Source organism: Vitis riparia, chromosome 18 (assembly GCF_004353265.1).
Source record: "Vitis riparia cultivar Riparia Gloire de Montpellier isolate 1030 chromosome 18, EGFV_Vit.rip_1.0, whole genome shotgun sequence".
In the NCBI taxonomy this organism is placed as follows: Eukaryota; Viridiplantae; Streptophyta; class Magnoliopsida; order Vitales; family Vitaceae; genus Vitis; species Vitis riparia.
The window spans coordinates 1,184,517-1,322,972 of record NC_048448.1 but is presented as its reverse complement, the minus strand read 5'-3'; the positions used below and the strand labels follow the sequence as shown (position 1 = coordinate 1,322,972).

At 34.7% G+C, this 138,456-nt stretch overlaps 21 protein-coding genes across 26 annotated transcripts in view; 7 read left to right on the top strand and 14 right to left on the bottom strand.

The window, feature by feature from the left end:
* LOC117907027 (T-complex protein 1 subunit beta) overlaps positions 1–5,562 on the top strand; it is a 6,484-nt gene extending 922 nt beyond the window's left edge. The window contains exons 3-12 of the mRNA XM_034820355.1: positions 1–32; positions 441–506; positions 627–738; positions 987–1,115; positions 1,542–1,613; positions 2,049–2,164; positions 2,890–2,966; positions 3,341–3,826; positions 4,264–4,579; positions 5,146–5,562. The exon at positions 1–32 is cut by the window's left edge and continues 25 nt beyond it. Of these exons, the coding sequence (XP_034676246.1) occupies positions 1–32; positions 441–506; positions 627–738; positions 987–1,115; positions 1,542–1,613; positions 2,049–2,164; positions 2,890–2,966; positions 3,341–3,826; positions 4,264–4,579; positions 5,146–5,292 (1,553 nt within the window). The 3' untranslated portion in view covers positions 5,293–5,562. The remainder of the gene's footprint in view (positions 33–440; positions 507–626; positions 739–986; positions 1,116–1,541; positions 1,614–2,048; positions 2,165–2,889; positions 2,967–3,340; positions 3,827–4,263; positions 4,580–5,145) is intronic.
* Positions 5,563–6,563: 1,001 nt separating this feature from the next.
* LOC117906906 (L-ascorbate oxidase homolog) lies at positions 6,564–12,337 on the bottom strand. The gene is made up of 8 exons (XM_034820179.1): positions 12,096–12,337; positions 11,856–11,965; positions 10,301–10,571; positions 8,700–8,802; positions 8,029–8,374; positions 7,525–7,890; positions 7,299–7,377; positions 6,564–7,124 (listed from the first exon to the last, which is right to left on the bottom strand). The coding sequence occupies exons 1-8, from the start codon at positions 12,231–12,233 to the stop codon at positions 6,912–6,914; spliced, it is 1,626 nt and encodes a 541-aa protein (XP_034676070.1). The 5' UTR covers positions 12,234–12,337; the 3' UTR covers positions 6,564–6,911.
* Positions 12,338–17,143: 4,806 nt separating this feature from the next.
* Positions 17,144–17,759, bottom strand: LOC117907204. Its single transcript, XM_034820646.1, has one exon. The coding sequence runs from the start codon at positions 17,691–17,693 to the stop codon at positions 17,361–17,363; it is 333 nt and encodes a 110-aa protein (XP_034676537.1). The 5' UTR covers positions 17,694–17,759; the 3' UTR covers positions 17,144–17,360.
* A 545-nt stretch (positions 17,760–18,304) lies between these two features.
* On the bottom strand, positions 18,305–19,948 carry LOC117907399 (stemmadenine O-acetyltransferase-like). Its single transcript, XM_034820935.1, has one exon. It carries the CDS (start codon positions 19,740–19,742, stop codon positions 18,393–18,395), a length of 1,350 nt encoding a protein of 449 aa, XP_034676826.1. The 5' UTR covers positions 19,743–19,948; the 3' UTR covers positions 18,305–18,392.
* Positions 19,949–20,725: 777 nt separating this feature from the next.
* Positions 20,726–28,309, bottom strand: LOC117907682 (cytoplasmic tRNA 2-thiolation protein 1). Of its 2 annotated transcripts, none has more exons than XM_034821308.1 (10): positions 28,003–28,309; positions 27,487–27,601; positions 27,132–27,274; positions 24,590–24,709; positions 23,238–23,350; positions 23,055–23,147; positions 22,917–22,957; positions 22,139–22,205; positions 21,887–21,998; positions 20,726–21,219 (listed from the first exon to the last, which is right to left on the bottom strand). In XM_034821308.1, exons 1-10 carry the CDS (start codon positions 28,102–28,104, stop codon positions 21,055–21,057), a joined length of 1,071 nt encoding a protein of 356 aa, XP_034677199.1. In that variant the 5' UTR covers positions 28,105–28,309; the 3' UTR covers positions 20,726–21,054. The 2 variants fall into 2 exon arrangements, with proteins under 2 accessions (XP_034677199.1, XP_034677200.1); XM_034821309.1 differs by having other exon boundaries at positions 21,089–21,236.
* A 5,427-nt stretch (positions 28,310–33,736) lies between these two features.
* On the top strand, positions 33,737–37,991 carry LOC117907776 (alcohol dehydrogenase-like 7). Its single transcript, XM_034821423.1, has 11 exons — positions 33,737–34,247; positions 34,820–34,913; positions 35,006–35,142; positions 35,232–35,278; positions 35,374–35,699; positions 35,788–35,870; positions 35,971–36,046; positions 36,249–36,313; positions 36,442–36,537; positions 37,215–37,379; positions 37,850–37,991. Exons 1-11 carry the CDS (start codon positions 33,771–33,773, stop codon positions 37,964–37,966), a joined length of 1,683 nt encoding a protein of 560 aa, XP_034677314.1. The 5' UTR covers positions 33,737–33,770; the 3' UTR covers positions 37,967–37,991.
* A 6,993-nt stretch (positions 37,992–44,984) lies between these two features.
* On the top strand, positions 44,985–48,855 carry LOC117907584 (alcohol dehydrogenase-like 7). 3 transcript variants are annotated; one of them, XM_034821173.1, is made up of 11 exons: positions 44,986–45,094; positions 45,226–45,281; positions 45,373–45,509; positions 45,609–45,655; positions 45,953–46,278; positions 46,840–46,922; positions 47,024–47,099; positions 47,301–47,365; positions 47,872–47,967; positions 48,064–48,228; positions 48,576–48,855. In XM_034821173.1, exons 2-11 carry the CDS (start codon positions 45,239–45,241, stop codon positions 48,690–48,692), a joined length of 1,155 nt encoding a protein of 384 aa, XP_034677064.1. In that variant the 5' UTR covers positions 44,986–45,094; positions 45,226–45,238; the 3' UTR covers positions 48,693–48,855. The 3 variants fall into 3 exon arrangements, with proteins under 3 accessions (XP_034677066.1, XP_034677064.1, XP_034677065.1); XM_034821174.1 differs by lacking the exon at positions 44,986–45,094 and having other exon boundaries at positions 45,124–45,281; XM_034821175.1 differs by lacking the exons at positions 48,064–48,228; positions 48,576–48,855 and having other exon boundaries at positions 44,985–45,094; positions 47,694–47,961.
* On the bottom strand, positions 48,764–52,330 carry LOC117907583 (neutral ceramidase 2-like). 2 transcript variants are annotated; one of them, XM_034821170.1, is made up of 9 exons: positions 52,013–52,330; positions 51,723–51,931; positions 51,339–51,644; positions 50,990–51,245; positions 50,630–50,888; positions 50,408–50,533; positions 50,092–50,155; positions 49,739–49,908; positions 48,764–49,438 (listed from the first exon to the last, which is right to left on the bottom strand). In XM_034821170.1, exons 1-9 carry the CDS (start codon positions 52,327–52,329, stop codon positions 48,887–48,889), a joined length of 2,259 nt encoding a protein of 752 aa, XP_034677061.1. In that variant the 5' UTR covers position 52,330; the 3' UTR covers positions 48,764–48,886. The 2 variants fall into 2 exon arrangements, with proteins under 2 accessions (XP_034677061.1, XP_034677062.1); XM_034821171.1 differs by having other exon boundaries at positions 50,990–51,242.
* Positions 52,331–55,717: 3,387 nt separating this feature from the next.
* Positions 55,718–56,861, bottom strand: LOC117907250 (dehydrin ERD14). The gene is made up of 2 exons (XM_034820726.1): positions 56,494–56,861; positions 55,718–56,308 (listed from the first exon to the last, which is right to left on the bottom strand). Exons 1-2 carry the CDS (start codon positions 56,752–56,754, stop codon positions 55,922–55,924), a joined length of 648 nt encoding a protein of 215 aa, XP_034676617.1. The 5' UTR covers positions 56,755–56,861; the 3' UTR covers positions 55,718–55,921.
* A 5,665-nt stretch (positions 56,862–62,526) lies between these two features.
* Positions 62,527–67,164, top strand: LOC117907438. The gene is made up of 2 exons (XM_034820974.1): positions 62,527–62,857; positions 66,761–67,164. The coding sequence occupies exons 1-2, from the start codon at positions 62,745–62,747 to the stop codon at positions 66,966–66,968; spliced, it is 321 nt and encodes a 106-aa protein (XP_034676865.1). The 5' UTR covers positions 62,527–62,744; the 3' UTR covers positions 66,969–67,164.
* Positions 67,165–67,325: 161 nt separating this feature from the next.
* Positions 67,326–69,638, bottom strand: LOC117907437 (lysine histidine transporter-like 8). Its single transcript, XM_034820973.1, has 4 exons — positions 69,139–69,638; positions 68,907–69,040; positions 68,231–68,790; positions 67,326–68,134 (listed from the first exon to the last, which is right to left on the bottom strand). Exons 1-4 carry the CDS (start codon positions 69,504–69,506, stop codon positions 67,649–67,651), a joined length of 1,548 nt encoding a protein of 515 aa, XP_034676864.1. The 5' UTR covers positions 69,507–69,638; the 3' UTR covers positions 67,326–67,648.
* Positions 69,639–75,037: 5,399 nt separating this feature from the next.
* Positions 75,038–77,815, bottom strand: LOC117907873 (lysine histidine transporter-like 8). Its single transcript, XM_034821543.1, has 5 exons — positions 77,459–77,815; positions 77,233–77,369; positions 75,911–76,338; positions 75,693–75,824; positions 75,038–75,601 (listed from the first exon to the last, which is right to left on the bottom strand). The coding sequence occupies exons 1-5, from the start codon at positions 77,800–77,802 to the stop codon at positions 75,116–75,118; spliced, it is 1,527 nt and encodes a 508-aa protein (XP_034677434.1). The 5' UTR covers positions 77,803–77,815; the 3' UTR covers positions 75,038–75,115.
* Positions 77,816–85,287: 7,472 nt separating this feature from the next.
* On the bottom strand, positions 85,288–85,686 carry LOC117906974 (auxin-responsive protein SAUR62-like). The gene has a single exon (XM_034820271.1). It carries the CDS (start codon positions 85,684–85,686, stop codon positions 85,288–85,290), a length of 399 nt encoding a protein of 132 aa, XP_034676162.1.
* Positions 85,687–86,904: 1,218 nt separating this feature from the next.
* LOC117906973 (auxin-responsive protein SAUR68-like) lies at positions 86,905–87,327 on the bottom strand. The gene has a single exon (XM_034820270.1). It carries the CDS (start codon positions 87,325–87,327, stop codon positions 86,905–86,907), a length of 423 nt encoding a protein of 140 aa, XP_034676161.1.
* Positions 87,328–95,152: 7,825 nt separating this feature from the next.
* Positions 95,153–99,251, bottom strand: LOC117907747 (4-coumarate--CoA ligase-like 5). Its single transcript, XM_034821395.1, has 5 exons — positions 97,956–99,251; positions 96,314–96,459; positions 96,039–96,106; positions 95,751–95,853; positions 95,153–95,653 (listed from the first exon to the last, which is right to left on the bottom strand). Exons 1-5 carry the CDS (start codon positions 99,172–99,174, stop codon positions 95,540–95,542), a joined length of 1,650 nt encoding a protein of 549 aa, XP_034677286.1. The 5' UTR covers positions 99,175–99,251; the 3' UTR covers positions 95,153–95,539.
* Positions 99,252–100,359: 1,108 nt separating this feature from the next.
* Positions 100,360–103,330, bottom strand: LOC117907748 (4-coumarate--CoA ligase-like 5). The gene is made up of 5 exons (XM_034821396.1): positions 101,988–103,330; positions 101,587–101,732; positions 101,296–101,363; positions 101,084–101,186; positions 100,360–100,536 (listed from the first exon to the last, which is right to left on the bottom strand). Exons 1-5 carry the CDS (start codon positions 103,204–103,206, stop codon positions 100,423–100,425), a joined length of 1,650 nt encoding a protein of 549 aa, XP_034677287.1. The 5' UTR covers positions 103,207–103,330; the 3' UTR covers positions 100,360–100,422.
* Positions 103,331–107,364: 4,034 nt separating this feature from the next.
* Positions 107,365–110,427, bottom strand: LOC117907749 (4-coumarate--CoA ligase-like 5). 2 transcript variants are annotated; one of them, XM_034821399.1, is made up of 5 exons: positions 109,089–110,427; positions 108,688–108,833; positions 108,398–108,465; positions 108,154–108,208; positions 107,365–107,614 (listed from the first exon to the last, which is right to left on the bottom strand). In XM_034821399.1, exons 1-5 carry the CDS (start codon positions 110,305–110,307, stop codon positions 107,501–107,503), a joined length of 1,602 nt encoding a protein of 533 aa, XP_034677290.1. In that variant the 5' UTR covers positions 110,308–110,427; the 3' UTR covers positions 107,365–107,500. The 2 variants fall into 2 exon arrangements, with proteins under 2 accessions (XP_034677290.1, XP_034677288.1); XM_034821397.1 differs by having other exon boundaries at positions 108,154–108,256; positions 109,089–110,425.
* Positions 110,428–113,453: 3,026 nt separating this feature from the next.
* Positions 113,454–118,347, top strand: LOC117905926 (NADH dehydrogenase [ubiquinone] 1 beta subcomplex subunit 2). Its single transcript, XM_034818807.1, has 4 exons — positions 113,454–113,643; positions 117,303–117,348; positions 117,447–117,509; positions 118,096–118,347. Exons 1-3 carry the CDS (start codon positions 113,537–113,539, stop codon positions 117,501–117,503), a joined length of 210 nt encoding a protein of 69 aa, XP_034674698.1. The 5' UTR covers positions 113,454–113,536; the 3' UTR covers positions 117,504–117,509; positions 118,096–118,347.
* Positions 118,348–119,704: 1,357 nt separating this feature from the next.
* LOC117906969 lies at positions 119,705–120,388 on the bottom strand. Its single transcript, XM_034820268.1, has one exon. The coding sequence runs from the start codon at positions 120,386–120,388 to the stop codon at positions 119,705–119,707; it is 684 nt and encodes a 227-aa protein (XP_034676159.1).
* Positions 120,389–126,659: 6,271 nt separating this feature from the next.
* Positions 126,660–128,442, top strand: LOC117906301 (cytokinin riboside 5'-monophosphate phosphoribohydrolase LOG5-like). Its single transcript, XM_034819282.1, has 7 exons — positions 126,660–126,822; positions 126,938–127,035; positions 127,132–127,162; positions 127,295–127,394; positions 127,503–127,573; positions 127,677–127,820; positions 127,929–128,442. Exons 1-7 carry the CDS (start codon positions 126,706–126,708, stop codon positions 128,025–128,027), a joined length of 660 nt encoding a protein of 219 aa, XP_034675173.1. The 5' UTR covers positions 126,660–126,705; the 3' UTR covers positions 128,028–128,442.
* A 9,231-nt stretch (positions 128,443–137,673) lies between these two features.
* The window catches only part of LOC117907212 (ATP-dependent zinc metalloprotease FTSH, chloroplastic), a 3,119-nt gene continuing 2,336 nt past the window's right edge, over positions 137,674–138,456 (top strand). Inside the window, exon 1 of the mRNA XM_034820667.1 lies at positions 137,674–138,456. This exon is cut by the window's right edge and continues 593 nt beyond it. Within this exon, the coding sequence (XP_034676558.1) occupies positions 137,754–138,456 (703 nt within the window). The 5' untranslated portion in view covers positions 137,674–137,753.

Genomic DNA, 138,456 nt, shown 5'->3' with positions numbered 1-138,456 from the left:
CGACTGAAGAAAAGGGGGAGAGAGCCAGAATGGTGAGACTTTATTTGATGTTTTGTATTATAACAGAATGTTCTTGCTATTAAAAGTAAAGGTTCATGCTTATGGGTATGAAATAAATCTATTTACTTAGATAAAGATGATGACCTTGAAGAACACTCATGTGGATGGATTTACATGTAGATGTTGCTAGTTTAGTTCCCTTTTGAAGAGTTTCCCAAACTACGTTTTTTGTTTTAGGAGTAAGAGCAAAATGTTTTATTTGCTTTCAAATAATATTTCTGCTTTTACAAGTTAGAAAAAACCAAAAAATATACAGTAGAGAAAATATATCTTCTGTGGTAAAATTTTTGGAAAGCATAACACATTCTATTTCACCATGTGACCTTTTGTTTTTGCTGCTAGGATTCTTGAAGAATGATTGTTTATGTTATTTGTTATAGGCGTCCTTTATTGGAGCAATGGCGATTGCTGACCTGGTTAAGACAACCTTAGGGCCAAAGGGAATGGTAAACTTTTCTTCTCATATCTCCCTTTATTGCTGAATTAGAAGCTGTTTGTGTCTTAAGTATTAGCCTTGGTTTGTAATTTGATTAATTTGCCTGTTTGTTAATGTGTCTTCTCTACAGGATAAAATTTTGCAATCAACAGGCAGAGGCCACAGTGTTACTGTTACAAATGATGGTGCTACCATCTTAAAGTCCCTTCATATTGACAACCCAGCTGCTAAAGTCCTTGTTGGTATCCTTACTATAGTTGCTGTCGTCATCGATGTTGCTGTTTTGGTTCATGTGGATTATAATATATATGGTCAAGGAAAATTTTTGAAACTCCACCGCACATGTATATGCCTAATGAACTACTTTATCGATTTGGATGCAATGTATAGATGTGAAATACAAAGCCATCTGGAACTTTTTATAACCCATGATTAGGCTTATAAAAGTTGTAGTTTGCCATTTGATGGTCATCCTTAATTCAAGGGACAGATATATCCAAAGTTCAAGATGATGAGGTTGGTGATGGGACCACTTCAGTTGTTGTTTTGGCTGGAGAGCTTTTAAGAGAAGCAGAGAAGTTGGTGGCAGCAAAAATTCATCCCATGACAATAATTTCAGGTTTGTTTATAGCTGCTTCTCTTGCTTCCAAAATTTCTTCCTTGACAAATAAGGAAAGGATCATATTTGCTGTAGTTTGAAATTTTTTATTTTAATATGATTGAAGTATAACAAAGCAAGTTTCACAATGGGCATATGATACAAGTTGTCTTGGTTTGGGATGCAGTCATGTTTCATGATGTAACTCTTATCCTTTAACTACTGTCTTAAGTTTGGCTAACACCATTGACTCCCTTCTTGTGGCTGGGTCAAGAAGTTGCTGAAGCAAACTTCTTATTTAGGTGTTGTTTGGGTTTGATGAGACCAAATATTACTCTTAAGTTGCTGCAATATTCCTAATTTGTTCTATTCAGCTTGCTGGACGTTTCATATCCATGTGGCACTGCTCCTGACATTGTGTATTGTGGGGTGTGTTTATTTCATCAGGTTATCGGATGGCTGCCGAATGTGCTCGGAATGCTTTGTCACAGAAAGTCATGGATAATAAAGAGGATGCAGGTATGCATCCTTTCTTCTATTTTTGTCTTTAATGCCAGGGTCTGGCTATCATAATAATAATAATCAATACCAGTGTCAAATTTCCTGATTGATTTCTTGCCTACAGATTCACAATTATTGGATAATTTCCCCAGTGTTATGAGAATTATTAGGAATTTTCTTTTTGTACCATTCTTTTTGGTGACATACACAGTTGACTTTGGACTTAGATTAGTTTAATAAATGTATGATCATAGATTTTCTTTTGTGTACCATTTTATTTTCAAATGGATGATTATTTATGAACTTGATTATTTTGATGTAGTATTGTGTCACTTTAAACGGTAGTGAGAGCATCTAACCATGTTGGTCATGATATATTATGTAATACTTTTCCATCTAATATTTTTCCTAAATTATTATATATCTCATGAATAATTTTTCTGGTTAATGCAGAAAAGTTCAAGTTAGACTTGATGAAGATTGCAATGACTACTTTGAGTTCAAAAATTCTATCCCAGGACAAGGAACATTTTGCAAAACTGGCAGTAGATGCTGTTATGAGACTGAAGGTGAGTAATGACATTTCATTTGCAAGTAGTTTGGAACTGGGGTTTCAAGATGGGCAGTGAAATTTGGCCTTAAAACTACATATCAACTGCAATGAAAATAAGAAGTAAAGCTAAGAAGTCCCATCAATTTATAGTTTCTTCGCCAAAGTGGGGCAAATGGAAATGAAATTATAATACTTGGAGAATTCCATACTTTAACATCCAGCCCCTATGTCACAAAAGATAAACAAAGGAAAGGAAAATTATTTTCTTTTGTTTTGCTTAAGCATGCAATTTCCAGATACATATGGCCATTAGTAGCTCAAGATCTGATGAAAAAGTAGTGGGAAATTTTCAAATGTGATGAAACAGTGGAATCTTCACAATCCATACTAGAAGAAATTCTGGGTTTGCTGTTTAGATCAATCCTGTGCCTTGCCTGCTTGGTCATTTACAATTTATTCATTTGAGTCATCTCTGACATGATTATAAAAGGAGTATCAGAATAATTTGTGCTATATTCTGAACCTTAAAATTACACTTCTTATTTGTTCATGCTTAAACATTCCACTGTTTTTAAAGCAGTAAATAAAATAAAAAATATGCTCTCTCTCTCTCTCTCTTGTGGTATAATTTCATTCTTAGTGCTTGATTTTGTTTCTTCTTGTGTAAATAGATATACAACTTTACACTTTTGGTTGGATGCCATTCTTTAATTTTCCATTATTTGTTCTTTTAATTGGCAGGGCAGCACAAACTTGGAGTCTATTCAAATAATTAAGAAGCCTGGAGGATCACTCAAAGACTCATTTTTGGATGAAGGGTAGAGCATATAAACTATGAACTTCATATTGTATCATTCAGTTTACATGTTTAACAGAAGAATGAAGCATCATCAGTCGTTTTGTAGACTAAGTACACAAAAGACTATGCATCAAAAGAAAAAGCCAAGGTGCTGCTATACCACCCTAGGATATCTTTTTATCATTTGGTACTACACTAACGTGGTAATCTTCTTATTGAAAAAAAAAACCCACTAAGGTACTTCACTCCTGCCAAAATAGGAAAGAGATAACCAAATGGCTTCATTTTGCCATTCTATATTCCAACTATCTTCTCTTTTCAATTGTCAAACACATCCGATGCAAATTCGGTAAATTTTTTTTGTTAATTGGAATCTTGTTTTCTGCATAAAGGGTTTATTCTTGACAAGAAGATAGGCATTGGTCAACCAAAACGCATTGAGAATGCAAAGATTTTGGTGGCAAATACTGCAATGGACACTGATAAAGTCAAGATTTATGGGGCACGTGTCCGTGTTGACTCAATGTCTAGGGTTGCCCAGATTGAAGGGGCTGAAAAGGAGAAAATGAGAGAAAAAGTTCAGAAGATTATAGGTCATGGGATTAACTGCTTTGTTAACAGACAGTTGATTTACAATTTCCCAGAGGAACTCTTTGCAGATGCGGGAGTACTTGCAATTGAGCATGCTGATTTTGATGGTATTGAACGTCTGGCTCTAGTAACTGGTGGTGAGATTGCATCAACCTTTGACAATCCAGAGTCGGTTAAGCTTGGGCACTGCAAGCTGATTGAAGAAATTATGATTGGTGAGGACAAATTGATCCATTTTTCGGGTGTTGAAATGGGTCAGGCATGCACAATAGTATTGAGAGGTGCAAGGTAGATTTTGACATCTTTGCTTTTTCATTTTAACTTTTCCTGTTCAAATATGTTTTCTTCTGCAGTCTTGCAATATAACTGCTAACATATTTTACCATGTATATCCATGCATATGTCATTGATACTTCTAAAACAGGAGCTATGCTATTCTTATCTGGTTTTTTTCCATAAATGACAAGTTGTTAGTGAAATTATTGAGCAAGTCTGTCCATTTGAGTCATAAGTTGCAGTTTTTATTAGGCTAGATGCATCTGTATTGTGTGTCCATCATGTCATTACATTCAACTTTGGTTCCATTTAACTGGTTTTTCACCTATTTATGTTCCCTGTTCAAGATAATATTTGTTAGGACCTTGAAACTGAGGCTGCCACTCTTATTAACTCTGGTTCTAAAGCTACATATTTTTTTGGGTGATGTGCTATCTATTTTTTGGCAGCTTTCATGTGTTGGATGAGGCAGAAAGGTCTCTGCATGATGCCTTGTGTGTGCTTTCTCAGACAGTGATTGACAGCCGAGTTTTGCTTGGAGGTGGTTGGCCTGAGATGGTGATGGCAAAGGAAGTGGATGAGCTGGCCCGGAAAACTCCTGGGAAAAAATCTCATGCTATTGAAGCTTTTTCGCGGGCACTCATATCCATTCCAACAACCATTGCAGACAATGCAGGGCTGGATAGTGCTGAGTTGATAGCACAGCTCCGTGCAGAGCACCACAAGGAAGAAAGCCACGCAGGGATTGATGTCATCTCTGGTTCGGTAAGTAATGGAATTGAGAAATAAAAAATATAGGGTGCCTGTCTGGTATAAGGTTGGATTTGTTATAGTTTCTTTGAGGAAAAAACATGCATTATTCTTCCTGATTCAAAAGAGAGCTCCATGATTTTACATGAATGCTCTCTGTGGGGTCCTTGTGAAGGATGTGAAGTTGGCAGTTGCTAATTGATTCCTTATAGCTGTTTGAATCTTAGGTCATTGTCCATTAATTCCTTCATTGGAACCTTATATTTAAGGATAGGTTCTCCGTGAGGCTAATGGAGAGTGTATTGAAAATTTGACAGTGATTGCAGATCCCCCTAGCTTATCAGTAGCTGACTGAAGCTCCAAAATTTTCAAGGTGTTATTTCTGTAGAAAATGGAGCTTTAGGGGGGTTATGAGACAAAGGGATGTTATTTGTCAGATTGATGGTTGCACCTCATCGTGTATATTGATTCTTGTTGGTTTATATCTTGATCTATGTACTAGCATCTCATGATCTGGAACTTTGCTTTCTTGTTTTTAACAGTTTTTATGTATTTAAACTTGAGGTTTTGTGTGATGGCAGGTAGGAGATATGGCAGAACTGGGGATTTCTGAAGCATTCAAAGTTAAGCAGGCTGTATTACTCTCTGCCACTGAGGCTGCTGAGATGATTCTTAGAGTTGATGAAATTATAACTTGTGCCCCACGGAGAAGAGAAGATAGAATGTGAAGATTGGGCTGAGTGTTACATCTGTTGTAATGCACTCAACTTCGCATTAGCTTCAGCTATTAATGAGTTGCATACCAGCTAAAGAACGGAAAAAAACTTGATTGCTATGTGTTTTTGGTTGCAAATATCTATTGGCTTGTCTCAGTTTTTGTTTGGTAAAAAACTGATGCAGGATGTTTACTTTATTCATGTGTTGGAAAAATTTTGCTTTCTGAATTTTGGACCACTGCTCTACTTGAAGTAATTGTTATTGCCCCTCATGTTGTTTTATCTTTGTGTTGTCAATATTTGGTTTCTGCTGTTGCTGGAAGTGAATAATGATTAGAATCAGATAAATTTAAATTGAATTGTTGTAGTTGATGTTAATTCAAAGTCATTTTTACGTTTTAATCCTAGTGAATTTTTTTAATTAAGTAATGTAAGTGACAAAAGTGTGAGCAATTGCATAGGATAAAAGAGCTGCTAGGTGATTAAAAGAAAGGAGTGGCTGCCATGTAGGCAATTGCATAGAAATATAGGATAAAAGATTTAATTTAAGAAGGTACAAAAGTAAGCATATTTTGGGGATTAAAGGATCAGTTCCAGATGATGGGAGTTAATAAAATCAAATGACGCGAGAAACACCCTGAAGCCTTCCAATACAGTTTGGTCGCTTTTGTGTGGGTACAAGGCCTATTGCAGTTGTGACGTCTGCTTTTTTAATTGTTCATGAGGTGTAGTTTCTTATTGTTAAAGGAGTATAGCTGCTAAATAAAAAATAAAAAAAAATCTAACTTTCAACTTTGTTTTTCAATGAAATCATGTTGGACGCAAGCTATTTTTATGTATAATTTTGCATTGTATTATTGTATATATATGTTGCTTTGCATTCTTATCATTATTATGAAGTCGAGGACGCTTCACCACTAAAAACACAACATACTAGGTATAAAATTTAAGTCTGAAAGATTGTTAAACTGAAGTACAAAAGCTTGAGAATACAAAACAATGAGATCATGTTGCGAAATAATAGAACTACATATGAATACAAAACAATAAATTTTGGATAGAAACTAATGAGATCCGAATTAAACACATTTAACTCCATTGGATTGACGGTGTCTTTTGGTAACCGGTACTAAATTCTGATCCCTTTCAAGATTATATGTAAAAGCAAAGTTGACTCCATAGGGAACCCGAAAGATAAAAACAGCATTACATGCGGTCTTTTAAGTGGGACAAGCCTTTGATCCAAATTGCTTGCGTCTCAAACAACCTACAACTCCCAAGAATGCATTAGAAATAGAGGGGCACTTTGAGGTGGCAATGAATACATATATTTTCCGGGTAACAAGGTAAATTGCCTAATATTATTATAAAGAGAGAGAGACACAAAGTTGCTGTTACAAATAGAGGATATTTAATAAGTTTTAACCACCTCTCTTTATAAAATGGCATAATACATAAATAGTAACAAAACAAAATACAACCTTTAGTTAAAAAAGAATGTGACCTCGAGCTGAGGTCATTTAAACTCCCACGCATAAAGATTATATGAATATCTCTACTCTTAATAATCCTCCTATGCCACACAGGTTTCCCCTAACACTTCCAGAGCTTTGGTGGCTTGCCGCTGGCTCTTAGAGGGGCCTTGTTCGTCGACCACTTGCCTTACCACAAAGCAGTGCATTCTTTGGAATTGGGAATTCATCCCTGATAGACTCTACTGGCGAATAAACCCGTAGATAAAATTGTTGTCCTAGGTATTGCCTTGCCCAGAACTCAGACCTCACGTTCCACATTCCCACATTATCGAGTGCCACATAAATTGCAGTCCATGACTTGGGATATACCTGCACTCATCCAGCATCAAGCATTTAGTTCTTGCTCATCTTCACTTCGATTTTCAAGCAAACATGTTTCTTTGTCTCCATTTTTAGTTTGAAAAAATCTTTCATTTGAGGAAAAACACTCTAATTGGAGTAATGATGTGAAAAGCAACAGGAGGATTGAGCTTATTTCATCACCTGAGTAGTGGAACGGGCAACTGCATCACGGAGATTGTACTGGTTCCTACTATTTGCTGTCCACAATCCTCCATCCATTCTGCATTTCAAGCATTCATATATATTAAAAGGGAGTCACAATGCGATGAACAGTTGATGAATAGACTGAACTGACAGTAAGATTTCAACAGAAAAATTGATCAGGACAGAGTTAACAAGGTGTTTGAAGAATGACTCATGTTCTTACCCGACTACAAAGAAAGAGTAGCCATCGATGTGCCAGCTCTGTATGATGTCCTCAGGATTTTCAAACACAATTTCTACGAATGCTCTGAAGTCAGCTCCCATAACTGAAGTATCAAGGTATATTCCTCCACCAGTAGGATTGTTTGATATGCTTCCAACACGGAAAACTCCTCCAATCTTGAAGAAGTCTGCAACTTTTAGGGGTGTGTCCCCTGGGACAAAGGATACACTATTAACAGCATATCTTTGCTTGCCATTGACCTGACCAGCAGAGCTTGCAAGCCTGATTGTTCTGGAGGTGTTGATCATACCATAGTGGTAAGAGCCTTGTGGGTTAGGCCTTGGTCCACTTGCTGTAAGATTAGTCCTGAAATGACACATAATTTAGATTATTACATTTGTCACAAAGTGGTGCCTGAATTAGGTGACCCCAGACAACCCTGTTTGCCTAGAGGGTAACTTCACTATTAAAGGAGAGCATTAATAATCGGCAAGAACTACATACCTGATAGAGCGAGCCTGGTTAAGGGACCAGTCAATTTGGATGGTGGGTCCACCTGGGGGTGGGCCTGACACTGGACCAGCAGAGTTGCTGTATCGGAGAATACCGGTGGTGGTGAGGACCTGAGAGGTGAACCGGGTTGAGACCACAACGTAGAAGTCCTGGGCAGGCTGATCAGCAGTCACTAGCACAGAGTAGGACTGTCCAACATGAACATCAAGGGAGGAATAGGTAGTTTGGAGAGTGTGTGTTCCCTCCACTTCAACCAACACCATCTTGTGATCTTGAATCCGGAAGTTGAGTGAATTTTGCAGCCCAACATTTGATATCCTGAACCTGTATGTTTTTCCTGTATTTGGCAACACACCATATGTACATTATCAGCCAAGAATTCAATATACAAATAGAATCTCAAACCACCTCATCATTTGAAACTTTTCTCCCTCACCACACCTTAATGCAGCCATAGGATGGGATTACCCATTCCTTGCTTTCCCCATTTTGAGTTAAAAAGAATAAAAATAAATAAATAATTAAATCTTCAGTCCAAACGAAATCCAGATTTAAAGCATATATATATATATATATATATGTGAGATATGACTGAGAATTATAAGATCATGTATACACACAGAGAACTGATTGCAGATAAATGTAAGATAGTATTGGATCACCTTGCTCCACAGTGAAAGAGACTCCATTGGGACCACGGCCGTTGATGAGGATGCCATCTGGAAAATGAAGCTTCTTACCCCGGTCTAGAATGGCCTTCAATGTCTATAAAGCACACACAATGCCCATTAATGGGTTAGTACCAAATTGGTAAGTGAGGACCAGCTGTAAACTTGAATGTAAGGGGACCCCATACGCATACATACATGTCCAGTACAGTGACCAAATTACCCATCTCTGTTCTATTGATGGGCCTTCACCAAACCCCATACATTCCAAACTGAATAAAGCTAACCAATAAATTCGTCCTTTTTTTTAAAAAAAATAATTATTAAATGCACATGCATGACTTGAAAAAAGCACTAGCCGATAAGCCCACCAGGACCCAGTTAGCACATTGAGAAAAAAAAAAAACAAAAACAAAAAATTCCATTTGTTTCTTTGTTTGTTTTTATTTAATATCATTGGCTAGGATTCACCAATTGTCAATTGGGTCTACCAGCAAGGGTACATTGGTGGCCCAGTCTCTGCAAAAAGGCATTTCAGAAGTTACATTTTATTGAATTTAATGATACATAATTTTATAATTTTTATATCAAATTAGTCAATAATTTTGAAATATTTTAGAGGGAAAATATCCTCTCCTTGTGATAAAATATTTTCAGCAGTGAAGTGAACCCACCATGTGAAAAACGGTGAAACTAATCAATCATTAGTGCTACCATTTTTGTTGGCAGTCCAAATGAGCTGTCCCTGCCCTACAATTCTAATCATTTTCAAAAAGGTCGTTTGGCCCCAAACCATTAAGAGATCCAGCTGGCAAAAGGCAGAAGAGTACTGGCGTCAAAAAGTCAATATGTTTATTATCACTTAACAAACCCCCATATGTTGCCGACACTACTAACGCAGCGTCCCAATTCCCAAAAAAGAAAAAAAGAGAAAAACAATATATATATATAATTAATACTCCTGACCCCACTTCTATTATGCCGCGGAAAAATACTTTAAATGATAAAATTAAAATTATTTTACTGTTGAGTTGTTCACGAGCCTTCAATTTGTTTTATTGTTTCTGAAGTGAGATTAATTAGAGAGGAATCAGAAAAAAGCAATAATAATAATAATAATATAAATAATTCTTGTCATCCCACCGTCACTTTAATTTAATAATGTAATTTCTTAAAAACTAAAAATATGGTTATTTTTTATATTTAATAACCAATCAGGAAATCGTTAATTACTTTTAGGATAATTTGGGAACGGTTTTTTAGAATTATTTTTGTTTTTTAAAATAAAAAACACTGAAAATCCATTTGATAATAAAATTTTATTTTTATTTTTTGTTCTTCAAAACAAAAAATAAAATATATTTTAATTTTTTTATTTATTTTTAAAAATTATTTTAAAAAATAATTATATATAAATTATTAAAATAAATACCATATACATAAAAATTATTTAGATTTACAATCAAACTTTTATTCTACCAAAATTATAAAACCGTTTAAAAAAACTACAGACAAAAACTATTTTTTAAAATTATTTTAAAAAACAACATTTAGCTTTAGAAATTGAAAAGAGAGAGTAGAGCAAGAATGAGTACCGTGTGATTTGCTTTGTACCAATCTCCGATGAGGACGGTGATGTCGCCGGCGGGATCGGGGAAGGGGACAGGGATTCTAGGGCGGCTGAGGATTCGGATGCCGCCGAAACCGCCGGCGGCCTTGTGGAAATCAAGAGAAGGGAAGTAGAAGAAGCTTCCGATTTGGTCCTTCACTTGGAGAATGTAGGTGAAGTTCCTCCCCGGAGGGATTGGGCATGTCGTTCCATACACACCATCTTCGTACGAGTTCCTCCTCTGTTGAACGCCACTCCTGCATTTTATGAAATATACATATATTTCAATAAAAATCTCTAATTAATTATCTAATTTAAATTAATATTTTTTTATTCTCCTTCCTGTTTTATGACACCCTCTGTTGGACGCTGACAGCTGACAAGTCAAATTTTATTGTGAAGCAGCTGGATTGATTTCCCCTCAGCCACACCAGACCATCAATAATTCATAAATACTAAAAAAATTAATTATAAATGATTTTTAAAATAATGAATTCCATTTCTTGCTCATAATTTATTAAGTTACCCTCAAATTCATTTACAAATATAAGCGAAATGATTCCTGGTTTAAAACCCACCTTCATCACTGTGTTTAATAATAATAATAATAAAACTAATAGAAAGACACATTTATCATCCCATTTCTCTCTCTATTTAACATAAATAAGATGATCCAATCTTTCCAAAATATATATATATGGTAAAGAACTTCATCTATTAACTCACTGAGTTAGTGAGTTAAATGAGGTGGCATATACAAGAGAAACTAATGATATCGAATATTTTCGTTAGTTGAATGGCAAAAGTATGATGATGCAGAGTTCAACTAAATTTCTAAGTAGGGGTTTAACTAAATCAGTAAACGGACCCACTAATTGCTAATCCTCTGCCTTAATAAAGTAAATTCCTTTTCACAAATATTTAGGATTCTAGCCATACATCTTGAAAGAATAAAAAGAGAAAAAAAAAGGGTAAGCTCCACAAGCCATTTAATGTGTGTTTCTTATACATTGCCATGATCAGTCGCTGTTAGAAGTTGCTTTCTTTTTCTTTATACAGAATGGCTATTTACTTATTAGTCATCAATGGTGGCTTGACTGTGAACAAGAACAAACACCAGGCTAATGTGTCAAAAACTAATCAAAAAGTTGAAAAAACACCTTAGAGTAAATCTAGATTAGCCGATTTTTATTTATCCTATTGTATATTCATGTGAAGATTGGGTACAGAATTTAACGAGAAAAGAACCAAACACATCACATTAGCTGGATGTGAAACAAGGTTCGGCACATGGAAATGTTAAGAGTAGTATTCACAGTTGCCGAGAAAAAAACCAGAGAAGTACTAAAGCACCAGTCATTCTCAGAATCAGAAATCTGAAGATTCTTCATTCTAGGAAAATTGGGAATAGCTGTGGCCAGATCATTGTTTTTATTGCTTCCACGCGCTTTTAGGCGGGAAGACTAGGAATAGTCCGGCAACTGGCCACAGCATTTTTCCGATCACTTAGGCAGGGTGAAAAAGGGAAAAAGAAAGCTTACCAGGAGAGTAGAAAAGGCTCAGTCAAGCTGTTGTAGACGTTGATAATGAGATTATCGTTGGTAACGGAGTAGATATCAGGACCTGGGAATTGGCCATTGATCAAGATTCCCTACAACAGATCAGCCATGAAGTTGTTGGTTTTGATGTGAATCAGGAGCAAGATCAACAGAATCTAGGTAAATGTACCATCAATCCAGCTGATTCTTACGCGAAAAAAGAAGCAAATTTAGATAACAGACCTGTTGACGAACACCAAGAGGATAAATGTCGCCGAATGTGACATTCCAGGTGAAGAATCTGTAGGGATCTTCAGCGGCGACAATGGTGAAGAGGAGAGAAAAGATAGATAGAAAGGCCCGGAAAGAATTCAGGGCCATTTCTTGAGCGATGGTGATGGTGGGGAGTTGCAAGTGGGAGAGGATTTTAAAGGAGAAAGAAGGGTAGTGAATGAGGACGGATGGTGTTTATTTAAAGTGCGGTACAGAGGAAGATAGTGAGAGGGAAATGGAGGGAAAAAGAAGGAGAAAAAGGGAAGGAAAGGGGAGGGGAATTGGAGAATTGGAGAATTGGAGAAGTGGGTGTCGGTGGTGGGGTCCAAGGGGCATGACGGGCTATTGTTACCGTGTCTGATTCTCACATGCTCATGTTTATTTTTTTCCTCCAAATCTGCATGTGGCGAGTGAAGACGAAGGGACCCTCATTCCTGCCTTTTCCTTACTTTTTTTCTTTGGAATAATCCAATATCATGTTTGGAGCTTCTGTTTCTGTTCCTGTTCCAACTTTTAGTCTCCCACGTGCATGGCTTCTTCCTCCCCTTCGGTATTTTTTTTGAAACATTTCACCACGTATTTACTTTTCAAAACAAGATTTCATATAAATAACAAATTCCCATTTTTTTTCCTATAATTTTGGGAAAAACATTTTTCTATAAACCCCTTTTGTCACATCAATGAAGGCTAAACACATGGTCAAGCTCATACGTATATATAGCCCGGTGGAGTGACGAGCCTCAACTTTTGACCATTATATAGTTTTGAAGGGGGGGAAATGATTTAAAGTAGAAGAATGAAGATAAAGCGACGGTGGGTGTGAATGAGATAGTATGAGTATATATGTATCCAATTCAGCACTTATATAGAATTAGGAGGTCAAACATAGACTTTCGTTTTGGTCAGCCACGTTTATCCAGCAATTTCACCTACACAAACTAAAGTAAAAGCATAAACCAAACATAATAATGAAGGACTAAAGACTTCATCGAGAAGGGTCCCACGGACCCATTTGGATTTGTTTATATATTGATGGAATTATTTCCCTTTTAACTTTGCTTTAACTTTACTTCAAATGTGAAGTGTTGAGTTGAAGTTTTTTTTTTAAAACTAAATGGAACTAACTAGAAACCAAGTGTCTAATGCTGCTTCCAATTATTTAACCATTAAAGGAATAAAGGTGAAGCTGAAATGGATTTTTCTTTCAAAAATAAAATCATTTCCACCATAAGAATATATGTGATCATATTTGTTACATGGTCAGTACTCTTTATTAGAAAAGAAGAGAAACAAAAACAAATCGGCTTAATTCAATCATGAGGTTTAGGCAACACAATGAGTGTACCCCAACTGGATAAACGCGTGGGCAGCCCCATGTGCAATCATCGCGCCAAAAAAAATAGAAATAAAACACACTCATATCATTAAATTCACTAATCTTTAAATTATAGGGCCATTAAACCAAAAGGCATATCCAAGAGTTTCCCCACCCATAATAATAATAATAATAATAATAATAATAATAGCGCTATAAAATTGAATTTGAAATATGCAACCTCGAAACCAAACAAGGCGCATGATATTATGTGTCGTGGTGTTAGGAGGAAAGAGCTAACAATGAACGAAGTAGACGGTGAATGGGACCCAACAAGCGCAATCGGTGGGCACTGTTACACCTAAACAAATCAGAATCACACACACGCATGATACGAGAGTGTAGACATCCACATCAATCTACTTACACAATCTTCAATCAAGCATGAACACACAGTATGGCAGGCATGTCAAGTAAAAGTGTGACCGTCCTATCTGGTAAAAGTTATCCAAGGTTTTAACCTCATTTCTCAATCCTAACCAGCTGTTTTGTTTTTGTACATGCAGATTCCTTGTGACCCGCCGACAAAAAACTAGACTCTGTTTATTCAAAGTTTGAAATCATGGATTTAGGAATGCGGCATGGTCTAGATTTGAGACAAAATAACACTGTTTTCTGTCTGAATTTGGAGAATCTACCGTAGAGTTAAATGTTCAAAATCTATCCACCCCAAATATTGTTCCAACTCAAGTTCGGAGGTATTTTTACCAGATATTCACAAGCATTTAGCTAAATTTTAAGAACCGTGTTCAACATGGAAGTTCAATTTCCAATGTTCTGGTCCTATATCATTCATCTCAGACTTGAGACTTGAAATTATATACATATATATTGCAAACAGTGAAGGGAGGATTTTATATTTTATTTTAATTACTGGAGTGATTCAGAATATCAGATAACTTGGAACTATAAAAAAACGCCAAAATTAAAGAACAAGAGGAGAAATGAAAGAAGAAAAACCAAATATGGATAAATAAACAATTACAAAGCTGATTTGAGTTGTTTTCTTTCTAAGAGGTGGAATAGAATAACCCGGTTGAAGCGTAATGATCATACGTCTGTAGTGCATTGTATGTCCCATTATAGGTCCCATTTTTCTAACCTTTCTCGGGAGTCGATGACTATTCATAGCTATTACCTTGACACCAAAGAAGAGTTCGACCCAATGCTTTATTTCTATCCTAGTTGATCCTGATTCGACTCTAGAAGTATATTGATTTTTCCCCAATAACCAAATACTTTTGTCTGATCAGCAACAAGAATATAACAAGTTTAGTGAAAATTTTGAAGTTTGTCGCTCGGTCTAATAAAGTCTCCCAAAGTTTTCCTTCTGGAGTGGATGACCCGCTGGATAATCACTAATCACCCCCTTTCACTTGTTGAACTCTACTTTGAAGCTAGAAGATGAAGTGAGCATTGGATGTAAAACATGAGGGTACCTGTGAATGGTTTTGATATCTCTTTGAGTGGGCTACACATGTTGAAATAACAAGGGATAATAGGAAGAAAAAAAAAATCCACCTTCTATATGCCTATACACACTATGAAGTTGTTTTTCGCATTGGTTATTTTGGGTAAAAGTAGACTTTCAATGCCATCACCATGGAGAGCAATAAAAGCATAGGTCCACGACCAGAAAGCATGGACACATATAAATAAGCTAGCTTTCAACTTCAAATATGAAGAAAGTCTTTTAAGGAAAGAGGAAATAAATTTGGTTTGAATGCAGCCTCCATTTGCCAGTTTAAGCAGGATCCGACCAAAAAAGGTCACTAGGGTTACTATCCTAATCAACAAATAGGAGGCGATCCAAATCATCAAATAGGGGGCAATCCAAATCATCAAATTGGGGGCAATGAACTCGTGTCAAACAATCATCGAATAAATTTTTAAATTCTTTCCAGCATATCACACTTGCTAATAAACCTGTGTCAAACAAACGTCAAATAAATTTTTTAAAATTCTTTCCAGCATATTGCACATGCTATAAATAACCCGATCTTGGCTCTGGAGACAGCCATGGAACAAGGAGAGGGTATTTACCAGGATGGGAAATGAAAATGTGAAAATATCTGTCATAGAAACCAGACACAGGAAAATGATAGGAAAGTTTGACAAGTCCAAAACAGCTTGAAGAAAATTGAAACATGAAAGGGACTATTATAAAGTGAAACCTGATCAGACACCAAGTCAAAAAAGAAAATCGCATCTTACCAAAATGCACCAAATCTTAATGTTGATTAGTATAACAAAGTATAAGGAAACCCATGTTCACTACAAGAAAGTTTCTGTAAACTTTAGTTAAACATTTTCCTAGTCCTATAACAAGATGCCCTGCTAAGAAAAGAGTCCATGAAATAGGTAGTGCAAATATGTGCATTAGAACTTGATTTTGTCATAAACTTGAATTTGATGTATTCATAAACAAGAAAAACAATCATAAAAAATAACCCTACGTTTGTTTATATTCATTGGTAGAATGGATCACAAGAAACTCTTAACTGACATTAAGAAAAATCCTGAAAAATCTAACTCAATTCTTTTTTGTTTTAATAGGTAAACATTTTCTTTTCATTTCTTTTCCCACTGGGGCTCAAATCTGGAACTTCCCCCATCCCAACTGCTTCGCACTTGAGCCAGGCCTCAAGGGCAAAAATTAACAAAATTCCTTTCGTCAGTACCTTTATGGTGAAACAAGACTTCAAAATCTTGATAGATAATCAAAGATATTATTCATCAAAGTGTCTCAAGATTCACAACTTTGTATGGGTATTCTTCAGTGTTGTGCCTGTGATAAGCATAAGGCGTTAATTTTAAGATGGTGATTTTCTCATGCTACTCACAGTGCCACATACCTCACAACAATTTAGTTGAAAGAAAATGCGAAGAAATCAAAACAATCAGAGAAGGAAAATATTTTGAGCTTTTATTAGTAAAGTGAATTAGTTTTAGTACCTGATAATGAATGGAGGGAAAGGAGAGAAACACTAGCAGTTAGCAACTCTGTCTATTTTAGAACCAAAACATATCCAACAATGTTTACGTGCAATCCACACAAAATAAAAAATAAAAAAATAAAAACAAAGAACAGAAACCACAAGTTCATCTCCCAAGAACAATATCAACAGCATATATTCATTCATTTTCTTTAAGCCTAAATTCTATATGTCAAATCGTGAAACAACTAAAACACTATTCATAGAGTTAAGCACAACAAGCATACTCTAGTTAAATCAAACTTCAAAAACCATACAAAAAAATATAAAAATTAAGAGCTTGTTGTTTCTTTTGTCAATATTGTAACTATAACTGCCAAATGGAGTCTAAATCTCTATAAAGATCAAAATTCCGAGAAAATTAGAAGCCCTAGATTCACCGGGGAAAGATGTATCCCTCAAACAATCAATTTATTCATCCTTTTCAATTTTGTCAATATTGTTATCAGAAAAAATTATGTCCAACGCTTCAGAAGTCACCAGAATCAAACAACAAAAATTTTACATGAAAATTGAAATCCAAGAACCTGAAACATCTAAAACCCAAAACTCCTCATAAAGACCAAATAGAAGAGCAAATCAGAACCCGTGTAGAGAAACCATTCAACCTTCTAAACTGGGTTAAAAATTCCTTAGCAGAAAACACATTAACAGAAGCCCCGAATTTTCTCATTTAATATTATAGATGACAGAATCCAATAAAGGTCACAGAATCCCTAGTTTCTCCTAAAACCACATAAATTCCTGTAGAAAACTAAAAAAAAACTCTAGTTTTCTCAGTAAACTTTCTTGTAAAAACAAAAACCAAAAGAAGATTTATTCAGAACAGTAGAAACAGCGTAAGCAATACAAAATTCACCAGATTCACTGGTCGTCACCGAAGAGAAGGCGAAGCCGGGAAGCGAAGAGGCCGGTGGAGTCAAGAGAAGCTTCGTGAAGGAGGCTGCGCTTGATGTGATTCATGCGATCATGGAGGCCTTTCTGTTCCTCTTTGAGAGAGGCAGTATCTTCTTGAAGATCATTGAGGCGGTACTTCTGACCGAGGGATCTGAGGCTGAGGAGAAAGATTCCAGACATGGCGAAGAACTGTATGAAGCTGTCTTTACGTTTCAATGCATTAGCAATTAAACCTAGCGTCTTCTTCTTGTTAGGGTTTTGGAAGTTTGAGGCAGAGCTCGAAGAAGAAGAAGAAGCCATTGGTGCTAGTGAAACAGTGTGTGAGAATGGTACAATGGCCTGATTTGTAATGGGCTTACGATGTTTTGTGTTGGTCAGTCCCATTAAATCTTTTTCAAAGCGGGCCTTTCAGTTGGGTCATTCGATTTGAGTGCCAGATTGGGCCTAGGAGACAAATGCTATTTCCGATGGATGATTATCATTTTTTGTTTTTGGGGAAAAAAAAAGCCTTGCACAAGTAATTGTTTCAGACTGGGTAGAAAGTAATTTTAGAAAACTTTTTTAACATTTTTAATACTTAAATGATAAAAATTTTTAAGTATTAAAAATATTAAAAACGCTTTCTAAAATCATTATAAAACGGATTCTAAGTCTTTTTCAATTAGATAGGATAAAAAATATATATTAATTTTTATAGGATATGATCCTAAGATATAATTTCTTATGGAATAAAAACATTTTTGTACAATTTTATATTGAATTATATAAATTAATATTATTTTAAGCTGTAAATATATAATTTCTAATTCTTTTAAATTAGATTTTTTTTTTTTACAAACCAGGTGATAAGAAAAAAAAAAAGGAAAATAATTTATGATTAATAGGATATTCTTAAATATACATTAAACAAATCGGAAATATTGACTCATTATTTTTAACAAAAGTAGGGATTTATGAGTCTATTGGAAATCCCAAAGAAATGAAGATGAAGAATCTCCATCAAACTTGCCCAAAATGAGCCAACTTCAAAGGACTGGGATCCATGGACCCAAATGAAAGAAACTCAGGATCACATTCCAAAATCCCCAACTCCTCTTCATCCAAAGTCACCCATGCTTCAATCCCATTTCCACATCTAGTGTCCATGAAAAAAATCAAATTCTTGTACACTGATCCTTTTCCACTGAAACTACTCACCCATGTAGGCCTTCCCCATCCAAAATCACCCTCATACACTTCAAATTTGCACCAACTGCTGAACCCATAGAAGTCCACTCCATCTTCCTCAAACGCTGCTTTTACCTCTTTAACATGTTCAAAAGCCACTGCAAAGCCTTCTTCACCCTGTAGCTTCTTCACAAAATCGCAGCTGATTTTTGATATAGCCTTTCTTGTTTTATCAACGAAGAGGTCCAGTTCAGCTTCATCATCAACCCTGCCTTCTGTGATTGCTATCCAGAAGAGGTTTCCTATGGAGGATTCTGGCAACGATGGGATGGTTTTTTTCCTCAAGTTCACTGCGTGGGTGAGTATGGAAGACCTTTGGAATCCAAGTTTTTGCTTGGCGGCGGCCATGGCACGCTTCCATATGAAGGCGGACACCACCTCGACTCGGGTGCAGTCTACAGAGGCTTTGGCTTTAAGGGCGGCTATGGCAGATGCATCAAACACAACCCTCTTGGTAACACACTTGCCTGTTCTGATCAAGCATTTTCCTAGAACCATGGAGTAGTCTTGTGGGAGTGATTCATTTTGTGGGAAGAGTGATTTTGCTTCAAAACTGGGGTACTCCTCAAAACAGCCCCGAGCGATTGCGGCCCAAGCTTTGAGAAAAGCACTGATGGAGACCCCATCGGCAATCTTATGAGAAAGGCACACACCAATGGCGATTCCCCCACGATTAAAGATGTTAACATGGATCATAGCTAGATGAAGCTTAGCCATTCGAGGAGTATTGAGAGGATCACAAGGAAAAAATTGATTTAATAACTCAAGCTCAGGTTCTTGGAGAAACTCTGAGAGGTTGCAGTCAACTCTAGTTTCGAAGTAAGGCACACCCTCATCATTACAGTCAATCTGAAGTTCATCATCACCGATGCTTCCAGCTAGAGGGTAGAAGTGAGTTAGGGTTTCAGATAGAGAATCCTTCAACCTAGTTGAGATATGGGAGGTTTGGATTGACTGGCCATGGAAGCCGTCGATGAGATAGAAAAGGAGGACTTGGGTGTAGCAACAAGGAACGAGCTGATCCAAGAGGGAGAGCTTGAAGGCCCTGAGGTGGTGGGGTGTTGGTGAAGAAGGCTTAATGGTTTCTCTGGAGATGATTGTAACTTCCATAGGAGATGACATCTCAACATACAAACATATGTAATATTTGATCAGAGAATACCATAAATCCTATTATATACCAAGAACAAGATTTGGAATTGGTAAGGTTGTTTAAAATATAGAAAAGCAATTCACAAAGGAGAACAAAAGGATGCATCGTTGTCATACCATCCATTAAATTATCTTTCTATATCAGCAAACATTAGGAGATTGAGAGAGGAAAATCTAACATATATTGATATGAAATGAGAAAATAGAATTCTATAACAAATATCGATGTTTTCAAAAACCGTGAACTTGGTGGACCGGTAATATCATAAATATATAATTTATATATTATTAAAATTAAAAATAATTATAAAAAACAAAAAAATTATATATTATTTAAAAATCAAAATTTTATTTCAAAAATCATAAAATTAATTTTAAGTCATAAATGTTGTAAACAAGAAAGAGATAAAAGAATCCATGAGAAAACTCAATCGAATTTTATTAGGAGTCCTTCCATTTTATAAGAAGTTACATAAGATATTTTTGGATGATATTAGGAAAAAAAACTAATAAAGTAAATAAAAAATAAAAATGCAAAAAAAAATCTCAAAATGGGAGTGAAAGAGTCAAAGACTAATATAAGCAGGAAAAAGAGGGCGTAGCGGCTGACAATGGCAACAGCTAGGGGTGGAGCAGCGGCAGCAACAACAGCAGCTAAGGGGGACGAGAAGAGGAGAGAAGGGGAAGGGTGGGGGCGGGGGCAGGATCTGGAAGGGGGGAGTCGTTGACATGTAACACCCGGCGTTGAGCTTGCGGAAAAAGTTGATGTCAAATATAATGTTGAAGAATAAAAAGATAATAAGGGTTAGGAAGGAGAAAGTTCCTGATGCTAGGCTCACTCTTCTTATGTACTTGAATATTGACTAGGGTCCATAGAAGAGCCATCCAGCACTGGAGAGGACTGACATGTACTTCCATCTCCTAAGCACAATCCAAACTAATACTGTTGTTCATAGTGAGCTAAAATCCTGTAATTATTTATGGAGAATTCAAGGGTTCAATATCAATAATATTAAGGTTCAGATATCAAAATGCAAACGAATAAATAGACTGCACAAAATAGGAAGAAGCTTCAGATTGCTTCAGAATCCTCATTTCTACCAGGCTCATATCTCTAAGATCTAAGAAATTCATTGCAGAGTCCATTAGACGTCAGTAGCCATATGGTTTGAGTTACTATCACTTCTCATGTGCCCCAAAGCATTAACTTAATATCGCTTGCAGGCTTCAAAAGAGACTCAAATCTTGGAGTCTACCAAAGTTGATGCCCTAGGAAAGCCACTCAGAAATCCAAAGTTCCACATTGTTTGCTCTGGATATTCTTCACTCCATTGGATTGTTTTGTATCGCACTCGAGACCATTATTGAGGCCTCGAGTCCGCCCAATACCCAACTTTGGCAAACCGCGGTTCAATCCTTCCAGCAAAACACAAGCTTTACACCATTTCTGCAGATATAAACCATCTATAATATTAAGATGCATCAATATGTGTCTAATTCAACTTAAATGCTCAAATCATCCTTATCCCAACTATTCAGAAGGGTAGGTACATGTATCTTCTTTAATCATTCTGTCCCATCAAAATGAACTGATGGGGATGGCCCACTAGACCAACAAATGATTCTGAAATATTGAGACACATTTCTAATAAATCTGGAAATTATTGATGAAAAAGGTGGGGTACGCGCTAGGGCTGCTATGGGAGATATTGACGAGTCATTTTCATATCTAGATGATCCAGAGTCATGAATCTTATCTCCCATTAGGCGCTTACCATTTAAAGCTCCAGTCCATATACATTCATATAGATGACTTCAAAAGCCTATTTAAGTTTTTAAAATTGAGGGAAGTTTTATTCATCCTATTTTATCTCATCAAGTAACATCCATACAGAATGGTTATGAAAGTTCTGTTTGTATAAATGAACTTTCATAAATATTAATAGAAGGATAAGGTTCCCCCAATTTAGTTAGGTCTATGGCATGTACAATAGGGGTCTAGTTGTCATCAAGCCAAATAGAGCCTCACATATAGATGAATTCTATCATAAATATTCTTGCATTTAATATGAGAAATTTTTACATGATTTTGCACAAGTGGAAGCAGAACTGACCTGGCTAGAAATATAACCACACCGTTCACATGTTCCCTGCTCTGGCATTTTTGCAGAAGTGGATATCCTAAACTTTTCACCTGATCTGATGATGTCAAGTATAGCTCTGGGCCTACAATGAACCAACCGGAAAGGTGTCAAAATGAAAGTAGCTGACAGCATCAAGTGAAAGTCTACAAAAGCAGGAAAACAGCATTATTTCATAAACTATGTGATGCCAATCACTGCTGAAATAGTGTCAAAGGCAACAACCTGATCCTTTCCAAATCTTTAATGAACTCACGAGCAAAACCACGATATGCGTTTGGAGAATAAATGCCTGAAATGTAAAACAACAGTACAAAATCTAATAAGATTGAGTGATACAGACAAGCAAAATTAGAATGCATAACATGGCACTCCCATAGTGCAAACGTATCATTACTTGATAGGGCAAACAGAACATTATGAATATTTGTGTGTGTGTGTGTGTACCAGAAAAAAAAACAACCCAATTCATCAAGAAAACAAATTTTAAAGGTCAAAATACTAAAGGTCTAAAACAGGCCAATCACTTATCTATGATAAGTTCATAATCTAGAGACTGCCACATCAACAGATCCCAAGAGTAAGCTTATCTAGAAATAAAGAAAAACTGGCCAAAATTTACAAGAAAGGCCAGTTATTTGTAAGAAGTAGAAAATGGAAACTAAAAGAGGGTGCAGCAGGCTAAGAGCCACCTTCTTGCAACTAATACCCTGTATGGAAAAAGAAAAGACCAATTGAAGAAACTAATTAATCAATTCCAATTCAGCTAGTTGTATATTGCTAAAACCAATTATATGCAGGTCAGAGAAAAGAAATATCAAGCTTCTCAAGCTGCAGAGTTCATGTTCTTTGTCAAGCTCGTCAACCTGCCTTCCAGTGTATCATTCCAACCCCCAGAAAAAGATGAACAAGAAAACAACTCCCACCCCAAAAGGAAAAAGCGGAAGAATAAAACCTAGTAATAGGATAAGAGCTTGAACAGTAAAGGAAAATGAACACTTACATTCGGTGGAAAAGTAGTCTAGCCTTTTGAAATATGCATACGTGTAAATCCGGTTAAGGTTTTGCAGCTTACAGAAAGAAATAATAATCTGAATAACATATAACAAAAAACTCAACCACAACAAAGCTGTAAGGATATATAACAATCTCCTTTTCATAGGTATACTTAAAAGGCTTGCATCTTGGAATTGGTCCATCTTCACCAGTGATTATAGAAGTGCACCTACTCAGTCTACAAAGTAAATGCATCAACTCAGCAGCCAGAAAGAAAAGCGAGAAGAAGCCTGAAAGAAAAAGAAAGTTTAACCTATCAATGCATTACCTGGCAATATCACCTCGTAATATGTTTAAAAGTACAGTTTCAGCAATATCATCTGCATTATGTCCAGTAGCAAGCTTGTCTACTTTCAACATTGCAGCACCACGATCAAGAGCCTTAGGGATAAAAATAAAACCATGATTTCCATTAAATCCATTGTACTTCTTGCTTACAGGTAATCATGGTCTCAATACTGGTAGTCTTAAGTTGTAAACAAGTTCTTCCAAAATGGCATCCAAGAATTGATGGTAAATTTGAACAGAGATAATCAGAGACATTTCCCAAAGTTGTAGGAAATTTTTAATTATTCTAATATATTATTTCCTACGAAAAGCTCTGTGGACAAATTTCCATCATACCTTTTTCCTTGCAAATAATCAGTCTTAAAATGTCTTCCAAATAGTTGCAATTCAAGTTTAGAAAGGTTGTCCATATCAAAATCAAAAGCAAATTTAACCAGAAAAACTCTAGAATTTTACCAAAAAATTTTAACAAATTTTAGCTGTTTCATATATATATATACTATACAATATCTCTTTGGATAGATTTTTTTTTTTTCCCTCTTTTTTATCACTCCACATGAAAAGGATAAAATAAAGTAAAAAAAAAAAAAATTACAAACTTGTAAAAAAATCAAATTCAGACAAGGTGTTAAACAAATTACAAGCAATTTTGACTAGATTTAGTAGAAGTTTGGACAATTTTCAACCATTATAACATTTTTCTAAACAATCATGGTCTTAAGAATTCAACAAATAGTGACAACATGTTAATAAATTAAAATTCAGAAAAGGCCCACCAAATCAAATTGAAAGAAAACTCAACCAAAATCAGTGTTAGGACTTTTCCTTAAATTCAAGGAAAATTTCAACCATTTTACCGGTAAGAATACGAGCTACAATTTCAGAAAATATAATGAAATTCAGGGAATTTGGATCTGATAAATAAAAGAAATTCTAAATTAGGTGTTTCCCAAAGTTCATATTAGATTTAGGCTAAAAAAAAAAAATCCCTTTAAAATGATTTACAATCTCATGAGAAGAGTGAAATGAAATTTACTCAGCAGGGTTAAAGGCTAAGGTTTTTAATTAGACCACAAAACTGCAGAGAGATGAGAACGGATGGAGGGTTGTTAATGCCTGGTCATGTATGAAGGTTACAGGTTCATGCTTCATAAAACAGAAAGCCAGTTTTCATAAGGCAAGTTGAATTCCTATCTCGCTAAACATTCTATGGCCCTGAACAAGAAGCCATTAGATAATTCTGGATACTTTCAGCACATATCAGAGGCGATACACTTATTGAAAAAAATACAATTTTCATTTCCTGAGCCTAGAAGAAATTAATTCTCACACCTGACGACGAAAAACACCACAAAATGTGCAGTTGTTCTTTAAACCTATCATCTTCACTATTTCATCCATCGTCCATCCATACAAATCCTTGTAAGATACAACCTTCAGTGGCAGGCCATACTGAGGAAAAAAAAAACAAAAAAGAAAAAACAGATAATATTATTTAGAAAATAAAGAAACATCTTCTGCTTTGAAAGATACTCATAGACATTTAGAAGATTTTCATTTTCTTAGTACTCGGATGTACATCTTCTTAGCACTTAGGTGATCAACCGAGTATTTTGCTTTCCATTTTCCTTGCCTTGAACTTGTAACGTATATCATATTCCTCTCCCATCATGTTACCTTTGGCTTGAAAACAATTGACAAGGGACTCTACTTGTAATTAGTGGGGTACTTTACTTCTTATAGTTGATGGTAACAAACTCTACTTGTTGCAACATCTTCTTGGTGTCTTATTCATGTTCACAACCTTCTAGAATCATTTTCCTAATTCTATTCTTACTTTTTAATGTATTTGAAGTTGTCTAGACTTTGAACCTTTACATGTAAATAAATAATCTCTTTGTGGATTTTGTACTTAAATATATTTAGTTTAATTGTTTGAACTTCTATATGTTTTTTGTAAGAAAAATTTTCTTTTCAATCATCTCTCATTCAATTTTTGGATCAAACTTTTATTAGTTAATTTTAAACTAAACTCTTATTCATAGAGAACTTTAACTATTTTTTTAATAAATAATTATGCAATTAAAATTTTATTTTAACATAAAATCCAAAAACTAGTTAAGGAGATTATGCAAGATGCATCTTCTCATGAGACTTTGAAAGAACATAAGAGTCTTGCAACAGTAAAATTATAATGTTAAAGTTATAATAATAAGATCAATGTTTCCACAACAAGAGAGTTTTCATAAATAAAATCTTTAAATGATAATTATAATTAATAAAATTATAAATAAATGAAGATTAAAACTAGAAAAATTCTTTCCCATAATTATCATTCTCTAGTGAAAGTTATGAGAAAAGTTCTGAATGTTGATGATATATATTGCTTTGTACTCTAACTTAGATATCAAAGACCATTACTTTGCATTTTGATAAGAAATTGACTTTTTGTTCATCATTCCCACAAATAACACCAAATTGTAGGGAACTAAAAAATTCTCCTTAAACAAGATAAAAGAGTAATAATAAAAAAAAAACCTATGCCATAATCATATATGATTTAACCTTAGAAAAAGTTGTTGAGTGCTAAAACTTATAAAGTTCCATCAAAAGATATCCCATCTTTGCATAGAATCTATAAGTTTTGACACTTAATAACTTTTTTATGGTTATATAATCATAACAAAAATGTCTTTTCTGGATTACTTATCTTTCATACCATTTATACTTGTATTATTGTTAACAGAATTTTGTGGCTCCTACAATTTGGTATTGCCGATAAGAACACTGAATAAAAAGTTAATCACCTATCAAAATGTAAAGTCCTGTAAAATATTGAAGCCGAAGTGCAAAGTACTATACATTATCAACAATGAGAATTGGATTTCAAACTCTTAGAACTTTCACTAGAGAATGATATTCTAGACACAAAATTTTTCTAGTCTGAATTTTCATTTATTTACAGTTATATTGATTATAATTATTATTTAAAGATTTTATTTATAAAAACTCTTTTACTATAAAAACACTAATCTCATCACTATACTTTTTATTTTATTATTATAATTTTATTGTTGTAGAACTCTACGTTCTTTTAGAATTACACAATAAGATGCATCTTGCATAATCTCTTTAATTTTTTTGGAAGTTATGCTAATATAAAATTTATTAGCATAATCATCTATTTAAAAAAATAACTAAAGTTCTTCATACATAAAAGCTCAATTTAAATTGATTAATAAAAGTTCAATCTAAAAATTGATTGAGAGATAGCCAGGAAAATATATATATATATATATATACAAAAGAAGTAAATAAATACACTAAATATGTTTTATCACATAACTCAACAAAAGATTATGTATGTAAATATGAAGGTTCAAAGTCCAAGCAACTTCAAGTACACTAAAGACTATGAATAAAATTGAGGAAAAGGAAAGATTGTCAACCACATCAAATAGAATTACTTGCCATCAACTAGAACAAGTGAGTTCCTCACCAACTACTAGAAGTAGAGTGCATTGCCACCTTTCTTCAAGCCAAAGGTGTCATGATAGGGGAAGCCAAAGGTCTCATGATAGGGACCAATGTAGTTTACATTACGACTTCAAAGCAAGAAGGACAATGAAAAGCAAACTACTTGGATGAGAGCACCCGAATACCCAGAAGGTGTACATCCGACTAGTAAGATGATAACTACAATCATGTTAAGAGAAATTTTTAACTCCTACAATATATTATTTAAAAATAAACAAACAACTATTTTTTTTTTTTTTTGATAACCAAGGAACTTTCTATTGCCAAACCCTTAGAACTCTCTTTTGTACGATACTCATGGACATTTAGAAGGATTTTTCATAACAAAACTGTGCACCTGAATTTCGTTTCTTTTGACAGTTTCAAGTGAGTCATCCCTGTACCCAGTAATTCCCTCGTCAACTGACAAAAGGAAGAGATCGAGGCCATAATTATGCCTGCGATTCAATTCTGATAATACATAAGCAAGGACTGTGGAATCTGCATAGATGAGGGAAACGGTAATGAGAAGAAACAGATACTCAATTCATTATCTACTATCTATTGGCACAAGCATATCAAGGTCATATTTGAGAAAACACGCTACTCAATGAATCCAATTTTTAATACATATCAGCACAATTGATTAATTGAAACCTCATGTGCAGTGACATCATTATCAGATGAAAAGTCACAAAGAATGAGGTATTCACCTTTTCCCCCAGAAGCTCCAATGGCAATGCGCTCACCAGGTTTGAATAGTTGGTTGTCAACGACTACTCTATGGATCTCTTCCTCAAAAACAGCATAGAAACACTCCCTGCAAATCTTCATTTGAAAAAAAAAAATTAAATAAGCCCTCAAAAACAAAACCTAGGGTTCCACAGCGCGTGCAATAAGCAAATAGTGGATTACCATCGGGTCTACTCTCTCATAAATAAGAACCAGATACTTCAGTGTTTGGCGGCAAAACAAAACAAATGCGAGGAAAAAAAAAAAAAAGGAAACAAAAAAATCGGATCCAATCTCTACTTATTGGGCATGAAGAAGACAAGAACCACTGAAACTATTGGCGAAGATTAGGTAAGATATTTTTTTTTCTTCTTTCAAACAAAAGATACATAAGTGAACGACAATCAGAAATTTTCTTATATTTACTTTACTCTTTCCTCCGTTTTCTCAGCAACCAAACAGCGGAACAACTGAAATTGAGAGGGTCGCAGAGGTACCTGCTCTAGGGTTTTGGGGCGCTTAAGAGCGGCTCTCCTCTGGCTACAGATGGAGCACTGTACAGGGCCAGCCTTCTTAGGCTTAACCTCAGCTTCCCCCATTCACTCTGCAAACTCCCAACCAGAGGAATTATTTCCCAAAATTGATACTTACAGAAGCAATTGTCTCCGAAAACAAACAATAGAAGTCACTAGAAACTTCGAGAGAAGCAGCCGCCAGAGGCCTGTCGAGGAAGAGAAGAGAGGCGGATACAATCTTCGGTTTCTATCACTACCAGTAATAATCAAAACGGCAGCTACATGCGTTTCTATTGTAACAGTACCATACGAATTGGGTTCAATGATAATATATACTGATTTTTTTTTTTTTTTTTTTTTAATCGTGTAAGAAACGATCCTCGAATTCTAAATCTAATCTCTTATGTTTTAAACCATTTTTGACTTAAATGTTTTCAAATGGTATAATTTCCACGTAGGTTTTAAAAAATAAAATTAATTTTAAAAAATTAATATAAAGAATTAGATTTACAAATCAAGAGTTATTTCATCTTTTTTTTAATCAAATAGCACAATTAAATGATCAAAATGTCACATAAGCCTTTTTTTCCTAATGTCATTTTTCTTTGACTAATTTTATTTACAATCCATTTAAAGTTTAATGTAAATACACTATTCACTGATGGTTCAAATTTTATCCTAATAATATATTTCATCTAATTCATTTTCTATGATTTAAAGTGTTAAAAAGCAATAACTTTGCAGTAGCAACCAATAGGCATTAATGACATCTAATAGTAACTTGTAGCTAATGATCCATTGATTCGATGGAAAATTTTCTATGATCTATGGAGTATGAGAATATTGTGGAAATTGGTATGATTGAACTAGGTAGTAGAGTGGTGTTGACAAAAACTCAACAAAAGAGAATGGAAGAATAGAGATTGAAGGATCTTCAGGCAAAAACTTACTTGTTCTAAGCTATTGATCGCTCGATCCTAGAAACAATCCTCAATAAAGACAATTCCAACAAATTTGGGACTCAATGAAAAAGAAGTATCTAAGGACAACAAGGGTGAAATGGGTATACCCCTAAGCACTTCATGTTGAACTTGAAGCTCTATGAATGAAGATAGGAGAATCGGTTTCAAAGTACATTTCAAGTACAATGGTAATCACAAATAATAAGCCAATTAGTAGGGAAAACGTTGAGGATATCACCATAGTTGAGAAGACTCTTCAATCTTAATAACAAATTTTAATTGTTTTTTGTGTGATTGAAGAATTAAAAGACATCGACTTATTATCCATTGATGAATTATAGAGCTATCTGTTGATCCATGAGTAGAAAATGATTCATTGAGAGAAAGAAGAACAAGAATTGCAAGCAACAACATATCAAAGAATTGTTAGATATAGAAAAGGAGAATGGAAAGGCAAAAATGGGTACCACAAAATAGAAGAAAAGGTTGTTGATTTTCAAGGAAAACGAGAGAGATCCTGATGGTAAGAATTCAATAGGACATAAACTAATGTCTATAGACAAATCTAAGGTTAAATGTTACAATTGTCATCGATATGACCATTATCGCTTTGTTGGAACTTGATTTGGTCTTATTCAAAATTTTCAGAAGTACGATACGTAAAGTATTGTTGTAATATAGTATAGTTCTAGTGTAATTGTGTTGTAAGTGTATGACATTTATGTCGTACCTTTATTTATTTCTTATTCATATTGTTAATAGTCCCCATTGGAATTTTATTTGCACAACTATAAACACACTAAGCCATTGTACTATTGAAGAACAAGTATAGGGTATTTGTCATCTACTTACATATAAAATAATTAGTTAAAAGGGTGATGATCTATTTGAATAGGTTTAATTGAAATTATTAATAATAATATTGGAGATGCAATTTTCAAATCAAAATTTCAATCTGCACACATAAATATGTAGAAGAAGGTCACCTCATGAATGCACTTCATTTTAAAAATTACTTTTATAAAAAAAAACGTATAAATTAAATTAAATTGGAATTTAATTTGCCTTCAAAGTCCATTTATGACATAAACCATACTAGGCCTGTGGAATGAGAACTCACAAAGAACCGACAAGGAATTCCATTAATAACCAACTGTTTTGATTATTTGGAACAACTTGATGAATTTTAGTAGATCTTTTGATTATTTGAATCTTCGAGAGAAGCAGCCGCCAGAGGCCTATCGAGGAAGAGAAGAGAGACGGATACAATCTTCGGTTTCTATCACTACTAGTAATAATCAAAACGGCAGCTACATGCGTTTCTATTAGAACAGTACTATATGAATTGGGTTCTATGATGGTATATACCGATTTTTTATTATTATTATTTTTAATCGTGTATTGGAGTGTGAAAAGAAACGATCCTCGAATATCTCTATCTTTAAAACCATTTATGACTTAGAATGTGTCTGGTAAGGATGTGTATTTCTAATAATAATTTTGAAGGATTAAAAATATTTTTTATAATCATCATCAAAACGTTTTTAATCAAATTACTTTTAGTTTAAGTTTTTTTTTTTAATAAAAATCATTGTTTTAGAGTATCTCCTATCAAGGCTTTTTAAATGAATTTTCAAATTTTCAAATGTGCTTTTTAAATTTTACCTAATATTTGATTTTTATTCTAAAAACATCCACACACTCTAAATTTATAAGAGACATGAGTAAAACTAATCCTTTTTTCCTTTTACTTATCGTGCATTCTAATATTATTTAATCGACTAAAAAAGGGGAAGATATTTTTCTTATCATTGATAATTTTTTTAAAAAAATGTTTTTGATTAGGATTAGTGTAAAACAGTAATACACATGTGATGTTTGTTTTTTGGCTTTTTGCTGAAATCAATTTAGTTTTAGAATTTAGGTTGTTTATTTTTCTACTTTTTCATGACTTATTATAAACTTTTTACTAAATAGAAAAGGTCAAAATATGTAGCTTTTTCTAAATAAAAAAAATAACATATTAGTTTTTTTTTACTTTTTAATACTTAATATAAATAAAATACTATAAAAACAAACAACATAATATTTAATACTATTAAGCATTAAGGTTCTATTTAGAATTAAGTAAAAAAAAACACCACCAAGTCGCCATTAATTTCAAATTTTGTTGGTTAACACATAAGTATTTCAAACCTTAGTTGAATGAAATTAATCCTTATTAAGTGTAAAATATAAAAATATCTTTTAATAAGATGATAAATATAATAATATAAGAAAAAAGGAAGTTAAATTTCATGGTTGTTGGTTGTTATGCATAATGTAAAGGGAGTTTTCATTATGAATAAATAGGAGTAACTCCTCCTATATATGTTAGTTAGCTTTGTTGCAGGAGTGTTTGATTTTATTTTCTTAAATTTTTGTAACAGTGATATCAAAGTGACAAAAAGATTTGGAGTTAAAAAGAAAAAAAAAAACAATAACTTTGCAATAGTAACCAATAGACATTAATGACATCTAATGGTAACTTGTAGCTAATGATCCATTGATTTGATAGTCACTATGAGCATGTTGATGGAAAATTTTCTATGATCTATGGAGTATGAGAATATTGTGGAAATTGGTGTGATTGAACTAGGTAGTAGAGTGGTGTTGACAAAAACTCAACAAAAGAGAATGGAAGAGTAAAGATTGAAGGATCTTAAGGCGAAAACTTATAACTTGTTCCAAGCTATTGATCGCTTGATCCTAGAAACAATCCTCAATAAAGACAATTCCAACAAATTTGGAACTCCATGAAAAAGAAGTATCTAAGGACAACAAGGGCGAAATGGATACACCCCTAAGCACTTCATGTTGAACTTGAAGCTCTATGAATGAAGATAGAAGAATTGGTTTCAAAGTACATTTCAAGGACAATGGTAATCACAAATAATAGGCCAATTAGTAGGGAAAACGTTGAGGATATCACCATAGTTGAGAACACTCTTTGATCTTAATAACAAATTTTAATTATTTTTTGTGTGATTGAAGAATTAAAAGACATCGACTTATTCTGCATTGATGAATTATAGAGTTCTCTGTTGATCCATGAGTAGAAAATAATTCTTTGAGAGAAGGAAAAACAAGAATTGCAAGCAACAACATATCAAAGAATTGTTAGACATGGAAAAGGAGAATGGAAAGGCAAAAATGGGTACCACAAAATAGAAGAAAAGGTTGTTGATTTTCAAGGAAAACGAGTGTCTATAGACAAATCTAAGGTTGAATGTTACAATTGTCATTGATATGACCATTATCACTTTGTTGGAACTTGATTTGGTCTTATTAAAAAATTTCAAAAGTACGATATGTAAAGTATTGTTGTAATATGTTATAGTTCTAGTGTAATTGTATTGTAAGTGTATGACATTTGTGTCATACCTTTATTTATTTCTTATTCATATTATTAGTAGCCCCCACTGGAATTTTATTTGCACAACTATAAACACACTAAGTCATTGTACTATTGAAGAACAAGTATAAGGTATTTGTCATCTACTTACATATAAAATAATTGGTTAAAAAGGTGATGATCTATTTGAATAGGGTTAATTGAAATGATTAATAATAATATTGGAGATGCAATTTTCAAATCCAATTTTCAATCCACACACGTGTATATATATAGAAGAAGGCCACCTCATGAATGCACTTCATCCTCATGAATGCACTTCATTTTAAAAATTACTTTTATTAAAAAACAAACGTATAAATTAAATTAAATTAGAATTTAATTTGCCTTCAAAGTCCATTTATGACATAAACCATATTAAGCATGTGAAATGAGAGCTCACAAAGAGCGGACAAGGAATTCCATTAATAATCAACCGTTTTGATTCTTTGAAACAACTTGATGAATTTAGTAGATCTTTTTATGAGGCCCCAATGACTATAGATTGAACCTATACAATTTTTATAGTGTGATGGTTGGTTGTTCATAGACAAATTGTACCCACAATTTCTTTTTTTGGGTCAATATCAACAATGCATGCAGTTCATCCCATGGTAAACCTAATTTGACTTATAGAGCTACGATACAATCAAACCTGAATGAACAAAATATTGAATTAAATGGTACTAGTCCTTATTAAGGGTTATTACTGATTTTTGTACTAATTGTAGTCAAAATTCCAAATATACGATATAAAAGGTGTTGTTGTCATACATTGTACTAGTAGTTAAATTTATATATGGAGTATTTGGATATGGGATTCCTTATAAGCCATAATAGGCATACTATCATAAATAAAATTTATATATATATCAATTCAATTAGATTAATAAAAATAATATCAAATATTTTATTACTCTCATCTCCATATGAGATTCCTTATAAGCTATAATGGATATATTACCATAAATAAAATTTATATATATCCATTTAATTAAATTCATAAAAATAATTTTACATATGAGAATTACACTTGCCATTTTGGTATAAGATTTCTTATAAATGATATTTAGTCAAATATGAGATATAATAAAAGAGGAAATAATATATTAAATTTCATATTTGATCCATAATAAGATAAGATATTAGATAAATAGAAATTTTCTTATTTGTATCTGAGTTTGCTTCTACGCCATAATAGGCTTAACACGACCTAAAAAATAGCATTATAAAAAGGCGAGGGTGTTTTAAGAGGAAGTAGGAATTCCCCCTCCCCTTCCTTCTTCTTTTTCCACCTTTTCTCTTTCCGCACCCTGCCGTCGCCACAGCTCCTTTGACAGTCCCTTCCCACCACCATGCTGCTACCATTTCGCCGCACCCATCTCTTCCGGACCCTTGCCCACACAGCCGCCCTTCCTTCATCTCCGGCAGCAATAGGTGCAGCCATCAGTCCAAGCCACCAGCGCCGCTACCATGCACCACCGCCCTCCATCTCCACTGCCAGCCTGCACCATGCATCACTGCTCCTCCGCGAGCACCACCACGCCCCACTGTTACGCCGTCACACCACCACCTCCATTATTCTCAGATCAGCCGCGCCACAGGCCACCCATCCGCCGTCGCCGCTGCCGCACCGACCATGCCCTCATTGTTGCTCATCTCCTTGCCGCCAGTTGACATCCTCACGGATCTGTCGCCCCTTCACCAAGTCGTCCGTACTGCCACCTCGGGAGACTATCATCCCACGTGTCACAACCAGTCACGAAACTAAACTTCCAGTTTATACCACGGCACCACTGTCCATGGGTTCATCACCACCACAGTGCCAGGGGGTATACTTTCTTGTTCAAGATCTAATTAAATAAAATAATTTCTAATTCTCATTTAAAAAATTTCAACAACATGCATGAAAAATTGATAAATTACCTTTTTTTTCTCAGGAAGTCTTAAGCAATTGTTCAAAATAGCCCAAAATCAAACCATCTCGACAAAAATCTGGATTTCTCTTAACTTGATATGGAAAAAGTCATAATAGGAGCACTAACTACAATCTACTCCCTATCTCCATCTAAAAATAATCATTATAAATTCTATTTATAGATTTTAAATATTTTAATCATAAATTTGTTAAACATGAGTTTTTTTTTAATAACAAATATTAAATAATTTGTATTTTAAACAGATATGAATATTGAAAAATAATATATATTTTATTTTATTTTTTAACCATTTAATAACCTAAATATAAGTATATTATGATATCTATTCAGGATAATATTCAAGATATCATATTATGAAATACAAAGACAAAGACATAAGGATATAAGAGAACATACTACATGCATTTTCTATAATGTTCTATCCTATTGAGCCAATCGTGAAGGTTCCAATAAAAAACTCGTAGGTGAAAGGCCGGAGGACGATGGCCACTTATCAACCGTTGGAAGATAAGGTGGCCGGTGAGAGTCAGACTAGGGGGAAGCCCATTCGATGCAGAGGTACTCTTTGAAGTCTTTTTTGTTGTTTGGGAAACTCTTTATTATGATGAAACTGTGAAGTGAGGGGGTGTACTTGTTTTTGTGTTGTGTAGCTGCGGTTAGCAGAAAAGCAGGGGAGCCGCTGGTGATGGAGGAGGTGATGGTAGCTCCGCCGATGGCTGGTGAAGTTCGGATTCGGATCATCTGCACTTCGCTTTGCCACAGCGACCTCACCTACTGGAAACTGAAGGTCATATTCAGTCTTCCTCTTCCTCTACATGATTTTTGATATGGATATTGGACGAAGAAAATAAATTTGGAGGTTTTCTCATTGTGCAGGAACCTCCAGCATGCTTTCCGAGAATTCTGGGCCATGAAGCCGTCGGGTAATCTCAAATTTGTCCCCCTAGAACCTGGGGGTTTTCTTGGAAAGATTTAGATCAGTGGGATGTGATTGTGATATGATGACTATGAAGTGCAGGGTTGTGGAGAGTGTGGGGGAGAATGTAACTGAAGTAGCTGAAGGAGATACTGTGCTCCCAATATTCATTCCAGATTGCGGAGAATGCATAGATTGCAGATCGGAGAAGAGCAACCTATGCTCAAAATTCCCATTCGAAATCTCCCCTTGGTTGCCCAGACACAAGAGCAGCAGATTTACAGACCTTAAAGGAGAGGTTCTCTACCATTTTCTAAATGTCTCCAGTTTCAGTGAGTACACAGTTGTGGACATCGACAACATTACAAAAATTAGCCCTGCAATCCCACCAAACAAAGCATGCCTCTTCAGTTGTGGAGTATCCACTGGTATAAATATGCTTGGATTTCGTCTTCATTCTTTGGATGCATGTCATTATGCAACCTGATCGATGTAACACAAATTTTGGGCTCTCAGGGGTTGGTGCTGCATGGAGAACGGCAAACGTGGAAAAGGGGTCCACTGTTGTTATATTTGGGCTAGGAGCAATTGGATTGGCGGTATTATCTTCCAAAAGTTCTTACATCTTTTCATTTTCTTTCTCAAGCATGCATCTGTAAGTCTTTGAGAGAGCCTCACAGCTGTCTTTTGGTGGAATAGGTTGCCGAGGGAGCAAGACTGTGTGGAGCTTCTAGAATTATTGGTGTGGATACCAACCTAGAGAAATTTGACGTTGGTAAATACAACTTTTTTTAATGTCTGAGTTTCTTGTTTGCGTCACTAGTAAACTTGAGAGGTTTGGTTGATAATTGTTTTTATTTATTTATTTATTTATTTTTAATTTCATAAATCAGAAAATAGTGTTATGATTTAAAAGAATACATTGGCCAAATAGGTATTGAGGAGCGAAGTATTGACAATTTTATTTGTTCACGCAGCAAAGAAATTTGGAGTGACAGAGTTTGTCAACCCTAGAAACTGTGGGGATAAGCCAGTGAGCCAGGTTTTTTCCTCTAATCCATGCACTCAGTATATCTATACCTGAATTAATCTCAAGCTAGTGATGGATTACTTCTAATCTTTAAGAATTATTGAAGTTAATGTTGGTATTAATTGAATGATGATGAACAGGTGATTGGAGAGATGACTGATGGAGGGGCAGACTACTGCTTTGAATGCGTTGGCTTCGCATCCTTGGTGCAAGACGCATTTGCTTCCTGCCGAAAGGTCTCTATCTCTCTCCCCGACCTAATTGCACATGACACAACATTTCCTAGGAAACCTTGTTTGATACTAAATTTTTTTTACATGAAAATAGTAGAATTTCATTTCTTGAGTATTTTTTTTTTATTTTCTTTTATCAATTGGTTATTTTAATAATTAAAAAATTATAGCATGTTTATAGTTAATGAAGGAATTGATTAATTGCATTATTTTCCATAGTTAATAAAAGAATTGATCGATCATGCATATTTTGATCTACTACAAGGAATTACTTTCTAACTAATATTATTAGTAATAAAATGAAAAAGATTGTAATATTTTAATATTATTGATAAATATTCATATTCTTTTGATGCAATTCATTTATTTTTTTCACTTTTTAATAAACCCTACCCATTTATTTTTAAGAAAAAAATTAAAACATTTATCTTTTCTATTTTCTGAATTGGGTTTTCTAGAAAATGAAAGCGATTTCTTTAAAATTGAAATAAAAAAATTACAAAAAAAAAAAAAAAACAAGCCTAACAAACAAGACCTAAATAATAAGAATTATATTTTATTATATATGTAAATTATTTTCATCAATATGTTTTTTTGTAGCACTTTCCTAAGAATCAAATATAGCATATAGTATAGGGAAAATTTCAAGCGTAACGATCTTTCTCTTTGTGTAACTTTAGGGTTGGGGGAAGGCGATCATGGTAGGAGTGGACAAGCCTGGTGCGATGCTAAACTTTAGTTCTGTTGAGATGCTTCATTATGGAAAAAGTGTAATGGGAAGTATATATGGAGGTCTCAAACCCAAATCTCATATTCCAGTTCTTTTACAACGCCTGGTGGACAAGGTAATGGAGTAAATATTATGTGGTAGTTCAATAACAATATTGTAAAGGAAAAATATCCAAATTTAGCACTTTTTAATTAATAATGTTATATCAAAGAATAGGAGAAAATTAAAAGGAAAAAAATTATCTTATTTTTTTAATGTTATCTCGCAACTTATATTTTCTTACTTTTTAATGTTCTCCTGCAATCCAAAACTTAATCTTATTTTTTTTTTAATAATGTACCTTTAGATATCATATATATCATAGTCTTTGTTTCTTCTTAACTTAGCATGATATGTCATATGATATAGAATATTTTATATAATACTTTTTATCAAAGAAATAACAATTTATAAATCGCTACTATCCATCGTGTCGATTTATATATGACCTATTTTTTGAGATGAAATTGTCAAATATTATGTCTTTAATGGTTTGTTGTTCTTTTTTCTTTTTTCTTTTTTTAATATTATTTTTATTCTTTTCAGGAATTAAACGTGGATAACTTTATCACACATGAGATGAAGTTTGAAGACATCAATAAGGCTTTTGATTTACTCGCCAAAGGAAAGAGTATTCGATGTGTGATGTGGATGGACAAATAAATAAGAACATCCCATGAAAATTGTCTCTAGACCTTATAAATATTTACATTTTAGTCTTTTTAATAATGCGAATGGACAAATGAGCGAAAGGATTCTTTGAATGTTTTGTCTAAACCTCTACTATATATGCATTTTAGTAAATTCCATAAGTTATTTTTCTATTTGCTCAAATGACATGTGCCAAGTAAAGATCCGGAAAAAAGGGTAATGAAAAATCAACTCCACTTTTCACTATTGTTTTTGAGGATGAGAGTAGATGACACACATGCTTGTTGAATGTGTTGGGTTGAAATCCCTAGTGGATGACGCATATACTTGCCACTGAAAGGTTTCTTTGTCTCTCACACTACAAAGCACAGGGTTAATTTTAAAATTAACGAGTTTGTGTTTGTGTAACTTCAAGGTTGGGGAAATTAAGGTGGTTGTGATAGGACTAGACAAACCATTAGACCTTTAATTCCCAAAAGTTAAATTTATATCTTCATTTCACTTTTTTATCCTCATTTGTTTTAATTACTTTTACGTTCTTTTTTATTTTTTTACCATCACTCAACTTTTTTGTCCTAATTATAATTTATGATGATAAATATGTTAATTTGATTATTTAAAATAAATTTTAAATTAATTTTATCAAATAATCTTAATGCTTAAAATAATAATTGACTAATAAGTTATAATTTAACTTAAATTATTAAATAATAAGTATTAAGTTTTACCAAACACCCATAAGTCTCATAATATTTCATGTTTCTTTACTTGTAATGTCTATATCTTAAGTTTCAACATTACTTCATTATTGTGATCTACCTATGAGATATTATGTTTTAGATATAATTTTTTTTATCTTTATATCCCATGCATGTATGATATATGATATTCATATAAAAACTAATTTTATATGATGTTAAATGTATGAAATATATATATATATATATATATATATATATATATATATATATATATATATATATATATATATAATTTTAAGCAAAATTATCGAATAAGAGGTTGTTTTTTTTTATGGAAAAAAATGGTATGTTTGAAAATATTATCGAAAATATTTTAAAAATAATAATTTTATGATATTTTTTTAAATAAAAATCAATTTGGTAACTTGGAATATGCTCTCAAAATATTCCTTAAAAATAGCTTTAATTAATAATATTTTATTTTCAATCATTATTTATATTTGGACAATTATTTTGATCAAGTCCTTTTAAAATAAATAAAAAGGATTTAAATATGTTCTAATTTAGAATAAGCTTTGAAAAAAAACCATTTTTCAATAAAAAAAATTATTATTCAATCTATTTACTAAACTAAAAAAATAGTTTTTATTTTTAAAAATAAGTCTTCTCTAAATGGTGTATGGAAACTATCCCATCCTATTGGTATGATGTGGGTGTCGTGATCAAATTCGCCATTATCATATTTTCGCTAGTCTCCTCTCGCCCATTGTCTTCAACTCTCCAAATGCTAAAATAATGCTTTGTTTGAAAAACATTCTTAAAAGTTATTATGGAGTTTTATAAGATAAAAGTTTGTTTGAAAATTTAAAATATTTTGAAGTTATTTTATATGTTTTAAATATTTTTTAAAAATAATTTTTATTTGTAGTATTTTATTTTCAATTATTCTTATATACATGCAATTATTTTTTAAAACGATTTTTAGAAAATAAGTGAAAATATGTTCCAAAAAACAATTTGTTTTTGTTTTTAAAAATATAAAATGTTTTTATTTAATTTTTTTATCATTAAACATATTTTCCAGTTATTTTTTATTTTTAAAAATAGAAAACTATTTTAAAAATAGTCTCCAAATATACCCTTAGAGTTAACTTGTGGGCCAAATCCTCATGTTGATGGTAGCTTACCCGAGCACTTTTTATTATTATCTATGAGGCACTAAATATGACATACATCAAGTACATTGAATGTAACAACCATTAGATCATAATAATTCATAAGAATGAACATAAACCACATACTTTAAAGCTCAAAAACTATTACGCATGTCAATTAATGGTGTTAAAAGCAATTGAAGCACGTGGGAAGCGTTATGACTTAGTTAAAGATAAATAGTTATCAAATATCAAAATTAAGGTATACAACCATCTCCCAACGACTTCTTGTCCGACTATTCTTTGACTAATTTAAGTTTCGGAGGAACGTGCCTAGAAAAACCATTCAGTTACTCTTTATTACCGGTGCATTTGTCATTTACGAAGAAGAGGCTAGTCGGATACGAGCATTGTTGATCATGCACCAACAACTTTATCGTGCATAAATATATGTCCTAATGTTTATTTTTTGTTTATATTTTAAGATGAAAGTTTTGGAGAGATTTTTAATTGGACAAATGTTTTTTAAAAATAATTTTGAAAATCGAAAACAATTCTTTAGTTGATAAACTTTGATTGAAAAATAATTTTTTAAGAATTTGTTATGAAAATAAAACAATTTTTAAGAACAAATTTAAAGTGCTTTGATAGAGTGCTTTTAATGGAAAAAATTACAATGCACATAAAAACGCGATGACTTCACAAAGAATGAACTAACAAACTTTTTTTTAATAATTTGGTTTACATAATTCTGTTAATGAAAACAATAAAAACCTGTTTTTCAAAAATTAATTTTTAAAAATTGTCTTCAAATAATCATCGAATGGAGTTCAATTTCCAAACCCTTTTTGAGAGAAAATGTATTAAGTGTTCCCAATGTACAACTTGTTCCATTAGATAAGTTGGAATGCTAATTTAGGAAAAATTTACGGTGCCATCCGAGATATCATGCTTCCTTGCAATTTGAGTCGTCGGATGGGAGAATTTTAATTTGAGTCGTAAGTGGTAAAAAAAATAAAAATAAATAATAATAATAATCAAAGCTGAATTAGGTAGTCGATTGCTACCTGCTGGAGCATGTCTTCCTGCCCATCATCCTCTTTCTAAAAAATTTTTGAACCTCATATGACTAACATTATTTAAATAGTTAATTACACTTAGGGGATGTTCAATTGATACCCAAAAAATTTGAAATAAAAAAATACTAAAAAATTTAGCAAAGATACAAAGAATGTGAGGATTTGTACCCTCCCAAATCCCCACCTCTTTGAAATTCTAAAAAATAAAAAAAAATTGAATTTCATATGACTTGGATATTATTTGAATATGTTAATTACACTTAGGGAGTAATCAATTGATACCTGAAAAAATCAAAATAAAAAATACTAAAAAATTAGTGAGGGCATGAAGAATGTGAGCAATCCTCACATTTTTTGTACCCTCTCGAATCTCCACTTCTTTGAACTTAAAAAAAAAAAAAAAAATTGGACCTCACATGACTTCAACATTGTTTAAATAGGTTAATTACACTTAGAAGGTGTTCAATTGATGTCTGGAAAAACCAAAATCTAAAAATACTAAAAAATTAGCAAGGGTATTCCTCACATTCTTGGTACCCTCTTAAATATCCACTTCTTTGAACTTCTAAAAAAATTTCTTGACCTCATATGACTATGATATTGTTTGAATGAGTTAATTACACTTTGGAGATGTTCAATTGATGCCCAGAAAAATCGAAATCGAAAAATATTTAAAAATTAGCAAGGGTACGAAAAATATAAGGAATCCTTACATTCGTTGTATCCTCCCAAATCTCCACTTCTTTGAACTTATGAAAAATAAAATAAAATTGGACCTGATATGGGTTACTATTCGAATAGGTTAATTATACTTAGAAAGTGTTCAATTAATGCTTGTAAAAATTGAAATAGAAAAATATAGCAATGGTACAAAGACATTCTTCGTACGTTCCGAATCTCCACTTCTTTAAACTTCTATTTTTTTTTTTAACCTCATATGGCTTAGCATTGACATTATTTAAATAGGTTAATTACATTTAAGGGAAGAGGGCGAGGGGGGTGGGGGGTTTCAATTGATGCCAAGAAAAATCAAAATCGAAAAATACCAAAAAATTAGAAATCCTCACATTCTTCATACCTTCTCGAATCCCCACTTCTTTAAACTTCTAGAAATTTTTTTGGACTTCATATGACTTGAATTTTGTTTAAATAGGCTAATTAGATTATGAAGTGTTCAATTGATGTCCGAAAAAATAGAAATAGAAAAATACTAAAAAATTAATAAGGTTATGAAGAATGTGATGAATCCTTATATTCTTTGTATTATCCTGAATCTCCAATTCTTTGAACTTCTAAAAAAAAAAAATTAGACTTCATATGACTTAGACATTATTTAAATATGTTAATTGCGTTTAGAGGTGTTCAATCAATGTATGAAAAAATCGAAATTGAAAAATACTACAAGTGTGTGGAATTTCATATTGTTACTAATTATATTATCTTTTTGTATATTTAATATTTCAACCAATATTTTATGTAATTAAATTTAAATTATAAGAAATAATTTATTAATATACTTTTCAATTAATAATTAGTATATAATTAATGTAATTTTTAAATAATGGATACTTATTTCAATTTTTTATAAATGCCTATTTACAATTATTTATTTTTTTCACTTCATAAACCAATTATATTGTTTTTCACACTTTCAATATTCATCCAAGCAAATAATTTCAAAATAAAATAAAATAAATTAACTAACTCTCAATATATAAATTATATCACCAAATTATTTTTTTTTACAATATTTAGTTTATTTTAAATTTATTTATTTTTTTCTTCACCTTTTCTGGTTATGACTTTATTTTACAAAATAAAATAAATTCTAATTTCTCTTTAACAAAATTTATATTTTTACAGATTATTTAATATTTCCAATTTTTATAAAATAATTCCTCAAATTACATAATTGGATGTTGTAAAGAGCTAAAAATTTTGTTTGGCATTGGATTATTATTTTTTTTGGATGGTGGTTGACCGATTGGTAACTTACCGAGCAAGTTTTTATTCAACTAATCTCGACATGTGGCATCTTGCCATTGGTGCAAGATTGAGGATTTGGTACTGAAAAGGATATTTTGGTACCAACCCTACTAATTTATTGGAAACTTATCTATCGATATGTCTGATCTACGTGAAAAAGGTTGACAATTTTCAACTTGCACTAAACTTGTAGAAAACTTAGGTTCCATTATAATTTATGAGTTTTCAGATCAAAGAAGACTTATAATAAATTTTTTGAATAAATAAAATACCTTAAAATACACCAGTCATATTAAAAAATAAAATTTTAAATATTGAAGTTTCATCTACAAACAATTCCTACTTTTTATTTTTAAAAATAATTTTTTTATATAAAATATAGAAACTCTTGTATAAAAAATTTATACTTGTCTTATACCTTTAAACAAATTTAAAATTTAAGGTTATATATATATTTTTCTAATATCTTTATTTTTTTAATCTATTTTTTAAAATTATTAATTTTTAATCTAAACCTTTAAAAATTCTTATATTTTATATCAAATTTGTTACTATTTTTTATTTTTAAAAATAGAAAATAAGTGTATTTATTTAAAAAAAATTATTATGAGTCTCCTTGATGTGAAAACTCATGAATTATAATAGGATCAAAGTTTCCAATGTGTCGGGTGAAAGTTGAAAATTATCGATTTGACTTTAAGTTGAGTTTGATAAATAAGTTTCTGATAAATATTTTTATTTTAAAATATTTTTACTATGGTTTTTCTATATTTTAACTAAAAAATAATTAACACAATTTAAAATTAATAAGTTCAACTCTATCCCATGGCACACTTAATCAAAGTTTGACCCATTCAGCTTAGATAGATTATGCCGTCACAAATGTAAAATGATGAAAAAAATATTTGAAGGAATATAAGATTTCTCCTCTATAACGTGGTCACTCTTCGTTTTCTCTTACTGTCCCACACTGAATGCGCATTAATGAAGTTTGCCAATTCACACGCTCAAAATGGGAATAAAAGATTTCTCCTCTCTATTTTCTTTCAAGACTTTTTGGCTGTCCCACATCGAATGTGCATTAAGTAGTGGCCTAGCGGGTAGTTTTCATTCACGCGCTCAAAATGGATAACGACGCTGAAATATCTCGGTTACCCGGAATGGAATAACCACAGCAATTATTGAACCTCGCCACTAAGAATAATGTTAAATTGAATATAACGGTTAGGCACTATGATTTAAATTGTAAGGAATATAATCTTGAGCGTTACACAAGCTAAGTCTACTAAAATGATGAAAAAGAGATTAGGTAGATGAAAGAAAATGGCGTAACAAGAATAATGAAAATTAAAATTTTATTATAATGTTTAATTATTATGGTGAAATAATAAAAGAAACTAATGAAAAAAAACAAAAACAAAAAAAAGATGGGAGATAAGTTCAAATAAATAAGAAAAATATGATATTTTTTTCTTCTAAGATTGTGTTTGAGTATGAAAAATATTAATATAAAAAGGGAAAAAATTAAAATTCTCTTTTTTTAATGAGTAAAATATCAACATAAATTTTTTTAAAAATAATTTTTTCATTAACTTATGGTGTTTATTTTTTGATCAAATATAAAAATTTAAAATATTTAATTTTTTTCTATTCAATTGAAAATAAATATAATTAAAAGTTAACTTGTTATCAATAATATTAAATTGTGAAGTCTCAATATTTTTGTTGTGCTTTGTGTTATTATATTTTATAAATATAAAAATCGCATTGATTTTTAAAATTGTGTTAAAAATTATATATCTATATATATATATATATATATATATATATTATTTGGTTTGTCCTTTTTCTTGGAAGGATACTCTGAAATGATAATTAAAAATAAAGATAAAAAGCCTGTCCGTATCATAGGAGATCAAATTCATTCACATTTAGTACTAAAAAAATAAACAATTTTTCCAAATGAAATTAAAGAATAAAATAAAAAGCGTCCAATGATATGGAATTGGTCGTAAGAGGTGGGCTACCAAAAAAACTAGATAAATTAACGAAATTGCCATTGAAGTCTCCACTCTTTATGATTCTTACCTGAGGTCTTTAAAAAGGAGCAAAAAAAAGGGAAATCATTACCAACCACCCTCTTTCATATTTGGAGGTCCAAATTAGAAAGTCCTGGAGTGAAAGCCAGCACTCGGCAGCCGTCAGTTGAAGTGGTGACTGGTCAGTAGTATATTTTTAATTTGTCTATTATTGTCTGTTTCTCATCGCTGGATATTCTCTCCGGTCTCGTGTCAATTTGAAGATTGAGGTCGGTTCTGGGAACAGCCTCATAGAGATTTTGTTTGATACAGTGTGGGAGAGAGGATGATGGCTGGTGAGACGAGAGGGAAGCCAATTCGATGCAGAGGTAAGTCTCTCAAATCTTTCTTGTTGTTGGGAAACTCTTTGTTTTGGTGAAATTGTGAAGTGGGTCTGTGTGTACTTTTTGTTGTGTGTAGCTGCGGTTTGTTGGAAGGCAGGGGAGCCGCTGGTGATGGAGGAGGTGATGGTGGCTCCGCCATTGGCCGGAGAAGTTCGGATTCGAATCATCTGCACGTCTCTCTGCTACAGCGACATCACCTTCTGGAAATTAAAGGTCAGGTTTACGTTCACATTATGATCTTCTGGATGAAGATGAAGAAATTTTGGATGTTTGCTTGCTTGGTCGTGGATTGTGATTGATTTCTGTATGCAGGACCCTCCGGGATGCTTTCCGAGAATACTAGGCCATGAAGCTGTGGGGTAACTTCAAATTCTGCCCTTGGATTTTGGTGGTTTTTTGGAATGATTTAGAGTGGGATTTTCAATGCGGTTGCATTTCTTGTGAAAATAAAAAAATAAAAATCCCCATTTGACTTGATTTTATCTTTATCATCTGCTGGTGTTTTTTATTAAGAAGCCATTCTTTTCACATTCGATCCTTCCAGTTGTTTTTCCTTATTCAAATTTTCACATTTGATCTTAAATGGCGTTTCTCCTGGTTGTATCTGTTATCATGTTTGTGCGCATTCATTGTCATTTGTTGTTTATGAATTGTAGGGTTGTTGAGAGCGTGGGGGAGAATGTGAGTGAAGTAACCGAAGGAGATATTGTGCTTCCAATATTCATGCCAGATTGCGGAGAATGCACAGATTGCAGATCGGAGAAGAGCAACCTATGTTCAAAATTCCCATTTAAAGTCTCACCTTGGATGCCTAGATATGAAAGCAGCAGATTCACAGACCTTAAGGGAGAGGTTCTCTACCATTTTCTATTTGTCTCAAGTTTTAGTGAGTACACAGTGGTAGATATCGCCAACATTACAAAAATTGACCCCAATATCCCGCCAAACAGGGCATGCCTCTTCAGCTGTGGAGTGTCAACAGGTAAAAAGGCTTCAATTTTGTTTTCTTTGGATGACATTATGTAATCTGATGTGACAGAAATTTCAGTCAATAACATATTCAACTGTTTCCATAGCTACTCTAATCTTCTTTTTTTTGCTTTTTCCTTTAGATTGATATGGATTGTTGGCCTATACAATAGCTTAAATCTTTGGGTTAATTTGTGGTTCAACTTAGTCCAAGAACTTCACTAGAAATCTTGACTTCAAGTCTCTCTGTTTATTATTGGCTCATTTTTAAGATTAAATAGTCAAGAGAATCCCATATCATTTTGTTGTCTATGAGCTTATGTGTTCACATGGCCTCATAGAATGACAAGGCTTCCCTTTTTCCCCTCATTTTGGTTGGCCCAAGACTACCATCCCTTCTCTGCTACAGATTCTGATGGGAGTCTTTAAGTATAAGCCTTGTATTAGAATTGTTAATCATAAAGGTTTTATAAACTGATTCAATCTTATAAAGTGGGTGTTATTCGGCCAGCTTCTGTGTTGAGTTTGTGAAGAAAGAAAAAAAAGCAACACTGACCACAGCTTGGGTTTTCAGGGGTTGGTGCTGCATGGAAAACAGCAAATGTGGAAAAGGGATCCACTGTTGCTATATTTGGGCTAGGGGCGATTGGATTAGCAGTATGATCTTGCTGCAATTAGTACATCTTCTTGTTCTTCTTTCTCATACTGATATATATAAGTTTCTGAGAGAGCCTCACAGCTATCATTTGGTGGAATAGGTAGCAGAGGGAGCAAGACTATGTGGCGCTTCTAGAATTATTGGTGTGGATTTGAACCCAGATAAATTTGAAATTGGTAAATACAGCTTTCTAACGTTTTATTTACTTGTTTGTGTGATTAGGAAACTTGAGAATTTTCTCAATAACTTCCTCTGTTTGAATGCATTAGCAAAAAGGCTGATGGATGTCTTTAAGTATTGACAATTTTAGTTCACATGCTGACCATGAGATTGGTTTGCATGGACTTTGGTTGATGTTATATTATTTGTTAATGCAGGGAAGAAATTCGGAGTCACAGACTTTGTCAACTCTGGAAACTGTGGGAATAAACCAGTGAAACAGGTTTTTTCCTCTAACCCATGCACTCAATATATCTATAGTTCTATTCTTTGGTCTATATTCTCCCACAGGCTTGAGCGAGTGGATTTAATGGATTTATTAGCTAACCCAACAAATAATTGAGTATCAAACTGCCATTATAGATGCTTTTATGATGCTGAACATTTTTACGCGCATGAGGGTTTAAGTATGTGGTTTTGGAATTCATTTTTCTGAGATCCATGAGATCATGGTTTTTTATCTTGCTAGAAGGGGCTTTTGGTTTAAGTGTGAGAATGTTCTTCATGGGATATGTTCAATCACCAAGTTGCTTAATGGATTGATGGTACAGGCAGTGATTTCCGACGCATATTAGAAATTGAGAGTGGAGAATTTTGCTTATGTGGGAGATGGTTTGGGTGGAGAGCAGAATTGACAGATTATCACGGTCGGTGGTAGGGCAGATTATTTGGAATGATAACATAACAGATGAATTATTGGTTTTTGGTTGCTTTGGTCCTGGTGAACAGGTGATTATGGAGATGACTGATGGAGGGGCAGACTACTGCTTTGAATGTGTTGGTGCAGCATCCTTAGTGCATGAAGCATTTGCTTGCTGCCGAAAGGTCTGTGTCCTTCTCTCCCTCTCTCTCTGACCCGCACACACCACACAGCATAGGGGAAATTTCAAAGTTAAGATCTTTCTCTTTGTGTAACTTCAGGGTTGGGGAAAGACAATTGTGCTAGGAGTGGACAGGCCGGGTTCGATGTTGAGCTTTCTTTCTTTTGACATCCTTCACTCTGGGAAAAGCCTAATGGGAAGTCTGTATGGAGGTGTCAAACCCAAATCTGATATTCCGATTCTTTTAAAACGCTACATGGACAAGGTAATAGAATCAGTATTCCTTTCTTCTCTCTTTCTTTTATGGGAATACATAGAATTAAGATATCATGAATTGAGAAGCTTAAATTATTGAGAAAAGAAGAAAATAAGTGCCTATCTGGAATAGAAAAAAAGAAGCTACATGTTGATGGTAATTAGCTTACTGGGTAGTTCTAAATTCTTTTATGTGGTTTTTCTGTTGTGACCATCCATCCAGTTACAATATAGTCAATTTAGGCCTATGATCATCATATTGGCTTACATTTGACCTATTTTCTGAGGTGGAATTTTAAGATATTATGCATGCAACTGTTCCCTTTCTAAATATTATTTGTTGTTTTTTGTTTTCAGGAATTGGATGTGGATAAGTTTGTCACGCATGAGATGAGGTTTGAAGACATCAACAAAGCATTTGATCTACTCATTCAAGGGAAAAGCCTCCGATGTGTGCTTTGGATGGACAAATGAGTGAGATCCTCCCACGAATCTTGCCTCTTCAATGGCAGCTCTTGTTTTATGCTGTATTGGAACTCATTATATACAAACATTTTAGTCCTTTTGGTATAGATGTATCCATTATGAATCTATATGTTGAAGGATGAACTGCTCTTATTTTTCTGTGTTCAAAGGACATGTGCCTAATAAACTCAGTGAGTTCCTCTTTATGACACTGAAAATGCACTAGAGGCACCGGTAAAATATTCTGTTGGGGATTCCTTTGTTTTCTTTGATGATCCAAAGTGCCTTAGCCGGTAAACCCCAGAGACAGCATCCTCTGGCACTTCCCATTCAATGGTTGCTAGGCCATAGAAGGTACCACTTTCTACTTTCCACTTGAAATACAAGCAGAAATCATCATCATCATAGGCCGGAACCCACCGTTCCCCTTGAAGCATCTCTACCACTGCAAATGTGCCTTCTGTCAATAGGTCATATCTAGGGTTTGCGCTCCAAAATGTGGCACTTGGCCTTTCTACCTTTTGGAATGAGCCGCGTTTTGGTATAGTTATGTCTTGTTTTACATCACCAAAATTTTTGCCAGGGGGAGGTGAGTCACCAGTAGGGTCAATTAAGTAGCTTTGTTGAACAGAAGAAAGATCTGGTGGTGGTGGGCCTTTGATCATGTTTTCTCCCTTTGCCATTGCTTCGGCTAATTTCTTAAATTCCTGGATGTATGCTGATAATGTATGTGGACCATAAAGTGTTGAAGAAGCCTGTGCAATTCATTATGTACTAGCAAGTATTAGTAAGCAACTAAGTAGTGATGAATTAGTGAGTTCTCAATGAAAATTTAAACCCCATAGAATCCCATGACGATGATCCTATGGATCCATCTAGAGAAAACTAAAGCCCCTTGCAGAACCCCAAGGATATGATTTCTGTTTATGCCAAAAAGATAGTTGATGTGATCTCTTTATTCTTCTATGCATGATATCTTGTAATATGAATCCAGTTAGTGAGCAACTACTAATTGAGTTTCTAGTATAATACATTGCAAGTATGATAGCATATACCTCATATCGTTGTTGCTTGTATTCTTCAAAAGTTGCAATATATTGCGAGTAAGTGTTTGTGAGACCTGCTATTACAATATGGGTGTCATCATCAAATTCCCCATTTCCATTACTTACAAGCGTCTCCTTAACTGCCTCCCTTAGTCTCCGCCCTGCCATTGTTGTGAACTCTGCAAATTAATACCAAAAATTTTAGAGGTTATTCGTGATAAGCGAATCCTCAAATTGATGCTGGCATGAGTAGGGTAACTTTTCTCAAGGATTATGCCATGTAATGATATCTACAAAGAGCATTTAGGGGATGAAAGAATGTGTAATTTGAATCGTGAGAGTCGATGGCAAGGAAAACAAACCTCCTGGCACAGAAAGGATGACCAGTTTCCCTAACCTGAGTATTTGAATGGGAAGTATGGCTGGCTGCATTTATGTTCACATGAACAAATTAGTATCAACAATACCACATAGTAAATCATTGTGGATAATCTGGTCTACAAGCACATGCCCGTGATTAGAAGTTGTAGGCACTGATATCTTTGTGCTTTCTTGTCTCTTAGATCATCTGTACTCATCTTGTTTCTTTCGACAATCAGATATTGATATTTGTGTTCTAAGCAAATAGAATAGATATTTTATGGTTAAGGAATAAGGAGAATGATGAAGGGGTCTTACTGCCCAGGCATAGGGTTTGAACATTTCACCAGTATCAAGCAAAATAGGCTTGGGCTGTTGACAGTCCTCTTGGTACTTGCTGGGTTTTTTCAGGGAGTCTCTTAACCTCTTCCACTCCTCACTGATCTGCATACATATGACACATCTCATCAGAGACTCAATAACCATGACACCCAGAGTGGAAGTCTCATGGGCCTTCTGGCCCCAAAAAACTCTGCCAACCTCTGTATCTCCTTGTTGAAATCCAGGGAAACCTGGTCCATCTGTAGTTCCAGCGGCAAAACCTGGGCCAAGCGCTGCAGGGCATGTCCTGACCACATTGTTTCCATCTAACTCCACCTCAATATCTGTAAAATTCAGATACGTATGGCGATAGTCGACCTTCCCTGTCAATTCCTCTTTAGCATACTTGAATAGATCCACTGCCGTTTGGAACTGTCTCTCCCCTATGATCTTTGTGCTCAGTATTTCATCAGGGTATCTGTTGTGCAGAATCACAATTCCCAAGCCCACGTTATTCAGAGTATAAGCATAGTTTTAAGAAGAGGCACAAGCTCATCTAAGAGAAAGTGTTACTACTACCCTGGTCCACGCCCCAGACAAAGCTGGTTATTGCCATGGCATGAGGAGTGATTGAAATCACAAGGCAATCCAGTGTCATTGCAGAATGTGCCAAGCACGTTTGGAGTCACATCTCCAACATTGGATTGGCAAAACGCTCCCACAAATCGGGAGTTATCATTCTTCCTAACTTTGAAGCTTTGGCTGGTTGTTTTCCCACAACTTGTCCCTCCTGTGGCGTTGATTTCCTTGGCCTTTTGAATCAGTCTGCTATCTGCTATATTTCACAGAAAAACCAAGGATGAAGGATCAGCTCAAGCCACAAGAATGTCCCTGATCATGACAACTTAATAGTGGAAAGATTGTCTACATAATGTAGCAGATGTGTTGGCAATGACTTTGGAGGATGATTTGGTGGTGAAAGTGAACCAATCCTCGAAGAATCTAGCAGCAGCACCCTTGTTGTCTCCACTGATAAGCCTGTTGTCTTTGCTCATAGAGGTACCATGTGTTGCAAACCAGCTGAATGCTCCAATGCTCTTCCCGCTCTCCCCATTGATGAACTTCAAAAGGGTCATTTCGGTATCAACATCAGTTGAATATCGTGCTCTCTCGTCTGCTGGGTTGACAAGGTAAGCACTTGGACTCCTGCTAATTCCTGCATTCTCTACATCCCCTACAAAAGTACTTGCCTTCAGTTAAATGATCATCAACCAGTACTCTTTGTGTTTACACATACTATGAAAAAACTCACCCTTGTTGATGAAAACTGAACCAGGCTTGAGGTTTTCATGAGCCTGAACTATACTCAGCTCAACTGCAGTGACAATGGCATCAAAAGACTGAGGGACAAAGCCTGCAGTAGTTATAGAGTAAACATAATACTGCAAATAGCCCCCTGGCCCTGCATGAGTATGAGTGCCACTGATTGCCAAATTATCTTCATTGTACAAATTCCCATACCTTTAACAGAAAAACACAACATTTCACATCCATTAATCAAAGGGTTTATCCGTTTTACAGCATTGAATTTATGCTAAGTACCTTGATTTGAGTCTCTCAAGTACTTTGATCGTAACAAGCTGTGAAGCCATTCCAGCATCAAGATTTACAAAAGCAAACCTGACCCCCTGGGGACCCTCAGCCACAATGAAGGCCCTCGCCCTTAGCCGGAAATGGATCCCAGCGGAGTTTTGCCCAATGTTGGCATACCCCATCATGTTCACATCTGCAGCTGGACCGGTCATGTCGTAGCTCCCGATGCCTATCAGGTAGCCTCCATAGGTGGCATGAGTGAGGCCTAGAGTGATGAAAATCAGTGGCAGGAGTTGTGGGCATGATTGTTGTTTGGCTATCATCATCTCTATTGTTGATTAAGGTGTTTGATTAAAGGTATGGTGATATATACAGCTATGATGAGCTTGGAATTTCTTGAAGTTTATGACAGTGTTGTTTGTAATATAAACAGGGACTCTCAATCAGTGACATTGTTTTGTTTGGTTGCAGGGAGGGAGTTGGCACAAAGGCATCTCTTCTTGGGTTACTCCGATTGTTTGTTCTCGACGATGCTCGCTTTTTGTCCCTTGTGTCTTAAGTTAAATTTCTCATTAACTTATAGATGCATTTAAAAATCACGAGAAACTCTTGTGATTAGAGCACATAATATCGACGTGATTGAAAGTAAGTTCTTATATTATTTGTCATAACCCCCTATAAATATAATTTTTTTTCTTTTTTTGTTTGTTTTTTAAAGTCTATATTAGTTCTCGTAATTTTAAAAAACATTTACACAAACTTAATTATTGATACAAATATCATGTGAAATGGTTACTAACATTTATAAGGCGATTCATTAATTTGGTAGACATGTTTAAAATAGTAATAGGTAATGAATATAATACTTATAATATTAGAAGGCATATGGTTTTAAAATAAACAATATATATATCAATAGGTATTTAAATTACAAGAAAAAATTTAATTACGTAATATTACGCTCCTTTCACGATATTTTCATAAGTGGCAATAAGTGTAATATGGGATGTGTGAGTTCTCCTATAAAAATAAGTGAGACCATTAGAGTGTGACGGTTGGTTAGATCAATGTCCCCTAGCGATCAAATTAGTCATGGTGTCTTAGGAGAAGCAAAGTGATAACCAATAAAAACAATGAACGATATACTAAGATTACCCCTTAGTGTAGGGCTTTTACGGGTTTATAAAGGGTTTACCCTTACCTACGCATCTCAAATTGTCCTTTCTTAATATATGTCTTTCGTGACATGACCCAAGTCATGGAGGACGCTTTTGTCACTTCCATCAAAAACCATATAATATAGGAAAATTGACATTTAAGTTCACGGTGGAAATAACATTGCTAGAACAAGAAGAGAAAATGGAAAGAAAGTGGTGTATGGAAGAAGCTAAAAACCAAAAAAGAAAAAGATTTGTTCATCACGTAGAGTCACATGGATGAGGAGAACTAATTTGACAATTATTTTCAAACCGAACCAGGGTGGCCTAATTTTTCTCCTTTGGAGCAATTTCAAGATCCCTTCCCTAGCCTTTTTCCTCTTCATCTGATATTTCCCATGATCCACTTCCCAACCCCTTCAAGCCAAATTGGTCCTTGTCAAATTCTAAACATTAAAAAAATAAAAATAAATGAATAAATATATAAAAATTGTGGATATTTTGAAAGAGCCAAACAGGTAAACATCGATGCGGGAAAAAAAAAAATTAAATTCAAAATCTACCCTACTGGTTGAGCACGCCTTTGAAATATGGTTTTGATAAGTAGTTGAAAAGATCGACTCAGCAAGACTCATCACCAATGAATGAAGGCTCTTCGGATACCCATTAATATATCACCATTTTCTTCCTCCTTGGTCCCTCAGATGTGGCCACCCACTAGTGGTGGGTAGAAGAAACTGAGGTTGTTGATTGCTAGCCAGTCTTACTACCGAAAGGAAGAAAAAGAAAGGTTATGATGATGCACATCACCCATCTTCAACCCCACTGGACTGGACTGGTGTGTGGGCCTTTTGTATTGGAGGAAAAAGAAAAGACATAGAATAAGATGTAGCAACTTCAAACTTGGAGATCAAGTCTTTTTAGCCACTATATTTTAATATCCCACTTGCAAATTCATTGATTAAATGGGCAATTGTGGTGGATAGTCTTCCGTTTTTAAATTCATGGAGAAGCTTAAAAATAAAGTTAAATCTTAATTCTAAAAAAGCAAAACTTGTATACTAAGCTCTTAATTCAATTAATCAAATAAAAATATAATAGGCCATTTTTACATGATTTTTTAATCTCATTTTGATTTTCTTTTTCTTTTTTATATGAGAATTAAATAATTTAAAATAATTACTTTTAATTATATTTTACTTTTTTATAATAAATCAAATTTTTTTAAAAAAATCAATCATTGCTCCGACCAATATAGCATAATATTTTTTCTTCCTTCTTTCTTTTCAATTATGGTGATGAGATATTGACAGACACCTGGCATAACAATTAAATGAATAAGCCATAGAATACAAGCATGTATTGAGTCATTGGGTAGAATAAAGCTTTCGAGGTGTGAATTATGAATTTATGAGGTCCCAAGCAACTCTCAATTATGGGAATTGCCTTGGTGATGTCTAGTTGATTGCTGGGACCATAGCCTTTCTATCTACCAAGAGGCTGCCTTTCCAAATCTGTGTAACAAAAAATTTTTAATTAATTAATGGTTAATTGCTAAATAAATTAAGCTACTATGGGCCGTTAATACATTTAAAATTATAATATTAAAAAATCATTTAAAGTACTGATTTTAAAAAACATTTTTAGATTTTTCAACACCTGAATTATTAAAATTTTTCTAAATTTCTTTAATATTAAGCAAGTTACTCCACCAAGATAAGATAGAATCCGTCAAGGTCATTCTCAACAGCATTAACTAGTTATATGCAAATGACAGCCAAAGAAGGAATCGAGTCACTAAAGAAGACTTGAACTGATGTTCCAGATCATTACGAATCCCAAATTATTAAAATTACCATAAAAAAAAAATCTCTTATAGACTTTTATAATATTTTTAAGAAAAACATTTTATAAATGATTTTGTTAAAAACTTTTCTTAAAAGAATAGATATATTAAAAATACTTCGATCAAATAACATTTGAAATCAAACTTAGCCTTTTGATTGTGTTTGGATAATTTTTTGGTTTGAAACATCATAAATAGATTTCTATCTAATTAAAATAAATTATTTAAAATATTAAAGTGTGCTTTTTATTAGTAAATAAAATTCAATTATATGTAACTCATACTTCCTCTACTTTCGAATAATAAAATCCAACATGGTAAAATTATTTTTATAATATTTTTCTAGAACCAAACATCACCTTCAAGGTGTTAAAAACCCTTTCCATATTTTATACAATTGAATCAAGGGTTGGGCATAATAATTATTCTCAGTTATTTATACAAACAACATTTGTGCTTGTAGCTCTCAACAAGGCTTCAGATATGATAGAATAAGCTTAGCCGTATCATATTCTTAGCTACGTTACTTATAATATTTAGAATATGATCAAGAAGATAAGTGGCTTTCGGTTGCATCCTTGACATTGTCCAAGCAATGTATGTACAAAGCTAGAAACCAAACCCATAAAGCAACACTAGCTTTCTATTTTTTCTTTTTCTTTTTTCCACAAAGAAATTAAATCCAAACAAAGCAGGTAATTAACAAATACATTAATACCGTGAAAATCACAAAATAACACGAGGAAATTACAATATAGAATATAGATCCTCCGAAACAAACTTACATATGAGCACATAGGTAAAAATAAAATAAAATAAAATAAAATAAAATAAAACAAAACAAAACAAAACATCATCCTGTGATCAAACAAACCGCACAATCCACGATAAACATTGGTTTTTTTTTCTATGGGCTTATTCACAATCCTTCTCTTTCTCTTTCTTCTCTTCTTCGGTCTTGGGGTGGTATCCAGGAAGCTTTTCCTTGATCTTCTCCAATATTCCCTTCTTCTCCTTTACCTCGCCTTCGTATGTCTCTGAGGGGGAGCACTCTGCCGGAGGTGGTGGCGGAGGAGGAACCTCTTCTGCCTTCTTGTGCTGTCCTGGCAGTTTCTCCTTGATCTTGTCTAAGAAGCCCTTCTTCTCCTCCGGCTGTGGTGGAACTACTTCATCACACTTCTCCTGTGGTGGAACTACTTCATCACACTTCTCCACCGGCACACAAGTGTCCTCCTCCTTTTTCTTCTTGTCCTTCTTTTTCTTCTTCTTCTTTTCTCCTCCCTCTCCTTCCTCCTCGCTCGACTGCAAGTTTTTTAAACGTGAGGGCAGATTAGTCATTGAAGTCTAAGGATTTATACGTGGAGCGGGGAGATCACCCCCCAGCTATCAGGGAACGACAAAATTACTATTTAATCCTTCCCTCCATTAAGCCTGTAAACAAACGAGGAAAAAAAAAAAAAAAACATTGATATAAGATAAAAACTCACAGAGCTGGAGCTGCTATCAGATCGGCGGAGCTTCTCCAAGAGTCCATGCTTCTTCTCCTCCTCCTCCTCCACCTTTGGTTCAGGCTCGGAAATGGTAACCTTCTCAAAGTCGGTAACAATCACCTCCTCCTGTGGCTTCTCCTCCTCTTTCTTCCCCAAGAAATCGAATATCCCACGATCCTTGGTCTCGACGGCAGCCTCCTCTGCCACCACAGTGGTCTCACACTCATGGGTTTTGGGATGGTGGTGCTCTTCTTCCATGATGATCAAGTATCAAACCAAGCTGTACAACAGATTTGAAGCCTTCAGAAAAATGCAATCAGAGCAGCGTCTAGAACTCGATGATGGCTTGGTTGTAAGAGTGTTTCGATTTTATAGGCTTACAGTACAGTGTACGCGGATCTGACGCGATTAAGAATATAAACCAAGGGGTGGCCAATCGATAGCTGCGTGCGTAACGGACGAGTGCATTTAACAAAACCTAAAATGAGAACTCAACTCTCGAACGTACATATTTGGAGACTACTCGCTACAAGAAGATAACCCGTGTGATATTTGACACGTGTCTAATAGATCTGGCGAGTGGAGTTGCGGATTCGTTAAGGGGAATTTGAAGTCAAAAGAGAAAAGGAAGAAAGGAGAAAAGCGGGAGAGGGACACGGTGCGCTGTAGTTGCTTGCCGACGCCAATAGAATATGTGCCACGTGTACGGGCGACATGGGAGGGCGTCCATGTGGGGTCCAGGAAATGTCGGCCTCGATAGGATAAATGTGGAAGGTCGGTGTGGGACAGTGACACGTGGCAGTTGCGTGATGAAGAAGGAGGGGAGTTTCGAGATTTGTGAATGGGTTTAGTGTATAGCCTTGATGGCGCACAGTAGGGCGGTAGAGCCCCATGTGGGCTCAATTGGGCCGATTATGAAATTGAAATTGGGCTGACGTGGGCCTTGTCTCTTTCCCAAGATACGTGTGCTGGGGCGGGCCTTATGGTGGACAAGTGGCGGCCTGATGTTGCCATTGTTTAATTATCGGGTTCACGGCTCTGACCCTTGCACCTGCACCTGCACGTGACCAGTTCCTATTGGTCCACCACCTCCTTCGTTCCTTTATCATTGATAGATCAATAGGAAGGTACTAATTTTTTTCCTTTTTCTAATTATTAAACTTGAAATACAAGACTATTTTTAAAAAGAAAAAAGTTGAATAGGAATGGCGTATTAAAATTGAGGACATCTCTTTGAATGATTTTTGCCATCCACGTGTTTTAAATAAACAATTATCACTTATTTTATTAATTTTCTGCATTTGAGGGTTTTTAAAAATTTAAATAACAATATTTTCTTTTTTTATCACTTTATTTAATTAAACTTGATGGGGGTGATTATTGGATGAAAAATTCTTTTAAATCCATCATTGAACTTAATTCTTTCAACTAACCTATAAAAATGAAACCCCAAGAAGAGAAGTTGAAGAAATAAAAGTATGTTTGAATGTTTGGTTGTGTGCATGCTTTAGATTTTGATGTCTAAATTATATACAATATACTTTAATAAATATTATTAGTAATCTTCACCAAACTTTCTTACCTACACAAAATACTTCATCTTTTTATGTAGATTTTTTTTGTTTTCTTACAACGTCAATATCAAACTTCATTTCCATCATTCATTATGACAAACATTCATTCTCTATATGGATATTTATCTCTCACAAACATAAAGTTTCGTTCTCTCAAAGGTTAATCATTTTACATTCTAAAAACCAAATTGAGGAATAGTTATTAACTTGCTAATTTACTTTGTTGTGTATAACTTTACCAAACTTTAAGAATACAATATGACTAGAAGTTGTTATATCTATTCTTAATAAAGGTCATGTCATACAGTAGGTGGGGTGTGTTTTTGGATGTAACCATCAATTAGTTGTTTTACTTTATCAATGGGGCTCTTGTCTGTCACTCACATCAAAAGGTAGTGCAAAATAATCTCACAAACTGTATATAATGCGGTGAAATAGTTTTGTGTAATAGGGTTTGTCTTCTTGTGATATGTTTTAATTATGATTTTTAACTATGATAGTGTTCGAACATGTTGTCATTATTCTTAACCTATGGTTAGAGGGTTTTGATATATTCGTATTTATAACACTCTTCCTATTATGTTTAGTTATAAACTCAATTTTGATGTAAAAATGTGATAATTTTGACTATGAATTGTTACATTTATTCATAATACAATATCTCGTGTTTTATGGTAGGTTATGTATTTCTCCATTTTAATCGTCTACTATTTGCTTTGCTTGGTTAGTTTCTCATTTATCATCCGTATGAATGGTAATTTAAGACAATTTTATGGAGTATCTACATAGGGCGAAATAGGTTTTTGTAATAAAGTTTTGTCTTCTTATAATAGACTTTTAATCATGATTTTTAGTCCTAATGATGATTGAGCATGTTACCTATTGTCCTTATTTAGAATGAGGGGATTTTGATGTGTTATTCTCTACAATCGTCCAATTGTGATTACTTTATTTGTTTTTTTTGTTGTATTATTAATTGGGTTATTTGCGATCTGTAAAAGTTTTAAGTCTGAAGATTTTTGAAAATACTTATAATTTAAAACTAGAATATATTGATTTATAAAATGAATTTCATATAAAAAATTTGGGGTATCATAATAATATTTAATGTTAGGCCATATTAATTCAAATGTCGATTTATGATGAAATTTCATTAATATCTTAACGAAAAAGGGTATTTGTTTGAAATAAGGGAAGATTCATTTTTTTTTTTTATAAGGAAGAAAATTTTATAAAGATGAGAAAGCAAGATTTTCATTTTTACTTGCACAAGGGTAAGTGATAGGGAGGAAGGAAAAATAAAGGTTAAAGGAGAAATCCCTCCTTCTTACTTGGAAAGTAGAAATGTTTAGCAATCACTAATGGCAATGATGCTCTCAACACTATTATAATGCCACTTGAAAATCCCTACAAAGTATTGATGGAAGCATGAAGAGACAAATATCATAATTATGCCATAAAACATAGAGGAAGCTAAGAAAAATGATATCATTTTGCAAAGGTCTCCCCTACAATGGACAATAATATTATGTTTTCCCAAAAGTCATGGCAAAGAATGAAATAATAATTTTGAAATTGAATAGCATTAAATTTTAAAGCATGTTTCAATGTAATTCTATCTTGGGATTCATTGGATCCCTGCTTTAAAAAGTTTTGTAGTTTTTTTTAAAAAATAAAAATTTATTATGAAAATATATTATCTTTTAGAAATTTGAAATATCTAAGAAATAATTAAAAATACGAGAATATATTTGGAACTTATATGTAATGCATATTTGTTTGAAGAATGAGTAAAAAAAAAAAAATCATTTTCATATTTGAGTTTTTAAATAGAATCTTAAAAATATTAAAAATTGATTTTTTTTTAATTGTTTTTGAAAACTTGCAAACATGCCATAAGTTCTCAAATGTGTATGAATGATTTTACTAAAAAATTTGATTGGAAAAAGTAGCTTTATAATAAAATAAAGATACTGCCTTTTTTGTTTTTTTTGAATTGTTTTATAACTTATGTAAGAAGCTCATCTCATATTTAGGCTCCATTTGAATTGATTTTAGAGAAGCTAAGGCCCTGTTTGGTAATTGCTTATTTATAAGTCACATTTCTTATAACTTAATACCTTAGTCACATTTATCGAATCTTGATCATATTTTTTTGTACTTAAATTATATTTTTCATATATTTTACTTATATATCATATCTTAGTCATATTTTTTTTATACCTTAGTCACATTCTTTATATTTAAATCATATTTTCCATTCCTTAATATCTTGATAACATTTTTCATGTATTTTAGTCACATACAGTGTTCTAGTCATATTTTTTATGCCCTACTCATATTTTTTATTCCTTGATACATTGATAACATTTTTCATATCTTGGTCATATTTTTCATGCCTGTGCTATTTTTTTCATTCCTTGATATCTAGGTCATATTTTTAAGTCACATTTTCCATACCTTATTACCTAAGTCACATTCTTCATACCTAGGTCACATTATTCATGCCATATCATCTAAGTTGCTTATATATATATACTTTAGCATCTAAGTAATGTTCTTTGTACTTGAGTCATATTATCAATATGTACCTTGAATCAATTTTTTCATACTTTAGTATCTAAGTCACATTTTTCATACCTAGATTATATTATTTGTATCTTGGTCAAAATACGAAGTCACATTCTTTGCACCTTAATGTTTAAATCACATTTTTCGGACGAAGGTTAAAAATTTCAACTTTAGTACCTAGGATTATCTTTTTTTATTAATTTTATTACATTTTTTGTCCCTTGGTACCTATATCACATTATTCATACCTTAGTACCAAGGTTACATTTTTCATTTTTTTAGTACTTAAGTTTATTTTTTCGTATCTTAGTACATAGGTCATCTATAGCGATGAGAGCTTGCGGTACCATCTCCTAGAAAGCAAAGGATCCTAGTAACAAAGACATACTGAGCATTAGCTCGAGATAGCTGTCACCGTAAGGTCTATTCATAAGGCTCATAACCCAATTGGAGAACACTTCCGGATCCGACGATTCACGGTCGGGAGTGCGGCGAGAAGACGGGTTTGATACGATTGACTGACTAGGAAGTGAACTTAACTCCCCCTTTGGAGACCCAGTTTACTGCCACATAAGGGCACATAGGTACTTGTATTTCTTGTATATATACTCTCAAGTAAACCCCAATTGAGATAATACAACTATACAGCCACCGTTTGTTTTTTCATGGTATCAGAGCTCTAGGATTCTAAACCTGCCGCTGTCATTGTTCTAGCAATTTCTTTCCTGCTGCATCCTCTCTCAATCTCCTCTGCCATGGCTGCGACACCATCTTCCACTGCTGAAATTTCCTCATCCATTGAAACATCATCTCTTCTGTTGTCTGCTGCACATATTGATATTCCCAAGTTTCGTCCTTAGCGGCATCGTCGTTGACCCAGGTTTTTAAGTTTAGGACATTTTTTTCGTCCCTAAGTCATACTATTCATACCTTAGTATTTAGGTTGCTCTTTTCATTCCTAAGTCGTGTTTTTCGTAGCCGAATACTTAGGTCACATTCTTCGTATATAGATCACTATTTTTATATCTTAATTAATATCTATGTCATATTATTTATATCTTGTTTCCTTTACTTTCATGTTATTTTTATAAGATTTTCAAGATTTAGATAAGGAAATAAATAGTGTATTTTCGCATTTTGAATGGATAAAAATATAACAAACAATAATAAAACAGTCTTTTTGCAAAAATATAAAAATGATATTCACATTGATAATTCAATTTTAATAACTTTCTCAAATAAATGATTGATTTTTTATTCAACAATATTAAGTGGTTTCCATTTGAGAAAAAAAAATTTATAATATTGAATGTCATATTAAAATTTTACCTTATGATAATATTATTTATATTACGATCAATTTTTTAAATCAAGAATTTAAAAGATTTGTGTCGAAATAATATTTTTTTAACGGTAATTTATGTTTATATCAATCATTTTATGGTAGTTTATTAATTTGTGGGTTCTTCCTTTCAATTTTTTTTTTCTTAACATAAAATACAAAACAAAACAAAGAAGAGTAACATTAAGACTAATAAATTTTATGCGTAGAGAAATGTTTTGAAATGAAACAATATTGATTTGAAGGCCCATTTGAGGGTGGGCCGAAATTATCTGAACCAGATATAGTCATGAATCTGGGCCGAATCCATTAAATAGGATATGGGCTTAACTCAAGCGTAGATCACTAAATCTTATAAGACTTTCGGCCTATAATTCGGCGTAATGGGCAACCCAATTACAAATCATAGCCTGTGACCCTAATCCAAGAACGAGCTCATCTATAATTGGCATCGTGATCCAGCCACCAGCCTACCCGTTAAATCCGCTGGCGTAGGTTTAAAACTCAAAATTAATATATTTTTTTTCAAAAACAAGAAAAAAATAAAAGAAAAAGGGGAAAATTCCATTTCTCATTTCGTACCGAGCGAGAAAGAAGAGTCCACGCAACGAACGGAAGCTGATGCTCTCATTCGTCTCTTGCCCTCACTGCTTCATCTCATTTTCCTGTCTGCAAATTCTCCTTCCTAAAGCAATCTACAAATTTCTCGAGAAACAAACAGGATTTTGAGGGACGGGGGAGGACGGGGGAGGGGCGTCGATATGATAACGCGTTCGAATTTGGCGGAACAGCTGAGAGAGTACCAGATTCGATCGAAGCATGACTGGGCTTCCGTCTCCTTCTTCTCCTCCACTTCTAATCTCACTTCTTCTAGGTATTTATTTACTCTCTTCGATTCTCATGGTTTGTTTCCTAGTTAGGGTTTCATTTCTCCAATTTCGGTTTGTGTTTTTCGTGGTTTTGGTTTTCGCTAATTGTTTTGGTTGAGATCTAGATGCTTGACTGTCTGATCTGGAACCAGTTCTAGCCTGCGGATTCAATTGGATCGGCTAGGGTTTTGGTTAGGAGAAAAGAATAGGAAAATGGAAACGAAAATTAGGAATATTACGACTCCTGGGCAATCTGTTGGGAATCTTTATGGTGGAAAAACCTTAACGGAAGGAGAATTGGAAATGTGATTCAAGTAATTGAAGCATTAATTAGTTTGGGCATGGTGGCATTATTGGTGTGGGTGATCATTGATTGTTTTTTAGGCTTGGATTAGTTATTTGATCTGAAGGGGTTGCCCAACTTTATATAACCTGGGATGCAAATAAATTTTATCATTTGGTTGTGTAAGTGACAAAGACCTGTCCAGTAGGAAGCCTTTGGCCATTTTGATCGCCAAAATTGGAATTCTCAAATGTAAAGTATAAATTCTTTTTGTTTGGGCAACTTCTCTCAAACATAATGTCTCTTTGGCAAACTGGTGCTTTTCCCAAGGCTGCTTCAATGTGACAAATAAACACTTTTATTTTTTATTTTTAAATTATTTATAAAAGGGTTGTTATGAGACCGTGTACCTATCGATTGAAATAGAGTATGGATGGAAAGATTTTTTATTTATTGAGCGGCGACTACCTTACAAGTGAAGATTTTGTTTTAACTGTTGTTTCATGTTACTGTCTGGGATCCTAAACTTAAGTATATTTGATTGTGAAACCTTATCTTGTGACAAGCGTAATAAAGTCTCTTATTTCTCTAATTATAGTTTGGTTAGTTGCATAGCTTGCCGGAGCCTGTTAATCTTTTTAATTAAACTCTTGAGGATGAACCCTTTTATTTTCAATTTTATAGGATTCTTGTTTGGAAAAGGAAATTTTGGTAATGGTAGAACAGCTCTATGTGTATGTGTCAGTGCGCATGTGACACTAGTAAGAAATGATTCTCTTGCATTGACCAAGGTTATTTTTAGACTAAATTTGCATGGGGCAATTACTGCATCCTAAGGGTGTAGTAATGTGTGTAGAATTGCTTTTGGATTGTCTAGAAGGTACAAATAGTTGTGAGAAAATTGTGGATCGGTTTTTATTAAAGAGAACATTCAAATAAGATCATGTAAATTGGGAGGTTGTGGGGTTTTGGAAGGAAATTAGAAAGGAAGGTTCCTTGATGCTTAAAAATATTACTTTCTCTATGGGGGATGGTAGAAGGGTGAGATTTTGGAAGGACAAATGGTGCGGGAATAATACCCATCATGATTCTCTTCCTTCTTTGTTTGCCTTAGCGGTTTCTAAAGATGCGTGGGTAGCGGACTGTTGGGATTCCTTGGGGGAAGAGGGGGGATGGAATCCCCGTTTCTCTAGATCTTTCAATGATTGGGAGGTGGAGGCGGTGGAGAGGCTCCTTTAGACTCTTCAAGGAAAGAGACTAGTTGTTGGTTTGGAGGATAGGGTGGTGTGGAAAGAGTCAAAGAATGAGATTTTTTCTGTTAAATCTCTTTATAATACTCTTGAACCTAGTTGTGCAGTCCCGTTTCCGTGGAGCATCATTTGGAGCCCTTGTGTTCCTACTAAGGTGGGTTTTTTTGCTTGGGAAGCTTCATGGGGGAAGGTCCTAACCCTAGATCAACTCAAGAGGAGGGGGTGGAACTTAGCTAACAGATGTTTCCTGTGTTGTGCTGAAGAGGAGATGATTAATCACATTCTTATTCATTGCTCCAAGGCGAGGGTTTTGTGGGAGCTTGTGTTTGCTTTGTTTGGTGTTAATTGGGTCCTTCCGCTTTTGGCTAGAGACACTCTCTTAGGTTAACATGATTCCTTTGTGGGCAAGAAGTGTAGAAAGGCTTGGTTGGTAACTCCTCTTTGTTTATTTTGGACGATTTGTAAGGAAAGAAACAAGATAACTTTTGTTAATGAGGATTTTTTTTATTCAAAGGATGAAAAAATCGTTTGTTTGTAATCTTTGGTCTTGGTCAAAGTCTTGTTTAGATGTAGGACCTTTACCTTTAATCAACTTTTTTGATTGGTTGGGTTCTAGTTGAGGGCTAGTGAGTGTTTGCTTCTTTTTGTTCTTGCTTTTTGGCATCTCTTGTATACTCCCTGTATGCTTTGGGTTGCCTCTTAAGCGCCCTTTTTCTTATTATATTTTCTGTGTGTTTATCTATCAAAAAAATATTTGGCATCTGAATGTTATAAATATTACACGATGGTACTACATATGTTTCATCTTTGAATGATTTCCTAGTATGGCTGTGACATCTGAAAACTTTGGTAAACTTTGTGTTGTTATTTATGCATAGAGTCTGACAAGTGGCACCAATTGTATCATCCAATTGTGTTGATATTGAGCCCAGTAACTTTGTAAATATCAGGCAGACATATTAGCATCATCTACAAATTGTTTGCTAACGTGGCTGATATTCTTCTACGACACCTAAAAACTTTCAGAAATTGTGTTTTACTGCTCTCTATGATCTGGCGCATATTGGTATCATATAACTGTATTGATATTGCTAGCCAGTGATGCTTAAAACCTTGGACAATGGCTTACAACTCATAAATTAATTTAAAGAATATTTTGGTTGTTAGTGTAGTGGTGAAATACTGTAAATGAATGTTGCATTTTTGGGAAGGTGGATAATATTTCAGAAAAGAGCCTGGGATTTCAGCTATTTTTATGATTTGAGAAACTTATTTTTTTGTTGTTATCCATGTTGAATGTAGTGAGTCAACTTGACTCGACTCAACAAAGGCTTATCCCAGTTACTTGGGCTTGGCTGCAATAATTTTTTTTGCCTACCTACTACAACCCACCTCATTTATTGCTAGGGACCAGCTCTGTAAAGATATAATACTAAAAATGACCTAGGCAGATTTGTGTAGGGAATATGATGTAGAGGTAGAGACAAGTGGAGTTATTTAGGAACTATGACATAGAAGTAGCTTTCCCAACCCACTTGACAATAAGCTTCCTAAAAATGTTTTTGATGATCACCCCTGCTTGATTAACCCTTTTTCTCTTTTTCAGATTGATTGATGATGAAAAGAGGTGTTCTCCTTCATTTAGACTCCTTATTTTTAGGTAGCTCCTAGGACAGATTTAATTTGAGTTCATAGAACTTCAAAGACTATCTCAAGACAGCTGCTAACCAAACTAGCAGAAGAATTGGAGAGGAAATGTCCATGGGTTCTAGACATAACTTTTGACACTAGGCATTCCAAGCCATCTCATTTTCTGTGTGTGTTTGTGCCATAAATTATGGCAATGTTTAAGTGTAGAAAATATGACAGCTAGGTCTGATGCATATGGTGTTAGTTGTTTATGGTGTGCTTTGATACTCATGGTTTATGGTGTTGATTAAGCAAACTTGGGTCTGCAGTGTGTGCATCAGGGCATGGGCGGGTGATGGAAATGAGCAAGTTATCTTGATGTGCCTATGTGCTCACTAAAAGTATAAAATTCTTGATAATGACATCAGGTTGTTGTTGTTATTGCCGCTATTATTATTATTATTGTAGTATAGTTTTTAACATTGGGCTAACTCAACCCCGTCCTATTACTTTGCCATCTGAACCTAGGCCCTGTGCCTCAATATTTCATCCAAGTTGTCTTGCTTTTAGGATTTGATGAACTCAAATTCTTATAAAATCGGCGCATGAATTCCAGTTATCCAGAATATTTTTGTCCATATAAAGTCTGTGATGAAGTCTTTCAAAATACTGTTTGTGCTTTTTCTGTATTAAAATTTCCACAAGAGCATCACGTCTGATAATATATGTTCCTTTTCTGGGTGCAGGGTGGACGTGGTGGTCTTTGTGATATGGGAACTTGTTATTCTAGCTTTTCTGGTTTTCTCAGCAGTCTCTTTATATTTCAGGCATATACGGCTTGCTTTTATCTTAGTAATTGTCACAATGCTATTACTTTTATGCATGAAAATTACAAAGCAAGTAAGACTAGACAGGAAAAAGAAGCGGAGGATGCTTCTTCCATTATCTATGTAAAATCATATGGAGTTGCAACCCTTTTTTTTTAAAGTGACCCAACTTTGTTGTGTAAATTGTGAGAATCCTTGACCATAGCTTTTGGTCCCCCATCCTCTTTTGGCTTATTGGCTATGTAATTGCACTTAAAGGAAGCTGATTAAAGAATATTATTGGTGTGATTACTTAAATACAAGCTGATTAAAGTGGTTCATCTCATCATTCAAGATGCTGCTCTGGCTGAACAGCAGTGGCTGAGGTCCTTCCATGGATTTATCCCAGGATTGGGTAAACCACCTGTATCTTAACGTCCTGTGAAGGTTATTGTCTGGAAGATGGTGTTTTATTTGTCAGTTTTGAATTGCTGATTCTTGAGGAGATCAAACACTGCTGGGTGATGCACATTTTTTTAATGAAAATATGTTGCTGCTGATGCACCACAGCACCAGCACATCAGTTCTGCAGTCTGCTTTATTTAGCAAACATTTTAATATTAGATGTTGATATACAAACACATTTCAATTAAGCCAATTTGCATAGGCTGGTCTCAGACATCAAACCCTTCTTGCTACTGCTGTCTCCTTCACCTCCGTGGCTATGCTTTGGTCCTTGCCAAGGAATACACTGGTCAGTTGCTTCAAATATATATATATATCCGGAGCCCAGGTTCAGATCAGAGATTCGGGGTCTTTTTGCTTCTACTACTTGGGCTTGAAGAAGTGGATTTCAATGCCCATGGTCACGATGCTCCATACTGCTCCGGTGACCAATAGGACACTTAAAACCATCCCCATGCATCCCAATCCCCAATTAACGTACCAGATTACACTATATTTCTGGGGTTGTTTAATCTGTATCCACATGAAACAAGGATATGCGAAAGTGACTGGTAATGCAACCCCTCCGATCAGTCCTGCCAAACTTGGCAAGAACGGAAGCGCCACAGCTATGAAGAAAACAAGGCATCCAAAGAAGGCCCGGAACCCTGAGCGGAGCCACCATGGGCACGGTTGGTTTCTGCTGCTAATATACCTAAACTCCAGGTTGTCGAATGCTGGCATTGCATATATCTGGAACGAGGTCAGGCTGTTGATCACGATGAGCAGGCTTGTTAAACCCAGAATAATTCTTGATGTGTCGTGTCCATGGTAGTTGTACAATGCCGCGAACATCCCATCTTCTTTTATCTGCCATTTAAAGCTTCATTCATTAGCCCCAAAACCCCTGGGTTTTGTAGACCCAAGAAGAAAAGATAACTGGGTTTTAAAGTGTTTAGCGCTTACCAAGTTTCCATAAGCCCAATAGCCTCCTACTGCAAGTGGAAACAAGCTCATCGCTATGATTAAATAAGCGAACTTGACGCCACTCCACATTGGCTTCCGTGACGGATGCTTTGCGCTTGATGGCATCGTCCCCTGTATTTCGAGCACAAGGTTGTGGCCTCTGAAGGCAAATGCGATTATCCCAAGCGCATTCAGGATGCCGCAGAGCCTAGCCACATCCGATGTGGGCTTCACTGGGTCATAAGACACGCCATGTGGCCTGTCTTTGATAACGGACACCACCCATATCACAGTGCAATAGGTGACGGCCGAGAATGAACCGATGAGTGAGATGCCGGCGATGGAGTTCAAGTTTGGAAGCTGAGCGAGGATGACGGCGGAGCAGGTGAAGACGATGTACCACTCTATGGTTGTCAACGGGTTCACATTACAGTTGGAGTCACAGACTATTTGGAAAAATATTTTCATGGTCCCTCCACCGATAATCACGAGAGTGACGCAGGTGCCTCCTGATAGATACATGGTTGGAAATAGTGCCAGCAGCTTCCCCAGCTTTTCACCTGATCAGCGGTTTGGATCATCGATCCCCATAAACCATTAGCTAAAAGAAACAACCATTGAGCGTAGAGCTGCCATCTTATATAATATATCAGAGCAATAATGCATGCATGCTTACCAAAAGCAGCCATGGAAAGTCGGAGGTATCTGCTGTACCGTGTTCCGGAAGCCGACTCGTGCAACTGGATCAACAACCATAGAGTATAGAGCTGCCATCCAAAAGCCAGCGACAGACAAAGAATTCCCCAGATCCTGAAACCAATTCAATATCGCAGAATTAGAACGAAAAATTTAAATTTGACCCGTTTGTTGATTCGGTACCTCTAGTTTTAGATTTTCATCAAACTCACCAGCCAAGTGTAGTGAAAGCCAAGGGAAGCACAAGGGCTTGGACTCCAATCCCGGAACTCAACGAGTGAAACGCCGAGTAGTACGCGTTACCATCTCTCGACTCAGTGATGGGAAGCCATGCATCTTGCTGGTCAAGCTTGGTGAGGTGGCCAACTTCTTCCAAGAACCCTTGCATGCTTGCAATCGCCTTCTTCATGGGGCTCGCCAATGGAGTCAGAATCCGTGAAGTTAATGGGCTTTTCGGGACCCCACCGATCAGCGGCGACCGACTCATGGACGGAGAATGGAGCTGAAACGGAGGTACCGACACCACTAGAGGTCCCGAGGGCTGCACCGGGCTCAACTTCACCTCAACCACCTCACCCATCTGGACAACACACCTAACTGTCTAGTGTAATAGAATAGAACAATTGCTGGATAGTCTCTATGGTAAGAGATTTTTGGAGGAGATTGGTGTAGATCGGTGAGGTACATATAGAGAGGTGTTTTTGGAGGCGATGGCTTTGGAAGCTGAGTAGGTTTAATGGTGGGGTAGACAAAAAAGCTGGATCTTTGACTGACCCATGCTGGCTGCTAGCTGTTTATTATATGGTGTTCATCACAATTGGTTTTAATTGGACATGGTTTGATGTGGCAGCCACCACGAAGATGAGTGAAAAGTAAAAAAAATAAAAAAAAATAAAAAAGGAAAACAAGAAAATAACATTTTTTGAAAATAGTTTTTAAAAATGATGTTTCAACACCTTTTTTATGTTTCAAATTTGATTTTAAAAGGTTAAAAACAAAAACAAAAACATGAAATTTTTTAATAATTAAATTATTTTGAACAAGTTCAATAATGGGAAATTGAGATCTACAACTCATTCACATCTTATTCTTGATTATCAACTTCGAAAAAATCACATGAAGGAATTTTATTTTATTTTATTTAGTTTATTGGTATATAATTATCCAACCGTTTTTTTGTTTTGTTTTTTTATTTTCTAAAAACAAAAGAGATCAAATTAAAACCAAAGTGTATGGAAGCCAAACAAAAATATCAAACCTTGCAATTTGCAATTTAAGTGATATTCTAGTGCACAAAAGACTCGATGAAATAAACATGGACTAGCTGCAAGAACACATTTGGGTTTTTCTTTCTTTCTTTCTTTCTTTTTTTAATTTTTTATTATTTATTTTTGGAGAAGAATAGACTAGAAACTAAGGTGGGTCAACCTCTGGTCCCTCCTCGTGTCTAAATTGGAAACTAGCGACTTGCTTCTTGGGTCAAGTAAATAGACGGACTCTTAGCCGAATTATTCACGTTTCTAAAAAGTTAAGAGACAAGAAGAAAAATAATAGAGAGACCAAGTACACTTAAATCACATGACTAGGTGGTGTGCATGGAGGTTGGTGAGATCACCTTTCAACTACGTCATTCCCCATCATATATTAACAGCTGTCCAAACTTTCCCAATTTCCCCTTATGTTTTTCTTCCTTTCTTCTATACATGCCTTTTTCTTATTCAAATTGCCTTTTTCTTTCCGTTTTTTTTCCCCCTTTTTTCTGGTTTAGGAGGCATTGCATTAAAGAGAGACCACTTAATTTGATGTATAATGTAATGTTCCAATATAGACAAATGGGGAGTTGTTGATGAAGATGTGTATGGTGGTGAGTGCTCACTTTCCTTCAAGAAAAGGGTTTCGTTTTCTATTTGGAAGTGGAACAAAAGGAGTCGCCTTTCTCTGTGGAAAGTTTTGTAGAGCCTCCCCTTGGGATGATCTCTTCTCTTCTCTCTCTCTCTCTTTTTTTTAAAAAAAATAATCAAGAACTGACATACCACTAGTTGAGAAGATACTGCATGGTTGATATTTAAATGGTTAAAAGAAAAAAATATTTCAAAAAAAAAAAAAAACAACAAAAGAAAAAGATAAATAATTGCATGCTTTAGAAAAAGCGATCATTGTGGATATAATTTTTTTTTTTTTTTGTGGTATACAAACAAAACAAATAATTGCATGCATGTTCTGGGAAAAGATGGTTGGTGTCAGTAAAAGGTAGAAAATGAAAGCAATTTTTATCAACTTCAAATCTTGAAACAAGTGAATCCTTAATTACGTGATCTTTAGACTTTATATCATAAAGTTCCCTCAGTAGATAGAGGTTTTCTTTTTTCTTCCTAAATTATAAATTTGGTAGAACTATCTTAAAAATACTTAGGTTTGGTGACTGCCCATAAGATATTATTATTATTATTTTTATAAAAAGGGGAATAGAAGTGGACTGACTAAATTGTAAGTAACGTGGGTAGAATTTTTATGAGTTCGATTATGAAGCGAAGAATGCTTGTGGATTTAATTTACAAGAGAAATTTCTCTTCCAATTTTCTTGTTCAATCACTATCTTCTTTTTAAAAAGCAAGTTTTTTGGGGTCTATGTCTTGACATGTTTGTCCGGGGCTTTCCATTTTCTCCTCACATATTGAAGAAAAGTTGAGTCAACACCAAAGTTTGATTGAAGCCACTGTTGTTGCACGGTCAATAAGGGTAAAGTCCGACCAACCTCCGATCAACCTCCGACCAACCTTCGAGATAGATTGTTCAAGTACACCCCTTCGAAACTTAAATAAAAGAGTGAAAGCTTGAGTAAGATAGACTTTTTGGAAAAATGACAACATACATTTCTTGTAGTCAAGAGTGACTATTTATTCTTGCTTAAGTATAACGTCTTTTTAGGTGCATTTGATTATATATTACCCTCCTTAATGTTGATGATTATCGACTCATAACAGTTGTCATACTTTAATGAGTCTTAAAGATAAACATTTTAGTCTCGTAACAATTGTGTCAATTAAGGTACTTAATGTTTATTGCAATTAATACTTATAAGCTACATGTATAGTGCTTGGTTTTGTGTCCATTTGGTATCCTAGGGTCAAACTAACAAGACTATATGGCTCTTGCACACTTATGCCTTGCGCAAAACGACACTTGGGAGTCGGTAGTGGCGGTGAGCGTCCCACAGCCACGATTCTTGGATATTGTTGGAGTTAGATCCGACAAAAATAGGGAGTAGTTTCTCTAATATTGTTGGAGCTAGGATTGGAAGTTCGAGTATAAGGATGGTAATGGACATTTTTTCATTTCTAATAGGATATATTGAAATTTAAATAAATGGGTTATGATCGGATTTAGGGTAGATTTGGACATTGTCTTTTCTTGGCCTCCACCTTGATTATACATAAAATTAATTTTAAAAATTAGTTTTTTTTAAATTTTATTTTCCTATTATATATATATATATATATAATAATGATAAAAAAATATTTTTCAATAAAATATACTTATTTTAATGTAATTAAAAAAAGTTTTTTTTATAAAAATAAATTCCAAAAATAAAAAATAAATGGGATGGAATGGGCATGAGAAATTTGTGTACCAGTCTCACCTCGCCCTTTTGAATTTTTTTTAATAGGACGAAGATGAAAATTATTTTTAATAAATGGGACGGGATTGGGATGGGAAAGACTCGTCCCTAACCTACTCCATTGTCATACCTATTTAAGTGAATTGACACAACCTTTAAATAAAAATAGGCAGTAGTTTTTGAAAGTTATAAAAGTATTTGATAAAAAAAAATTTTAAATGAATATGTTTTTTATTTTGATCATTATTTCTTTCGAAGAAAATATGAAAGAACATAATTATTTTCCAAAAAAAAAGTGAGTTTTCTCCATGAAAATAAAGGTCAAAACTCTTATACAATTATACTATAGAAAAAAAATAGTTCTTCTATTTTTAGTTTCATTCACGACTTACAGTAAAAAAAATTGATTATTAAAACAACTGATTGAGATTTTTAAACATTAAAAAAAAAAAAGGTAATCCGAAAACCTTATTTTTCATCAAATATGATAAAGTCACCGAGATTTCCTACTTTATTTTGAATCTTTTGATTACTTAATACGTACCAAAGCAAAGAAATAATTTTAACCACTAATAAGTAAAAAATTATGAGAAATTTAGACTAATTTAACCGGATAAACACAACCCAAGCATCTCAATTACATCTCATTCACTGAATATTTTAATTAGACAATGTATATAACATGACATTACCAATTCTAAGATTCATGTATTTGGATGCGATTGATTTGAAAGGTTTAATTTAAAAAGGATGATTGATTAAAGAGTCAAAGTATGACCCTATTTTAAATCCCCACCCAAACAAAACCTTAAAAGGTAATCAACAGTTGTGAAGATCATCATGCACAGTAATCGGTTGATCTCAACTACCGGGGCATATTCCTTCTGTGAATTTTTTTGTTTCTTTTTTTTTTTTAAAAAAAAAAAAATTCTTATTCTGACAATGAAACCTCATCAAGAAAATAGAAGGAGACATCAAAAAACCCAAAAAAAAAATAATAATAATAATATTAAAGTGATGTGAAACAAGGGCCGGCGTGCACTTTACTGCTTTGGACCTTGTTGCCATGTTCCCAGTCAAAAAGATGGCAGTAGGGCCCCTGGTTTTTATTTTATTTCCAAGGAGAAAAAGAAGTCGTGAGCCACCATTATATACTTTTTAATATCACTTTTGATTAATATCACTCTTTGTATAAAGAAAAAGGCAATGGATTTTTAACATAGTTCGAAAATCAATATATTATTATGTGAATTTATTAATCAAATAAAAGAATTACAATAGTGAAGACTTTTCCTCTCTCAATTGCAATTGCACCCCGACTTTTCTACCATTTTATAAAATAAAATTCTAAATTATAAAAGAGTTAAAAATATAATAAGGATAAACACGTTATTTAGTAAATAAAAGAAAATTTTAGGGGTTATGACCCCTTTAAACTCCTGCAAACTAATCGGATAGACCTTGAACTTTAACATTCTCAGTGTAATAAAATAAGAATAACTCATACCTAGCTACTAATCTACCATGATATATTATAGCCCAGATATGCCTTCTTTTAAACACCCAAATCCCATCCAATCTGGCTTTTGAACATGGTGCAATTGCTTTTCACTTCAGAGCCATCAATGGGGTGAAGGGAGGACCATTTGAGAAAAACCTTAAATGGTGTTTGTCTATTACTTTAGCTTAAATGATTTAAGTAGGTGGGCAATGGACTCACTCATCATGTTTATTAAGCTTACTTTGATGGTGGTCCTAACACTCTCTCTCTCTACACTGGCATTTTCAATTAAGATATTATATATACTAAATAACCAACTTAACTCAAAAAGTGTCAATTACAATGCATTACATTAATTGATAATATATATTACGTTTATTTGGATTAAAACTTCAACAAATAGTAAAAATGACTCGGAGGTGAATTCTTTCAAAAAAAAAAAAAAAAAGCAAAGAATTATTAGATCGGTTTAGCAGTAGGCCCAGGGGAGGGAGGCATATATATGTTGTCCCTCGGAAAAATAAAATGAAGGGATGGGATTGCTTTTGTTAGCTTATGTACAAAGGGAAGACAAGCTTTTCATTAGACTAAATACCACAGTACCTCATATATAAAGAAAAAGCAAGTTTTTCATTACACTAATATAAAGGAAAAGCAAGCTTTTCATTAGACTAGGTACCGTTGTCTCCTCACTTCTTGTCAATTGTCCCATGAAAGAACTCTTCTATTTGTGCCCCTACCTCCATTTCTGGTTCCACCACTACTTTGAAAGGTTCTTTAAGAATGTAGATTTCACTTCACCAGAATCTATTATCATCAATTTTTTAAAAATCATATTAATTTAAAATAATTTTATCCTCATAAAGTATCCAAATTAATTTTCCCTTCATTAGACCTCTTTAAATCAACTATATGATAAAGTGGCAGCTGTAACAATTATTTGCACACATATACACAAGTAGAGGATATACACACAGCATTACAACTTGACAAAGATCAAAGCCTTAAAATCCAGTTAATTAATTAGCTTAATTTCTTCCTCCCATGAGACTACTGGTTTTTCCTAGTACTAGGGCTTGAAAAAGCTCACCTTAATACCAGTATCAATCACAACATAAACCCCAGCAGCTATCAGTACAACACTCAACACCATGCCTGAAGCTCCCAGAACCCAGTTCAGAACCCACATCATGCTGTACTTCTTGGGCTTCTTTATCTTCAGCCATAGGAAACATGGATATGCAAAGGTCACTGGCACTGCAACGCCTCCTGTGAGGCCTGCAAAGCTTCCCAAGAATGGTATGGCTACAGCCACAAAGAAGCACCCGTATCCGAACATGGTTCGGAACAATGCCCGGAGCCACCATGGGCATGGCTTGTTTTTCCTCTTGGTATACTTGGACTCCATGTCGTCGAACATCGGCATACCGTAGATTTGGAACGAGCTCACAGAGTTGATTATGACTAGTAAGCTTGTCAGTGCTAGAACAAATTGGGAAGTGTCTCGCCCATGGTACGAGTAAATTGCCGTCAGCATGCCACCATTTTCAGGTATCTGAAACAAATCAAATTAAATCCTTAAAAATGAGGTTTAACCTTTAAGAAATACCCTCAAATGATATTGGAAAAATAGGGTTTATATATACCTTTTGGCCATAAGCCCAGTATCCTCCTATTGCAAGGGGAAATAAACACAATGCTATGATTAAATACGCTACTTTCACCCCTCTCCACATTGGCACGTAGGTTGTACGCTTTTCACTTGATGGCATGGTCGCCTGCATAAAAATATATTCGGAAAACTCAATACAATAACCCACATTTTCCATGCATTATCTTCAGTTTTATGTTGTATTATATATACCTGGATTTCAAGTATAAGGTTGTGGCCCCTGAAAGCAAAAGCGATGATCCCAAGGGCGTTCAGAACCCCAAAAATCAAAGCCACATTTTCAACTGGTCTCACTGGGTCGTATGACACGCCTTCAAGCCTGCCCTCAGTGACAGCCACGAGCCACATTATTGTACAGTACCCAATGGCTGTGGCAGCGCCAATCAATGAGACCCCAGCGATGGAGTTCAAGTTGGGGAGCTGAGATAGAAGCACAGCAGCGCATGTAAAGACCAAGTACCATTCCACGGTGGTGAGTGGCTTCGCATTGCAGCCGTGGCCGCATATGATCTGGAAGAAAAGCTTCAGGGTTGAGCCACCCACGATGATCAACGCCACGCATGTGCCTCCGGAGAGGTACATTATTGGAAAGAGGGCCATCAGCTTCCCAAGTTTGTTGCCTGCAAAATTCAAAATGTTGATCATATGCTTGTCAAGTCACGTTGGTTCAAAATGTCCTTATGGCCATAAAAATTGTAACTTTGGGATTTATTTTAAAACATGTATTCAAAATGATTCTTATACTTCATCGTTTTTTAAATAAAAAAAATTAAAATCGTAATTTAAAATTGTGGTTTCAATATTACTTTACAAATTGTATTTTAAAATTATGCATTGATTTTGAAGTTGTGGCTTTTAATTTTAATAAAAAAAAAACTATATGTTTAAAATGTGATTTCAGATTAATTAAAAAAAATGTTACTTTTAATAATAAACTCAAAAGATATTCAAGACATATTGTCATAGCCCTAGAGTTCTGTGGCAACCCTATGGGCAAGAATCAAAGAGGCTTAACTTGCACACCATACATACAACATAGAGCCTAGAGTCTTTGGTATTCATGGCATGAAAGCTGACTCCCTTTAAGTCTTGTCCATGGCGTCGTGGCACGGGCCATGCTACTACATTGGAACTCTAAGACCCTAACAATATGCTTGCTTGTTTGGGGGAAGGGCAATATAACCCCGAATTCTTGTAAAAATGGCACTACCCTTGACATCATGATCTACTGTTGAGTTGGTGCATGGATACCATGGTTTTGATGGTGACTCTCAATAAATATTAAATACGTTGGAAGAAAAAATGTGTGCCAGCTGCAAAAGTATCATTCATGGGTACCAATACTGGTGGGATCTAGTACCTTTAAATTACCCATCTACTTATTTGACTATGCACATAGAAAATTTGTAAGTACTTGGTCAAAATTTCGAATTTTTCTTTCATTTTTACATGCTTATGATCTATCCCTGGGTAGGATAATATGCTATGCGGTAGGAGGTGGGAAAGATCTTTACCAAAAGTAGCCTGGCAGATGTGGAGGTATCTGCTGTAACGTACCCCAGTTTCAGGGGAGTCATGCAGCTTCACCAACAACCACAGTGTATACATCTGCCATACAAATGCTATTGTCAAGCATATTACTCCCCATGTCCTGCTCAAGGAAAAAATATACACATATACATCAGCATTTCTAGCCAAAATCAGAATTTTTATTATGAAAAAAAATAGAAAATTTCTTACCAGCCAAGAATGGTGAAGGAAACAGGAAGGACAAGGGCTTGAATCCCAATCCCGGAGCAAAGAGTATGAAAGGCAGCGTAGAAGGCGTTTCCATTTCTGGATTCAGTAATGGGAAGCCATGCATCCTGAGGATCAAACTTGGTCATCTGTATAGCCCTTCTTATTGGGCTGCCCAATGGTGTGAAGAAGGGAGTCAAAGAATGAGTCCCTCCTCTTCTCTTAGTAACATCTGGGTGTTCTACTAACAGCAGTGGTTTCCCCGACAAATATGGTGAATTATCCTGCAACTGCATGGGTGGCGCCGACACTACCAGCTCCTGCTCCTCCGCCGCCGGCGACTCCATCTCTAGTCTCAGTAGAGTAATAATATTATTACTCTCTTCAACTACCTCACCCATAGCTTCTTCTTCACACGCACCAGCCTTAGGGGCCTAAACTTCAATATATATGGCTTTTTGCTTCATGCAAGAGCTTGGAATAAACTCTCTGGGGGTGGACAACTTTTACAGACCGGCATCTAAGGAATTATTGATATGGCAGTTTGACTGATTGATATGGAAAAGTCTTGGAGGGGAAGAAATTTCAGAACAAGTTAAAATAATAAATGGGAACTGGATCTTATTTTTTGGATTTTCCAAGTAGGGGACAGTTCATTTTGACCATAAAGTTGCATTTCTGAGCTATTCCCTCTGAAAATATTTATGAGAATTGTGTTGAAATGATTTACATTAATTCCTATGGGTCATGCCACAATGAAGTGTCATACAGAAATCAGGATAATAAATACCATAACATCCACGAAAATGAACACGGGTTTGAGTTCAGTTTTCAAGAATAATTGCACCCATCTCCCAACCCTTTAACAGGATTTTTTATATTTGTAACTTCTTTTAAAACAATCTTCCTTGTAAAAAATATTATTAATTTTTTTTTTTATAATTTCTTAAGTTAATATTCCAAAAATTAAGAATGTTTTTAATATTGTTTTAATAGAAATGTTTTCTCCAAAATTGATTTTGATATAATCACCGATCAAATTTTTTCTATGAAATATTACAAATGATTTTTTGAATTTTTAAAAATTATTTTATAAATTTTGTCAAGCATCTTATTCATTTTTTAAATTATCAATTAAAAGTCTGACAATAATACTATAAAGTGCTTTTAATTTTTTTTAACATTTAGAAAATTTTTATTATTTAAATATTAAAAATAATAAAATATTTTTTAAAATCAAAATCAAATGCATTATAATAATATGAATAAGATAAAACCCTAAAATCACTATCCATCGTTCTGTACATATTAATACTTAAACTGTTATTGTGATCCATAAAAACTTTATTAAACTGATTAACCCAACTAAAACAAAAATGGACAAATAAAGATTGGCCCGTGACATGAAGACTTTCAGATGTTTCTCTAAATCCAACTTTTAGAAATGCCCAAGGGAGAAGGGAGCTTTTGAAAGCAACAATGGTGTCACGTTAGGCATCAGGTTGTTTATATTTTGATATCAAAATATGAGAATCAACAGTGAAACTGCAACTGCACATTTGGGAGGTGAGTGAGCTGATTTTAAGGGTATCGTATTTTATGTGGTCAATGTCGAAATCAAGCAACATTAAATTTCTATGGAACGATTGACTTTGTTGCAACGGCACCAAGACTTCTGCGGCGGGAAAACAATTAAAAATAATGGCTAACTGATTTTTGAAAAGACAACAGGAAAAATCAATCAAAATTTGCCTACCTACCACAACTGAATTCACTTCTGGTTACCAAGTCACTACTGATCACGTAACGCGGTAACGGAATTAATATGTTGCTTTTCTTGGCATATTTTGTCATACAAGTATTTTAAACTTCTAAATTTAGTATTGTCTGTTATATACTAATCACTTGGGTGGACTTTTGGGACTCATGAACACAGAGAATCTACTTCAAACTTCAAAGCTTAGGACAACTTCTCAAATAATATCGATTGTCATCAAATCATGGTCCACAATCTAATGTATTGACTACAACAAATGAAATGGGACGTGTGAGTTTTGTTTGTTTCTTATTTATCTCATTTCCTATTAAAAAGTAATCCCGATTAATTAAAAATAATCGTGAAATGAACTTATGATTATGTTTGTGTGGATCCCGCATATGCATTTCCCATTTACAACTTGCTTTTTATTTTGAAAAATGATTTTTATTTTTTAGAAAATGATTTGGATTAATCACTTATTTTGTTTTATTTTTAAAGAAAAAAAAAAAACTTAAGTATGACTCCTTATTTGGAAAAAAATGGTTCTGCAAAAAACCAAATCTGGACTCGAGGGTCAGGTTATTTATTGGGAATGTACAGTAAAAACTGTAACACCCTTTTTAAGCCCATAAAACGGGTCTCTATTAAATAAAATGAATCAAATATAACAATTGATTGATCAAACATAAATACCAAAAGAATATCAATAAAAAATAATCAAATGAACAAAAAAGACAAAGAGTGTACATAAGTAATGAATTGACTGCTTCACGAAAAATAAAGGTTAATGAACGAACATAAAATAATCGTATGCATGTCATAGAGTGAGGCAAATCAATACAACATATCAATAAATCAATCAATGAGAAAATCATACATGTTGGACCCTATCAAAACCCGATTTATTTTTGTATGAATCAATTTCATAAATTACATTACTTGGAATTACAAAATTAAATTCATGTTTGTTTCAAAATATTTTAAAAATCAAATAAAATGTGAAATGATGCTTGTCAGAAAGAAAAATGCAACAAATTTTATTGGAAAATGGATTTTTGGGACCTAATAATAAAAAAATCTAAGAATGAAAATTTGAAAAGTTAAAATTATTTGAAAAACTAAAGTTTAGAAAATTATTTTCAAAATCAAAGACTAAGAAATGGGAGATGACATATCACCCAAAGGTAGCCATGCAAAAATGGGGTCACGCGTGTGGGCTCGGAGTAGGTAGTAAATTGACCCCTGAATCCCTGATTGACCCTTGAGTCATTTTATTAGACATGCAGCTTGCCGTGGTCCACAGTTTGGTTTCCAAAAAATATAAAAGAATGAAAAAAAAAAATCATGTTTGATTATTTTATGAAAAATATTTAAAAAATTAAATAAAATTTTATATTTTAAAATTATTTAATCTTTCATATATTTGATGAATTAAAATAAATATAATGAGTTTGAAATAATAAATAAAAATAATTTATCCATTTTTTTCTATTTTTTATATTTTTTTTTCTTTATTTTCCAGTAAATTTTCTTTGAAACCAAACATACCCTATTTGTTTGTCGATTGGATATTTCCTTTCATTTTTCATAAATAAAATGGAGAGATGAATGGTTCAAAAGTTGATGAGGCACGTGAAGGGTGAAGGGTGAGGTGTGAGACCCGTGACCACATGATGGCGTGTGGAGCCCAGTTTGATCACTGGAAGCTTCTGGAAAAGCTGGAAAATAAATAATGAATGAAAGAAAACGTAGTTCCACGCTTGCTAAACAGAACTAATTAAAAACACCCCTACTCTCCTAATCCTCTATCACATTGTAATTATTTTTCTTAACGGCGTCACGTCTTTTTCTTTCCCTTCGAAAATATTTACATTGAAATAAAATAAAATAAAATAAAAAAGCAAGTGGCCATGCCCACGTCATCTTCACTCAGACTTGGAGAAATAAACCCCACCCTAAATGCCAACTACCTCATATTGACTTTCAATATTTACTAAAATAATTAAATAAATCACTTATAAATGGCACCCTCCACGTAACTATTTTATAATTAATGAAATATTTACAATACTAATACTAATATTATGTTTTAAATATTATGATTTTAGTTTCGGTTTCAAGTCTTAGCTTTGAGTTAGTTTAATCTTTTTCATTTTTCCTTTTTTGACACATAAATTTTTTTTAAAAAAATCAAGTTACAAAAATTTAAAATAATATTTATATATTTATAAGTTATATTTATTATGAATATAATTAAAATAAAAAATTAAAAAATGATTTTTTTTAATAAGGATTACAATAGATTTAAATAAATAGGGAAGGATGTAGATGGGGATGACGCGTTACAACGGTGCTTTCCATTTTTGGGGATCATCCGGATGTTCTTGTTATTATTAAATGATTTATCTATGTGTTTGACGAAAATAAAAAACAAGATTATTTAGACTTGGAGATTGTATAAATTGAATTCATTCATTCTTTTTTCCAATATTTCTTGTTTATTAGTTTTAATATTCAAATGAAAGTTTGGAAAAGTTTTGGACCGACCTTCTAGGAGGCCCATTGGGCTCGGTCAGTTCAAATTGGAAAGGTCCAATGCCGACCCACCATGGCCCAAAATTATGATGAAAAATATTCTACATCCAATTTACATATTTATCCTCAATTTTTTCAAATTTAACTTCACATTTATTGTTATTTTTCACCGTTTCGTCAATGCTAATAAGGCATTATATACATAAATTTATATCAAAATATTTCTTGGTCTACTATAAATATATTTTATGCAATAATTAAAATAAAAACAATAAATAATAATTAGGATTTTGTGGACCCCTGCGTTTTTCATGTGAGTCCCCACTCGACGACAAGACTCGCTTTCATTTATTTATTTGGTGAAAATTTGATTTTTTTGAAAAAGATTTGAAGTCGATACTTATTTTTGTTTTATTTTTTAAAAAATAAAAACCCTAAATGTAACTCCTAAAGGAAAATAGGTATGTGAAAAATCGATTCTATGTTCGGGTCAAGTTACCTATTAGGAAGATACGGTGGTAAATCATAACACTTCTCTAGGCCCGTATACATAGGATCTCTACTAAACAAATTAAGGAAACTGTGACAATTAATTAATTAATAATTGATACAAAAAAAAAAAATCAATATAAACAAAAATAATGATGAAATCTAATTATAAGAATGTACAAAATAAATGATAAGAGAATTATGCAAAAATTAGTTTACATGAAATTTCAAAGGATTTTATTAAATAAAAAAATTGAATTAATGATTTCAACTTATTTATTTACAAGGAAATAGTTTATTTATTTTTTTTGAAGTGATTTGATTCAATTTCATTTGTATTCTACATTTATTATATCAGAATAATTTATTACAAAATTTTAATTTGAAAATAAAAATTATTTTTACTTGCTTTTACTAAAAAAAAATGAATTTTTATAATTTTATGCACAAAAGTATTTCAATTTGTTTTTATTTAAAAAAAATGACTTATACAAATTAAAAAAATAACTTCATTTACAAAAGAATTTTTAATTAAAAAGAAAAAAATTTCAATCTCTTATTTCTAAAAATTACTTTTAATTCTATTTTAATTAAGAACAAAGAATTTTATTTAAAAAAATATTTTTTTTGGACAATTTTATTAAAAATTAATTATTGGCACAACTTTATTTACAAAAACAATTTTTTGACAATTTTTATTAAACAAAGAAACTTTTTTACGATTTTATTAAAAACAATTTTTCAAATTCTATATAAAAAAAATGCTTTTGGATTTTTCTAAATGCATTTTCTGAATTTTTATTAATAAAAAAAATTATTTTATTAAAAGAATATTTTAAAATTATTATTTTATTAAAACATATTTAATGAATTATTCATTTTATTTAAACAAAATTTTTAATTTGTTCTCTGTACACACTCAATAAATATATACAAATAAATATTTATAAAAACTAATAAAAATAAAATCAAATAAAAGTATGAAATAAAATATATATCAAAATAAGCTTACAACAAGCTCAATTTATTCCTATAGCTTTTTCGACCTCAATTTCTTCAATGAAACTTTATGCTCCCTCCATGTGTCATAAATTCGGACTTAACCAACAAAATTGCAAAATGGATTCATACAAAAACAAAAATAGTTCAAATGTAAATATCAAAAAATGTACCAAGTTCAAAACAAATATTTGAGCCAAAATTCAAACTTCAAATTAGCCTAAAATTAATATCTCATAATTCAAGTATGTAAACCTAAACCCACTACTAAAATAAACTCAATTTAATATATAAACTCATATCCAAAATATATTACAATATTATATTATATCCAAATTAAATAATTAAAATGAACATAATCATACAAATTATCAATTAATTTAATCTAAATTAACTAATTTAAATAAATTCACCAACAATAAATTATCTCAAATTTCATATTAACCTAAATTATATACTAATTAACAAAACCCAACATAAGGCACATAAATAAACATGAATGTACAAACCCAATTTCAATAATAATTACTATTAAAATCAAATGAAGAAAAATAGAGAAAAAAATAGTAATAATAGTAATAATAATAATAATGATAATGGAAAATGGAAAATGGGTGTGCCGACCGTCGAAAATGGCGTTGCCCGTGGAAGCTCGCGGGCCATGACTAACCCAGCCGTGGATATGGAGATGGGTTTAATGGGAAATAAAAAGAAATAGAACGAAGGAAAAAAATGAGGGGGCGTGTGGCATTGTGTGGAAGAAGAAGAAGGAGAAAAAAAATGGACAAGGAAAAAAATCTAGGCGTTGGCGTGTGTGGGAGTTCGGAAGAGGAAGAAAAAAAAAATGGAAGAGAGGAGCTGGGGAGATGAGCAATCGGCTGGGAATGGGAGTTGTGGAGTGTAGGGGGAGAGTGGAGGAAGCGGAAGAAAAAAGAAAAAAAATGGGGAAGCCGAAGATGGGGAACTGGCCGTGTGGGAGTAAGGGAGGAGAAAAAATAGAGAAAAAAATTGGGGCTCTGTGTGTGCTGAAAAAAAAAATGAAGAAGAATGGGGAAGAAGAAGGAGAAAGGGAAAAAAATAATAACAAAAAACAAAAAATAGAGGGGATAAGGGTATGGCTGTGGAATGAGAGGTACGGGGAGGAGAGAGAGAGAGAGAGAGTAGGTGGGGTGGTTGGGGAAGATAAAAAAAGAGAGGAGAAAGAAAAGGAAGAAAAGAAAAATAAAAATAAAAATAAAAATAAAATGAAATAAAATAGTAATAATAATAATAATAGTAAAATAAAATAATATATAAAATAAAAAAACTAAAAATTAAATGGAAAGTGAGTCAAAATACCACATGTAATTGAAGGTTAAAATAAAATTAGGTTCAGAATCAATACAAAAATAAAATTATAATAAATTTTGAGGCATATATAAAACATATAAATCAATTTAAATGAATAATATCCTCCCATGGTTAATTTGGACTTATTTGTAAATTATTCTTAAAAGTGATTTTTTGTCTCAAAACATAAAAAAAAAAGTTAAATAGTTTTCTAGCTTTAAAAATACACTTATATTTTCTCCTAATCTAAAAATAATAAAGAACTTTTAATCTAGTAATTAATTTTCTTATTTACTTATTTAATTTACTTTTTCTCCTTAGTACAATTATAAATGTTAAAAGTGCTTTTGATATTATTTTTATTCAATATATTTTTAGTAAAAATATTTTTTATGAAAATATTTTTAGAAGTATAATTTATCAAATGTTGTTTTTTTATCAAATATTATAAATAATTTTAAAAATCATTTTCTAAATTTTTTCAAATAACTTTTTATTTTTATCAATACGTTTAAGACTAAAAGTGCTTCGTACAATAATTGTCTAAAACTCGTACTGTTTGCTACTCATTGTTAAATCCAAAGGAGCATACCGTGAAAATAAAAAGAAAAACAGAGCATTGTTTCTTTACAAGAAATCACAAGATTTACAATTGATCCAAAATTGTATTAAGAATTCAGAAGAAAAAAAAAAAAAAAAAGCCCCCTCGAAATCAGGGAGTTTACAATCCTTGAATAATGATTCTGCTCCTCAGTCCTCCATAAACAGAAGCAGTTGCAAAGCAGAGACTTGTAGTATTCGCCAATGAAACAAGCAAAGCCTTCTCCAACTCTTCAGAGACGTGTCTTCCAACCATTGAAACCATATACTCCATGGTCGCAGCATCAAAAGGCAAAGTGATAGGCCCGTCTCCGGGCAGCCCAAACTCTTCTTCAGACATTCTCAACAGCTCTATGAAAATGCTGCTACTCAAATACGCCAATGGCACCATGAATCTTCGCTTATCCATGGAGTAAACCACAAAATGACCTTTATCAGCTAATCTAGTGTTTCTGGCATTGGGTAGAGAGATCTCTCTTCTCCTTCCAATGCCTGCCATCTTCTGCCACTTTCTCGCCATGGCCATGAGCTTTCTTGGGCTGATCATCGTGGGTTGGGGGGTGGGGCTAAGCTTCACTCTCTCTGAAACTTGGGGAAAGAGTAGAAACGGGGAATTTGAAGTGAGTTTTTTGGAGGGGAGGTTGTGAAGTGAATACAACTTCTTGGGAACTTATACATAAAGCTAAACAGAGTGCTGATTTGAGACATGGGTTTTTGGAAGTGAGCTTGTTTTGGAGTTTATTGAGAGTTCACGATCAAATTTCTTGGTGGGGTCGAGTGATTCATAGGTGTATTGAATTTTGGCTCCACTACAAACTTTTCTGATGGCTGAAGAAAATGAGTGATGGAAGCAACAAGCAATTCAAATAAATGAGGAATGGTTCAAGGTTCATACTTCTCATACATGTGAAGCAACAGCAACATGGATTGAGGCAATGCTTTTTTCCCTCTTCTTCTTCCCCATTTTAGTCCAGTAGCCCCCCAACTTTTTTTTATTTTTTTTGGAGTCAAGAAAAAAAATTGAAAAATATAGAGAAGTAGGAAAACTCATTTTCCTCAGCTTCTTCTTCTTCTTCTTCTCTCTTCTTCTTCTTCTTCTTCTTCTTCTTCTTCTTCTTCTTTTGGTAAATTATTTGTACAAAAATTTTACAGAAGTTTGATTGAGGGTGTGAGGTTGAATGCAAATTCGGAAACTAGTGAATTGAGTTTTGAAAATGAAGGATGAGGTAGGGGCCGTAGGGCTACATGACATGGAATGCACATGCAAATGGTACTAATGAGATAAACTTTGCAGGCGGCAATGTTTCGGATTTGTGGACTTGGGTGATGAATCAAAAATTTTCAAAGGAAAAGACTGAATTTTTTTTCCTTTTTCTTTTTTTAGTATTTAGAAGCAATTTGACATGTTTGAAAATTCTACACACAACTATCACTATCACACATCATAGGCATTAATATTTGGTGGCTGTCAATGAATGCCTGTCAAGAAGAAAGCAACAACCAACTACATCTGTACTTACACTTATCTCTATATTTTCTGGTTTTCATCTAAATATCAGTATAAAACAAGGGTGGTGATCACAAACTATTTTACAGATTTTCATTTGGTTTTTTTTTTCTCATAACCTTATGGTAAAATAACAGCTACATTAAGCTAAAAATTGGAGTTTTTTTCTAGTGACATACACGGAGTTAGCTAGCAATAAAGCATGCTAATGGGGGTTTTATGGCTGATGATCTAGAAGCAAGGAAGAAGTGCTAGTTGGCTCTTCTGATTTTGTGGGCTCAAAGAATGTGTCAAGCAGCGGCTAGTTACCATGGAAATGAGCGGAGCCTTCTGCAACAATTCTTCATAAGCATATTGCTGCACCAAAGAAAGAGCATATTCCATGAACACAGCATCGCATGGCAACGTAATAGGCCCTTCAGCTGGCAATCCGAACTCTTCTTCTGACATTTTGAAGAGTTCCATCAAGATGTTATGATTAAGATATCGCAAAGGAACCACAAACCTTTTCTTGTCAATTGTGTATACCACAAAATGACCCTTATGGGCTACTGCCATTTTGCAGTTTCGATCACTAGAATCCCTGTTTCTTCTTGGCAGTGAGATTCTTCTTCTCCTTCTTCTCCCCATTGAATTAGCCTTTCTCCACTTCATTGCCGTTTGGATGAGCATTCTGGGGTTGATGATCATGATATTTCGTTAAGGCATGGACTATGATGCCAAGAACCAATTGCAATATATGAAGGGAGGAAGGGAGTGGGTTTATATATTTGATGCACCGATACTCAACATAAAGCATAGTTTTCTTAGTGTCTGGTTAATTTTGATGCACAACCATGTGATTGGAGTACAAGAGAGAAGGTTTGGGGGATGGGCATGTCTGCACATTGCCATGCAATCTGCTCATGGTTGCCATATGCGCAGGCCATGGTGTCCAGATTTTTATCAGTAAACTCTTCTATATATCTACATATTTACCGCAAAGATCTATGTATATATATAGATATATGTACATATATTTGTTGTTTGTGAATGAAATCATCCAACTCCATCTCAAAAATCAACTTATCAAATAAGTTGGAGGTAAAAAATCAGAGGGCCAAGATGGTACTATGGAGGGGACAGCTCTGCCAGGAGGATGTGCATGAATGCATGTCTTCTTCCAGTGGATAATTCCATTTGGTCATGTTTATGAGCTAGGCTCATGGCATTAATGTAGCTCACACAGCCTTAATTTGTGTCTAGATTTTAGGTTTCTCTTTCCTTTGCTTTATGCAGGCCCATGTGAAGCAAAACCATGTGGTGACTCTGGTGGGGATATGATGAGGGAGGTGAACATGTTTCCTTTTAGTTCAGCAATCACTTCATCAGCCTGCATGTAACATTTCTTTAATTGGGGGTTCTGTTTCGTCTACTGTCTCTCACCCAACTCTTACCCACAATATCATAAACATCAACAAGTAATTGATTTTCAGTCTGAGAATTTTCTATTTTCCAAAAACAAAAAAATCATTAAGTTGGAGGAGTTAACTAACTAAATATCTGATGAACATCAGATAATTGCCAATTAAACTCATGGAGTTTCAAGGTTTGAAAAGCTAGACTACAAGTGAAGGATATATATTTATGAACCATGTAGGCATAGGATCCATGCATGTTCCATACTTAAAGAGGCCAAAAGGTTTCTAGAACTCAAGCTTCTATTTGATAATTATTTTTTATAATAGATTTTTATTTTTTGAAACAGAAAACAAATAATAGGGTATTTTTAAAAAATGTATTTTTTAATTATTTTCACTTATTTTTTAAAAATAGTTTCAAAAAATAATTATATAAATAAGAAAAATACCCAAACATATTTTTATCTATAAAACATTTCAAAAAAAATTCTTAAAAACCGTTTTTGAATGCACTTTCCATATATAACCTCAATAATTTTTCCGGATCGTAAATGGAATGATATTGGTATAGACTAACCATACTGCTTGAAATGTTAACACACATCCAGAAGATGACATTTTGGACTCATTTTGCTGCTTCATTGTTAAGATATTATGATATATTTTAGGAAAGTAGTTGCTATTGTTTAGAATTGTTTCCTAAACTCACGGCATTGTTTAGGATTGTTTCCTAAACTCACGGTTTTCCCTTAATTAGGTTTAGGAAAACAGTTGCTATTGTTTAGGATTGTTTCCTAAACTCACAGTTTTCCCTTAATTAGGTTTGCTTGATGTACTATATATTGACATGGATGAATATCAATTAGGGTCAAGCTTTGACCCTTTAATCACACTTTACATGGTATCAGAGCACTGGCATGCACACACAATAAAACAATGGCCGGCGATGATGAACAACCACCATTGCCGCCACCTAAAAGGGAGATGAATTCACCTTTTTTTCTCGGCACAGGAGACCGACCAGGTGACTTCATCACTCCCACTCGCTTACGCGGCGACAATTACGATGATTGGGCTTCCGATATTCAGTTGGCATTGGAGGCACGCCGCAAGTTCGAATTTTTGGAAGGCACTATCATCGGACCACAACCTCCATATACCCAATCTGATTGGAACACCGTCAATGCAATGTTGGTTTCTTGGATTACAAACACAATCGATCCCGAGGTAAAGAGTACCCTATCTAAATTTCGTGATGCAAAACGCTTATGGGAGCATCTTAAGCAACGATATGCTATGGTTAATGGCCCAAGAATTCAACAGTTAAAGACTTCAATTGCTAAGTGTGAGCAACCGAAATCTATGTCTGTTACAACTTACTATGGCAAATTGAATGTATTATGGGAGGAATTATTTAAGCATGAACCACTAATTTCTTGCACTTGTTGTTCGTCTTGTACTGCCGCATCATTGCACCAAGCAAGACGTGAACAAGGAAAATTACATGATTTCTTGATGGGACTCAACACTGATTTGTACGCTCAATTACGAACCAATATCCTTTCTCAAGATCCCTTGCCTTCGCTTGATCGAGCGTACCAACTGGTGATACAAGATGAGCGTGTGCGGCTCGCCAAGGCAGTCACAGAAGACAAGCCAGCAGAGGTCCTTGGCTTTGCTGTCCGTACAGGTGCTGGAAGAGGACGAGGAAAAACAGAGAGGCCTGTGTGTAGCCACTGCAAGAAAACGGGGCACGAGACTTCAACTTGTTGGTCCCTGGTTGCTTGTCCTCACTGTCACAAGCATGGCCATGACAAAAATAATTGTTATGAAATAGTGGGTTATCCTGAGGGGTGGTTGGATCAAAACAAGGCTGATGGGGGTGCTGGACGTAGTCGTCAGCAGGCTGGTCGTGGGCGTGGTTCAGCTCGTGCTAATGCGACAAGTAGCACAGTTGGAGCATCCTCTACTAAAAGTTCTATCGATCAACTCTTCACACCCGAACAATGGAAAGCTCTTGCGGGCTTAATTGGTAATGCTCACGTTCCGGATGACAGGTTGAATGGTAAGTTTGACACGAAGTCATGGATCATTGACACCGGGGCAACTCATCACGTGACCGGTGATTTATCTTGGTTATTTGATACTATAGCGTTGTTTGAGTGTCCGGTTGGCCTTCCTAATGGTGAATCTGTTGTTGCGACCCAATCCGGTTCCGTTCGTTTGTCGCATAACATCACTCTTAAAAACGTTCTTTATGTGCCGAAACTCAATTGCAATTTACTTTCGGTTTCACAATTGACTGATGACTTACATTGTATTGTCCAATTTAACTCTTATATGTGTGCTATACAGGACCACACCAGGAGCTGATTGGAACGGGAGTTAGGCGAGATGGACTTTACTACTTCGGTGGAGCTGAAGGTGATTCGGTACAACATGTTTCTGTCCATAACGCAGCATCCACTTTGGAGTTGTGGCACAAAAGGATGGGACATCCTTCAGAGAAAGTAGTGAAGTTACTTCCTCCAGTTAGCAATCTTAAGGGTAGTTTAAACAAAGCTTGTGAAATATGTTTTCGTGCTAAGCATCCTAGAGACAAATTTCCTTTAAGTGACAATAAGGCAACTAGAATTTTTGAGAAAATACATTGTGATTTGTGGGGCTCTTATAAACATGTCTCTTCTTGTGGAGCTCGTTATTTTTAACTATTGTTGATGATTTCTCAAGAGCTGTGTGGATTTATTTGTTGGTCGATAAAACAGAAGTTTTTCGGATGTTTATGTCTTTTATTGCAATGGTAGATCGACAATTTTCTCAATCAGTGAAAGTTGTTCAAAGTGATAATGGTACGGAATTTAAATGCCTACTTGACTATTTTTCTACAACTGACATTTTATTCCAAACTTCTTGTGTGGGAACTCCGCAACAAAATGGAGGTGAGAGAAAACACAAGCATATTTTAAAATGTGGGGAGGGCATTACGCTTTCAAGCAAATTGCCTATTTATTTTTGGGGCGAAAGTGTTCTTGCCGCTGCTCATTTAATAAACCGCACTCTCTCTTCTTTGTTACACAATAAAACACCATTTGAAATCCTATTTGGCACCCCTCCTTCATATGCGGCAATTCACACCTTTGGTTGTCTTAGTTTTGCTCATGATCAAAAATCCAAAGGTGACAAATTTGCAAGTCGAAGTAGAAAATGTGTGTTTTTGGGTTACCTGTTTGGAAAGAAGGGGTGGAAGTTGTTTGATTTGGACACCAAGGAATTATTTGTTTCTCGTGATGTCAAGTTTTTTGAGGATGTTTTTCCGTTTGGTAACCCGGGTGCTGTGAATATTATTCCGGAAAACATTGTGCCTACGGTAAATGTTGAAATTGATAGTGATTTTGCTGATTTTGTCAATGATGATGCTGATTTGCCTAACCCACAAGCCCAAACACAAAATCCCAACCTCATCCAACCTGAACCCCAAGCCCACCAAGATCAGGTGCCCCATTTTGATGCCGATCTAGATCTAAACTTGAGGGAGGGTGGGTCGGCCCACACCGAGGCTTCTTCAGCGCCTCTTTCACCTGGGCCGGAAGTTGTTCCCACTGTTGGGCTTGATTCACTTGGGCTTGACAATACAAGCAATGGGCAGTCTGCTCCTATGGGAAAGAGAATGAGGGATAAATTTCCTTCGGTTCTATTACGAGATTTTGTTACTCATACGGTGGTTGCTGAAAGTCCATCTCCCGCCACTCCGTCTCCACAGCATCCCTCAGGTACTCCTTATCCCATAACACATTATATAAATTGTGACAATCTTTCTGTACATTATCGAAAGTTTATTGCAGCTATTATTTCGAGCAATGATCCTAAGTCATTTAAAGAGGCTATGAAAGATGTTGGTTGGCAAAAGTCAATGCATGAGGAGATTCGGGCTTTGGAGGACAATGGTACGTGGACTCTTGAACCTCTTCCAAAGGGTAAGCGTGCTTTGGGAAGTCAGTGGGTTTACAGAACCAAGTACTTCTCAAACGGTGATATTGAAAGGCTCAAATCCAGATTAGTAGTTTTGGGGAATCATCAAGAAGCCGGTATTGATTATCATGAGACATTTTCTCCAGTTGCCAAAATGACTACGGTGCGTGCTTTCTTGGCTATTGCGGCTTCGAAAAATTGGGAACTTCATCAGATGGATGTTCACAATGCCTTTTTGCATGGAGATCTTAAGGAGGAAGTGTATATGAAGCTACCCCTAGGATTTGAGCGTTCCGATCCGAACTTGGTTTGCAGGTTACGGAAATCACTTTATGGGTTGAAACAGGCTCCGAGATGTTGGTTTGCCAAGTTGGTCACGGCTCTTAAAGGATATGGTTTCTTACAATCTTACTCTGATTATTCTCTTTTTACTTACACTAAGGGCAATGTTCAAATAAATGTGCTAGTGTATGTCGACGATCTTATTATCTCTGGGAATGATTCCGCTGCACTTAAGACCTTTAAAGCCTATCTCAGTGATTGTTTTAAGATGAAAGATCTTGGTGTTTTGAAGTATTTCCTGGGAATCGAGGTGGCCAGGAGTTCGGCTGGTTTGTTCTTGTGTCAACGCAAGTACACACTTGACATTGTATCGGAGGCCGGATTACTGGGAGCCAAGCCGTGTGGCTTCCCGATCGAGCAAAATCACAGATTAGGACTCGCAAATGGGGAGCTCTTGTTGAATCCTGAGTCCTATCGCAGATTAGTAGGTCGACTCATTTATCTGGCAGTGACCCGTCCAGATTTGGCCTACTCGGTTCATATATTATCTCAATTTATGCAGGAGCCTAGAATTGAGCATTGGGAGGCGGCTTTGAGAGTCGTTCGTTATTTGAAAGGTACTCCGGGTCAGGGTATCTTGTTACGTGCAGATAGTGATCTGTCCCTACAGGGTTGGTGTGATTCTGATTGGGTAGCATGTCCAGTCACTAGACGCTCTTTGTCCGAATGGCTTGTGTTTCTTGGGCAATCTCCTATTTCTTGGAAGACAAAGAAGCAACACACAGTTTCCCGCTCGTCCGCAGAAGCGGAATACCGAGCTATGGCAGCAGTTACTTGTGAGCTCAAATGGTTGAAGGGGTTGCTTCTGAGCTTGGGTGTGCACCACCCAAAGGCAATCAAGCTCTTTTGTGATAGTCAGTCAGCCCTTCATATGGCCAAAAATCCAGTATTTCATGAACGCACCAAACACATTGAGGTTGATTGTCACTTTGTCCGGGATGCGATAACAGATGGTTTGATTGCTCCGTCATATGTTCCTACTGTTACACAATTGGCGGATATTTTTACAAAGGCTCTTGGAAAGAAACAATTTGATTATCTTCTTGCCAAGTTGGGCATTTTTGAACCTCATGCTCCAACTTGAGGGAGGGTGTTGAGATATTATGATATATTCTAGGAAAGTAGTTGCTATTGTTTAGGATTGTTTCCTAAACTCACGGCATTGTTTAGGATTGTTTCCTAAACTCACGGTTTTCCCTTAATTAGGTTTAGGAAAGCAGTTGCTATTGTTTAGGATTGTTTCCTAAACTCACAGTTTTCCCTTAATTAGGTTTGCTTGATGTACTATATATTGACATGGATGAATATCAATTAGGGTCAAGCTTTGACCCTTTAATCACACTTTACATTCATCCAAGAGAATATTGTATGTAAGTTACGGAAAACCAGAGAGATGGTGTCGAGGATGGACTGGGGCAGAAGTAGTTGAGAGTTAATCATAAGACAACTGAATTAAGCTCACATGCCCCAGGCCCCACTACCACAATTATAAAACATGACTTAAAGATATGTGGTACATACATTTGGAGATTTCTCTCTTTAAAAAAGCCAGAAAGCTAAATTCTCCGGCCACAAGTCAGAAAGAGACAAAATCAGTAAGAGTATTAGCTCTTGCATTCAAAGCAAACCTTGGCCCTTCCCTCTATCCTTTGCAGCACGGAGAAGATCCCATTGACATCACTATCACACCCCACTGCTTCCACACCATAAATTCACCAATCTCCACGCCTAAGAAGTAAGACCCCCATCTTTTAGTATAAATCCTCTTCAATCGCCCATGTAAATCCACCAAAACCTTCAAGTTTAGGACTTGGCTTCAAAAACCCACCAAGGAAATCAAAGTTTTAGTGGGAGTGTATATGATGGGAAGCTCTTCTAGGAAGCTTGGTGGGATTGTAGAGAGATGGCGAAGAGAAAGAAGGGTCATTTTTTAGATCAGTAAACCAAGGAAGGAAGATTTGTTGTGCCTTTATACTATCTGAACCACCCACCCCCTTCTTTGGAATGCTACTGGAGATGGGCTGAGGAGGAGCCCATGGTTCATGGGCCTTTGGAGTTCCTTGTGGGGGAAGAATTGAATCAATTTATGGAAAACATTCTCTGTTCGCCAAGAGAGAAAAATGAAAAATGATGTTGATTCCAACTTTCCATTACCACTTGACCTGACGGAGTCACGGAGCTTCATCCCCTCGTGCTTTGTTTGATCTCTTTGATGCCCATAGTCAAGGCTAGAACAACTTCACATCTTATTAAAAAAAAATCATCAAAAACTTCTCAAATTTATTCTTAAAACAGAAAAATCATTCTCAAAACAAAAAACTATTTTTAAGAACAAGTAATAGATTGGAAATATTTTTCTTTCTTGACTTTTATCATCATTGAAATTTTATTTTCTCAATTGGTATTATTCTTGTTATCAATTTTGTCACTCTTTTCAAATCATTCAAAGCATTCAAAATAGATCAAATGAATATATATATATATATATATTATGTTTCATCATAATCACTGATTTAAGTTAAGTTTAAACGTTAACATTATTATTTATTATTATTATTATTATTATTATTATCATCATTGTTGTTAGTGTTATTTTAATTATTACTATTTAAAATTAAATAAATTTCTAACTAATTTAATTATTTTCATATTTTTCAGAGTATTATAAAATATAAAAAAATCAATTTATTTAGCTTTTTTTTTTTCTAAGTAACTTTCTGAAATTAAACATGGCATTACAAACAAAAACTTTGATGAATGGCAAAGAATTACCAAATAACCAGTTTATCTTTCATGCGAGGCCAAAAGGCCCAATCCCTTGCAGAACTAAAAAGAATGCATTGAACAAATGTTGTGTATGTGTGGTTCTGCTTAATGAAATCACATGAAAAATCCAAACTGATAGGCCCCAATTGAGTTTGATGGGAAACCTCCTCGCTTGCTCAAAGACACTTTTCCATGTTCGACTTTTCCCAAACACCAAATGGAATCTTTCACATCAATGATCAAACCCAATCAATAACCCAAAAAGAGAAGGAAAAAACAAAAGGGGGGCTAAATTATAACATACATGTTATCATGATGGATTTGGAGTCAACATTATTATTATTACTTTTCCAAATCCATGACGCCAAAGAAGCAACCCAGACAACTTCTCAGAGTTTGGAGGTTGCAAGTTGTATGAGATCCTTCCTCAGAATCTTGCCTGATGCATTTTTGGGAATGGAATCTACAAATGCGACTCGCCGGATTCTCTTGTATGGAGCCACCTGTTATAATGGAACAATGACAAAAGATTACTCCATGGATGAGTTACATAAGGTAGGTACTATTCAATGGCAGGTGGGTTATCAGCTTTAAACTCACCTGTTTTGCTATGAAATCCATGACCGCAGACTCAGACAGATTGCTTCCTGCTTTTCTATTAATGTATGCCATAGGATATTGCCCCACTTCCTTATCTGGGAATCTGAGATAATTCATCAAACATCAGCTCTCTTGTTTTCTTACCACATAAAATCAACTCACACAGATGGCTACCCTCTAAAACTTTTGTAGAGAATATTGTCTCTCTGTTTTTCACTAGCCATATCAACAACCACAAGAGGTATGAGCTTTCCAAGCTCCAATATTTCAATGGAGAAAAAGACTTACGGTATAACAGCAGCATCAGCAATCTCTGGGTGAGTAAGTAACAAGGCCTCTAGTTCAGCTGGAGGAACCTATTATAAAGCAAGAGACAAAAATTATGAGGGCATATACATCATGACCATGAATGTTAAAACCACTTCTCTGCCTGCAATTAAGTTAGCATTTTACTGAATGCAATCCATTCCATTATAAGCCACAGAGAAAAGGGTCCCCAACTAACAGTTGAGTTGCAATTGAAGACCCACTTGGAAGAATGAGTAAATAAATGTTCCCTTCACCTGATATCCTTTGTATTTGATCAGCTCCTTCAACCTATCAACAATGAAAATGAATCCATCATCATCGATGTAGCAGAGATCTCCAGTTCTCAACCATCCACTTGAATCAAGAGTGGATGTAGTCGCTTCTGGATTACTGAAATAACCTGCCGATCAATAACACCACTCCAAGCATCAATTTACGGAAATTCCCATCAGTAGAAATGAACATTCAAAACATCTGATTATCTAAAAGCTTATGGAGAGGGTCTGCTTTCAATCATAACAAGCATACAAGTGGGCCTTAGGAAATAGTCAAGTAATAAACAGTATCTTTGTCCCGTGGACAAACATCTCATCTTTGCCCCCACTAAGGGGAAAGCCCCCTTACTGATCTGCAGTGGGCAAGTGGGAAATTTTTTTTTTTCCTTTTGGATAAAAAAATATTTAATTTATGTAGCTTCAAGCACAGGCTTCCATATGGACAAGAGTATAGCAGTCAGTGACCTTTGATTAAATATAAACCAAATGGGTCCATGCGAGCATAATTAGTTTCCAAAATATAATATGTTTTTCCTTTCTCCCAAATTTAGGTTTATGTATAAGTATATTCCCTAGAAAATTTAAATTTAAGTAAAGAAAGCACATTTTGGGTGATAAAAAAATCGATCCAAGATAACTCCTTCCTTCAGTACCGGCCAAATGACAAGCATACAAGGGTACAACCGTTCTCAAATAATAAAAAAATGGAAACATGAGGTGAGCATTTTACAAAGGGAAGAGTAAAGAGCGTTGGTTTATAATATTTTAAAAAAATATAGTTTTCTAACTTAAAAACACGTGTTTGAAAATTTTTTTTGACTCAAAACAGTTCTTGAGAATTTGTTCTCACTTAAAACAAAATGATTTTTGAGAACAAATTTGAAGCGTTTTCAGGTGTTTCTTAGACGGTGTGCTAAGAAACAATTAGAAACATGAGGAAGGATGAGTAACTTTTACATTGCACATAAGTGCACAGTATCTCCATATTGAATAAGCCAAATATTTGAGTTCTCAAATAAAATTTCATTTCTAAAAGCAATGGGGAACTGCTTTTAATAACTGTTTTTCAAAACATGGCCAACCAAATCCTACAATTTCAATTTAAGCGAAGATCCCCTTTGTTGAATTCTGATAAAATTACCAGAAATAAAGCTAATTTAATTTATCTACAACTTATCCAAACTTACAATCAATACAGTTAAAAATTCATCCTAAAGCAACCCAAAATCCACCCTCGGTGACACCATGTGGTAACTACAGTCTACAGCTAGTTCTTGTTCAAATGCAAGAAAGTGATATTTTTTTTTTCTATGGTAATGAAGAAACAGGGATCATTTTCAATAATTGAATAAAGGATAAGCCTGGCATGGGTCCAAGTTCAATCAGACAGGAGACTGTCAACATAATAGAGAATTAGAAAATATAAGAGCAACAGTAGGAAATCCCTGTGAAAAAGTAAGCACGATATAACACAAAGGCTGCCAAAAGAGATGAGATTAGACAAGATAGTTTAGTAGTCAGTGATTAAAATCTTTGAACGAAAAATCTATATGAAACAAACAAAAAGAAGACAAAAGGACCACCAAAATAAATAATGCAACATCATCCATTGAAATTATACCTTTCATAATGGTGGGACCTCTCAGCCAAAGCTCTCCGGTCTGGTTCACCGTCAATGCCTTTCCACTTCCTGGGTCCACGATCTTAGCCTCCATGCTCGGCGACAACAGCCCCGCCGTCCCGTACCGGCGGCTCTCCTCCAGAGAGTCCGTGGAAGCTCCGATGCCGGTGGACTCTGTCAGGCCGTATCCTTGAAGAATTTTCACAGATGGGTATTTTTCTGCGAACCCCTCTATGACCTCCTTGCTCAGTGGAGCTCCACCGGAGAGAGTAGATTGTAGAGAATTCAAATCGTACTTGGCCTTTATTTTATCAGCGCTGTGAACTAGCGCCACCAATATGGGCGGCACGAGAGGCAGGCACGTGGCTCGGTACTTGGAGATGGAAGAAAGCATCTCATCCATCTCGAATCTCGAGAGCACCACCACCGTTGATCCCGACGCCAGCATCCCCATTGCGAACGCCGCTAAGCCGTAGATATGGAACATGGGGACAGTGCAGATGAAGGTCTGCTCTCCATCTTCGGAGCTGAACCGGCTCACGATGGTCTGAACCATGGCGATGAGGTTTCTATGCGACGACACCACTCCTTTGCTCGCGCCGGTGGTGCCGGACGAGTAGAGCAGCGTCGCCGTGTCCTCCTGGTTAACTCGCTCCCCGACTCGCTTCCCACTCGGCTCCCTCCTCATCATTTCTTCTAATGAACCCACAACCCCAGCAGGAGCTGGGGTGTTTCCCTCTCCCCCCATCAACACAACGGGCAGATTCGACCCCGCGAGTTTGGGCACGAGTGACGGAATCGTGAACGCAAGAACAGGCTTGGAATCGGCTATCTGCTTGCCGATTTCGCGAGCCGTGTTGAGTGGGTTCGTGGTAGTGATCACGGCGCCGAGAGACATCACCGAGAGACAAACGATGGGGAATAAAATGGAGTTGGGAGACAGCAAAAGGATGACATGGCCTTTCCGGATCCCCATGTCGGCGAGACAGCTCGACACGGCATCGACGGCTCTCCAGACTTCGTAGAAACTAAGTCGGCGGCCTGAGGCCGCGTCGATGAAGGCCGTCTTCCCATTATGAGGCCGGGAAGAGATGAAGGTGGTGACGTCGATAAACTCCTTCTGCGGCAGAGAAATGGGATTACGTTTGCTATGAAAAACGGAGTTCGATCTGCAAAACCCACTCCTGGGATCGACCATCTGCTCGCTATTGTGCGCCATGTGTGAACCACGCCTCTTCCTACCTTCCCCGTTCTCTCCGTCTGATGAATGGTGTAAAAAAAAATGGCTCCCATGATCTTTATTAGCGACTTGGACTTTGACTATGACGTTGAGGTTAAACCAGCGTGTATACTATCGAACCCGCGGTATTAACACAGTGTCTGTTTCCGGAATGAGATGATCGTAGCCGTCGATTGGTCATGACAATTCTTACACGTTGGCCACGGTGGAAATATATTTTATTGACGTTGATTGGGCACGTGTCTCCCGTGTTGATACTTCATAGTAATCTATTATCCATTGAAAAAAAAATGTGATCACCCATTTATTTATTATGCCTTTAGGATTGAATTTAATGCCCAATTAGATTTAATTTAACATAAATTACATTTGAGTTTGTCTAAAATACGTATTTTTTTTAAAATATACTTTAGCCCTAAATTTATTCTCTTGAATCCATCAGTGCAATTCCAAAAGATCTATTTCACAATCACAAGATTGTGAAAATATTCATTGGATCATACATTAAGTTCATTCAAAGCTGAAACTTTGAAAACTTTGTTCGGAATTGAATTTTTCCTTAATTTGGTTTGACTGAGGACTGAGGGGCACAATTCCAAACTATAAGTATTCAAATTCAAAATTATGAAAAAGATCTGAAATTTCTTGATCTCAGTTTAAATCAATGGATTCAAACTATTAACATATTATACTTTCCCCTTTCCCCCATCAAATTTATAAATAGTAATAACTCATCCTCCATTTATCACATTAATTTATATCTGGCTTGTAAAAAATATTAAGGAAAAATAATTGGGTTGGATATAGTATAAAAATTGTTGTTGCTTGGTTCCTTTACACCTCGCTCCCCTAATCTTTCCGACACAAAAGGAATGTCCCTAATATTTCCTACACAAAAGGAGTGTTCAGAAAAAATCTGGACAATGCCCCTCCCAATAGAAAAGAGAAAATTGTCACTTTTTTGAGACATATTTGATGGCATGTTAAATATGTAATGGAAACTCGCTAACTTAGTCTTGTATGACGGCTACACGTAACACGTTGTAGAAGTTGTTGGTCAATGGTTTTTTGGTAGTTAATAGGTTAAGTGTATGTTAAAATTTGCTCTTAGTAGTTTAATTTATATTTCAATATAATATATTAAAATTAACAAAAACAAAAAAATTAGAAAAATAGAAACATTAAAGATAAATTCACCCCACTCTAATCAAATTCAAATTTGATATGTCAAAGTTTGGAGGTTGCAAGTTGAATGAGATCCTTCCTAAGGATCTTGCCAGATGGAGTCTTGGGAATGGAAGCTACAAATGCAACTCTCCGAATTCTCTTATATGGAGCCACCTGTAAAGCACATATCCACATTTTAAATTTTCATCTTACAACCACAAAGGATAAGTTTTGTCTACAAATAAACAAAAAAAAAATTAAATAAAATTCACTTAATTCGATTTGATGTTTGATTTTTTAACAAAATTTTAGTCATTTTTTCATAATTGTTTTCTAACATAATTTTTATTTTTTCATAACAGAAAAAGAAAATGTATTTGACAATAGAAATAGAAAAATAGATTTTTTGTTTTTAAAGATAGCAATTAAGATGTTTTCAAACAATTTTTTTTTTAAATTATTTTATGAGTATTTTAAAAAAGAATTAAAAATAAAATATTTCATATCAAAATTATTTTAAAAAACTAAAAAAAAAATAGCAGGTTAAAAACAGTTTAAATTTTCAAACAATTCTTTTTGTCTAAAATAAAATAAAAAATAAAAACTATTATTAAAAATTGTTGTTAATAGTTGTTTTCAAATACACATTCCCCCCACCCACCCACCCACCCACGGGAAAACCCAAGTATTAAAGGGCAGGTGTTTGATTAACCAAAGTCACCTGTTTAGATATGAAGTCCGTGACAGCAGCCTCGGACAAGCAGCTTCCAGCTTTCCTATGAATGTATGCCATTGGATACTGTCCAACCTCCTTATCCGGGAATCTATATATATATATATATATCAAGTAATGAGCATGAGCTCTCTCAAAAAGTGAGCCAATCTCCAAGACCAATATTCTTTTATATATATCGATGGAGTAGAAAGACTTACGGTACAACAGCGGCATCAGCTATCTCTGGGTGAGTCAATAACAAGGCCTCTAGTTCAGATGGGGGAACCTATTCAACACAATAGACTTTACTTGTCAGGATAACTCAAGAGACAACATGTAAGGACTTTAATGCCACAAGACAACACGAAAATATTATATATTTTCTTAAAATATTTTTAATAATTTTTCACCATAAAAAAATAGCATATTTTTTATATTTTAATTTGCATTCTGAGACTTGTTTTCTTGGAATAAAAAAAAAAAAGGCAAAATTGTTTGTTTTTGATCACCTGATATCCTTTGTATTTGATCACCTCCTTCAACCTATCAACCACGAAAAGGAACCCATCATCGTCAATGTAGCAGAGGTCTCCGGTCCTTAACCATGCGTTTGAGTCCAGAGCCGATACAGTGGCTTCTGGATTTCTGAAGTAACCTGCTATATAATTAATTATAACACCCCTCCAACCATAAAACAGAAATATTGGTATGGAAATGAACCTGAAATCTGCATACATGTGGACTCTCGGAAAAAGCCAATTCAAGAGATGCCATTTTTTAAATAGAGGGGAAGTGGATCCAAGTTCAGTAAGAAAGAGACGGTGGTGGCTTGCAAAATAAGATACGTAATTCTTACTTACCGAATCCGTATGAAAGTGATACAACACCTATTATTGTTATTATATTATACCTTTCATAATAGTGGGACCTCTCAGCCAAAGCTCTCCCGCCCGATTCACCGACAATGCCTTTCCACTTTCCGGGTCCACGATCTTCGCCTCCATGCTCGGCGACAACAGGCCCGCTGTTCCATACCGCCGGCTCTCCTCCAGAGTATGTGTCGACGCTCCGCCTCCGGTCGACTCCGTCAGTGCGTATCCCTGACGAATGTTAATCTTTGGGTACTTTTCCAAGAACTCCTCTATCACCTCCTTGCTCAGTGGGGCTCCGCCGGATATAATAGACTGTAGCGAACTCAAGTCGTACTGGACCTTTATCTGATCAGCGCCGTTCACAAGCGCCACCAGTATGGGTGGCACGAGTGGGAGGCAAGTGGCTCGGTACTTGGAGATGGTAGTGAGCATCTCGTTCATCTCGAATCTCTGAAGCACGATAACTGTTGATCCGCGCGCCAGCATCCCCAGTGCGAACGCCCCTAGGCCGTAGATGTGGAACATGGGAAGGAAACATACAAAGCTCTCCTCTTCATCTTCCAAGATGTTCATGCTCACGATGTTCTGAACCATGGCGATGAGGTTTCTGTGCGACGACACCACCCCCTTGCTCTCGCCGGTCGTGCCGGACGAGTAGAGCAGAGTCGCCGCGTCCTCCTGATTCACTCGCTCCCCGACTCGCTTCCCACTCGGCTCCTTCCTTATCATTTCGTCTAAAGAACCCACAACCTCAGCTCCAGCATGATAGTCGCCGTGTTCTCCCATCAACACGATGGGAAGATTCGACCCAGTGAGTTTAGGCGCGAGTGACTGAGTTGTGAAAACGAGAACCGGTTGGGAGTCGACAATCTGCTTGCCGATTTCGCGAGGCGTGTTGAGCGGGTTCGTCGTGGTGACCACGGCGCCGAGAGACAACACCGAGAGACAAACAATCGGAAAGAAAATGGAGTTGGGAGTCAGCAATAGGATGACGTCACCTTTCCGAATCCCCAACTCGGAGAGACACGACGACACCGAATCAACAGCTCTCCAGACATCGGTGAAAGTGAGGCGGAGGCCAGTGGCGGCGTCGATAAACGCCGTCTTTCCTTGGTGTGGGTGAGAAGAGATGAAGGTGGCGACGTCTATAAATTCGTTCTGTGGCAAAGAAAGGGGTCTACGTTTACTGAAAAAAATGGAGTTCGATTTGCAGAACCCACTTCTAGGATCGATCATCAGCTCGCTATTATGCGCCATGGAAGTACAACGCCTCTTCCAGTTCTCACCATCAGATCAATGGTAAATGTTTCACCGCCGGTGAATATATGGTGGACGGAGAATGCGAGGCTTAGGCTCAACTAGAGTTTATAAACAGGGAAAGTTGGGTTTGGGCTTCCCAGCCCAACATAATAGCATTTTCAAAACCCAACAATGTCAAATATGACAATTAGCTTTTAATACGAAAAGCTTTATCATTTTTGTGCACTATGAATCAGTTTGATCTTCTATGTCCAAATTGCCCCTCTGTTTCTTCAGTTTAGCATCCTCAGCAACATTCCAACCTCCATGTCACCCTCTCTCATTTGGAAGCTTTCTATCATCTTTCTTCACTCCCGATAACCCAAAATCTCTCATTTCAGTTCAGAAACCTAAATCCAAAACTCCAAGGCGACGTTAAAATGTGTTTTTCGGCTCGTCTAGGAGCCATGGGAGTCTAAGACAATTCGGAAAAAATGAAATGGAGCTTAGGTGGAAAGAGTGGGTACCCAAAAATCAAAACTCTAACCTCTAAATGTGTCCTAGACTCGCAAATCTGTGTCCAAGATAACTTTATTAACAAGAAATAACATCAAATATCTCTCCTAGACCATTAAATCGACAAAGTCCTTGAAGAATCAAAGGAAATGGTGCAGAAAATGAAGGACAGGTATTAGGTCCCGATGAACTAGTTGACCGGTCCTCGATCAGTGATTGTACCTTAAGTATTACTTTAATAGCCTTTAAGTACTACCTTAATCTACCTTAGGTTCTAACTTAACTGACCTTAGGTACTACCTCAATTAAACTTAGGTATTACCTGTGTGAAACCTTAAAACTTCGTTTATGGATATTACTTACTTCATTTGTAACTTTTAGAGAATATCATTTTATGATTAATTAGTGTGATTAGTTGGTTCAACTTTGGTATTTTGGTGACTGTACCTTAAGTACTACCTTAATAGCCTTAAGGTACTGTCTTAATCTACTTTAGGTACTACCTTAACCAACCTTAGGTATTACTTAAGTAAAACTTGGATACTACCTATCTGAAGTCTTGAAACTTTATTTGTGAATATTACTTACTTCATTTCTGGATATGACGTGCTACCTATCTCTAAGAGTCACCAATGAAGTAAGTAATATCCACAAATAAAGTTCCAAGACTTCAGATAGGTAGTACCCAAGTTTTACTTAGGTAGTACCTAAGGTCGGTTAAAGTAGTACCTAAAGTAAATTAAAATAGTACTTTAAGGCTATTAAGATAGTACCTAAGGTACAGTAACCAACATACTAAAGATGAACCAATTGACCACACTAATTAATCACACAATGACATGCTCTGAAGGTTACAAAAGAAGTAAGTAATATCCACAAATAAAGTTCCGAAACTTTAGATAGGTAGTATCCGAGTTTTACTTAGGTAGTACCTAAGGTCGGTTAAGGTAGTACCTAAGGTAGATTAAGGTAGTACCTTAGGGCTATTAAAGTAGTAGCTAAGGTACAGTCACCAAAATACCAAAGTTGAACCAACTAATCACATTGATTAATCACAAAATGACATGCTCTAAAGGTTACAAATGAAGTAAGTAATATCCATAAATGAAGTTTTGAGGTTTCACACAAGTAATACCTAAGTTTAACTAAGATAGTACTTAAGGCCGGTTAAGATAGTATCTAAGGTAAATTAAGGTAGTACCTTAAGGCTATTAAGGTAGTACCTAAGGTACGGTCACCGGTCGAGGTCCGGTTGAGGAACGGTTGACCGGTTCGTCGGGACCCAATAATTGTTCTTCATTTTCTACACCATTTCCTCTTATTCTTCAAGGGTTTCATCAATTTAATGGTCTAGAAGAGATGTTTGATGCTATTTCTTGTTAATGAGCTATCTTGGACACAAATTTGTGAGTCTAGGATACATTTGGAGGTTAGGGTTTCGATTTTTGGGTACCTACAACCTCTACCCGAGCTCCATTTCGTTTTTTCCAAATTCTCTTGGACTCCCATAGCTCTTAGACGAGCCGAAAGACACATTTTAACATCATCATGGAGTTTTGGTGATGAGAATCAACAAGCATTCAAGGATCCATTGCATGTTTCAATTGGGCCTACTACTAAAGCAAGTTCTAAGAAGATCAAAGAAGCACTTAATGGGCTAATTCAAGAGATTTGGGTTGATTCTAACGCAGGACATTCCAAGTTTGGCCCAAAGGAAGATGAAGGTGTAATAAATTTAATCCAAGCTATTGAGAGTTAATCTGGCTTGATTGGGAGTGATTTATGGCATGGAGTAATGACTGATTGACTTTTCAGCTTCATATCAGTTATTTCATATTCTAGAGTTTCTAAATTCAGACCAAATCTACCTTAATTTTAGGCTTTTATTATTTAGAACGTTTTTTAGTTATTTTCCTATTTTGGATTTGCTAATTTCAAACCAAATCAACCTTTATTTAGGGTTTTAATATTTAGTAAGTTTTTTTTCAAGACATATAAATAGCACGCACTCATTGTAATAGAGAGAATTTTGATTGAATAAAAAATCAGAAAAGATGAGGCTTTGCTCTTCTTTTGGTTCTTAAAAAACTGTGAACTTATCAGGGATTATTTGTTGTGGCATTCAAATTTTATACCTTCGGTTCATGATTCCATTGTAATCATTGGGTCAAGGTCTGTTACTTATACTTTTGGTTCGTGTTTCACTTATAAACGTTGGGTCAGGGTTCTATCAAAAATCTGTATTTTTGCTTTCTTTGGCAATTATTCCAATACTGTTTGTTGGGTCTCAAAGCGTGTCAATTGAGGTTCACATCATTTGGATTTTGGTTTCTGAACTAAAATGAGATATTTTGGGTTTTCGAGAGTGAAGAAAGATGAAAGAAAGTTTTCAAACGAGAGAGGGTGATATGGAGGTTGGGATGCTGCTGAGGATGTTGAGTTGGAGAAACGGATGGGCAATTTGGGCACAGAAGATGGAGCCAGCTCAGAGTGCACAAAAATGATAAAACTTTTCATATTAAAAGTTGATTGTCATATTTGCCATTTTTGGGTTTTGAAAATGCTATTATGTTGGAATGGGAAGCCCAAAGCACAACTTTTCATTATAAATATGTATTGTACTAATGGTATTGTCTGAGAGTATTTCGACATGGGCCCCAACGGAGAGATATGTTGGTGTTAATTATCAATTAATTCATGATACTAATCTCCAGCTACCCAATCTTAAGATCATCTCGTGTAAAAAAACAATCCCATTTCATCCAAATACAACTAAAATACTTAATTCTAGACCAACAACACAAGTTTGTTCTAAAATTGATAGTCTCTAAAAGGTCTTATTTATTACAACTTATTGTGCTAATATATTTATATTTTATTTTATAATTTTACTTTATTTTAATAGACTCTAAACATAATTTTTAAGATGGTAAAAAATGGGTGTGACCCTTGCGGATGGAGATGATGATTATTTTTATACAAGTTTATTAAAAAATGAAAGCATGCTAGAGGATTGAATTTAATACCCATTTAGATTTAATTTAACATAAATTACTTTTGAGTTTGTCTAAAATAGGTATTTTTTTGTTTAAATATACTTTAGCCCTAAATTTATTCGCTTGAAACCATCAGTGCAATTCCAAAAGATCTATTTCATATTGAATTTGAATCTTAATTAAATAATTCAATCATAAGATTGTGAAAATATTCATTGGATCATAGATTAAGTTCATTCAAAGTTGAAACTTTGAAAACTTTGTTCGGAATTGAATTTTTCCTTTAATTTGGTTTGACTGAGGACTGAGTGGCACAATTCCAAACTATAAGTATTCAAATTCAAAATTATGAAAAAGATCTGAAGTTTCTTGATCTCAGCTTAAATCAATAGATTCAAACTCAAAACTATCAACATATTATACTTTCCCCCATCAAATTTATGAATAGTAATAACTCATCCTCCATTTATTACATTAATTTAAATATAAAAATTGTTGTTGCTTGGTTCCTTTACACCTCGCTCCCCTAATCTTTCCCACATAAAAGGAATGTCCCTAATATTTCCTACACAAAAGGAGTGTTCAGAAAAATTCCGAACAATGCCCTCCCAATAGAAAAGAGAAAATTGTCACTTTTTTGAGACATATTTAATGGCATGTTAAATATGTAATGTTAAAATTTGCTCATAGTAGTTTAATTTATATTTCAATATAATACATTAAAATTAACAAAAAAATTAGAAAAATAGAAACATTAAAGATAAATTCACCCCACTCTAATCAAATTCAAATTTGATATGTCAAAGTTTGGAGGCTGCAAGTTGAATGAGATCCTTCCTAAGGATCTTGCCAGATGGAGTCTTGGGAATGGAAGCTACAAATGTAACTCTCCGAATTCTCTTATATGGAGCCACCTATAAATGCACATATCCACATTTTAAATTTTCATCTAACGACAAAGGATAAGTTGTCTACAAATAAACAAAAAAAAATTAAAATTTTAATAAAATCCACTTAATTCGATTTGAAGTTTGATTTTTTAACAAAATTTTAGTCACTTTTTCATAATTGTTTTCAAACGTAGTTTTTATTTTTTCAGAAAATGTATTTGACAATAACAAAAATAGAAAAATAGTTTTTTGTTTTTAAAAACAGCAATTAAGATGTTTTCAAACAACATTTTTTTTAGTTATTTTAAGTTATTTTCATAAATTTTTATGAGCATTTAAAAAAATAATTATATAAATATAAAAAATAAAATATTACATATCAAAATTATTTTTAAAAACTAAAAAAAGAAAAACAAGTTAAAAACAGTTTAAATTTTTTTGTTTAAAATAAAATAAAAAATAAAAACTGTTATTAAAAATTGTTGTTAAGAGTTGTTTTAAAAAACACATCCCCCCGCAAAACCCAAGTATTAAAGGGCAGGTGTTTGATTAACTAAAGTCACCTGTTTAGATATGAAGTCCATGACAGCAACCTCGGACAAGCAGCTTCCAGCTTTCCTGTGAATGTATGCCATTGGATACTGTCCAACCTCCTTATCCGGGAATCTATGTATATATATATATATATATATATATATATATATATATATATATGTTATAAGTAATGAACATAAGCTCTCTCAAAAAATGAGCCAATCTCCAAGACCAATATTCTTTTATATATGTCAATGGAGGAGAAAGACTTACGGTACAACAGCGGCATCAACTATCTCTGGGTGAGTCAACAACAAGGCCTCTAGTTCAGATGGGGGAACCTATTCAACACAATAGACTTTAGTTATCAGGATAACTCCAGAGACAACACGAAAATATTATATATTTTCTTAAAATATTTTTAATTATTTTTCACCATAAAAAAATAGCATATTTTTATAATACATTCTTTTTTATATTTTAATTTGCATTCTGAGACTTGTTTTCTTGTAATAAAAAAAAGAAAAAGAAAAAAAAAGGGCAAAATTGTTTGTTTTTATCACCTGATATCCTTTGTATTTGATCACCTCCTTCAACCTATCAACCACGAAAAGGAACCCATCATCGTCAATGTAGCAGAGGTCTCCGGTCCTTAACCATGCGTTTGAGTCCAGAGCCGATGCAGTGGCTTCTGGATTTCTGAAGTAACCTGCTATATAATTAATTATAACACCCCTCCAACCATAGAACAGAAATATTGGTATGGAAATGAACCTGAAATCTGCATACATGTGGACTATCGGAAAAAGCCAATTCAAGAGATGCCATTTCTTGAATAGAGGGGAAGTGGGTCCAAGTTCGCTAAGAAAGAGACGGTGGAGGCTTGCACAATAAGATGCGTAATTCTTACTTACCGAATTCGTATGAAAGTGCTACAACATCCATTATTGCTATTATATTATACCTTTCATAATGGTGGGACCTCTCAGCCAAAGCTCTCCCGCCCGATTCACCGACAATGCCTTTCCACTTTCCGGGTCCACGATCTTCGCCTCCATGCTCGGCGACAACAGACCCGCTGTTCCATGCCGCCGGCTCTCCTCCAGAGTATGCGTCGACGCTCCGACTGCGGTCGACTCCGTCAGTGCGTATCCCTGACGAATGTTAACGTTTGGGTACTTTTCCAAGAACTCCTCTATCACCTCCTTACTCAGTGGGGCTCCACCGCATATAATATACTGTAGCGAACTCAAGTCGTACTTGGCCTTTATCTGATCAGCGCCGTTCACAAGCGCCACCAGTATGGGCGGCACGAGTGGGAGGCAAGCGGCTCGGTACTTGGATATGGTAGTGAGCATCTCGTTCATCTCGAATCTCGGAAGCACGATAACCGTTGATCCGCGCGCCAGCCTCCCCAGTGCGAACGCCCCTAGACCGTACATGTGGAACATGGGAAGGAAACAGACAAAGCTCTCCTCTTCATCTTCAAAGCTGTTCATGCTCACGATGCTCTGAACCATGGCGATGAGGTTTCTGTGCGACGACACCACCCCCTTGCTCTCGCCGGTGGTGCCGGACGAGTAGAGCAGAGTCGCCGCGTCCTCCTGATTCACTCGCTCCCCGACTCGCTTCCCATTCGGCTCCTTCCTTATCATTTCGTCTAAAGAACCCACAACCTCAGCTCCAGCATGATAGTCGCCGTGTTCTCCCATCAACACAATGGGAAGATTCGACCCAGTGAGTTTAGACGCGAGTGACTGAGTTGTGAAAACGAGAACCGGTTTGGAGTCGACAATCTGCTTGCCGATTTCGCGAGGCGTGTTGAGCGGGTTCGTCGTGGTGACCACGGCGCCGAGAGACAACACCGAGAGACAAACAATCGGAAAGAAAATGGAGTTGGGAGTCAGCAATAGGATGACGTCACCTTTCCGAATCCCCAACTCCGAGAGACACGACGACACCGAATCAACAGCTCTCCAGACATCGGTGAAAGTGAGGCGGCGGCCAGTGGCGGCGTCGATAAACGCCGTCTTTCCTTGGTGTGGGCGAGAAGAGATGAAGGTGGCGACGTCTATAAATTCGTTCTGTGGCAGAGAAAGGGGTCTACGTTTACTGTAAAAAATGGAGTTCGATTTGCAGAACCCACTTCTGGGATCGATCATCAGCTCGCTATTATGCGCCATGGAAGTACAACGCCTCTTGCAGCTCTCGCCATCAGATGAATGGTAAATGTTTCACCTCCGGTGATATATATGGTGGACGGAGAATGCGAGGCTGAGGCTCAACTATACCGTACTGATGGTATTGTCGGAGAGGATTTCGACGTGGGCCCCAACGGAGAGATATGTTGGTGTTCATTATTCATTAACTCAAGATACTAATCTTCAGCTACCCAGTCTTAAGACCATCTCGTGTAAAAAAGTAACCCCATTCACCCAATATAACTAAAATACGTAATTCCATACCAACAACACAAGTTTGTTCTAAAATTGATAGCCTCTAAAGGTCTTATTTATTACAACTTATTGTGCTAATATATTTATATTTTATTTTATAATTTTTTCTTTATTTTACTAGAGACTAAACATAATTTTTAAGATGGTAAAAAATGGATAGTACTAAATTTAAATCATTTACTTGTAAGACACCTAAAATTTAAAATTTAAATCATTTTCATTGCATGATTGAACTCAAAAATTATGAGGGTGATTGATCGATGGATTGAGTGTGATATGTATTTATTATCCACAAATGGGCAATTTTAAAATGGGAAAGTTGTGTTTGCAGTGACCCATTTAAAGGTAATATGAAAATCAAACCCAAAAAAATTGGAATATGGGCTTGGACCATTAATGACAAAATTATTATTCTTCTTGTACACTATATACTGTTTCGGTAAGCTATTCCAAAATTGCCCTTTAGTTTTCCCTGTCAGCAGTCACCGGTCTCCCAATCCTCACGCCGGCAATGCTGTTGTCAATCTATCTCTGTCGACGAGAGGCTGCTCTACTACAAACACAACTTTCCCCTCTAATAAACTACTAAACGGACGGCGTAGAGGACAAAGAAAAAGGGATCAAGCCACCCTCCAAAATGATGTCGTTTGAACTATCATTGCTCCATTCACCCTATACCTAGCGGACCAAACTCTCCGGCGAAGCTCAGGTGCGTCCTTTTTCGAGTCTCTCACTCTACGATCTGTATCAATTTCGGATCAATCGATCTGTATCGGCGCTTCGCACCCTCATTTTCTTTCTATTTTCGTGGCCGCGAATCATCGATTTTGTGGAATTTTGAGTGTTTGGTTAGATCTCTGTGCGGTGAATTGATTTTTCCGAGTTTTGTGTGTTTTATGTTTGGTTAGCGCGGGTTCGATCAGAGGAAGTGAAGATGTTGGGATTGTGAGTCGGAAGGTGAGTAGGTGTTTTGGTAGAGCTGAGAATATTGATGGTTTGGTTTGTGGAGTGGATTTGTTGTGAATGATTGGTTAAGGAGTGTGATTATGGTGAATTGATGGCTGTTTGTATCAAGTTTTGGGGCAGTCGTTGGGGAGGATCAGGCTTGCGATGTCGACATTGAGGAACTACTTGTTTGCGGAAAAACAGGTGAGAAGTATGGGTTGTGTTGATTGTGTTATACTTGTTGATCTGTTTGGTTTGTGAGAATTGGCTGCAAGGAAAGTAAATTATTGACACAGAAAACCGAGGCCTCCCATTGCAGCTGTTGGCCTTTATTAAAATGGGTTTTTAATATTCTGAAAAACAGAATAACAAAAGGAAATGCATGAAGGGGTAATTTCGGAAATGCAATTATAAACCGTATATAATGCATGAAAAGGAAAAAATTTATGGAAATAGTGGACATATTTGGGGTTATGCAAACTTGGGTTTTGAAAATAATATTACTGGGAAATGGAGCTCCCGAAACACAACTTTCCCTTCAAAATTGTTGCACTTGTCTGATTTGAGGTTGGATCGGATAAGATGCTGCCTCCACTTCTTATCAGTCCACCGACCCCAATAAGAAAATGAAAAACCAACATGTGGAAAAATGGATGTGACCCTTGCGGATGAAGATGATGATTATTTTTATACAATGGCAAATTTATTAAAAAAATTAAAACATGCTAAAAGAGGCCAGTTAAACCTGTGGACGTAGCTAGTCACGGGCTGGAAAGCATAACATGGTCCATAGGCATGAACCATGATGGCAGTAGGATTATTTAGAATTTCTCATACTCCCCTCACATCACTTTAATCACAAATTTTAATTATTTTCAAATTATTATTATTATTTTTAATAATATAAATTATAAATAAATAAATAAAATTATAAAATTTCATAATTATTATTTAGAAATTATTATTATTATTTTTTAATATGTAGTAAGGATTCAATGAAGACATTACTTGTAATTTGTCTTGCTTCATATATAATACGTATTGGAGTTGTTAAGAAAAATCGTAATCGCTATAAAGGAAAGCAAATTTTTTTTTTAAAAAAAAAAAATTGACTAACACGGTGTTTATTTTTTTAATTTTTTGTTGAAAACAATTCACTTTAAATTATTTGTTTTTTTTTTTACTTTTTCATAATTTATTATAAGTTTTTTGCTAAATAAAAAAAATAATACATCGATTTTCTTTACTTTTTAATACTTAACAAAAATAAATAATTTAATAATTAACACTATTAAGTATTATTCAATTTTAAGTTTTATTTATAATTAAGTAAATTATATGGATTAAATTAATTATATACAAATTAAATTATAAAGAATCATTTTAACATGATTAAGTAAATGAGTTAATGGGTGGTTTGGTTAACCAACTTAGTAACTTAAAAACTTAATTTAAGTCATTAAGTAAATTAAGTATGTTTGATATAATAACTGTGATTTAAAGTAAAAAATAAAAATAATTAATTTATTATTAAATTCAAATATTTATTTTACATTTTTACACTTATTTACTCAAATTATCTTCATAATATTTTTTGTTATACTAAGACCTATACTATTACTTGATCTCATTTGCTCGGATTATTTTATTATTTAAAATAGATTTTAAGTTAATTTTATTAAATAATTTTAATATTTAAAATAAAAATTAAATAATTAATTTAAATATAATTTAATTTAAATAATTAAGTAATAAGTATTAAGTTTTTATCGTATGATATAAATACTATTTTGCCCATTCCAAACTTATTAAAATTTATGTTATTTTAAAGGTTTTGTCTAAATATTATTGAAAATGTGTCGTTCTATTCCATCATTTTAAGTGGGGAAAAGGTCGTAGATTAATTAAAAATATATTTTCATATTAGCATTTCTCTGTTCTCATCGGCCACAACTTCGCGAAAGAGGATTTTCTTCAGGGGCAAACGCTAGGGTTGGACTGACGGGGAGAGATGGGAGGAGGAGGCCATGGACACAGCACTACATACAAAGGCGTAACAATGCATCATCCCAAGCGATGGCATACTGTCACCGGAAAGGGCTTGTGCGCCATCATGTGGTAACCATCCTTTTCAATTCTCTTTCAATCTCCCAAAACCCTAATTTTTATTTTTATTTATTTTTTTTGGGGTTCATCTGCTTGGTCTTTGGATTGTTCGATCACGCGGTTAGAATAAAGCCGCGGTGAATCTGATATTTAATTGTTGATTCGCGCTGTTTGTCATTCCGGATCCGTGTCGTTTGATATAATATGTAATGTTGTTGATTGATGATTATTATTTGTCTAAGGAATGATTGGAAGAAAGAGTGAGATTTTAGCATCGGAGAACACTTACATGAGTTTGTGATCTTCATTGGGAGGGTTGAAATACAAGTTTGTGCTTTAGCATCTAGGTTTTTTGGAATTGAAGCATAAATTGCGGTACATTCCCACCTAGGTGTCTGATGATAGGATATGCCCAAATTCTTTCTAATCTACAACCATTCAATTGAATTTCTGCATTCATTTTAGAAATTCATGAATTATAGTTGAATTTATACTGACCAATATACGTTGAATAGCGTGATAGGAAACTTCCTTATTATTCTTCATTTCCAATTTCCAATGGCATCAAACAGTAGCATAATAGGGCGGCATTCTCTAGTTTCATGAAAGCAATAAGTTTCTAGAGTATCTTGATATTTACATATCGATTTTCAGAGGTTATTTAGTGCCATGGTTTGAAACTCAGCTGGTTTCTCCACTTCAGGGTTAATGGGAATGCAAATTGGGATACATGTGTTATTCTTCTGATCTTTATTCTGTTCAATTTTAAGTATTCAATTGAATTTCTTCTTGCAAAGATATCTTTGTGAAGGCTTTTTGAAGTTTGTGCTGGAAGCAAAGTTATTGTTTGTGAGGGTCTGACCAGAGCCTGAAACAAGGAGTTTGGTCCCTGGAACTACTTCAATGAAAATCTTGCTTCCATTTGCTTACACTTTTATTTCTAATTTTTTTGTTTTCAAATCAGATTTCTTTTTTTTCAAAAAAAAAAAAAAGAAACATCGAGTAACGTATTTAACGTATTTTTACTTTTGTTTTCAAAACTTAATAAGAAAATTTTAAAAATTGAAGGTGTGAAATTTTTGCTATTCTCAAACGTTTTAAACATATTTTAGAAATGAGTGAAGCATGTCTCATTAGTCTTGATAGAAAGAGCTAGAAGGATAGATCATTGCACCCTTCTTCACTTCCATTGCAGCTGAAGCTCGCCAATTTTGTGTGCTTTCTAGTAACCATGATCTCAAATACACACACAAGATATTCTGCAACATGCATGAACCTAAGTTCTTTTCTTGGAACACCAGCATCTAAGCTTTTTCTAAGAGCAATGAACCATTGGATGCCTTATTTGGATCAATTCAAGTGTCTGCAATGGCTTTTTGGGGCCTAATTGCTTTACATTTTCTTCTTTCTTTAATGCCTACTTTCAAACAGAGAGCCTTGAGCAGGAGAAGCAAATTCACAGGTAGCTGATGTTTTGGATTGGGTAGCAATAAGTTTATTGTTAGCAGTCTTGTTAGGATGTTCTCTCTCTTTCCTACGTTCATTGATATTGAATCAATCAAACACACATCTAACACTTTTCCACTTTTGGAAAATCCTGTGTTATATAATCAAATCTTGATTTTTCATATATAGATGTAACTAGTGTATCTCCGTCTCAAATCATGAACAGTTGCTCCTAGAGCGGCCAAATAAATCTTAGTTGATCTTATTACTACAAAACCAACTTGAACAATTAGAACATGACCTGATTTTGGGTGTGGTCCATTTTTGAAGGTGGTGATGTTTGTGATGGAATGAGAGATAAGGTTGGGCTAAATTTGAATGTGCTTTTGTGGAATGTGATGATTGATGGGCATGTTAGCGTTGGGGACTTTTAGATTGCTTGGAAGTTGTTTGATGAAATGCCACAAAGCAGTGTGGTGTCGTCGAATCTGGTGACAGATAGGCACACTCAAGTTGGTGCCTCAAGGAGGTGTTAAAAACATTCCATGATACGCAGATGGAGGACTTTTGGCCAAATTATATGATTTTTTTTTCCACCAATTTCTTGGCTTGGAGTACTCAATTTGGCTACGTGGATACATTTTTATGTTGTTAAAAACTAGATGGAGATCGATGGTTCTCTTGGTTCAGCATTAATTGATATTTAATCTAATTGGGAGCATTTGGAAAGTGCTTTTGGTGTTTAAGTAAGCGACTACCCACATGTTTTGTTTAACTAATATCAATGATTTTTTATTTTTTGGATAGGTGTTTAACTAACATCAATGATGAACTATATGATTTTATGGAATGATTTTTTAATATTTTTGGTTTCTTTATTTTAAATAGAAAATAACAATTAACACTGCCAATCTTGTTTCCTATTTATAAAAATTGAAAAAAAAATTGTTTTTAGAAACAGTAGAAATGAAAATATTTCCAGACAACACCTTGCATTGTTGGTTATGATTTCCATGTTAACAGCATGGTGCCTCTTACGGGAACGCCTTTTTTGTACATGGAATTAGACTTGGAACCTCCTACTGCCACCCTAATCTCTTACCACCTAAATCATGCCTCAAAGTGGTAGAAATAATGTGTTCTAAATTTATTTAGTTTTTTTTAGAAAAAGGCTTACTAAAGAAAAAAGAATATGGTCCTCAATTCTTACATCTTGGACAGCTTGATGGAAAGAAGAGCAAATATGATGGTTAGTCTATGATGGGGTAAAGAGGTCACTGTTTTTTCATGGAAAATAAGTTAGCAAAAGAGGTGCCATCTATTTCTCTCTTTATGTTTGGTTGATTTCTTGGAAAACTGGAAACTGCAGTCTGCAATAAATGTATATGAAGTGAGATGTACCAATGGTTGTGAATGTATTGCTTCTGTATATTGTTTGGAATTTGGGAGAAGATGTAATGATTTGGTCTAAAAGAAGCCATTGGTTTCTTTCTAGGGGTTTCTCTACCCTTCCTGAGTTTAAGCAATTTTTGAATTGATTTTGTAGTCACCTTTACCTATGCAGTTTGTTTTGCTTTCTATGAGATCATAGGCTCGGTTTCCTTCTTTTGATCAGATTTTGACAGCAGTAATATACTTGGTGGAAGGTTTTTCATCCTTCTTTTGTACTTATGAATTTTGTTGAAATGAAATGTTTGTTTCTGATAACACACACACACACAAAGAAGGAAAGAAAAATAAATGAAGAAGAAGCCATACTTGGTCTCCTTAAGTATGTCGGCATTCAAGTCCAGGATGTTAGATGGGGATCTCTTTTGAACTCGGGGGCTATTCAATAATGGCTGTCAAATCAAGTCAGCTACTAGTTTTGCAGAATGGAATTTGTCTGCTCTGGGTTTATTAGAGGGAGAAGGGATACTGGAATTAGTTTGGTATGCTCTTAGTGATTGAGGCAGGAAATGGGAACCATAAGGATGAGAATGGACTCAATAGAACTACTGTTTTATAGACAATGATTGGTCTGCTTTGGGGAGTAACTGTGACATTAAGATAGATCTCAGGCTTAATGAGAGGATTTTGAATGTTGAACCCAGGTCTTTCCTATCCGGTAGTGGATGAATGTTCTACTTTGTTTCAATGCTTCCAACCATGCAACATTTGTAAATATAGATACCAAGTGGCTGGTTGACTTATTGTAAGTTGTTTGTTGAAATTTGATGTTTCAGGTTTTGGGTCATGTACAGGGCTAAGCAAGACGGTCCTGTAGTACTGGTAGGCTTTGATTTCTGTTGCATTTTCTTTACAATTCATCTTTCCGCCCTTAAGGAAATTCTCCTGACTTGATCACATTTACATGCTGTATCTTTTAGGGTTGGCGACATCCTTGGGAGGGTCATGACGAGCATGGCCATGGTGACCACCATTAATATGAGGTAATTTCTCAGCCACTGCTTAGTTGACCGGTGGTAAAAATGGCTCAGCCTAGGTTGAAAGAGAACTTTATTGCTTTCATATGCCTATTGATTCTTTTGTGGTATTCTCGACCATATGAACATTCGAGTGATGTATGTAGTCTTCATAGATCTTTCTAGTTAAATGTATGTACTTGATTCTGTGTTTCAATGAGTCACATGAATACCAAACACTACTCACATTGATCATGATAGCTTATAGCTTTGGTGGTTGTATATAATTTTTACTTTTATGTAAAATGAAGTTGATAACACCCTTGAGGATGTCTGTTCAATGAACATGTAAATTTGTCAAACACACATAATGGTAGGAGTGTGCCCAACTAATAAGATTTTTATATTCTGCAAGGGTGTTTGATATGACAGTATCAAAGTGGGAATGGGTTGGAGGCTTAGAGTGGTGTTTGTATGCACAGGACTATATAGCTTTTATATGCAGTAGAGGTCATCTCAATAGGATACAAGAATAATTAGGCTATGTGGGTCATCTCAATAGTGTCATTAGTCTCTCTGTATCTCACACACCATTCTACGTTGTTGTTTCCAGGCATCTTGATGAAGAGGAGCTGAAATGAAAAAGCATAAAATGTTGTGTCAGTGGGTTCTGAAAGACTGGAACATCTTTGTTGATTTCTGTTGAATAAATAGACATTAAGGGAAGATTGTGATGAGCATGGTGTAATTCTGCATAACTCAAGGCAGTCATGTTATTCTGTAATGCATGGTTTGAACTTTTGATATGTGCCCTCCTGCATATTCAGTTCTTTTATTTATCTCTCAATCACATTTTTTTAAGTAAGTTACATGGTATGCCTTGATATGGGTTGGGTTTGTGAGAAGGATGAGAATATATTTAGATAATGTCCTGAATCTATCCGTTTGCTTTCGCATCCCTACCACCTTCCTCCAATCTTCGGCTTCTGTTCAATATTATTCTCTTCCCTTTAGGCCTTTTTACCTTTACCATTCCTGATAGTTCGTTCTTTGAGAATACATTTTCAACTGTTTTACCCAAGTGAGAATAAAACAAGAAAAACATGCTAGACTTGCATCAACCTCCCCTATTCCCTAAAAAATGATTTGTATTTTTGCGGTGGGGATGTGGGTGCTGTCTGTAATTGAGGTAGACGCATTTCTCATCCCCTTTTCTCTGAGTCAAACACAAACAGGTTTGGGGCTGAAACGGCAGGGTAGCTTGGGCCTTTTACTGCGCCAGGCCATCTTACAAAATTAGGAAGGAAAATTTTTATTCGCTTGTTAGTGAGGTATTAAAAGAAACTCCCATTTCCAAATCAGGCTTAAGGAAGTGGGGCGGCTTAGTCCGATGCACCTCGATCCCAATTGTTTGCGGTGGATCAGGCTGAACTTTTTGTTGGATTGCCCATGGATCTCCCCATGTTACCTGCGCACTTTATTTTAAATGGTTTATTTCTAGTTTCCGATTCAATGCAATTCCTTTTTTGTGAGAGTGTCCAGGAACCGCATAGGAGTGATTTTAGGATATTAATTCATTTATAAGCGTTTTCTTACAAAAACAAGAGAGTTGATAAAATGGTAAAATTCTTTTTTAAAAAATCTAGAGAACCACTAATGTACTTCTTGGACTAGCAGACTACCAATTGTTAAGTTCGTCTTTTAAAAATTAATTATTATTTTTTATTATATAGCATATTATCAAAAGACATTATAAAAAAGATTTTTTTTTTTTGAAGTTTATATTCAGATATTAATTGATTCTCTTTTTAAGTTTTAACAAAACACCTATTGATAGAAGTGTTACTAACCAAACAAAAACGCTTTTATCATAACTGAATAGGGACTAGAGTTTTACTATTTTTTTCTCCAATGTGGAAGGAAACTTGGGACTCAGAATGAAAATATCATAATTTATTCAGATTGACACCCTACGAGCTCAAGCTTTCAAATAAATGAGAATATATGAAATTTTATTCAAACAATAAAAGAATACAATACAATACAATGAGCAGATTATATATCAATTGGTGTAGAAAATTAAACTCAGAATTAAAGAATCGTTAGGTTTAGTCTTGTCCCAAGCTGACAGCAACCCAAGCCCTTAAAATATTGCGTTGCCAAACGTTATTCATTTTGCTGGCCCAGACCAGCAATACAACAATATCCATGGATCCAACCTCCTAGCTAGCTGGTGAGAGTATGTTGAGAAGCGAAACCCTAGTCTGAATCAGACGCCTGAATATACACTCTAGCTCAAATCCAATATCATCTATGGCCATCTCCACTGCCTCAAACGTCTTCGCATCATATCTTTCATACACATTTTGATTTTGCCCATTACTCATCCGCATTAGCTTCAAGGCCAACGACCCAGACTTTGGCCTCGGAATAGACATTAGGGACTGCAGAGAATCCACAATGGAGATGGTGGTCTCTCTCACCTCTCCCAACACATTCCCCACCGCCACAAGGTTGTGGTCTACGACTGAGAGCTGGTCGGAGATGATCATGGGCTTGTTCTTCTTAGTTCCTTTCAGTGACCGCAGCCACTTCACCATCTCCTTCTTTAACTTCTTCCTGAACAGATCGTAAGCAGCGAGTTTGCTCTCAAAGCCCGTCTCGCCGATGCTGGTTCTTCGAATCGTGGATTGAAGGTCTTGGAGGTGCTGTTTGACGAGGAGGAGGACATCTTTCGTTAAGCTGCAGACGTCCAGAATCCTCAGAGCCGATTCTGAAATCTCCTGAACCCATTTTTCTTGATGGTGGTGTACGAGAGCTTGTTGAATTATGGGCGAGTGAATATGGAGCCGATCATTAGCACACTCGTGCAGCTCTCTCAGAGCATCAAAATTTGGACGCGACATCTGTAATTATGTGACGAAAGAAACAAAAAAGCTGTGGGCTAAGAAGGGTTTAGCTAGGGTTTTGAGGATAATCAACTACACAATACAAAACTCCATCACCCTTTCATCCTCAAATGAACATATGTATAGCAGTTTACCATAAAATGGATCTGGGGTTTTGAGGAAAAGGACCATGAAGTATCCTTTCTAGTACGGAGGGTAACAGCCGAGGAGACCAAAAGCTTGAGAAAGGAAGCTTCTCCTTTACAAATTGTCCAGTATAATAGCATGTACATGCACGAGGGGAAGCCAGGCGGTGTTAGTATTACAAAAAGAAAAGATGTTACAACTTACAAGCAAGAAGCTTATAAAAATGGGCATTTTTTTTTTAATAAAAATTTATACATGGGAGCATCACTTACAACTGTGTATTGCTTTGTTTTGTCTGTGGCTAACAAAGAATCCAAGACTAAGATCCACAGTTGGGGGTGAGAATGAGTTTCCAGGAAACTGCCAAGAATTAGAGGCGGTGGGCAGAATTTAAAGACCCTTTTTTTTTTAATTTTTTTGAAGGTGGGAGTTTTGGTTTATCTAAAAAGAAGGCAACACAGAGAAGATGGGAGTAGCTAGTTGGCTAAGAATTTGGGTGGACTCTGCATGCAGACTGGATTCGTAGATCAATTAGGTACTGTGTGTATAAGTCAAATTTAAAAGATGAGATAAAAGTGGTGTCGGTGTATATATATAATGAACCGAGTGTGGAGAAGTCTCTCAAATTTTCCTTTTTAAGCATGTTTTTAAGGTGATGTTTGTTTTTTTGGCTTTTTACTTAAAACAATTTGTTTTTAGAATTTAGGTTGATGTTTTTCTACTTTTTCATGACTTATTATAAACTTTTTACTAAATAAAAAAAAACCAAAATATGTAGCTTTTTTTCAAATAAAAAAAATAATATATGAGTTTTTTTTACTTTTAATACTTAATAGAAATAAAATACTACAAAAACAAATAACCTAATACTTAATACTATTAAGGATTAAGGTTTTATTTAAAATTAAGTAAAAAAACAAATACCACCTAAGTCTTTTGATGCTTTTCATAGTATTTTGTAAGAATTTTTATTTTTATTTTTTAAAGAAAGGTCATAGATTAGATAAGATAAGATAAGATTTTATTGTAGAAATAGTTTTCTCCTTGTATGATGAATCATTTGCATGCATCTTTGACTGAAATAATAAATCATACTCCTTTTTATCATAGTGAATTAATTTCCTCTTGATCATGCTATTATTACAAATGTCGAATTCTTATGTATTTGATTCCTTCGACCTTAAGAATTCCCTTGGTGGGATTCTTAAGGTGGGCTCTTGACTTGCTTGATGTGGTCCTGCAATGGTTTGATATAGGTATTGGTAGGAGGAATGGTCCATGCTTCATGAGAGGTTGTGACACCTACAATGAATGGAATTATGGTGGGTGGACAAGGTTTGGTTTCATTAATATTATAGCTAAGGTGGTCATAGACAGTGAATAGGGTTTGGAATTGAAGCTTCCATAATCCGTAGTTGGTAGCAGTTGGCTTGCGTAGGGTTTGGGTAGAAACATCTATTGAGATGACTGTTTGGTGTGACGCTGGGTGTTGTAAATGGTGAGAGTAGAAGTTGTACAAGTGGTGGTGTCTTGGGACTACAAGAGTGAGGAGGAGCACTAGGTGGCTTGGCAAAGAGAAAGAGGAATTGTTGGCGGTTAGATTTTCAAGTCATATGAGATTGGTAAATTCTTGTATATTTTTTATTCCTTTGATTATGAAGAATATATATATATACACGTGCACAAAAAATAATAATTTAAAAAAAAAAAAATCCAGGATGAGCTAGGGTGGGTATGGCCCGTTTCCAAGAGAGACCTTTACTTTTCTCAAAGGGCATATAAAAAAGTAACTATTTGTGGTAAAAAGCACATTTTAGACGTGGCTTGAAACGGGCCTTACCTTTAATTGGAACGTGAAATTGTACACTTTATGATGGTGGGGATGACTGTGACCCTGTGGGGGCACTGGGGGCATTTGCCAACTTGTAAACGAAAGGCAAAAGTCCACACCACTGACCACGCACCACCCCCCACCTCAACTAACCACCATTCCAAATTGAGCCCCTACCCCTGCCCAACATTCTTTCCTTTTCAATTTGTGGTTGATAAAAATTTATGTCAATAAATTTTTATAAAATTAATAAATAAAAAATATTATTATTTGATTGATTTCGAATTTTCGATGAATACTACTCCTCGGACAGCCAACTTGTGTCACCCCATTTACTCGAGGGAAGTGGCCCCATGAAGTCCTAAGTGGGATACAACACTAAAAGGTTGAAAATTAATGTGAAGTCATGCATATTCTTTTTCACGAAATCACAATTGGACAAGTTGTGTACGTAAACGCCACTTGCCAAAACCAGGCATATCTACTTCTATTCCTCCTCTATTGACATGAATGATGCGAGCTGGATCAAACAGTTGACCACGTGAAAGAGATTTTTTGTGCCAACTCATACTCCCTCATCTCCTTTGGGATTTTTTATTCTTTACGTGTTCAATAAAATAATGTTTGGTATATATTTTTTATTTTTAAAATTAATATTCTTATTCAATAAAAAAATTTTAATATTATAAAATAAAAAGTTATAGATTAATATAAACTTAAAAAGATATTTAGAATTCGTAAAATCGTTTTTGAGGATAAGACCTTTGACAAATGATACATTTAATGCTTTCCATAATTTATATTTTATTTTTAATCTTTCATGAAAGATACAGTTTTAAGGACAATCAGGGATTTATCAATCACATTCCATGGACGACGACATCTTTTATTTTTCATTTCTTTAGGTGTTCCTTTTTGTCCCTTTCAACTATGATGATGCACTGGCTTAGCCAGAAAGGTGGTTTCAAATTCAAGGAATTGGCATAGTTTTCCTTTTTCCTTTTTTTTTTTTTTTTTTTCCTCGTTTTTGGCATGTTGGAAGTCAGGGTTTGGAATTATTACTATTATTTTTTATTTTTTTTTTAATTTTTATTTTTATGGTCGTGGGAGAGAATTTGAGGTGGTGGGTCCATGGACAAGCCTATTGCTTCCCAAAGTGTCTAAAAGCAAACGGATAAGACTAGGTATTATAAATCCACATGTAGGTCTTTTAATTCGTTTATTATCTTGGACATTTTGACTGAACTCCACTTCCAATTCCACGATGTTGGCATTTTTAATTTCATTTTTTTTCTTAATTTGCTAAAAATTTCAACCCCACGCGGAAATTGTCTATTTATTCTCAACGTTCATAATTTTAAAATATATTTATACAATAAAAAAATTAGGACATTGCAAAAGTAATTACTTATTTTAAAAATAAAAGATATAAATAAATTAAGTTTGAATATAAAAATAAATTATAATTTAGTGGTTATTTAATAAAACTTAATACTTATTATTTAATGGTTTAAATTGATTTTAAATTAAATTATACTCAAATCATTATTTAATTTTTATTTTTTAGTATCAAGAATATTTTATAAAATTAACATATTTATCCTTATAACTTGTAATTATAATTAATGGGTGAAATAACAATGAAAGTTGTAAAGTAACTAAAGAAATTAGGAATGTTACTATTTAATAAGAATAAAAAAGTAAAATAAATATATAAACTTAAAAATAAATTAATTATTTTTATTTATTATTTAAATTTATTTTTTACTTTTAAATTAAATTATTAAGTTGATTTATTAAACACTCACTTAATTTATTTTTATGTTCAATATTCTACTTTGGGGATTGAAAGAGCTTTGCCATTATCGAGACTTAAATTTGTCCACATTAACATGTTACAAACATCCAAAGGCCTCTTAAAAAAAATTCATAATTTAATAAATAAACTCTTTTAAAATCATAATTTTAATTTCAAGAGTTGTCGCATCCAAATATTTATAATGTAGACATGACTCCATGAGTCCGCCTAAGAACCATGAGCGCAATGCAATTTGAATAAATTTACCCAACTTTACTTCACTTCAACCCCATATTTGAAAAAGCTTTAACAACAATTTTTAATATTTGAGTTGAATTTTTTTAATCAAATTTTAATTAAAGTTGAGTTCATGTTAAGATTCAAGCAATACAACTTGATTTAATATTTATAATTTATATTATCGTATACAATAATATTATTTTTTATTATATATATAATTTTATTTTGTTAGAAAAATAAATAAATTTTATTTATTTTGTAATTATTTATTATACAAATAATAATATAAACATGCAAATAGAGGCTAAAAAAAACATTGTCACAGATTCAATAAATTTGATTTAGGATTCGTTTGATAGTGATTTTAAGTAATGTTTTTAATATTTTTAAATTTTTATTATTTAAGTATTTAAATATTAAAAAATTTAAAAAAAAACTACTATTAAATACATTCTTAAAATTGATAGGTGTAATTAAGTAAAATTAGGTTTAAATTAAACACTTCTAACCATAAATTGGATTGAATTAGGTTCGAATTTTCACATATAACCTTATTAATCATACATGTACATGTAACCTACTGATCAATCAAATCTTTTTGAATTTAATACAAATTAAAAAAAGAAGAAGAAGAAGAAAAAAAGAGAGAATTAGGTTTGAATTGAAGACTTTGAACAAAATGACATGACAGTAGGCTCAAACAGGATGGTCACAAGTAAAGTTGCTAGGAGAATGATGTTCTTGAATGGTACTGTTATTGGATTGTACCCAAAAATTAAATAAAATAAAATAATTTAACTGCTGCAATGATCACATGGACTGGGCCAAACCTTTTGTCCTTTACATGGGTGGGGGGGCCAAGGGTTAAAACTTGAAACCTAGAAGCCCAAAGGACACGTGGCAAAATTTGCAGGATGTGGGATCCCTAAATGTGGTGTCCAAAGATTGGGAACCTCGATCATTGGTATTCCACACAAATTAAAATAATAAAAAATAAAAACAAAAACAAAAAATTATCCTCTTTGTTTTAACCACTTTTTGAGAATTGGCCATCACTCTAAAGTCCAAACTGAGTTCTGTGTCTCTGAGATTAACTTTATCAGAATTCAATCACTCCATTTCATACGGACCACCTTCACACCACTGCTGCTCTATCATCTTCCTCTACTGTTGATCAACTAATTACTTCTCTTTATTCTAAAATTTTCCATCTATGTCAAGTAACATGTTCTTAGGGGTTAATTTTATTTTACTTTCCTGGGGTTTTGGTGTGAGAATAAAGGTGGATAAAAATTAGAAATAATAACTATAGATAAGGTTTTTAATAAAATTTCAAACTTACGGAGACGAAATGTATTTAGTCAAAATCGTTCGAGGGGATGGAGCCAAATTAATAACATTTTTTTTACCTTAAAACAAGGCTATGAAGAAATAAAATAACAATAAATTACAAAATAACAAAGGAGTAAAAAACAATGAAATTAAAATCATGACATGACTGCTTCTTGAAAAAGTACTAATTGATATAATATTTTTATTTAAAAAATAGTCATTTTCCGGAAAGAAATAAAATAAATTATTTAAAAGTTCTAAGATTTTCAAATGGTTTGAATTTAATTGTTTTTCTTTGTTTTTTACCACTTTATTTTTATTTGGGTGCTAAAAATGTTCATTATATTTAAAATTATGAGCATTATTTTAGAGGTAAAAATCAAATATTAGCTTTGTATAATAAAGAAGATACCATAGTACTATACTATATCAATTAAAAATTATCTGCAAATCAAAGCCAATTGGAATTGCACCATCCAGCATGATTTGGATATTTTTATCAATCAAACAAACTTCTATAATTTTTTTTTGGGATAATCAATTAAAAGGATGATATTTTTCCCATTTTGGAAAACTATCCCTTCACCTTAAAAAATATTAATTTTTGATAAAAATATCTTCGTAAAAGTAATAATTTTTTTTAAAACATATTTGTAAATAATAAAAGTATTAAAGGGTATTTAGGTCTACATTATTCATGTAGTTCAAAGATGATGAGAAAGGTTACTTTTACAAGAAAGTTTTCATCATTTTTTTTTTTCTGAAGAAGACGAATATGTAATTAAAATATTTTTATTTTTCTTTGTGGGTTCCTAAATTCCAGGTGGCAAGCCGGGATTGCGGATGCAGAAAAAGATTATCATAGCTTGAAATTTGGTGTCTATATAGACATTTAGGCTTGGTCCACATTCCTGTTCTAGCATAGGGACATTGTGGGAAAAATCAGTCGATAAAAGGGCTTTCATCAAACAAAACAAACAAGGAAAAATGGAGAAAACAGAGATGGTGAAGTCAAGGTTCAAAAGGGTATGCGTATTCTGTGGAAGCAGCACTGGGAAGAGAAACTGCTACAGAGACGCTGCTATTGAATTGGCTCAAGAACTGGTAAAAACTAAAATCCAATAACCCAAAACCCCAATCCTTCCTCCTTTTGATATTGTTTCCATTTTTCTTCAGATTTTTTATGGGTTTTGTTTGCTTTTGGTTCTTTTTTGTGAAGGTCTCGAGGAGGTTGGATCTTGTTTATGGCGGAGGAAGTGTTGGGTTAATGGGTTTGGTTTCTCAGGAAGTTCATCGTGGCGGTGGACATGTACTTGGGTATATATATACAGTAATTGGAAAGCTCCATGCTCTTTTGGATATGGTTTTCTCGTTCCATTTCCCTGATTTTTTTTTCTTTATTCTTGTTCACAGAATCATCCCCAAAACTCTGATGTGCAAAGAGGTTGAGAATCTCATCTGGGTCTTTGTCTTCTTTTCCTGAATGATCACGAATAATAAACTAATACAAATCATAAAGTGCCTTTTGGAAAATGGGTGGTAGATGCATGAAGTATGCTTTGTTTTTGTTGAGCAGATAACTGGGGAAACAGTAGGAGAGGTTCGACCCGTAGCCGACATGCACCAAAGGAAAGCTGAGATGGCCCGCCATTCAGATTGTTTTATCGCCTTACCAGGTCTCTCTCTCTCTTTCTCTTTCTCTGTCTTTCTCTGTTCGCTTTTCTCTCTTTCTCTCCACATATGATGGGATTATTTATATTTTTAATTGTGTTTTACACAACCAGGTGGCTATGGAACACTGGAGGAGTTATTGGAAGTCATCACATGGGCCCAGCTTGGAATCCATGACAAGCCTGTAAAGCCTCTCCATGTCTCCTCCTTCTCCTCCCCCTCCCCCTCCTGCTCCATCTTTTTGGCATAATTCGGAGGCTGATTCTGAAGATCTTGTTAATTTGCAGGTGGGTTTGCTGAATGTGGATGGCTACTACAACTACCTCCTTACATTCATCGACAAAGCCGTGGATGATGGCTTCATCAAGCCCTCGCAGCGTCACATCATCGTCTCTGCTCCAAACGCAAGAGAACTCGTTCAGAAACTCGAGGTGGGTGGGCAGTGGGCTTCCTTTTCATGGATCATAATTGCTGGGTTTTTTTGTTTGTTTCTGTTGTTTCCTTGTCTGAAAGGTATATAATTTTCTTTGGTTTATTAGGAATACGTGCCTGTGCATGATGGGGTTGTGGCTAAAGCTCGGTGGGAGGCCGAACAACTGGAGCTCAATGCATCTTTGCAGATAGACATCGCTCGCTAGAGATGACCATATTTTCTTTTCCGTGTTTGGTTCCTCAGAAATCTGATTTTAATTACGTGGGGCTTTCTCCTCTGAATTTTGTATGTATTTTGGTTTGAAAAAAAGGAAAGAAGGGGGAAGAAATTAAAGAAACAAAAAGTAAAACCCCATGGAAAATAGGATAAATACAAGCTTTTTGATTTTTTTTTGTCTCTGTGAGATATTATGCATAATTTTTGTAAAAGTAACCCAAAAACAAACATGTAGCAAAAGCTAACACAAAAACAGCAGCTTTTTCTTCGTCTCTCCATCTCTCTACTCTCCCCCTCCTCCGCATGCCTGCGCCTTCTGCTCCGCTGTTTGGTCTTTATTTTCTTTCCATTTTCTTAGCTGTTGTTTGGCGAATCAGACCCTCAATGAATACTGCCTTCACATCCGACCCCATATATAATATTATATTCCAACAACTTCACCCTTCCATCTAAATTTGTGGCCATCCCTCACAGTGGGAACTCAAAAAAAAAAAAACAAACAAACAAACAAACAGTTATGTAATTAATTAATTTCTAAGGCAACTGGGCTAGGGAACAGAGTCTGATTGATTTAATATTTTTTTTTTGTTTGTTTCGAGCGAAAGAGGACAGGATAGAGAGATGTGAGAGGAGACTTAAGGGGTATTGTTACTGACAGAAAAATGATGAGTTGCCTGAAAACAAGCCAATCATGGCGACCTAACTAACCACGAAAGGTCACCTTTTTCTTCTTGTGTTGCCGCTGGGTCGCGCCCCTCTTCGTCTCCAACAAGCCGGGGTTCCTTCCTTCCTTCCTTCTTTCTTCCAGTTTTCTTCACTTTCCTGACACATGTTTTAGAGGTTTCCACAATTTTCAGGATTGGGTTCTTGAGTGAGATGTTTCACCCTTCATATTGATGGGGAAGGGCTGCCGTTAATGCAGGATTTCAATCATCTATTTCATTTTTTGGTTTTTTTTTTTCCTCAAAAAGAAAGAATGAAAGAAGAGCTGTCTTTCAATTAATACGTGATAGCTTGATTTTTGGCCCCCCCACCTCTGCCCCACTTGGTTTGTCCTGGTTAATTTGCTTATTTTGTAACTAAGATTGGGTTTGCGGACTGTTAAGTACTTTAGGAAAAGGAGAAAAGTATGAAGATCTTAAAAGTTTTAGAATAAAAATTATTTTTTATATAAGAGAAAAGAAAAGGAAGATGAATGTGTTGTTGGTTTAAACTTTACTGATTGGTAAATCAGGATAGCTTTTAAGCAAGGTACAAAATGTATCGGCAATAATTTCGGACAAGTAATAGATTCTAGTCAATTGAGAAGATCTTATGATAAATCTAGATATTATTTTGATTTCATTAGTAACGCTTTTAAGCTTGTATCGGCAATAATTTCGGACAAGTAACAGATTCTAGTCAATTGAAAGGATCTTATGATAAATCTAAAGATTATTTTGATTTCATTAGTAACTTGGATTTGAAATATCACACGTTAGTTAATCAAAGAGAAATTCAATCATTGAAAGAAAACTTGATTATTTGAGATTTTTTTTAATGGAACAAACAATGATAAAATCAAATTGACTCTAGAAATGTCTTTTCAGATGTTTTTCAATGTCAATGTCCTGACTATTTTAAGAAATAAAAATAATAATGAAAACAAACTATTTGAAATATGAAAATCAATTATTTTCAATAAAAAGTTAAATTAGCAAAAAATAAGGAAGTTTAAAAGATATGGAGAGTAATACTATTAGTTTTAAAATGACACATGACTATGACTAGTCATGGACGTTTGATAATTAATTTATTAAAATCATTTTTAAATTTAAATTATATTATGTTAATCATGAAGATATCATTGTTACTTGTTATTTCCACCCACTACTCAAATACATGTAGTAATGTCAAACTTGACTAAGAGTAATTTGATGCCTTGGACTAATAAGATTATGATCCCACATAATGTCAAAAAAGAAAAAAAGAAAAAAAAGGTATATTTTCAAATTCATCCATCACAAATATAATATTACCCAAAATCAATATTTGAACTTGTTGTGTCAACGGAAAAGTTAATACAAACATGTCAAAGAAACAATAAGAAAGTAAAACAAATTAAATAAAAGAAATACTTTATTTTTACGATACAATCAATTATACTTATTTTTATAAATAAAAGATAACATTTGATTATATGATAAAAAATATTATAGAGGATAAAAAAAAAATAGATACAATTACCAAGTTCTTTTTGTATTTTTACCCTAAATTATAAGTGTTTTTTGCTATTCTAGATGTTTCTTTTTTTATTGTATCTATATTCTAATGAGCCTTCTTATTTCATTGGGTGTTTCTCGTTTTTCCTTATATCTATATTTCGTTTTTCTTAGTGAAATTTTTACTAATTTTCTTTATTTTATAAGAAATCTAATTACAATCATATATAAAATTAGAAAATATTTTATATAATATTTATTTTACAAAAAGAAACATATTCTAAATAGGAATTTAAGACATATTTCCGTCATAACTTTACTCACCATTTACATATAATTTAAAGGACTTACACAATAAAATGTAATGATGCAATTTTTATTTTTTTTTAAAAAAGAAGAATTTATTCAAAAAAAAAAATTGGAAAAGCTAAAATGGGCAAAATCTAAAATGTGAGAAAAAGGCAGTGACACCCAATTTAAAAGTGCATGGCATAGAGAGCTCAATTTTATGGAAACAAAGGGAATGTTTCCCTGAAATAGACTAGTTGATTGTTGCGACTTGGGAGCTCGAGGAGGAGGTCTTTATCCAGAGATGGAGAAAAAGATCTTCAACAATCATAGGAATAATAATTGGTGTCGCCCAAAATGGTTAAACAATCTAGGGTTTGAAGACCTTTACACAGTCTTGACAGTCCCAAGCATGATCCATATGGGGTTTAAAGGCTTTCCAGACTCTTTACCTATTGCCCTCCTTTAATGCGTCCACTGGTCATAATGGTCCCTCTTGGTTCTTCAATTGTGAAGCCAGTTGAGTGGAAAAAGGAAGTCCTCCTAGTGAGGAAACGCCATGTGGATATTTTTTTTTCATTTTTAATAAGACGTTATTTTATATTACTTTTTTTTTTTTACTTTAATTAATAAGCAGCCATAGGATATCAATACAAAGGTATAAATAGGTATATAATACTAAGACAAATCCACGAAAACACTCGAAAAGAGAGCTAATGAAAACAAAAAGCGATAATTATAAATTTAGATTAGTCAAAATTTTATTTTCCTTCATTGTATCATGATTACTAGATCACATCAATTTTGTATTGATTAGATACTAAAATTCTTATTATGATTATTAGGTGACATTAATTTTGTATTGAATCGAAATTATATCTTTTTTCATAAATATTATTGGTAAAAAAAATTGTGGTTTGTCTTTGATATTCATTCTCTTTTGAATTTTACACCTTCAATAAAACCTTGTTTGAAGATTCTTTCTTAAATGCTAAAAAATAATGATTAAAGATCAAACATAACTTTTAAGAGTGTTTTGATAGATATTTTAAATATGGGCTCCATGCTCCTTGGTGTTTTTTGAGGGAAAAAAAATGGCAACTCATCTTCTTTTTCAAACGTGATACAAAAACAAATTTTTATTTAATTAAAATTTTAAAAAGTATCATGGGAATCTTATATTTAATAAAAGCATTTTTAAAATTTAATTTAATTTAATAACAATTTTCAAATATTTATTAAAAATAAAAAAAGAAATGAAGAATTTAAACCGTATAAACTCTTAAATATTAATTTATTTGGTATGAGAATTTGATACTTTGATGTTAAAAAACATAAACCCTATAATTTGGAGTTACTTCTATCGACTTCACTAAGTCCAAAGGTGGCAAAGGAAAGATGATGGAGGTGGAGGGAGGGGAGGAAGAAGAAATTAATGGAAAGGTGACGTGGGACACTGATTACAACGAATATGTCCGAATAAAGTTAATGACCCCCTGTGTGGACACCGAGGATAATACGTGGTCTCTCAGGAAAGATAACAAAAAAAGAAAGAGGCCCATGGTCTTCGATTTTTCCTTTGCTGGTGATGGGTCGCTGTCCTCGAACTTTTCCGGAATTAGACCTAAGACCAGTTGGTTGTGTGAATGTAATTCAGCTATGGGGTCTAAAATGGTCCTTGGCGAGATAGCCAAAGGTTGAAAGGTCCAGTACTAACTGCGACTGCGACTGGCCGAACCAGGAGCTAGCATTTACATGGTGGGGGACGCTTCTAACAACCTCCTTTGCTTATTTTTGTGACGTGGCGTGCAGGGTATATTGAGGTGTGTACAGCCACGGGCTAATGGAATTTTCAACTAGTACATACATATATCGTACATTTAATCAAATTTAAATTTGCTGGATTTAACTACTTAGCAAAAATACAAATGCAACCACGTCGTTTTTGACTCCGTGGTCCTATAGACTAAAGGCGTGCGGGTCTCCACAGTACCGCCTGAAACGCTGCGTTTTGAGTTTCCGTCACCGATCAGAAGCCAAACTACGTACGGAATGCTCTGTGTACTGATCAGAAGCAAAACCCTAAAGCCTCATTCTCATCGACCGCAGAGCAAGAACGTACATCTAATCCAATGGAGAACAGGGGTATGGTTTTTTTTTTTTTTTTTTTGCAATGTTAAATGATAATTTTGTTTGTGGTGGATAATGTCTTAGAAATAATTGGAAAGTTCAAGAAATCATTGATTCGTTTGGTTGCTGAGAAAATGCGGGAAAAAGAAAAGAAAGGAAACAGAAGCTTTTAAATTTCTGTTTTTCTATTCTAATATAGGACTTGAGAAAACGTATGCCTCGGAAAAGCAACTGAAATTTTAGAATTCTGTTTTTCTATCCAGGACTTGAGAAAATGAATATTGTCTCCCTTTTCTTCAAATGGAGTGCTAGTGAATCTTGGATCATTTGTCATTTGAGGCATGCGGAAGATGTAATTGTAAACCTTCTCTCTCCGATGTGCATGCGTTTTTTCTGAGGAGCGGAATGAAGGTTATTGCAGTTGTGAAACTCTGGCATCAGAATGCTAGAGCTCTGGAATTAGAAAAGAAGAGAAAATGGAATTCAAATTCTGGGATCATTCGTCACTTGAGACATGAGAAAAAAAAATGAAAATGCCCAGTTATCAATGCTTTATTGAACTTAGTTCTTCATTTTCAGGACAGGAATAAGATAATAGAAAGTTTTGATTCGAAAGTTTATTCCATTTTCTCAGCACCCAAAAATAGAGTAGTGGAATCAGCTTTTGGATCTTTAGTTCGCATGTCATTTTCTTATGTTAATGGAATTTCAACCCGAAAGGGCACTTACGGCTTTAAAATGTGTCTATAAGGTTAAGAAGAGTCTCAACATATATAGCATTATGAACTTTCTTCCATATCGAGACATCACAAAACAAGTATCTAAAGGAAAATTCTTACTTGAATGGTTTTCATATTCTATTTAGGTGAGGAAAAAAGAGACCAATTGAGAAATCATTGGATCTCATATCATAACCATTGCTAATTTAATAACTTTTCCTGAAGAAAAGATTTTGAAATTTGTGAGTGTTGTTAAATAATACTACTGGTTGAATTTACATACCATAAAATACTCTAACCAAGAGAGAACAAGAACTCTGTAGGCAACTTGAGATCAGTGTTTTAATACAAATACATTGATATTGATGTATGTATATCTTCGATTAATACAAATAATAACAATAAAATTGCATGGTACAAACCACAAAGTTATGTTGGGATGCCAATGCAGGCAACCAGATGGATCATCACCCATGATTACTAGGAAATGAGCTAGTGGTTGAGAACGTTGAGAAGGGAAACCCTAGTTTTCACCAAAATGTCTGAAGACACTCTAGATCCTCCTCTAGTTCCTGAATGTCCAGCTCTAATGCTTCCAATTGCTACATCAAATTTTGCACTTGTACAAAACTGATGTCTTTGCTTGACTTCTTGCTATTTAGATTTTAGAACAAGCAATTCAATGTCTATCTTCTCCACTTCTCCTTGGCATGATCCTCTGTTGGATTGCAATGATTTGAAACCAAAAACCAACCACTTTGCTTTGGTCTTGCCTTTGTCTGAGAAAGGGGAATGACAAGAGGGATCCAAACATTGCAAGTCTGATTCTTTTAACTTCTCTTGGAATGCCAACAACGGCCAAACAGGCATGGTCTCCTTCTAAGAGCAATTGTGAGCAATTCTTCTCTTCTCTCTTCAAATTTTTAAGACACATGCAGAAGAATTTTTTTGATTTCTTCCTGCCATTCATGTATGCCCTAACTTCATTTGCCAATCCAGATTCTCCACCTCTTCTTCTGGGGGGTGATGATTCAAGTTCCTGCACACATTCCTTCATCTGTGAGAATATCTCTAGTGGTGCAACACACATCCAACAGCCTGAGGGGTCCATCCAACAATTCTTCATCCTATTTTTTCCAAAGTTCATTGGACAGAACTTATGGGTGAATAGCAATAGAAACAAATTACAAATTTCTTAAGTCCCCCAATCAGGGAATAATTACTGAAGGTGAAGATGAGGATGAGGATGTGGATGTGGCTTCTGATGCCTTCAACCAATACCACTGTTCCTCAGCAGTCACAATTAGATGAAGAGTTTTGGAAGGCAAACTGATTAAACGAGTGTGGCAAGAAGTTTTTGGGGTTGCAGAGATGACCATCCTCACTCTCAGCAAAGAAAATGGCATTTCACCAATGTGGTTGTGCAACTTGATTTTGAGTGGTACATGTCTGGACCAACCCCCTATAGCTTGAATGTATAGAAGAACGGTAGAAACATAAAGAATCGCATCTTCCCTTTCATTTGGCTGTCCTGTGGTGGTTCCAACAGTTCCAGCAATTTCTCATCTTTGTCAGACCTGTAAAAGAATATTACCTGTAAGAAATACCCAAATGGGAATAAAATATTGAGGCGCACAATGAATATCTCTTACTATGCTACCATGAATCCCAGACACAAGAAAACCATCTCATGATAATTAATTTGATTTGAATCTTATCATGTGAATTGCCCTGATGTCCATGCCATATACAGTTTTTAGAACAAGTGGAATCTTGACAGGCCTAAGCTCAATTTAAAATAGTTGGTATTCCATGTGTTTGATCTTTATGAGTTCAGGAGATTGATCATCTGCTTAGGTTTCACCTGATTGGCCTTTATCATTGTTATTATCGGTTCTCCCCTTGGCGTTATAAAAACTAATATACATGCACAACTCAATCAACCTTGCCTGGTATTTGGAAACAACTCGATTCTTGACAGCCTTGAGCTTGATATAAATTAGTAGTCTATGTATTGTGTATATATCAAATTGTCATAAACTATCTGTTTAGTTTTTGTGAATTGGTTTTCAATTCCTCCTCCCTTTGATTGTTTCCTTTTAGGAGTAAAAAATATCAATTGAGAAAATTTAGATAAATAGGTTGCATAATATGTCTATTATCATGCATTTAAGATCTATAACACAAACTCTTATGGTATTGACATTATAATTTTCTCGGTTTAATTGCAGGCATGAAGTGTGGTATATCCTTCTTCTCTTAACATTTTATATTTCAGCTTTCTATGGGAATGGAAGAGGAACAACCAGAATCTTGACACACGGGTCAGTTCAAGTTGGATGGTTATGTTTGGATTTTACTCCCATTTTTTTTGTTTTGTTTTTTTAAAGGTTCTCAAATTGTTAGTAGCAATAGAGAGATGAACTGCCTTTTCTTTTTGTAAAAATTTTTGGGGAAAAAAGGTTGCTTGTTATAATGATCATAATGCTTCAGTCACTACTGGTACTTTTTGACCAGTCTCACTTAAAAAGTAACACTTCCATGTCTGAATTATAGATCTCATAAGTTAGCTATTCAAAATTATCTTAAGATGATAAAGATAAAAGTTTAGAATTCATCATTGGAATAGAAAATTGGCCATGTAAATAATGTCAGTAATTAATTTAAATATATTTGTATAGATATGTGATGTGTATAATCTCATTTACATTAAAAAAAAAAAAAATTATAGGTGAACTCCATAGGCAATCTCTCTAAAAAATTGTGATGCCATTGGAAATAACCAGTTCAAACATCATTCAAGGGATCATAAACTACTGGTTGAGAATGTTGAGAAGGGAGACTTTGATCTTATTTGGTAATTGTTTTCAAAAACGGTTTTGAAAAATAGTTTTTAAGAACAGTTTTTGAAAATTGTTTTATGATGTTTTGCAAAATAAAAGTCTATTTAAAAACTTGGAATGTTTTTTTAACTTGTTTTTAATATTTTTTAAAATAATTTTTATGTCTATGGCTTCATTTTTATACATGTTTATATAATTATTTTTAAAACAACTTTAAAAAAACAACTAAAAGATGTTATTCAAAAACATCATATTTTATATTTTTAGAGAAAAAAAAAACAGAAAATAGTTTTTAACTGTCAAATGTGTTTTTTAATTTTTTTTTAATTTTGAAAAACATAAAACTGTTCAAAAAAATAGTTGTCAAACAGACCCTCTGTTTTTATCATCTAAAAACATGCTCTAATCCATCCCTAATTACCTTCATTTTAGAGATCATTAAGTCTTGAGCATTATTTGTGTGACCAAATTCTCTAACCTTTTCTTCTCGGTACTGATGGCTCTAGCTCTTGTTCCTTCATTTCCGACACAATGCCCTCAACAATGCTTAAGCCAGCCCTTCTCCACCAAGGACAAATAGGGAAGCAAAATGACGCCAGGAATCCATCCTCCTAATCTCATTAGACTGATGCTCCTTCCATTGAAGGAGTATTAAGTATATTAAAGGTCAGTCAGTAACATGTAGTGCACGAGTGGCCTGCTTCAACGCCTCCCAGAGCAATGCGTCAATGCTGAATAATAGCCTCCAAAGATGTAGTGTGCTTGTTGAGAAGAAATGCAATCACAGTCAATTACTCAATTGGTTTAGAGTTGAACAGACAGTCTAACCTTCTCCTAGAGCCTAATGTTTAAGCCTTCTCCTTGGCTGGCTGGCTGGCTGGCTGGCAACTCATGCATAGGGTGTTTTGTTGTGAACAGTAAAACCGCAGCTCATGGCCACCTTTTTATCTCATGAAACGAGCTTGGCCTCGATCCAGGAAGGGGATCTCCCAACATGGGCCTTTGGACGGGGGCCTCGACAATGGACCCAATGATTCCCACTATTATTTTATTTGAAATGTTGTTGGGCTTCCATGACTCAAGTGTGAACCCATTTCCTTGTCATAACATGGGCCCGGTGAGAACTGAGAACTCGGATGCAGCTGTTGGTAGTCCACCTCCTCCCGTAACCTCAAAAATTAATATACTTCCCAAAAGTCCAAAATCTAATTTCCAGAGATTTCCCCGTCAAATGAAACGGAAGAAATAGAAAGAAATATCTACCAACGCTTACAAAATGATTGGATATTATGAAGACACGATGATGCAACAGCAGCAACACAACCAACATCCAAATGCAGGGCATGGGTTGAAGCCACACTTGCGTTTTTAACTTTTTATACAGAAATATAAGGAAAATAAAACCCTCAAAAAACCCAAATTAAATTATTTAAATTCCCAATTACACATTACAACTCCTTCCAAGCAGACTCCAGTATTGGGTGAAGCCTCCAAGCGCTCGCAGTAGAAAAAGCAGGATAGAGGGTGGATAACTATGGCTTCTTCTTCTACCACAAACCCCTTACTCTCTTCAACCCTGTTTGGCAATAGGATTCCAACGCCCAAGACAAGCAAATCCTCAATTCCTCTGCAGTTGTTTTCTAGAAGAAGGTTTGATGTGACTCGATCGATTCTCAATGGAAAACCCAGATCAGAATTGCCATCTAAGGCCGCTCTGGCTGCCATAATCGCCTCGTCTCTCGCCCCACAAGCCCTCGCAGTAGACAACGCTACACCACCTGTTCCGCCCCCTGTAATCGAAGCCCAACCCACTAAACCCAGCCCCTCAAACTCCTCACCCTTTGCTCAGAATCTTCTTCTCACAGCCCCTAAACCCCAAACGCAGTCTGACCTCCCAGAAGGTAGTCAATGGCGGTACAGCGAGTTCTTGAATGCGGTGAAGAAGGGGAAAGTGGAGCGAGTTCGGTTCAGCAAAGATGGCTCGGCCCTCCAACTCACCGCCGTCGATGGTCGTCGGGCCACCGTTATCGTCCCCAATGACCCCGACCTCATCGACATTTTAGCCATGAACGGCGTCGATATATCGGTTTCAGAGGGCGATTCCGGCAATGGCCTCTTCAATTTTATCGGCAATTTGCTGTTCCCGTTCCTCGCCTTCGCTGGACTTTTCTTTCTCTTTCGTCGTGCCCAAGGAGGTCCTGGCGGCCCCGGCGGACTGGGCGGGCCAATGGATTTTG

Coding starts and splice junctions, on each gene's coding strand:
- LOC117907748 (XM_034821396.1), bottom strand. CDS start 103,206: ATGGCGCATAATAGCGAGCTGATGATCGATCCTAGAAGTGGGTTCTGC. Junction 101,187..101,295: donor GCTGATGCCGCTGTTGTACC/GTAAGTCTTTCT, acceptor ATATATATATAG/ATTCCCGGATAAGGAGGTTG. Junction 100,537..101,083: donor CGGACTTCATATCTAAACAG/GTGACTTTGGTT, acceptor TGTGCTTTACAG/GTGGCTCCATATAAGAGAAT.
- LOC117907583 (XM_034821170.1), bottom strand. CDS start 52,329: ATGATGATAGCCAAACAACAATCATGCCCACAACTCCTGCCACTGATT. Junction 51,246..51,338: donor CAACACATCTGCTACATTAT/GTAGACAATCTT, acceptor TGTGAAATATAG/CAGATAGCAGACTGATTCAA. Junction 49,909..50,091: donor CATCCTTTCTGTGCCAGGAG/GTTTGTTTTCCT, acceptor ATTAATTTGCAG/AGTTCACAACAATGGCAGGG.
- LOC117907749 (XM_034821397.1), bottom strand. CDS start 110,307: ATGGCGCATAATAGCGAGCTGATGATCGATCCCAGAAGTGGGTTCTGC. Junction 108,834..109,088: donor AGGTCCCACCATTATGAAAG/GTATAATATAAT, acceptor ATTATATAGCAG/GTTACTTCAGAAATCCAGAA. Junction 108,257..108,397: donor GTTGATGCCGCTGTTGTACC/GTAAGTCTTTCT, acceptor ATATATACATAG/ATTCCCGGATAAGGAGGTTG.
- LOC117907873 (XM_034821543.1), bottom strand. CDS start 77,802: ATGGAGTCGCCGGCGGCGGAGGAGCAGGAGCTGGTAGTGTCGGCGCCA. Junction 77,370..77,458: donor TCCTTCACCATTCTTGGCTG/GTAAGAAATTTT, acceptor TTCCTTGAGCAG/GACATGGGGAGTAATATGCT. Junction 75,825..75,910: donor ACCTTATACTTGAAATCCAG/GTATATATAATA, acceptor ATTTTTATGCAG/GCGACCATGCCATCAAGTGA.
- LOC117906969 (XM_034820268.1), bottom strand. CDS start 120,388: ATGTCGCGTCCAAATTTTGATGCTCTGAGAGAGCTGCACGAGTGTGCT.
- LOC117907682 (XM_034821308.1), bottom strand. CDS start 28,104: ATGGGGGAAGCTGAGGTTAAGCCTAAGAAGGCTGGCCCTGTACAGTGC. Junction 23,351..24,589: donor GTGGTGTTTTTCGTCGTCAG/GTGTGAGAATTA, acceptor TTTATCCCTAAG/GCTCTTGATCGTGGTGCTGC. Junction 21,999..22,138: donor AAAGATTTGGAAAGGATCAG/GTTGTTGCCTTT, acceptor GGTTCATTGTAG/GCCCAGAGCTATACTTGACA.
- LOC117906906 (XM_034820179.1), bottom strand. CDS start 12,233: ATGGCCCTGAATTCTTTCCGGGCCTTTCTATCTATCTTTTCTCTCCTC. Junction 10,572..11,855: donor GAGCCTTTTCTACTCTCCTG/GTAAGCTTTCTT, acceptor CATAAAATGCAG/GAGTGGCGTTCAACAGAGGA. Junction 7,125..7,298: donor TTGCCCGTTCCACTACTCAG/GTGATGAAATAA, acceptor GGATGAGTGCAG/GTATATCCCAAGTCATGGAC.
- LOC117907399 (XM_034820935.1), bottom strand. CDS start 19,742: ATGTCATCTCCTATGGAAGTTACAATCATCTCCAGAGAAACCATTAAG.
- LOC117907438 (XM_034820974.1), top strand. CDS start 62,745: ATGATAACGCGTTCGAATTTGGCGGAACAGCTGAGAGAGTACCAGATT. Junction 62,858..66,760: donor TCTAATCTCACTTCTTCTAG/GTATTTATTTAC, acceptor TTCTGGGTGCAG/GGTGGACGTGGTGGTCTTTG.
- LOC117906974 (XM_034820271.1), bottom strand. CDS start 85,686: ATGGCGAGAAAGTGGCAGAAGATGGCAGGCATTGGAAGGAGAAGAGAG.
- LOC117906973 (XM_034820270.1), bottom strand. CDS start 87,327: ATGAAGTGGAGAAAGGCTAATTCAATGGGGAGAAGAAGGAGAAGAAGA.
- LOC117906301 (XM_034819282.1), top strand. CDS start 126,706: ATGGAGAAAACAGAGATGGTGAAGTCAAGGTTCAAAAGGGTATGCGTA. Junction 127,395..127,502: donor TTGTTTTATCGCCTTACCAG/GTCTCTCTCTCT, acceptor TTACACAACCAG/GTGGCTATGGAACACTGGAG. Junction 127,821..127,928: donor AACTCGTTCAGAAACTCGAG/GTGGGTGGGCAG, acceptor TTGGTTTATTAG/GAATACGTGCCTGTGCATGA.
- LOC117907204 (XM_034820646.1), bottom strand. CDS start 17,693: ATGGCTTCTTCTTCTTCTTCGAGCTCTGCCTCAAACTTCCAAAACCCT.
- LOC117907250 (XM_034820726.1), bottom strand. CDS start 56,754: ATGGAAGAAGAGCACCACCATCCCAAAACCCATGAGTGTGAGACCACT. Junction 56,309..56,493: donor CTGATAGCAGCTCCAGCTCT/GTGAGTTTTTAT, acceptor AAAAACTTGCAG/TCGAGCGAGGAGGAAGGAGA.
- LOC117907584 (XM_034821173.1), top strand. CDS start 45,239: ATGATGGCTGGTGAGACGAGAGGGAAGCCAATTCGATGCAGAG. Junction 46,923..47,023: donor TAGGGGCGATTGGATTAGCA/GTATGATCTTGC, acceptor TTGGTGGAATAG/GTAGCAGAGGGAGCAAGACT. Junction 47,968..48,063: donor CATTTGCTTGCTGCCGAAAG/GTCTGTGTCCTT, acceptor GTGTAACTTCAG/GGTTGGGGAAAGACAATTGT.
- LOC117905926 (XM_034818807.1), top strand. CDS start 113,537: ATGGGAGGAGGAGGCCATGGACACAGCACTACATACAAAGGCGTAACA. Junction 113,644..117,302: donor GGCTTGTGCGCCATCATGTG/GTAACCATCCTT, acceptor TTGATGTTTCAG/GTTTTGGGTCATGTACAGGG. Junction 117,349..117,446: donor AAGACGGTCCTGTAGTACTG/GTAGGCTTTGAT, acceptor TGTATCTTTTAG/GGTTGGCGACATCCTTGGGA.
- LOC117907747 (XM_034821395.1), bottom strand. CDS start 99,174: ATGGCGCACAATAGCGAGCAGATGGTCGATCCCAGGAGTGGGTTTTGC. Junction 96,107..96,313: donor TCAAATACAAAGGATATCAG/GTGAAGGGAACA, acceptor GCTTTATAATAG/GTTCCTCCAGCTGAACTAGA. Junction 95,654..95,750: donor TGGATTTCATAGCAAAACAG/GTGAGTTTAAAG, acceptor CCATTATAACAG/GTGGCTCCATACAAGAGAAT.
- LOC117907776 (XM_034821423.1), top strand. CDS start 33,771: ATGCTGCTACCATTTCGCCGCACCCATCTCTTCCGGACCCTTGCCCAC. Junction 36,047..36,248: donor CCTAGAGAAATTTGACGTTG/GTAAATACAACT, acceptor TTGTTCACGCAG/CAAAGAAATTTGGAGTGACA. Junction 37,380..37,849: donor TACAACGCCTGGTGGACAAG/GTAATGGAGTAA, acceptor TATTCTTTTCAG/GAATTAAACGTGGATAACTT.
- LOC117907437 (XM_034820973.1), bottom strand. CDS start 69,506: ATGGGTGAGGTGGTTGAGGTGAAGTTGAGCCCGGTGCAGCCCTCGGGA. Junction 69,041..69,138: donor GCTTTCACTACACTTGGCTG/GTGAGTTTGATG, acceptor AATTGGTTTCAG/GATCTGGGGAATTCTTTGTC. Junction 68,791..68,906: donor ACTTTCCATGGCTGCTTTTG/GTAAGCATGCAT, acceptor ACCGCTGATCAG/GTGAAAAGCTGGGGAAGCTG.